General features: G+C 40.9%; 2 protein-coding genes and 1 long non-coding RNA gene across 3 annotated transcripts; 2 read left to right on the top strand and 1 right to left on the bottom strand.

Moving 5' to 3' along the window:
* The first annotated feature begins 65,727 nt into the window (after positions 1-65,727).
* MYH2 (myosin heavy chain 2) lies at positions 65,728-90,829 on the top strand. Its single transcript, NM_001076795.1, has 38 exons — positions 65,728-65,931; positions 66,023-66,166; positions 67,803-67,959; positions 69,273-69,300; positions 69,385-69,499; positions 69,583-69,675; positions 70,070-70,133; positions 70,254-70,352; positions 70,987-71,090; positions 71,620-71,758; positions 72,329-72,447; positions 72,536-72,685; positions 73,788-73,958; positions 74,055-74,364; positions 74,812-74,885; positions 75,682-75,769; positions 75,857-75,974; positions 77,918-78,041; positions 78,130-78,266; positions 79,833-80,088; positions 81,625-81,867; positions 81,982-82,158; positions 82,250-82,395; positions 82,480-82,570; positions 82,662-83,051; positions 83,668-83,794; positions 84,467-84,585; positions 84,725-84,921; positions 85,625-85,808; positions 85,886-86,051; positions 86,152-86,276; positions 86,448-86,756; positions 86,842-87,045; positions 87,590-87,715; positions 87,806-87,976; positions 88,060-88,164; positions 88,284-88,379; positions 90,677-90,829. The coding sequence occupies exons 1-38, from the start codon at positions 65,728-65,730 to the stop codon at positions 90,827-90,829; spliced, it is 5,823 nt and encodes a 1,940-aa protein (NP_001070263.1).
* Positions 90,260-92,565, bottom strand: LOC119871852. The gene is made up of 2 exons (XR_005359504.1): positions 92,210-92,565; positions 90,260-90,842 (listed from the first exon to the last, which is right to left on the bottom strand). It is a non-coding gene; the product is annotated as an uncharacterized LOC119871852 (long non-coding RNA).
* A 3,143-nt stretch (positions 92,566-95,708) lies between these two features.
* On the top strand, positions 95,709-120,282 carry MYH1 (myosin heavy chain 1). Its single transcript, NM_001113717.1, is given in 38 exon segments — positions 95,709-95,912; positions 96,004-96,147; positions 96,261-96,417; positions 97,513-97,540; positions 98,287-98,401; positions 98,489-98,581; positions 98,711-98,774; positions 99,429-99,527; positions 99,619-99,722; positions 99,872-100,010; positions 100,191-100,309; positions 100,357-100,548; positions 102,433-102,603; positions 103,187-103,496; positions 103,593-103,663; positions 105,300-105,387; positions 105,470-105,587; positions 105,881-106,004; positions 106,089-106,225; positions 106,325-106,580; positions 108,873-109,115; positions 109,208-109,384; positions 110,206-110,351; positions 110,431-110,521; positions 110,604-110,993; positions 111,636-111,762; positions 112,953-113,071; positions 113,216-113,412; positions 114,904-115,087; positions 115,366-115,531; positions 115,620-115,744; positions 116,175-116,483; positions 116,569-116,772; positions 117,283-117,408; positions 117,499-117,669; positions 117,926-118,030; positions 118,145-118,240; positions 120,130-120,282. Coding segments are annotated over 38 exon segments (5,862 nt in total).
* Positions 120,283-127,965: the final 7,683 nt, after the last annotated feature.

Below are 127,965 nucleotides of genomic sequence, written 5' to 3'. Positions count from 1 at the left end.
CATCTTGCAGAGTGACTTGGAGTGTGACCTTACCGAGGAGATTAAAGTGCCTGTCCTGAGTATGTCATTAGCAAGCAGCCAAACTCAACCTGAGCCAGACTGACACTTGGGAGACTGTTGTGGTAATGAGTGTGAATGGCAGGGTGGTGGTCTGCATGAATATCTGAAAAGGGAAAATAGGATGTCTGCAAGGCACTCTGGTTCTGGAAAAAGGTATTTCTAATATAACCAGCAGAGCTGAATTCCATTAAAAAGAAATAGCCTTAAAGAAATGGAGGCCAGGCCATCGGATCACCATAACTTGGTAACAATGGCACATTAGAAGATCCAACATCTATTCTGTGCTCACTGAGCAACCTTCTGATCTTATTTGCCAAGAAGAGACTGCACTGGGAAAAAGACTGGTTCTGCTTCTTGGACCCTGAGAGCTCCTTTTAGAAACAAACTGGATTTCAGGCATAAAAATCAGCCTCTTGTGAGTTTGGTTATAAAATTTCTGATGATGTGATTAATCCTAGATGTCCTAAGAAAACGTGTTCTTTTTTTTTTAAATTTTATTTATTCATGATAGTCACACACAGAGAGATTGAGAGAGAGAGAGAGAGAGAGAGAGAGAGGCAAAGACACAGGCAGAGGGAGAAGCAGGCTCCATGCACAGGGAGCCCGATGTGGGACTCGATCCCGGGTCTCCAGGATCGCGCCCCGGGCCAAAGGCAGGCGCCAAACTGCTGCGCCACCCAGGGATCCCGAAAATGTGTTCTTGAACTTCAATCTACCATTATTTCATCCCACATTTATTAAGCACCTACTCTATACCATGCACAATGGTAGGAACAGGTAAGGCCCACATAAAGCTCTACAGGGAGCTTCCAGACATCAGTGCCGACCAGGCCTTCACAGCAGTTAAATGTCACACTCGTTACAGCTGAGCCTAGAGGGGGTAATGAGCCTTCTCCACTGTTACTGAATCAGTACTTTATAGTCTACACATGGGATGAGAAAATCAAATCATCCTAGATCTGCAAGGAAGTTCAGATATCATTATATCTGCTGGTTCTCAACCCTGCCTGCACATAGTCATCTGACGAAGCTTTTAAAAAGTTCTGATGTCTGGCCCAAACCCCAGAGACATTCACTGAGTTGGTCTGCAGAATGCCAGGCCTCAGTGATTTTAAAATTTGCCCAAGTGACTAAAAGGTGAAGGCAGGGCTGAGAATCACTGACCTAGTCCAACTCCTGTGTTTTCCAGGTGGGTAAGCTGAGACTCTGAACTGGACTGAAGACATGTGCCCAAAGCAACACTCACTAGGTGTAATGCTCAGGTGAGCTCAGTGACTTATTGTATACTAGGCTGGCCTACGCTCTGGCTTAGGCAATGTCTTCTAAATGTAGTCATTTGCATAAAATCTTCATAATATTTGCCACAGACACATGCATCCTTATGTATTTGGTATTTTTCCTTTAAAACGAATGACTTAATGATGGAACGTCAATGTTTACTTTAGCCTTGCCCTTCACAATAAAATTTGTGAAATATGGTTAAAAATGAACAATGGTTAAAATGCAACAGATTTAGCAGTAGGCCACCTTAGTTCATGCTACCTGTCACACCTAGTGCATGCGGTACACTTTGGAAGCCACAGGGCTGGGGACCTGACAGCCGTTGGGAAGCTAGCCAAGGTCTGGGCCAGGTGTGGCACACCTTTGCAGCAAGTGCTCACATGTGGGGCTGACGAAACTTCAGGTGACCACGGGTAGGTACTAGGCAGCAACCAATCCTCATGGGGTCTGCCTGTCTTGGGAAGTGCTCGAGTTGGGAGGATTGATTTATGGCAAGGCTGGAGTGAGGCAGGAGGGGGCAATGTCAGGAGGATTTATTTACCTCTTCTGCAAAGGCCACAGGTCACTCCTGTAACCAACAGACTCTTAAAATGAAGCCACCTATCCATCACCTGGGATCTGCTGATGGGAATATGCTGACATTGATCTAGAAGGAGGGAAAGATACCATCACAGCATGCTCACCCAGGAATGGCCCAGGGACATCCTTCAGTTTGGCTCATAACAATTCAGGATCTTGAATTTACCATTGCACTTAGCAAGACATTTTCTTTCTTGAATAAGCTCATTGGCCTCAGTAGCTTGTTTAATGCGTTCTAAATCAATACCCCATGTTTCAAGAGAGAGTAAAGAAAGTTCTGCATCAGGAGGAGTTCGTTCTCTGAGTCCTGACCAACAAATTCTTTGCAATCTGGGCTCTAATGAGGACGGTTTCCAGTTTTCAAATTTGAGAGAAAAGTAGTGAAAAGAAGTGGGGAGCACACCCTCGCATGTAATAAAACGATACAGGGTCCTTCCTAACCCTGCTTCCTGAAGAAGACCAAGACTTTGTGTGTGTATCTTCCTCTCTCTTAAAATTTGGCAGCTGTTTCAATGGCCCAGTGGTTCCCCCACAAGGACAAGCCCTGGGATGGGCTCTGGTTCAAGTGCACAAGACCACACAGACAAGGATGCTCAGTGCAGCAGTTGTTATAATAGAGAAAACCAGAAACATTTTGAGTGTCCATGAGTAAAAGAATGGATAAATGAACCGCAAAGAGCTGTACAGTGAGAGAGATACAGCAATGAAAATGACCAACCAGAGCTACATGTATCAACTTGGATAAACCTCAAAAGAAAAGAAAGTTGATGGGGCACCTGGGAGGCTCAGTGGGTTAAGTGTCTGACTCTTGATTTCAGTTCAGGTCATGATCTCAGGGTCGTGAGATCAAGCCCTGTGTCGGGCTCCATGCTCAGCAGGGAGTCTGTTAGAGATTTCTCTCTCTCCCTCTCCCTCTGCTCCTCCCCCAACCTAAAAAAAGAAAAAGTTTGATGAAAAACAGCAAAAAGTAATTATATATACAGAGCCATATTATTTTTGTATAGTTTGGTAAAATATAAAATAACAGTGCTTCATGGACACACATGTAAAATGCAAGTATACAACACTGAACAGTAAGATACACACCACATTCAGCGACACAGTTGCTACTGCAATAAAGGCAGGAGGTAAATAACTCATCATTATTACTATTATTATTATTAGTTGCAATAATTTTTAAAGCTTAAAGCAAATGTGGGAGGAAAGGACAGTTGTTAAACCAAGATGGTGAGTCATGGTTATTTGTTAAATGATTCCCCAGACTTTTCTGTCAGCTCGAGAAACTTCATAGTCAAAAAAAGTCACTTGAGCTATTGAAGCTCTGAATTAAATGCACATATTGAATCCATTTGGTGGAAACATTTGCTTCTGGCAGAAAGGCCTGTATGGTCCATATTGAGAGACAAATGCAAAACTCCACTTTTGCCAGGTGGGCTGACACATGTAAAATTGGCAGAAAGGATCTGCTAAAGAGTTAAGAAAATAACATTTAATTCACAACATTTTATACAATTTTAGAGAGTGAATTAAAAGTTTCACTTAATGAGACAGATTTGCTTTTGAAAAACACATGGCAAAATCTTTCTTTCTTGAATTTCCTTTTAAAAAAAACCCACAAAAGTAATATATACTCATTTTAATGATCTGAGCAATATTGAGACCGTTAAAAAGTTGACAAGCCCCTATCTCTGGTTCCAATTCCACCTCCATCTCACAAGATAAACAAGGCCAACAATTTGATATGTATTTACCCCATTCTCTGTAAAGTTTTCAAAAAAATTGTTTTGTGACTTTTTTCAAACCAATTTGATTTTTACAATTGAAAATGATTTACTTTTATCCTTGCTAACGACCCATACTTATTTCAGAAAAATATAACACCTGCCAATGAGCAAAAACAAGGTAAAATAAAAGCATTTAAATGAGTGTGCATTTTAATATGCTCTCTGAAAAAAAAAAAAACCTAATACACATTTAAATCCTGAATCAAAGGTTCAAGATGAACTTCACCTGCCAGCTCACAGGTGGCTAGCTTTGTTTGCCATGGTCACTTGCCATGAGAAGACATTAATGACCTTAGAGGAGTCACCTGGAATGGTTTCCACTTGAGGCAGGGTGTGATTTGGTTGGCAAATCACTGATTACACTTGAGGGTCAAGGTGGGGTACTACCTCTGCCCCCTGAAGTACACCAAGAAGTGTGGTTGGGGACAAGATGCCCTGCTCCTTTTCCCAGGCTGCTTGTGGCTGTGGCTCATGGCGTCCAGCTTCACTCTCCACTACCTCGTCCTTCCTTTCACCTCTGTCCTACTCTCCACTCCCTCCCTCACTCCACTCCTTCCCTTCCTCCAACTGGCAAAGTATCCACATCACTCACCTCTTGGGTAACTGGAGCCCTTCAGCTGTTTGGGTCCCTATTTGGAAGGACATCTCAGCGTTGCCTGGGGTTCCTGAGGCAGCCAACTTCCCACAAGGCTTCATCTGTCAGAGCAAGAGGCTGACTTAGGTTTCCTTACAAGAACTTTGCAAGAGCAGTTAAAATAAGTGATGTTGGGTGCTGAAAGAAATCTCTCCAGGGTTGCCCCTGGCCCTTTCTGAGATTTCTGGCTCAAAAAAACTTGCCCCATCGCAGTTTGGGGACCTCATCATGTAGCCCTGGAAACTATGTGGGGAAAAAAGCTGCAAGGAAAAGCCTCAAAGGCAGAGTTATCTCTCCAGGAAGACAAAGGCCCAGAGGCAGGTACCCGAAGGTAGAAATAGACTTAAGAAACAAGAGAAGAGTTAGGGACATTTTAGGCAAGAACTATCACTCGCCTTTCCTAAGAGCTTCTGAGATTGTCTGGGTGAACGGGTGGTCCTTTGTCTTCTCTCTCTTTCCTTCCTTCCTTCATGCCTTTCTTTTTTACTTCAACTCAGTCTTAAATGCTATTCTCCAAAACAGGTTATTGGGAAATAGTTAGCATCACCAGCATTATCCCAAATTATTTGGATAGGCCTTCCTGAGACAGTTGCTGGTCTAAAAAGTTAACAACTCCCATAGAAGGTACAATGCCAAGAGTGAACCTTCATGTATATTGTGGAATTGAGGGAAGATGATGCATCAATATAGGTTCATAGAATGTAACTAATGTGCCATTCTGCTGGGGGATGCTCTTGGCTGGGGAGGCTGTGTGTGTCAGGGCAGGGAGGTAGGAAGTATGGCAACTCTGACTTTCTGCTTAGTTTTGCGGTGAATCTAATATTGTTCTCAAAAAATAAAATCTAGTAAAGAATCTCTTTTAGGGGCAACAGACACTGCCAGGAAGTAAAGATATACCCCGTACCCATCTGTATAAGGCAGCTGTTAGGCACACAAAGACAAAAGGGGAAAGAAACAAGAACTTTACAGATAGTCCCTAGGGCCTAATATCAGCAGGAACCTGGTAACCGTGTGGGGACAAGGAGCCTTGGATGGGGGACACATTCCCTTGCTGGGTGCCAAGAACCTTTGGCATTATCATTTTACACAGGGAGACGCAAGTTTTCATAATCCAAGGCTTGGGCTCCTCCTCCTTGATCCCCAGGGGGAGAGAAATCCGAGGACAGAATGAGCCTGCTGCTCAACACTGCAAATCTGGCTGAGACGCTGTAAATCCCACCAGGGCTGTTCTCAGAAACCAAGTGATGGGATTATCTGACCTCAGTTGATCTACCTGACCCTGGGCTTTTCTACTGACCTGACCACGGGAACGTTATTATCAATCACATATTTATCAGATATGAATATGAATCACCAATCATTGTGAACTCAACGTTTGTTGAGTACTTCCCCTGTACTAGTCAATATCTGTTGAGCGTGGCAGGTACATGATCATCTCACCTGTTCCTTATGGTCCTACTTATGAAGGAAAGTATACCCATGGCGCTATTTTATGGGTAATGCAACTGAGATTTAGGAAGAACTAATGATTTTCCTAAACCCACAGTTATAGTAAATTTTGCAGTCAAGAAAAACCCTCATGTCTGTCACACACACTCTGCCCTCTGCCTCCTAAGTCCTGCTCTCTGGGCCCCAGTAATATTATGGCATGATAATATGCCTTACCTTTGGGTTTTACTAGTGGCTGCAAGCTGTTTCATAGTGCCCAGGCCTGAACTGATGGAAGACCCTGTGTCTTTCACCTCTCTGTGGTTCTCCAGATTCTTCTGTACTCTTGCATGCCCACCCCACACAGTAGCTACCCTGACAATTATTCTTCTCAGACTTGTCAGGCTTCTCTACATCTCCATGTGGTGCATGCTGCTCATGAGGTTCCATTAGCGAGGGATGCACGTTCTCTCTTCTTTGTCTGGCAAAATCCTCCTTTCAGGAATAAATGCCAATGCTGGGGCGCCTGGCTGGCTCAGTCCATAGAGCATGCGACTGACTCTTAATCTCAGGATCGTGAGTTCAAGCCCCATGTTGGACATGGAGCCTACTTACAAATAAAACTAAAAAATTAAAAGAAAGAATAAATGCCCAAGTTGTCCCCTCCTTAGTGAAACCTTTCCTAGCCCCAAGAGAATTCTTTTTCCTCTCTCCACTGTGTTCTCCACATTGTGTCACCCTCAAATCTAGTCTCTAGCATATTGCTTTTTTCATTATTTGTGTGTATGCCTGTCTTCTCCACTAGACTCTGTGCAGGCAAAAGTTGTTCATCTCTTGTCTTACTAATCTTTTTTTTTTTAGATTTTATTTATTTATTCATGAGACACACACACATACACACACACACACGCACACAGAGAGAGAGAGAGAGAGAGAGAGAGAGGCCGAGACACAGGCAGAGGGAAAAGTAGGCTCCATGCAGGGAGCCTGATGTGGGACTTGATCCCGGGACTCCAGGATCATGCCCTGAGCCAATGGCAGGCGCTAAACCTGAGCCACGCAGGGATCCCCTCATCTTTTTTTTTTTTTTTAAGATTTTATTTATTTATTCATGATAGACACAGAGAGAGAGAGGCCAAGACACAGGCAGAGGGAGAAGCAGACTCCCTGTGGGGAGCCCGATGTGGGACTCCCATCACAGGACCCTGGGATCATGCCCTGAGTCAAAGGCAGATACTCAACCACTGAGCCACCCAGGTGCCCCATATTACTCATCTTTATAGTGAGTTAGTACTAGTATTATTGAACCAAGTGCATGCTGGGTGTGTAAAATATCTGTAGTATAGGTGAATGCATAAAGTGAGTTAAGTTGGAAAAAAAAGTGAGTTTAATTGGAAAACATAATTAGGACTTTTGAGGTCACTGTTTTGCATTTGCATGTATAGACACTGAGGCTCACAATTATTGGGTCGAAATCATATCACCCAAATTACAAAAGAATGAAAAGCAAAAGCTAAATCAGAACCAGTGTCAGTCTACTGAACAAACCTTCAGTCATAGTTGGTAAACTACTAGTTGTAAATTTCATTTTTATGAAAAGCAGTCCAAGATGGAAAGTATATTCTGAAAACTGGACCCATTTGATGACACGTAAGAATCTAATGGAGGATTTTTATTCAGAAAGGTTCAAGGAGATTTTCCTCATCTATTGACTTGTAAGGGTCAAACCTCCTTCCGGAGACCTCTCGAGAAAGAGGGGAAATTGCTTCTTCTGAAAATAAGTAGACACCAACTAGAAAAAAGTTTTAGTGTAACTGTATGGCAGATAATAATCTTTCATAATGTGCTCCCATGCTAAGAGGGACTTTCACGTTCATTCCAAACTGGGTTCAACATCAATCAGAGAAACCAGAGTGTGCTAACATTAGGGCACCTTGGTTGCCCGGCCTAGAAGCCATCTGGATTAAGGGTCCTGGGAGGTGAGATGTTTCTGTTAGAGGCTGAACAATGCTTTGGAGATGTAACTGGTGCAGCAGGGAATACTTAGGGAACTCAGCGGCCAAACTGGCCCCCAACTCAATTCAATCCATCAGTCAGTCAATTGAATGATTAGGACCACACAGGATCATGACCTGTGTCTGCATCTAAGCTCATGTGGTAACCCAGGCACTGCCCTCTCAGGGAGTAGCTTCAAAGTGGTAAAAAGGGACTAAGCCAGGAGTATGGACTCGACAGCTTCATCCTCTGTCTCCTCTTCCCACCCTCAGCCATCACACGTTATTATTACACACGCTATGGTAAACTCTGGCCACTGCACCAAGTCACTGTTGAACTTGACATTTCACATCACAAATATGGGTGTTCTCTGCACCTGTGCTCAGGTGTGACTGCCATCAATAGTGGTAATGCTCAGCAGCAGAGTGGGTATGGAAATAGGTGCGGGCTGAGAACTCTTTCTAGGAAATATCACTCCTAAAGCACTTGCTTTTTACTGTTTAGGAAAAAATGTGACCTCTTGGTAGAGTGACCTGGGATGTATCTTGGTTTCACTGGAGGAAGAGAATCAGAATGCTTCATCTACTTCCCTATTTGACCCCAGTAGCCACTGTCTCTATCATTCTATCTTGTTTTATTTTATTTGAAGATTTATTTATTTATTTGAGAGAGCGAGAACACGAGTAGGGGGAGGGGGCAAAGGGAGAGGGAGAGAGAATCCTCCCCACTGAGCATGGAGCCCAATGTGGGGCTTGATCCCAGGACTCTAAGATCATGACCTGAGCCAAAATCAAGAGTTGCCCACTCAACTGACTGAGCCACCCGGGGACCCCTCTCTACCATTTTATAATCCTAAATAGCAATACTGGAAGAGTAAATTATCCTCAGGCATTTCAAAGATGTTCAGAGTAGTTTATGCTTCTTATACTTCCACTGAAAGCTGAAGCAGGCCTAGTTTCAACTACTGTTGTTTGAAGGGGGGAGGTTTTATGGAGACTCACTATTTTAAGAAAGTTCTTTTTTTTTTAATTTTTTTTATTTACTTATGATAGGCACACAGTGAGAGAGAGAGGCAGAGACACAGGCAGAGGGAGAAGCAGGCTCCATGCACCGGGAGCCCGACGTGGGATTCGATCCTGAATCTTCAGGATCGCGCCCTGGGCCAAAGGCAGGCGCCAAACCGCGGCGCCACCCAGGGATCCCAAGAAAGTTCTTGATTGTATTCTTTATTAACTTGATGCTCCTGAAAACTGATCTTACTACATTGCTTCTGTGAATGAACAGGCTCCTCGATACGCTAAAAACATCACTCCACTAGGGATTACTTTGAATGATTGTAGCACAGCCTTCTCCATGAGAGAATGCAAGAGAAGGGCCAGACGGGTGCCCTGGGATTACTACAACAATAAACTCAGCAGCAGGGAAGGTAAAAGAGTGTCCTGCTAACATGATGGAATGCTTTATCCACATTCCAAAAGCTTAAAAGAGGTGCCAGCTTTGGAATCCTACAGTGGTAAGGGCAGGGACTAGTCACACTGCATTCCTACTGTTGCTCGGGTAAAATTTAATATACAGTGACTTCCGGCTTCCCACCTGCTGAGCCATGCTGTAGGAATTGCCTGGATTTATTGAGCAGCTTCCAAAAGTTCCAAACATTTTATATATCAGATTTCTCCTGGGTACAGTGTTCCTCCAAAAAGGAAGTTAAGTGCTCTATTTTTCATTGAATGAACAGTAAGAGATTCAAAGGGAGCTGGCTTCAGCAAGAGCTACCATTTAGTAAACGAAGGAGTTCTCTTGTCCATTCTGGTTCTGCTATCAGCCCAGAAAAGAAGTCATTCAGTTACTTGATGAGCATTCATTAATCAGTTTGAGTGTCTGGTTATCTGCCAATCACTGTGCTAGTAGTCATGGAAAGTGAGATAGGCATGGAATCTACTTTCATGGAGAGAACAGTCCAGCATCTGATTGCCTTATTACATGCTAGACACTGCAGGGGAGACACAGTCATCTCATAAAATCCCTTTTTTAAAGAAAACCCATGATTGCCCACATGCCAAGCTCCTTCCTGCCTCAAGGTCTTTGCAAGTACTGATCTTTCTGCCTAAAGCTCTTTTTCTGACCAGGCAGCTTTCAACTCAGATGCTTTCTCCTCACAGAAATCTTCCCCGAGCGTCTCATCTAATGGTATCCCTTTCTCTTATTCACTTTATTATATTATTGCTTCATTTTCTCCACTCTTGGAAATGACTGCATTTATCTGTGTACTTCTTGATTCTGTTTCACACACTGGAATGTAGCTCCATGGGAAAAGGATCTCATTCACATCTCCAGAACCTACAGAGCATGCTCAACCCACACTTGTTGAGGGCATGGTCAGTACAATATTCCACAGAGAAGTACCTCATGAACAGAAGAGATAGAGTTTTGTAAAATGTTAAGGGGAATGAGTATGGTCAACTGGGTTGATCAGCAAATGTTATCTGAAAAATTTAGATTGGAATCTAGATCATGATGAAGAGAGAAAATATGAATGTGGCTGGGGTCTGTGAGGGTGGGCCAGAGGGGCATGAGCAAAGAGCCTGGAAGAAGGAAGGGATCGTTAGAGATCTCATTTAATTATTTGCTGAGCAGGGAGCCTGACTCAGGACTCGATCCCAGGACCCTGAGATCATGACCTGAGCCAAATGCAGATGCTTAACCAATTGACCCACTCAGACTCCCCAGGAAGGGGTCATTAGAGCAGCTGAACCCAAGAGTTCATGGGAGCAAGCAGTGAGCCTGAAAAGGCAGGCTGGACCTGCCCATGGACAGGCTCCAATGCCAGCTGCAGAAAGTATTCTCTAAGAGGAGAAAGGACTCAAGAATATTTGGTTGCATCCCTACTGAATAAAGCTCACATTTCTTAGAAAAATGCCATATATTATTTTTTCAGGGTTTTTTGTTTAATTCTAGTTCATTAATACACAATGTTATATTAGTTTCAGTGTACAATATAGTGATTCAGCACTTCCCTACATCACCCGGTGCTCATCATGACAAGTGTGCTCCTTCATCCCTATCCCTGTACCCCCCACCTCTCTGGTAACCATCAGTCGGTTCTCCATAATTAAGAGTCTGTTTCTTGCTTTGTCTGTATCTCTCTCTCTCCCTCTCTCTCTCTCTCTCTCTCTCTCTCTCATTTTCCCCTTTACTTTTTGGTTTAGTTTCTTAAATTCCATAAGACTGAAATCCTATGGTGTTTGTCTTTCTCTGACTTATTTCACCTAGCATTATACTCTCTAGCTGCATCCATGTCATTGCAAAAGGCAAGATTTCATTATTTTTTTTTTAGGACTGAATAATATTCCATTGTATAATACACATATTTATCCATTCATCAGTTGATGGACACTTGGGCTGCTTCTGTATGTTGGCTATTGTAAATAATACTGCTATAAACATTGGGGTGTGTATATCCCTTTGAATTAGTGCTCCTGTATTCTCTGGGTAAAGACCCAGTAGCGTGATTGCCAGATGCTAAGGTAGTTCTATTTTTAAATTTTTGAGGAAACTCCATGCTGTTCTTTCCTTTAAATCTACCAGGTTAACGCCATCCAGTACCCAGACCTCCCATCTCCTACTTAGAATGTAAGTAAGGCAATGAGAAGCTAGAGGAAGGATAAATAAATCCATCATAACCAACCTCGCCAGGGTTCCCCCAAACCTGCCATGGTGCAAAAAACAGTGGGGCACTAAGGTAGGTACAGCAAGAGGGTCGAAACTGCCTCCCCAGGGAGACTGTGTGGAAGGCACGGCATACTGAAGATGAGACTTAGTGCACAAGGACCATAAATCTATTGGCAGCTCAGGGACTTAATAAGAAGTAGGTTAGATGGGGCACCAGGGTGGCTCTGTGGTTGAGGGTCTGCTTTTGGCTCAGGTTGTGATCCCAGGATCCCGGGATCAAGTTGCGCACTGGGCTCCCCACAGGGAGCCGGCTTCTCCCTCTGCCTGTGTCTCTGTCTCTCACGAATAAATAAATAAAATCTTTCTTTTTTTTTTTTTTTTTTTTAAGAAGTAGGTTAGAAAGGAGCTTTGCATTTATGAGGTCTGACTTTGCCATTTAAGACAGTTAAATAGACTAAAAAAGGTCAAATATAAGTCTTCATTTTGCAAAACCATTTTGGGATAGCAGAAGGGAATCTGATTAAAATTTTACGAGTGAAAAGATCCTGTTTTCGGGGGATCCCTGGGTGGCGCAGCGGTTTGGCGCCTGCCTTTGGCCCAGGGCGCGATCCTGGAGACCCGGGATCGAATCCCACGTCGGGCTCCCGGTGCATGGAACCTGCTTCTCCCTCTGCCTGTGTCTCTGCCTCTCTCTCTCTCTCTGTGTGACTATCATAAATAAATAAAAATTTAAAAATTAAAAAAAAAGATCCTGTTTTCTTGCCCCTTTCTTATTTAAAAACATAAAAGGGGGGAAGAAATCTCTTTTTATGGCCAAAGAGGTCCGAAAAAGGGTCTGTGTGTATGTGAAGGGAGAATGACACTGCAAAACTTATAAAAAGAACCTGATGATGTCTAAAAGCAAATGCATAACACTTGAAGCTTCCTTGACACAGATCAGCTTCTGTTTGCAGCTCAGCAAACCATATGCTATATTCACTCACTCCTCAAGGATCATCCGCTCCTTTTCAAGTATTAAGATGTCAGCGAAAACCTACCTTCTGGGGAAATTTAATCTGCTGGAGAAGAGCTGCTGACAGTCATAAAAATAGCTGTCAGACATTATGACTCCTCCGGGACACATACGGTGGTACGGTGAAGAAGGGGTCATGGAGCCCAGGGTGCAAAAGCAAAGCTATTCAGGATTCTCAAAAATCAGGCAGGCCAGAAACTCTTGACCTGGGGTCCAGAAGCCCTAAGAGACATGAGGGTACCTAGAAATACCCTGGGATGAACAAAAACTTTCAATCGAGGGGAGGGATTTTCATCAAATTCCCAGAAGTCATGACCAAAAAATGACTAAGAACCATCGAGCTAGTACACTTCCAACAGTATTTTGTGTGCTCCCAAAAATTGTTTTTCATCACGTCAGAATGACATGATTACATAAATCTTACAGGAAATTTAGAAATTACAAATAAGTCTGAAGCCTCTTCCATACCTACATTCTATCTGCTTCCTTTAGTGTTGCCCCCTGCAGAGATAAGTGATGCGTGTTCTATACATTTTCATAATTCTGCACTCACAGAGAAAATTTAGAGCATTTGGGTGTGATTTTCCAGACTTAAATGGTTCCATATCTTATATACATTTCTCCACTTGCCTCTGAGTTCCACAATGTCTTGAGGAGAGCCCCACACGTGTTCATTTGGAGCCACCTCTTCCCTTTCACCTGCTGCATAGTATTCCATAGGAAGGCCATGCTACTCAGCCCACTTAGCCATTTCTCTATTTTTTTTTTTAATTTCCTTTTATTGGCATTGTTGTCTTTTTTTTTTTATGATAGTCCCACAGAGAGAGAGAGAGAGAGAGGCAGAGACATAGGCAGAGGGAGAAGCAGGCTCCATGCACCGGGAGCCCGACGTGGGATTCGATCCCGGGTCTCCAGGATCGCGCCCTGGGCCAAAGGCAGGCGCTAAACCGCTGCGCCACCCAGGGATCCCGCCATTTCTCTATTGATGAACATTTAGGTGGTCTCCAGTTTCTCCTCATTGCCAAAGGGAGCACTATGAGTAGCTTCGTATGTGTCTGTTTAGTCATCGGTACGATGTTTCTCTAGCGGAGAGGCTAAGAGAGAAAATTGCTTGGTTATAAGACAGGCTTACTTTTAATTTTAAACTAATCTGCCAAACTCTGCTCTAGTAGATGTTGCACTGGTTCCCCTTCCACTAGTCATATCTGAGAGTATCTGTTTCTTGTATCCAACTGCCACGCTAGATACTATCAATCCTTTAAATTGTTACTGGTCTGAAAGATAAAAAGTATGCCTTCTTTGTTATTTTCATTTGTGTTTCCCTAGTTGCTAGGTTGAGTGTCTTCCCATATGTTTATTGACTTTTTGGATTCCCTTTCCAGCAAATTGCCTGTTTGAAAAGTAGAGCTTCTTAGGCTTTATCATAGCTCAGAATCACCCTGAAGACCTAAAATACGATTGTGGGGCCCCACCCCCAGAGTTTCTGATTCAGTGAATGTCAATATGTGTGTCTGACATGGTCCCAGGTGATGCTAATGCTGCTGAGCTGTGGGCCAGATTTTAAAGCCACTACACTAGAGAAATACCCTGGTTCTTGACCCTCTCTGTCATCCCATCTCAGTGGTTCTCAACTCTGGTTGCACCGTGCAATCACCTGTAGAGCTTTATAAAAGTACCAGTGCCTGAGCTCCACCCAGATTAATTAGGACTGAATGCTGTCCCTATCTGTATATTTTTTTTCCTAACTGTATTTTTATTTTATTTCTTATTTGCATTGTTTTAAGTCACTAGGTATGTCAGCTGATAGCAGGGAGGGCAAAGTCCTTCATGCTATTTCCCCCCTTAGAGCATATATATTAATAGTTATACATTGCTTTGCCCAGGACCATCTCAAATGCCCTTGTCCTATGTTTTACCCAAAGGCATCATACTGTGAATTTACAGCAAAAATAATACTTTCACTCATATTTATTCAGAATGTTGCTTGCTTGTACTGTTTGGAGGCAACCCAATGAGGTAGACATTCAGACTCGAGTTGTTTTTTGTTTTTATTTAAATTCAAATTGCCAACATAGAGTTCATCATTAGTTTCAGATGTAGTTTTCAATAACTCATCAGTTGTGTATAACACCCGGTGCTCATCACGTCATGTGCCCTCCTTAATGCCCATCACCCAGTTTCTTATCTCAATTCTGTAGTTCACCAGCTACATAATACTTAGATTAGTAACTGAGCTTTTGTTAGTTCATTGATGAAATGGGCTTCATTATAGCTACCATATAGGATTCCATAAATAAAATGAGGTACATTAGGGGCCACAGATGGTGTCCAGCATAGTAAGAACTCAACAAAACCACACTCAGATTCCTTCCCACTTTGACTTACTTGAGATAAAAATCTGGTTTCCAGATCTCCTCCTTGCAGATGGAACAATCCTACTTCTGTGCATCTTGTAGAGCAATTACAAGTCTTTCCCAGAGCTCCCAACAAAATCCTCACGCTACTCCTAAAGCCTGCTTCAATTTTATATGGCTAGATATAAATCTACTTAGAAATAAAGGCTTCAATAAAATTATTTTTGGTAGTGAATGATGAAGAACGGTCAGTCAATCAATATTAACTGTTTGTTACATGCCAGACCCTGAAGGAGTTCAAAGGGTTGGTAAGGTAAGACCCCAGGCCCATCCTCAAGAACTGGCAATGGATTTGGGGAGACTTGAAACTTAAAAGACAACGGACAAAATCAAGTGGGGATGCAGAGCAACAGTGAACTAACTCTTCTAAGCAGTTCCAACACAGAAAGGAGACAGTGGTCAGGGAAACCTTCAAGGACTTTGAAGGAAAAACAGACTGTAGGTATAGAGGAGATAAGTGTTTCTCATAAGGAATGTAGAGTAAGTGACAGCAGAGTTATTAAAGGCACTTGCAAGAGCAATGAGTAGACCTGAATCATTCATGAAGCAGGGGGTGAGAAGCAGCCCAAGGAGGCAGAGCAATGGGGTTGTTGGTACAGGACATTAAAGATCAGGGAACAGGTTTGGGTGTCCCCTAATAGACTGGATTTTTTAGCAGCAGTTGCTTTGTTTCCCTGAAATTGAGGAGGCCTATGATTTAACTGTATGTTTTCATTTTGTTATTGGCTTTTAAATAATTAAATTTAATTTTTTGATGGCTGTGATTGTATGGCACAAAACCAAAAGGTATTACAGTGAAAAGTCTCCTCTTACCCCTGTAGCTCAGCCACCCAGTTTTGCTTTCTGGAGCAATCAGTGTTAACAGTTTTTTGTATATCCTTCAAGGGAATAGCTATATATATATATATACATATACGTATATGTATATATATAACTATACATAATTAAAAATAAATTAGCGCACACTGAATGATTGCTACTAGAGCAAACACAGCATTCAGTGTCTGTGAGCCTCTGGTCACAACATTTGCATCAATTGGTCAATACATAATCTTCTTCTATGTGTCATTCTGTTTAAAAACACCTTATTTAACATCTATTGTTGATTCATTTGCATTGAACTCATGCCCAACAGCACAACTCCTGCCTGAATGAAACTTGGTTAATATGAATGTCTCCTCCTTAAGGCACATCATGGCCTTCTTGCACTTTGAAACACTGAACAGAATGCTATCATTACCCCTGGGCTTGAAACAATGAATTCATCAACAGAAATGGAAAAAATGGGGCACCTAATAGACCAAAAAAAGGGCATTGCTTATGGTAGGAGACCTGAAACAAAATGCAGAGTGGCACCTTGCCCTCCTTCAGCTGGAAATGCAAATTTTTCACTATGCTGAGCATGTCCATGGTGACCACAAAAGTTCAGGAGGACTGATTTGGGGGTTACAAATAAATTTTAGCACCTAGGCAAGCTAGCAAATGTGGAGCCACTGAAGAATGAGGATGGACTACACAGACCAAACATTAGAAGATGCAGTTTTCCCTTAATTTCATGCAGAAGATGAGAGCCACAGTTAGGTAAGATGGGCAAAGGCCATGAGGGTGAAGAGAGGTAATGAGGAGCAGTCCCCACCCTGAGGCACGGAGTTCCAGGGATGGGGTCAATGGCATCAGTGTTCACAGGTGGACCACCAGGAGGCTCGGCTGCACTGTCAGGATGGGAGGGCTGGGCAGGGGTGGTCATAATGTCACCCAGGTAGCTTGGAAAGGAGAACTTAGACATCAAAGGGACTAAGACTAGGTGTGGTCTTGGGCAGAAGCAGCAGGCAAAGGAATGAAATAGGGCATAGCTGTGAACTCGGGAGAACTGGAAGGGTCCACGGTGGAGAGAGGGATTAGAGGGATGACCTTTGTGATCCAATTAATGTCTGTAAAAAACCCTTGAAGTCTATATATTATTTGTTTTTTTTTTTTTTTTTTTTTTTTTTTTTTATTATTATTTTTTTTTTTATTTTTTTTTATTTTTTATTTTTTTTATATATATTATTTGTCATGCAGAAAACATTTGATGCCTGGGCTGGTGAGAGGACAGGAGGAAGTGTGCCTGAGCTGACACTTCCATGAATTCCAGGGGCCACAGCTGCCCAGAGTTCCCAGGGGCTGTTTTAGGGGATGTTGCTATCTTCAGTCAACCTAGCTTTGTGAATGGGAGGGCATCTGGATCAGAAGCAGAATCTTAGAGTTGGGAGGATTTTAGAACAATGATTGGATTCCATTCTAATCTAACACTGTTCTCTTCCTGGAGCACCTGCTAGGAGGGCTTTGCTTAAACGGAGCTAGGACGTGGTTAGCTTTCTGACTCTACCTCCCTGCTAGACACAAAATGTTTTTGTCTCCCCCAAATTCTTACACTGAAACCTCTCCCCAGTGTAATGGCATTTGGAGGTGGAGACTTTGAAAGGCAAGGAGGTCATAAGGGTGGAACCCTCGTGAATGAGATTAGTGCCCTTCTAGAAGAGCCCCCAGAGGGCTCCCATGCCCTTCCACCATGTGAGGACACAGGAAAAGATGGCTGCCTGTCAAATAGGAAGCAGGCTCTCACCAGACCTGCCAACACCTTGATCTTGGACTCCCCAGCTGCCAGAACTGGAGAAATAAACTTCTGTTTCCTACCTGCTATGATATTTTGTTATAGCAGCCAGAAGACTAAGACACTCCCTATAAGGGTCCCCAGGAGTCCAGGGCTGTGGTCAAGGAGAACAAGACCAAGAGTCACCATGCTTGTGAAGCTCTGAAAAAGTCACCGTTTTGTTTTTGAGAACCGGTTACTCTGTGTATCCGAATAGTGCTCTGGCTTGGTTCACAACCATGTTTCCCAGGATCTCCTAGTTCCCAAGGCAGTAGAAGAAACCACAGGCCTTCTGTAAGAAATTGTTCTATAAGCCGTAACTGCATGTCAGAGGTAGAATAGAACACCTGTGACTGCCGATGTTATAAGATACCAGGTCTATCAACTGAGTGACCTCATCCTCAAAATTCAACTTTTTAGATACTTCCACCAGCCACTGTAGAGAGGCTTCATTGTCTGATACGTTGTGGCTACAATCTAAGGATATTGCCAAAGAACAGACATTTTTTTGGGGTGTGAATATTTACATTGGCATACAGCAGTGATTCTCAGCTGGGGGCTATTTTGTCTCTCTTGGTGACATTTGGCAATGTCTAGGGATATTTTTGAAGATCACATCTCAGGGGAGGGGAGATGCTTCTGGCATCTAGTGGGAAAAGGCCAGGGCTGCTGCTGAACATCCTACAAGGCAAGAGGTCTACCCCCGACAACAAAGAATCACCTTGTCAGTGTGGGGGGTGAGAAACCTCAGAACAAGGAGAGCAAAGCTGCTTTGTGTATCCTGCTGTAGCAACTTGTTCAAAATGTATTTAAAATATATTGAAATGTATTTCAATTGTAACTTCAAGTCCATCTGCTGACAGGCCATTATCCATCAAATTCATAATTTACAGCTTGTAGGATTTGACATATAATTGGCAATCAAAAATCCCGACATGGGAATTAATTTGAGATCCGTACTTCTGGTTATACTACAGCATTTCATTTTTTACACTTGCACTGCTGACTCAATAGATTTCTTTATTTTATCACTGTGTCTCAAAACTGTCATTTAACAATAACACCGAATGACGTTGACTCAAGCTCATTTGGTGTAATCTGAATTTCATAGGCTGTTGTTGATGCCTCCTGATCCTGTAGAGGTGAGAGACAGGACCAGCTCCTCCTCTTAGGCATTTATCTCAGGTCAGCTTCCAGTGGTAAGCAAAAAGATGACAAAGATATCTTGACTGATCACTTAAAGGGATACATTAACCATGTGTATATAAGAAACAGTATGTTAAGAGATAAAAAAATTATAGAAAATTTATTTTTCTTTCTTTATGAAAAACTAGAATTTGGAAAATGATTTTCTGTGCCCTAAATGTGAGCTGATGAGTATCTGACAATGTATCCTGGACACTGGATACATAGGAGTCACCTGAGAATCTCATTAAATGTAGATTCTGATTCAGTGTCTTATGGCAGAGCCAGAGATTCTGGATTTCTAACAAGTTCCCAGGTGATGCCAATGCTGCTGGCCTATGGACCATTTCTGGGTAGCAGCAGGATGTAGAAGATACTAGGTAGCTCTTTGTTATAATCTGTTGCTATTTATAACCTACAGGTCATAATATCTAGCACTTAGAAATCACTTCTTTTTCCTTACTTACTTCATTATGTAACTAAATAGAAATCTTTGGGCCTTTGCTCTGCTGTGGGTCTAGAAAAAAGGAACGTTTGTATCAATCAAAAAGGAATGGAGCATGGATGTAGGTAATAATCATTAGGTATCTGTTTTGACTTGAGAGATGGTCCTTGTTTAAAATGAATGCCAAATATTTGCTTTAATGATACAATAGCATTTTACAGCTGAACAATGAAAAGCCCACTAGATGACGAATTAGTAGAACCCGGTACCAATTCTGCCAAGGGGTCACCTTGGAGAGTCAGAAAGCATCCATAGCCCCAGTGTGAAAGGGAATGAGGCCCCTTTACATTCTAGAAGTCCACGCCTGTAAGGTGGGGAAAACTTTTACTATTATTAGTTAAACCATACATACATCTTGGATATGCTCTTTCATAGGTATATTTCATAATGCTAACAATTATTTAAAAAGTTAAATGGTGTCATCAGGAAATTAGATATTGATATTCTATTTCTAGGTTTAACTTATTTACAGAAAAGGGGCAACATGACTGGGGAAAGTATGGGGGATTTTAAGGCCAGTGAAACTATTTTAGTGGTGGATAAATGACATTATAGCTTTGTCAAAACCCAGAGAACTTACAGTACAAAGAGTGAACCTTAAAGTATGCAAATTTAAAAAAATCTTTTAGGAGGCTAGAGGGTCCCTTTAAGGAATGCAAACTCTAATTAGGGAATATTATTCAGTATGAAATAATCACACTGAAATGGGGAGGGAAGAAGAGGTGGTGACCTAATTAAGTAAATTCAGGAATGAATAGAATCTGTAAGATTAAAAGCAAAAGGGCCTACACATACATTCTGTACTCTAGCTGATGAAGTTGTTTCCCATGGGGGTACATGGTAATAAGTCTGATACTGCTATATGTATATATACTGAAATTGAACAATTAAATGAATAGCCAATGATGGGATCCAAGTTTCTCACTCTTGGAGTGAGAGTTCACATATAGCAAAGGAAGGGGGCTAGAATGATCCATGTGATAATAGATTACAGTTTGCCAGGATTAACTCCTGTTAGCTTAATAGACAGATGGTTATATATTGACATGTCTATATACACAGGATAGGATTCACACATATATTTCTTTGCTCTGTCCACTGAAAAGGCCTAAAAGTATTGACACCCCACTAGTGACAAGCACACTTCAAGGCCAGACTTTGGTTTCTAATACCATTATTAGATAAATAAAAGGAAGTAGCATTCCTTGAAGAAAGAGTTGAATGAAGGATGAGACAGGGAAATATAGAAGGTGAGCCCAGAGCATCTTATAGAGCCAGAAAGTAAGGCAGTGCTAACACAAAGCAAACAAAATAACCACACACACAATAACAGGAGTATGTCAAAGGAACATAGGAACCAACCAGAATAGTTCCCAATGGCCAAAGTTAGCATTATTTGAGCCACAAAATAGATAAAGTAGTATTGGATTATAACTCAAGGTGTAGAATAAATATCCATACTGAAATAAATACTTGGTCAAATTAATAAGTGGGGGAGAAGAGGTAAATTTCTCATGCAGAAGAATTCCAAGTAACTGATGTAGTTACTTGGTCCTTGAGAAGGGGGAGCATAACTCCCCATTCCTTGAGTGTGGGCTGCCTTGGTAACTTTCTTCAAAATAATACAAGATGGAAAGGCGGGAAAAAAGAGGAACTTTAGAGAACCTGACAAACACAACCTCAGCCAGGTGACAAAACTCAACATGAACAAGAAATTGCATTTTACCTCTGGGATCTCGATCCCCCAAACCAATAACCCCAGTCCAACCATAAGGAAAACATCAGACAATAGAGGAGTACCCTATAAAGTATCAGAGCAGTACTCTTCAAAACTGTCAAGGTCATCAGAAGCAAATGACGCTTGAAAAACTGTCACAGCCAAAAGGAGCATAAGGAGACATGGTGAGTCAATGTCATGTGATGTCCTGGATGGGATCTTGGAACAGAAAATGAATGTTAGGTAAAAAAAAAGAAATCTGAATAACCTATGGGCTTTACTTAATAATAATGTACCAATGTTGCTTTATTAATTGTGACAAATATTTGATACCAATAGAAGATGTTACTAACGGGGAAACTGGGCATGGGTTATATGGGAGCTTTCTGGACTGTCTTCTCAGTTTTCTGTAGATGTAAAGCTTATAAAAAATGAAGTTAAAAAAATAAAACACTTAAAAAATAAGATGTGTTGGATTGAAAGCCAAGAAAAGGAAAAAAAAAAAAAAGAAAGAAAAAAGAAAGAAAGAAAAGAAAAGAAAGAAAAAAGAAAAAGGAACTGTTCCCATAGAATAAACTGACAAATAAGCTGTTTGGCTCCATTTATATGAGGAAGTCCAAAATTTCAATATATTTCTTCACCTTCTTTCTTGAATCTATTGAGAAAGTACAGAGAGAGAAGCTGAATCTCACTAATGGCAAACAACAAAAGACTAATATTCAGTCCCATTCCCCCAAATAAGAAGGCTATATGGCATCAATACCATGGTATAGAGGGGTCCATCAGCTATACTAAGTTTTTGACAATATGAGACTCACACAAATTTCAGTGACTACAAACAGGCTGCCAAGACCTGGCTTATCTACTGCAACACGGGTGCTAAGGGAGTGTACTTGTAAATCCAGCATCCAACATCTCAGCAAGTTTATGATGATGTCAAGTTTCCATATTTTCAGCAGTTCTTTTGAAACAAATCCTTAAATAATCTTGTGAACACGGAAAGGAAAATGAGCAGTGGTTTTATTTTCTGTAACATGTATCTTTAATCAACAGGTGTGGTTATATATATTAGGCTTTCTGATTTTTTTTCTATAAAGGACCAGGAGGATGTGAGGACTAGGATGTGTTTTTTTAAGAACACATCCCGAGGTGTTTTACTGAAATGGACAGAATGGAAATTTAACAAAACAAAACAAAACAAAACATGAGGCAGAGAAATAAAATAGCAAAGGGGAAATGAAATCCATGCTTTCTGACCGATCTTAAAATACAGGCAACCACTAGGTTAATGTTAGGATTTTTGTCTCTTGTGTTATCAGTTCAGGAAAAGAACATTTTTAAAGTTACTCTCATTTCACCAAGCATATATCTTCAAACTCCTTGATATGAAAAAGGGTAACTCTGTCACGCTCACTGCAAACATATATTCTTTTGAAATATTTTGTCTCATTTAAGGAGTAAATTTGCTGAGCTAAAGAATTTGTGGTAAAACTAACAAGGAATCAAGGAAAATGTTTTCAGATGGAGCAGCTGGCAATTTCTTTCCTATTCAGTTGTCAAGCACAGTCGAAGCTGCCTACAGCCATGAGGACGGTTCAGTTCGTGGAGTGCTCTGAATGGGCAACGGTGCTTGCTTGCGGTGGCTTTTCCTGCCTCCACCTCTGTCACCCAGGGATGTCGTCTGGATTGGGGAGTAAGCCTTACCACTTCTAAACAAAATCATCTACTCTTCAAAGGCAGGGGGCATAAAATATTCATAGCTCCTACAATTGCAGCTGGGAATGACCAAGGATCCAGTTGTGAAGTGCCCTGGGAAATTTGGAAAGACGGAGTGCTTTTTGGGCATTTATAATAGGCATCTTTAAACTCATTTTTAAAATTCATTCATCATCCCTTTACTTGGTTAAAAAATTTATTAGCACCTAATATGCTCCACGTACAGTTTTAAGCGCTGGTGGGGGAAAATAAAAGACAAAAACACATGCCTTCATGGAGATAAGAATACAAATACTTGAACACATATAGATTTAGCTCATATTTTTTTATTTTATTTTTTTAAAGATTTTATTCATTTATTCATGAGAGATACAGACAGAGAGAGAGAGAGAGGCAGAGACACATGCAGAGGGAGAAGCAGGCTTTACTATGCAGGGAGCCTGATGTGGGACTCGATCCTGGGTCTCCAGGATCAGGGCCCTGGGCTGAAGGCGGCGCTAAACCGCTGAGCCACCTGGGCTGCCCGAGCTCATATTTTTAAATGTTGATCAGTATTCCACTGAATGAGGAATCATTACGTATTCATTTGTCTCCCACTGATGGGTATGAAGGTTTTTTTTTCTTATGAACATTGCAGTGATGAATCTTGTGTGTGTGTGTGTATGTATGTATGTTGATGCACGTGTCGAACTATGTGTACAAGTTAAATTTCTAGAAGTAGAACTGCTTGGCCAAAGGATCTGTGCATGTTAGTCATTGATACAGCTCCCTGACTGCCCCCCTGAAAGATATCGCTTCAGTTTATACTGCCACCAAAACCAGTTGAGAAGCCCTCCCCATACACGTATTTTAGAAAAGGCAGAGGATGGGCCACAGAGGACTGAAGCCGTACCAAACCAGAAAGATTATCTATCCAACCCCCTCGGCAAATAAAAATCCTATTTCTGGGGGAGCGGCCACCTTGTTTATTTCAAGGTTGCTATGTGACAAATGCATCCCCAGCTCAAATGTACAAGTTCCAGATGAAGGTGACTGTCTTTCAACACAAGCCATCTTTTACCAGGTTGAATCGTGAGACTCCCCAGGGCAACACCGTGCTTAACACTTCTGTGCTCAAGACGTTCCTGGGCACTGTGGGCCCCAGAAGAAATAAGGCCATTTTCCTTTTAATTATTAGCAGATAAATTTCATTTCTTAAACTATGAGACATTTCTCCTTCATATGAATCTATTTCACTCATTCAGGAAGGTTAACAGAGGGGACACTTCAGCTAGGATATTTTAAACCTGTGGCTAAGACCGTTATATTTTGATGAGCTGATTGATAAAGAAGAAATCTCTGCACCCGACATGTTATTCTATTAAGGTGGTTGTCTAATATAATTATTACCACTTAGCAAGATATACAGTACCAATATTCTCACGTACTACCCCTGGAACATTTGACAAATAAAAATATTGCTTTAAGCTGATCAAAAAATGGACTCACTTTGATTTGGAGCAGGACCATGCCTTCAGTTCTCTGACTTAGATTTAAATGGATGAGGTGGAGTCCCTTAATTTTTCTTAGTAGAGTGAATGTTTATTCACAAGTCAGGAAATCAAGTTCTTGCCTTTCGGAGGCTCAGTAAACTGACAGATGCTCTGTATCCAATTACTTTTCTAGACGTGCTAGCTTTCCATGGGAGCTATTTCAAGGCCATAATTCTACAGGCAGGTAAGAATGCTGGTGGGTTTGCTGGAAACTGAGGTCTCTGCCCCTGCCCCTCTCCTACCTACCCTGCCACCTTGGCCTCAGCTCCTCCTTCCATGCCTGCATACTCCAGCATCATGAGGTCCTCTCCCTCATAGTCCAGGGACCACCTCTCATTCTGTATCACTCCCCCTGTTTACTTCCTGCCTGCCTCCCCTTCCCCCTTGCACTCTCCAAGCCCTGCACTCCCACCACCTGTGTCATCTCTCCTAAAATCCACTCTGGCCCTCTCCTTCTAACTTCTCCACTTTGCTGCCTTAACTCCTCCCTCTGTATTTGACTTGGTCTCCAATCACCACTCACCCTCACACTTTTCCATGGACAGGAACACATGGGTAACTTTCTTGATGTCTACATGTCAGTAACCTACAATTCTGAGTTTCCAAATCACTGTTTCCATTTTGTCGAGTGCTAGCACAATCCCACCACTACAGTGGGCATAAACTTTCCTCCTTGGAAGGCTGTATTTCCAATAGTCCATTGTGATAGGGAGTGGCAGACTGTCAAGAACCATCCATCATATTTTAATTACCTTGAGTGGAAAGTCAAACGAAGGCAAAAGGCAATAAGCCTAAGGTGTTGAATTTAAAACACACAGGGAGGACGGAAAAAGAAAAAAGGTAGATTTAAAGTATCTTTGATAGAAAAAAATCATTTTTTTGAGAATCAAAGAGTATGATCTTCCCAATATTCAAATTTCTTTCTCGTAGTCAAGTTCCTTCCTTGTCAAAAGCTAAAAGCTTAAAATGTCACAACTACTGGTGTGGGTACGTCTTGAGAAGTAGAAATTGTTCCCATGACCATATTGCAGTGAGTGTTACCTAAAAAACTTAAGTAAACATATTACATGCTCACAAATGGTGCAGCCACTGTGGAAAACAGTCTGGTGGTTCCTCAAAAAATTAAAAATAGAACTACCATATGATCCAGCCATCCCACTTCTGAGTATCTATCCAAAAGAACCAAAACACCTCTGAAAGATGTGGAAACAACCTAGGTGTCCATTGATGGATTAATGGATAAAGAAAATGTGGTTTATACATACAATATCATTCAGCCTCTAAAAAGAAGGAAACCCTGCCACATGTGACAACATGGATGAGCCTCAAGGACATCGTGCTAAAGTGAAATAAGCCAGTCACAAAAGGACAAAAATATTCCATGATTGCACTTACATAAAAATCTAAAATAATCAAACTCATAGAAGTAGAGAGGAAAATGGGGGCTGGGTGAGGGGGAAATAAGGAGTTGTTCTTCGACAGATAAAAGTTTCAGTTTTGGAAAATGCATAAACGCCAGAGATCTGCTGTACAATATATCATGCCTGTAGTTAACAATACTGTATTGTATGCTGGAAATTTGTTATTAAGATGGTAAATCTCATGTTAAATGTCCTTTATTAAAAAAACACAATTTTTTTAAAGAGCTGACATTCACCAGACTTATTTGGTTGCTGTTGATATTCAGCCTAACTAATGTCAACATTTTCTGTTTTCCCAGTAGACAGTGGTGTGATAGGAGGAGGGTATGCAGTTATAAATAAACCCAGGTATACAAACACAGGGCCTGGCCCCAGGAACTGCTGCATGGCTGCAGGCAGGGAAACAGGGATGCATTGAATCACCTGGAAGTGGGCGAGCCCTTGGCAGTCCCTCTCCTGGTCCTCAGTCCCAGCAGAGACCAGGCAAGGTTAGGGGAGCCAGGGACACTGGAGGAGTGTCCTCTACACCTCAGCGTGACCATATGGTCCCCTGATTTGATGATCAACTTCAGCAGAGTAACCCCCATGACCTCTTGGACTCCTATCTTTCCCATTCCAATCCTCAACTGATTCTTCTACCTTACCCAGGGTGGGGAAAAAAAAAACTATAAAACTGTAGCTAACCATTGATGCTTTAAAACACAGGTACGATGTCCAACACTCCATTTCCATAAACACACCTATGTGGATTGAATGAAGACAGGGAGCTAGATGCCAGATTGGCATGGATATAACAATTGAAAAGGAAAGAATTTAAATAATTAAAATGAATATGTCAATGCTCTATAAAAATATAAAACAAGAGGGTTGCCTGGGTAACTCAGTTGGTTAAGCATCTGACTCTTGATTTCAGCTCAGAGTATGATCTAAGGGTCATGAGATCGAGCTTCACATTTAGCTTCATGTTCAGTGAGGAGTCAGCTGGAGATTCTCCTTCTCCTTCTCTCCCAGTTGTGTGCGTTCTTTCTCTCTCAAATAAACAAATAAAATATTTTAAATATATATATATAAAACAAGATACTTATTAATATTATTACTAGCATAAAAAGAAGTAAAAAAAAAAACAGGTTATTTTTTTTCTCCAGTAAACGAACCTTTACAGAGCAAAACTCCTTAAGGAGCCATTGACAGGTCCCTAACACAGAGCGTGTTTATAGAGCAGTATCCTGAATCAAATTACTAAGCTACAAAATAGGAGTGACTCCTATTTTGATTCCTAATCTTTTTGCTTCTTTGCTCATTCATCACTGCTTCTATTCTATTCATCTTGTATTTCTCACCAATTTGCCATTTCATTTGACAGATTCTGCTGACATATCAAAAGATGGAAATTATTGCTGTGAGCAATTCAGATTTTTGCTTAAAGATGTGGTTTTTAGGAGCAAAATATTTCTGAAATCAGTTTTCCAGTAGTGAAACACTCCTACAACCAAGTTAACAGTTTACTCTAAAACTGCCATCATATTGTTTCAAAGATAGACTGCTTTTTCTTGATAGCCTCGGGGCCTAACTGGACTAAATTTTAACATTATCAGATTACTGTGTAGAAGGGGGCTACTGGGAACTGGTGATGTTCTGGTTTTGATTTGGATGCTGACCACCTGGTATGTTCAGTTTGTAAAAATTCATAAAGCTATAATCTTTTATGATATGTTTACTTTGGGAATAAAAAGAAAAAACAGGCCCCCAACATGGAGTCACTTGTGCTAACCCCAACATCAGCAAACCAGGACTTCATAGCTAACCTAACTGCAGTTTCAGCCTCTCCCAGGAGCAGAATTTTAACCAGTCAGTCTGGAATTTCCTGGTCAGCTTCTAGGTAGGTGATCTGTTGGCAGAACCCTATCTCTCCCCCAAAGTAAGGTGACCCTGCCTGAAATAATCCCTTCTTTTGTTTATGACGTCCTTGTCCCTTCTTCCTTCTGTCTATGAAAGCCTTCCCCTTCACAGGGCTCCTTTCTACTTGCTGGATGGGATGCTGCCCAATTCATGAATCATTGAATAAAGCAAATTAGATCTTGACATTAACTTCAAATTTAGATCTTCAAACATGTTAAATTGTTTGTTTTTCTTTGTTTTGTTTTTGTTGTTGTTGTTGTTGTTTAACAGATTTGGTGGCAGCGATGGGATCCAAAGCAAACTTCTAAAGGTATTTGGGGACAATGAGAAACATAGGTATGGCATCCATCAACTCCTTTTTGAGTTCTCCTCCTCACTTCCCAAGGACTGTGGATAAATTCTTCTAGGCTGTGAGCTCTGCTCTCTGCAATGATCTAACTGGCTGTCCAGCACAGGGCAGGTCAGCTTGAGCTTACAGAGGGTTCTCCTCAGAGCCCATCTGAGTTTGGAGACAGTTTTGCCTGGAGCTAAGTGCCTCTCAGACTGCAATCACCAGGTTTTTGAGTGGAAAACGCCCAGCACATAATTCTGCCTCAAGATTCACGTGGGACCTATTAGTGGCGGTGTGTGTTTCCCCATCCATGTGGAGCATGGAGTCCACAGTCCCCGGTTGATGCCTGCTGTCTCCATCCTTTCCCCAATCCGATAGGAATTGGTGGTGGTACACACAGGCCCACTCTCTTGGCCAGGACACAATAATATCTCTTGATTGCTACTAATATATTAAGGTGCACGTATTTGTCTCTTGTGTAGATAAAGGCTAATTGCTGATGGGAATCTCAGAAATAAGAAAAACCATAATAACTTGTGGGCATGGATCAAGCATTTAGAAGCTACTAAAATGCTTACCACCTAACCCAAAGACTCCCAAGTTGGGATAAACTGGTCATAAAACAGGTTAGACCAACACAAGGTCATGTAGAGGCCACTTTTCGGCAGGAAGCATGAGCACTGGAAACCTGAATAAGCAAAAGGGCCCACAGTGACCCCTGAGCTGAAGCAAACAGGCTCATGAAGTGACCCACTGCAAAATAGCCATAGGCCCTAAGTGACCAATTACAACTAGGCACAGTTTCTAAGATTATCAAAACAGAGAAATTTTCACTTGTTCCCACACTCCCTCACTCTGCCCTATAACTGTGACCCCTCTATCGCCTCATGTCAGATGGCTTCTCCTTTGCTGTCTTGCCCATTGCTCCCTTGTAGTGTATTCTATAAGCTTCTATCTCTTCTGTTCTGTCTTGGGTGAATACTTTTACCAGCTGTGCCACCGGCCTCCACCCGACTGGAGCACCCCACACTCGGCGGCCCCTTCATCTGATCAGGGCACCCTACAGGTCACCCACCAACTTCAAGAAAATTTCTGTGCAATGACGTATATTGTAAAACAATGCATAATTCCCAACCCAACACATATCTCTGTTAGGTATTATTTCAACTCTGAGAGACTCAAAGGCTTAGCTAAATAAAAAAATAATAAAATAATAATAAATGGGATTCTCAAATTCCAAAGTTGAGTGTGCCACCTTCCAGCAGAGCTGCTTATTTTATATCTAAGAACTGTGGTCCCAAAGCTGTAGATATCTATAAAAATGACAAAATCTTACTAAAGACAACCTAGAATTAAAATGGCTGAGGTTTAGCATCTGCCTTCAGGCAGATTTTTATTTAAAAAATAAAAATTAAAAAAATTTATTTAAAAAGTAAAAATAAACAAAATAAAATAAAATGGCTGTTATGGGGAACATTCCAATTAAATAAGACCATTTAAGGAGTGCGGTTGAAAGTAAGGGTGCCCAAATTAAATAAAATGGGATAGTTGTTTTAATTGGCATGCAGAAGCCCCCCTAAAACTTTCAAAGTTCCAAAACAGCTTCATTGAAAGATTCATTGCAAGAGGCTGATGGAAAATAATATATAAAAACTAAAAAAAAAAAAAAAGACTTTATTTATTTATTTAAGATTTTATTTATTAATTCATGAAAGACACACAGAGAGAGAGAGGCAGAGACACAGGCAGAGAGAGAAGCAGGCTCCATGCCGGGAGCCCGACATGGGACTCAATCCCGGGACTCCAGAATCACACCCTGAGCCGAAAGCAGGTGCCAAACCACTGAGCCACCCAGGGATCCCCCCAAAAAAAGACTTTAAAAAGGACATAACTCCTACTGTTCCCCTCTCTCCCCTCCTTTATCTGAGCACTAATTCTAGAATTCCTGTGTCTGAATTGCCTTTCCACTCTAACTCTAATACTCTTTAACAGAGTATTAAACAGATGCCTTTGAACCAAGACCACTCAGGGCACCTGGCTGGCTCAGTGGGTGAAGCCTGTGACTCTTGATCTCAAGGTTATGAGTTCAAACCCCATGTTGGGTGTAGAGATTACTTAAAAATAAATACACTTTGAATAAGACTACAGGAATCTTTCACTCTTAGGTCAAAGGCCAATCTAAGGGCCTTGATCACCGTGTCCCTTGCTTTAAAATCCAGGCCATGTGTCACTGATCTTTGATAGTAACTCTAGATCTTGTGAAGATAATGCCTTCTGCATTCTCCTTGAGGTCACCTCTTGGATCTATGGGGTGGTTTAATACTATCAGAAATATTTGTTCCAGCTAAAAACAGAGAGGATATTTAAAAGAATTTTTAAGTATCTCTATGGTGGAGGTGGGCCAGGCTGGATGCATTTTTAGTTGAGAAAAAAGAAGGTAACTGTGTCCTAAAGTGAGGCAGTTTGTTTAGAGAGGAAAAACACAGGATGAAGTCTAAATGTCAAAAAGAAGGTTGTAGAAGGTTTGTGGAAACATATCTTGGGAAAGGAATTTTACATATGACCAGGCTATACGAATTAAAAAATGTTTTAATGAGCTTTAATACCTATTGTGTACTTATGTAAAACTAAAACTTAATATTCTTTCATCTGCTGAAAGGACAAGCTTTCCTGGTTAGTTGGTCCACTCTTAAGAAATTAGGCTTTTCGACCTTCTAAATAATCTTTTTATCAAAATAATTTTCTGTGTTCTCTTTCTTCAGCTGATCTTTGATTACTTAAATCTAGTACTCTCAATATTACAAGAGTTAAGGTTTTCTCAGAACTATGTAACCTTCCAAAACTCCCGGTGCTCTTTGTCACTTTGGTTAAACAGATAGCTAACTATTGTTTCACAGTAAATTATGATCCTAGTTGACCAAGTGCTTTAACATCTCTTGATATTTTTGACAAACTTCCCCCAAATCAAATTCTGAATGAATTATTTTTGACATCAAACATATTTGGGATTTTTCAGAGGATCCCTGGAACATCTCACTATTTGTTGTCTCTCCTTATAAAATGAGAGATGATACACTATTATCCTAATTTGGTATGTAAATTACCTTAAAAGCATTATCAAGTAAGAAGTAATAAGAAGCCTTTTTTATGTTATATTTGTATAGGTATATATATTATAAATATTTCAGAAATTGCACATAATTTTTAAAGTCTGATATTTCCTGGTATAATGTTCTCACCATGATGCCAGTTATTATTTTTAAATATTGTGCCTTACAGAAAAACCAAATTTCCTTGTCAATTCTATTATAATTACAATAAACTCTCGTCAGATCTTTAACAATGGGCATTTTTAAGTCTGTCAGTTACAAATAGTTATTATTTTACTTTGATGCTTCTACAAAAGTATTTCTGCAAAAGTCCTTCATCTTCAAGGAAACTCATGGAAAGTACTCCAGAATACAGGTTTCTGATAACTTTCATAAAACTGAACTGGGTAAGAATTTTCAGAGCTAATGGAAAACTTGGATTCAAACAGAACAAGAATTCCTAACATGGGACTGAGGGGACTGATGAGGATGGTTATAATCTTTATGACATACCTGTAAATTGGACTGGATCCTGAGTTCTGATTTCTGCAAATATCTATCATTTACTAAACTAATATTTCCAATTTTTTCCCACCCTTCTGGTCTGGAATCACTAACAAAGACTGACCTTAAATCTCCTCAACAGGAATTACACCAGGAACTACCTACATGACAGCTAAACCTCAGAGACCCTTGGATATACATCTCACAGCTGAGAAAGGCTTCACCTAACATCTGGTCCCATACAAATGCTGGAGACTTCCATCTCTAACTGAGTTGGAGGAATAGTAGTAAACATCAATATAGACTGTTTCCACCCAACATGCCATATCAAGACTTTATATTCTAATTAAATGTAAGAGATGCCTGGTTTAAGTGTCTGCCTTTGGTTCAGGTTGTGATCCCAGGGTCCTGGAATCAAGTCCCCCATCCGGCTCCCCACAGGGAACCTGCTTCTCTCTCTGCCTATGTCTCTGCTTCTTTCTCTCTGTGTCTCATGAATAAAGAAAGAAAATCTTTAAAAAACATAAAATCCTTTCTTTCTTTTTTTCTTTCTTTTCTTTCTTCTTTTCTTTCTTTCTCTTACTTTCTTTCTTTTACTCTGGCATTGGCAAAGAAACACCAATCATCTGTATCCCCTAGACTATTGCTAGGTTTTGTCGTAAAAACTCATCTGTCCATGATGCTAGAGACCCCCTGGTCCATTTCCCTGTCTCCACTCAACAATCCCAAAATTGGGGAATTTTGCATCCAGGCTCTATGCAAAGAAAGGGGCACAAGGCAAGGGCTAAGAATAAAATTGCACGTGTCCTATACAGACCTTTAAAATTTTACTGGCTTCCATGGCTGTCACTTTTCCAGTCCTGAGCCACAGATTCAAGTGGGAATTACCAGGAAACATTCATGATTCAGGCTTTGCTTCCTTTGGCAGGGTCCTGCTTCCCTGGTTTGGAATAAATGTAGATAAGGTTATAATCAGGATCCACTCCTTAACTCTTAAAAATATTGCAGAATCTGTTGCTAAAGTAATAATGGCCCAACAAAAATCCTCACTCTCTGGCCAAAGTTGTTCTTAACAATAGGATAGCCCCTGATTATCTTTCAGCTGAGCAGGGAGGTGCTGTGGCCCACATCACATTCTGCACCTAGATTAACACTTCTGGGGAAGTTGAAAATCAGTTATATAAAATCACTGAGCAAGTCACTTGGCTTAAAAAGGTGACTCTTTTAAAGGGGTCTCTTACTTATTTGATTTTGAGTGGTTTGGGTCTTGCATCCAAAGTATACTACAGATATCAGGGATTATCCTATTTATAATCATCATAGCAATCTCCCTGGTGCATTGTATTCTCTCAAAGGTTTTTAATGCACATTAGCAACTTCTAACCACCAAGCAAATGATCTCCCTAAGACTAGAACATCAAGAGAGAAAAAAAATGAAGAAAATGACCAACCAAAAAATTGTTAGCCTGAAATCATGATCTGTGAATACTATAGAGTTTCTGCAAAAGCAGAACAAAATAAAAACAGAAAAAGAAAACATCATGACTTATGAATGTCACCTAGAGTATCAGTCAAAGTTGTGAGAACTATAAAAGAGGTAGCTGAAAACAGTACTGATGCCTGAAATCTTGATCATATTTCTCAGGCTAAGAGCCTGATCAAAAAGGGGGAATTGTTTTAAAAAGAAAGAAAAGAAAGAAAGAAGAAAGAAAAGAAAAGAAAAGAAAAAAGAAAAGAAAGAAAAGAAAAGAAAAGAAAAGAAAAGAAAAGAAAAGAAAAGAAAAGAAAAGAAAAGAAGTAACAGGCCCAAAATGGAGTTACTTGTGCTCACCCCCACATCAGCAAACCAGGATTTCATACCTAACCTAACTGCAGTCTCAGCCTTTCCCAGGAGCAGAATTTTAAACCAATGGGTCTGAAATTTCCTAGTCAGCACTAGGAAAGTGATCTGTTGATAGAGCCCTGCCCTTCCCCCAAGTAAGGTGACCCTGCCTGAAGTAATCCCTTCTTTTATTTATGACGTCCTTGTCCCTGTCGCCTTCTGTCATGAAAGCCTTCCATTTTGTACAGCTCCTCAAGTTCCTCCCCACTTGCTCGATGGGATGCTCATGAATCTTTGAAGAAAGCCAATTAGATCTTCAAATTTACTCAGTTGAATTTTATTTTTCAAAAACTTTCTTTTTTTGTGTGTTTAAATAATGATTCAATAAATAGTTTAAAAAATACACGTTATCTTCATGGACATCTCCATGGATTTACCACAGATGTTTATCTGTTTAAACAACTGTAATGGTCAGTGCTTGAAGCCAAGATGGCTAAGTTCAGGGACTCAATATTATGCTTTGAAAGTGCATTTTTTTATTTGTGGGGGCACTACCAACATTTCCCTTTTTTCCCCCCTCCAGCTTTATTGAGATACAATTAGTATATAACATTGTGTAAGTTTAACACATACAATGTGTTGATTTGAAACACTCTACTGCAATATGATTGCCCACCATAGCATGAACCAACACCCCCATCATGTCACACAATGACCATTTCTCCTCTGTAGTGAGAGCATCTAAGATCTATTCTCTTAGCAGTTTCCAAGTGTATGATTCAGTATTAACTATAATCACCATGCCGTACACTAGATCCCCAGAATTTATTCCTCCTGGAAGTTTTTACCCTTTAGACAATATCCTTTTAATAATGATTAAACAGCTAGGTTTTGCTCTCAGGTAGCTTGGGGTAAGGCTAGACTCCACAGAAAAAAACTGCTCTGTGACCACAGCAATCCCCAGGAGACTCCACAATACTCAGCTGTGCCTATCCATCAGGCAGTTCAAGTTCAGGGATGCCAGAGCCAGTTGCCACAACCTATTTACAAAGCCACACACCCACTGTCTCTCTGACTAAATCTCTTTTCTTCCCCTCCCCCAGGATCTCTTCCCCAGACCTCTAGATCAGTGGTTCCTCCTTTCTGCCTTCAAGCAAGCACATATACACCATATTGAAAAAGAAGGAAAAAAATTTGTCTTGACTTTATTGACCTTTAGAATCCTTTTTCCCCTTATACTTGTTGACTACCTGCCTCTGCATCAGCCAATATCCTTTGCTTCTTCCCAATGTTTTCTGATTTTGGTTTGGGTATCTAGACAGTTCCAGGGAAGCTGATTCTCCTACCACTTCCAGGAATGGATAGGGCACACAGCCTAGGCCACCTTGTTCAATTTTTTGTTGCTGTTGATGTACACCTAAAAGAATTTTGAAAAACTCACTGGCCCTTGCACGTTTTTATGTTGACATCCAAAATAATTTCATTATTAGTTTTAGATGCAAAAGAACTAATCCTGTGTATGTAACTTTTGACACTTTAAAATAAAACTGTTAATTCACTCTTTTATATGTACATAGCAAACTCTAAATTTTTTGGCAATCAGTTTCCAACATCTAAAATAAATCTGAAAAGCTCTTCTATAATGGGTCAAATTCCCCACTATTCTTTTTTATTACTTAAAAGTTAGATTTCTATTCTATTTCTTCTGCAGAATTTGATCATAATGTAATGTTCCTTTTGCTTTTTTTAAGTAAGCTATTATTTTTCTAGGCAAGAACAAATGTCCATTATTTGAGATTAATTTTTTTCTTGTGGCCATAAGGGTCTAGATGTCAGCTTTTTCCTCATGAAGTGATTATTACAATTCGATCAAAAATCTAAATATATGACAGATTTTGATAAATAATGCCCAAACATGAATACTAAAATTGTTATCAGAAAATCATTTTTAATGAGATAAATGGGGCTACCTTTATATTTTAGTTAGTTTGTAAATCCATGAATAAACATTACTCAGTTTGAGAAATTTTCAAAAATAAGATTAATTCTTTTGTTATATTTTCTTTTTATAAATGCAAGTGCTGAGACCTCATTCCTATAAATAAATGGAAGCAAGAAAAAGAATTTTATCATAGATATTAATATCTTATTATTATGCACACAGGTTACATGCCAAAAATCTCACAGTGGTCTATGAAAAACTATTCTTAAAGCTAGCTGGAAGTCAGAGTTTTTCTTTAATTTTGTTGGGAACAAAGATTTGGAAGTCACATGTCTTGCTAATGGACTTGTTTCCCAGTTAGAGCCATTCACTCTTTCAATTGGGAAGAATTATATCAAAAGGCTTTGCCTAGATAGCAAATGACTGTTAATTATACTTGCTATTCTTTTGCTAAGAAACACTTGATTTAACCTGATATACCCAGAGAGGACATGGAAAATAAAAGTATTGCTAAATTCAATAAAGCATTACCAACATGTTTTTACAAAATAAAATGTTTATCACATGGTTTAAATGTATTTCATAGAAACCTTGGAACAGCAGATTTTACTCACTAGAGTTACAGAAAATATCTGTCATATAATCATGTTGGCAAATGCAGACCTCATTGTCAAACCTGTAGCCAGACTTCTTCTTTGTCAAATGAAGCTTTCCTTCACTTTTCAGCCCAAACACAAATGTTAAACATGGTAAACATCTCACCTCTGAACCCCAGATGTCTGATTGGGTGGGGGGGGGGGGCACCAGGATATCAAGCCACCACCACTTTCCTTCTTACTGTTCCCCTTTGCTTTGTTCTCATGAATTTCCCTCTGGAAGGATGCTTTCCCTCAGCACAGCTGGGGCTTCTGATGGAAACCACCTCACTGCTCCAGCTATTTAGTCTGGGTTCAGAACACACCAAGGTGATCTGATACTGGCTTCCCAAGTCATGCTTCAGGCTAAGACAGGAAAAGTCATAAAGCCTTGATCAAAAGAGTGTGTTCAATAGCAACACTGCAAAGCTGACCTTTTGGAATGTGCCCCAGAGATTTTTATGCCCTGGGTCAGCACACCATAGTAATAGTTGGGATGGCTGAGACATGCTCCTGCTTTGGTAGAGCAAGAGAAGGGTGATTATGAGAAAGGGAATGAAAAGAACTGGCCCAAAGCCTCACCTGCAAAGAGGTTCTCAGGTACATCAATGTTAGGCAAGAGTGAGTATGAAAAATGAATATATTGACTACTGTAAAACTAAGTCAGTGTACCATTTTGAAAGGCTTCATTTACCCTCAAGGATATGCATAGCTAGTTGGAAGACTGATAACTTCAGCTAAACCAATCACTGCAGTCCCAGCTCCTGGCCACAGACAGGAGTATGTGACTTTAGCTTGTCCAAGACACAAGTGCTTTCTCTCTCCTCTGGGCTTGAGTGGGGACTCGTGGAGACCTGTGAGCTACTGGCAGCCATTTTGGAACCATGAGGAGAGCCAACCTTAGAGCAAACAACTGGCACGGGAAAGATAATATCACTGAGTTTCTGGATCAAGCCTGCCTTATACTCATCCTCTCTCTGGCTTTTCCAAGTATATTAGCAGATGTACTTGCTGTTTTCATTTCTTTGAATTGGAATTTACTTTTAATAAAAACATACTAACTGATATACTTTAAGAAACTTCTTACACAAATAGTCACTACCCACCAGTTCTATTCCCTTATTAGTTCTTTTCTGAAATCAAATTCAGCTACTAGGTACAGACATGAGCCAACTGCCCTTCTACATGTCCACGGTCCCTTTTATAATGGCATCAATTCCATTTTGATCTGTATTGTCTGGGTCGGCCATCCCTTATCTGAAACTGTGAAACCCACATGCTTTGAAAAGACGAAACTTAGAGAGAGAGAGAGAGGGAGAGAGAGAGAGAGAGAGAGAGAGAGAAAGTTAAAAAGAAAATCATAGGCCCAAGATGGAGTCACTTATGCTAGGCCAAGTCACCAAATTAAGGCTTAATATCTATTTTAACTTCAATTTCAACCTCCCCTAGAAATGTACCCTTAACCAATTGGTCAGGAATGTCTGGTCAGTACCAATGAGGTAATCTGCCACATGGGCCCTCTCCATCCTCCAAAGGAAGATGAGGTAATCTGTATGATAAGGTTCTCTGCCCTTCCCCTAAGGAAAGGTGACCTTGCCCAAAACAGTACTTTCCTTCTGCTAGTAACTTCTTGCTTCAGCCTCTTTCCTAAAAAATCCTTCCATTTTGCACAACTCCTCTGAGGTCCCCCCTCTTCTAGAGGGCATCCTCCCCAATTCATGAATCACTTAATAAAGCCAACTAGACCTTCACATTTACTCAGATGAATTTTGTTTTTTTTAAACAATGGATAGATTTGCACCTTGGCAACAAGACTTGTCTTAAACTGATGTAGAGATATTTACCTCCATTTTTCCCACTTAGTGTGAACATGTGCAAAGATCATTTCACTACTGAAACATTAAAATGTGTGATTCTGAGGTGCTGCCACAGATCCTGCTGGGGATGCTGGGAATACAGGTCTACAATTCCAAACTCAAAACCTTTGGGGCCAAGTGTGTTGGAACTCAGTGTTTTCATGATTTTAGGAAAGTTTTCCAGTGATCATGACATTTATTACCCCACTGGAAGTATTATGTAATACTTAGTAGTTCTTTTAGGGATGCCAGCAGAAAGCATCTCCAAAGCAGAAAGGACATTCAAAATTCCTCAGCATAACAGGGACCCACTGACTTCCATTCAGGGACAGACAGGAAAATTCTTTCATCAATACGGTATCAATATATGGCATCCCTGAAAAAGAAATTAATGTCCATATGAGAGTGCAATGGTGAATGCATGACATTATTCATTTGTCAAAATCCCTAGCCCGTGCAACACAGAGTGTGTAATGTAAACTACTGACTCCAGTTAGTATTAATATTATGTATTTATAGTGATTCCTCTGGGACACCTGGGTGGCTCAGTGGTTGACCATCTGCCTTTGGCTCAGGGTGTGATCCTGGGGTCTTGGGATAGAGTCCCGCATCAGGGTCCCCACACAGGGAGCCTGCTTCTCCCTCTGCCTGTGTCTCTGCCTCTCTCTGTGTCTCTCATGAATAAATAACATCTTAAAAATAATAAATTATATTAATAAGCCTTTTTATTTAAAAAGTGAATGTCCATTTTTGGGAGATATGCCTACTTTTAAGAAATCATTTAGTGAATGAACTGCCAGACTCACAATGAAAGTGGAATTGGGAAGGGGGCAGTGGAAAGGGGTGGAGATCTGTGTCCACATTTATTTATGAAATGAGAATTCCCCTCCCACAGCCTGAGCACTAATGAGCATCCCTTCCCACTTGCCTAGCTCTGGGTGTTGTTCAAGATTATGGAACTCACTTTTGGGAAAGTGTAAATAGGGAATGGATAGAGATATAGGGACTAGGGATTCTCCCAGTGGGATATGGTGGAGATTTCCATGAGAAGGAGTGGAAGTTTTGCATGTAGGGAGCTGAAGGTAAAGGAGCTTAGGAAGGAAAGGCCCAAGCTTCAGAGCAGGAAAGCCACCTTAGGGGTGCGGTGAAGGGGAAGACCTCCTTGGGAAGGTCTGTCTCCCAGGTGTTCCCTAAAGAGAGCCTGTAAGCAGCACAGTGGCTGGGGATGTAGGCTCTGAAGCCACACTCCCTGAGCTTACATTTCAGCTGTACCACTCACTAGGTGGACGTTAATACCACACAGTGTTGTTGTAAAGATTAAACAAATGAAGCATATAGAGCCCTCAGAACCACGGCAGGTAGCGCAAGCACTCAACTGAAAGCTCTTATTAGCTTTTTACTCTCCTACATTATAATACTCTTTTCTCTCTTTCTTTTTTTTTTTTTAGATTTACTTATTTATTTGAGAGAGAGAGCACAAGCAGGAGGGGCAGAGAGGAGAAGGAGAGAGAATCTCAAGAAGAATCCACTGAGCATGGTAGCCTGTTGTGGGGCTCAATCTCATGACCCTGAGATCATGACTTGAGCCAAAATCAAGAGCTGATCACTTAACCTACCCCTTCTATCCCTTGAGTAAAGAAATTTCTTTTTTTTTTTAATTTTTTATTTATTCATGATAATCACAGAGAGAGAGACAGAGGCAGAGACACAGGCAGAGGGAGAAGCAGGCTCCATGCACCAGGAGCCCGACGTGGGATTCGATCCCGGGTCTCCAGAATCACGCCCTGGGCCAAAGGCAGGCGCCAAACTGCAGCGCCACCCAGGGATCCCGAGTAAAGAAATTTCATAGACCTTGTTCAGTGTATTCATTAGAGGAACAGGGTGGCAAAAGGTTGAGTGAAAAAAGAGCTGTTTTCATCCCATGTCCTCCAACAGAGAGGGGCTGCTGGCCTTGTATGGGATTTTTCACTCAAGTTTTAGGTGGGGATGGTGGCCTGCGACAGAGCAAGCAGAGAGACTCAGAACACTACAGGCACATTCTAGAGAGGACAGATGCAAAGAGAGGCAATGAAATAAATCCTACAGTTTAGAGCATGTTGTCTTCTTAAAAGGGTACCTAGAGAGCCCAGTTAACCGCTGGATGCATCAGTAGAAGGAGCCATTTCAAAACACGCTTGCTGAACTCAGACACATTGTACTGGGCAGCACGTTGGGCCTACAAGACCCCATCTAGCCTGTCTGCAATTCCTCCTCACAAGCTCCCCATTCTTTCACATTGTTTCAGCTTCATCTCCCTATCCATAGGGGCCCACACAGTCAATCAGAAATCTCATTAGCTTCTGATCCCCAATTTCCACTCCTCATCCCACTCTGCACTCCACTCGAGATCTGCTTCTTTGACCTATTGTCTTCCTCACCTTCCTCTCCCTTTCTGGGCCTTCAGTGGCTTCTTTTGCTTCCAGAGCTAAGGTCATGAGTTCCTCCTAGGGAACTTAAGGTTGTAGAGCAGTCAAGACCTTTCCCTTGACCCAGGCAAGCTTTTAGGTCACTCTTCCTCCACAGAGTTCCTCTAGTGAAAAAAAACCTCACTGAGTATCTGTAAAAGGGTCCCAACCCCTTTTCCTTCCATACCTTCTCCACCTTTACTGCTGACGGATTTGAAAACGGGTTCTTGACAATTCTTGGTTACTGGCAGTCACTGGGTCTTCATGTAGTAATCTGCTAGCCCTTCGCAACTGTTCTACCCTTTTAAGAACTGTTTTGTTCTAATCCGACATCTCTTCCATGATCATTGTACTTACCACATTACAACTGTCTGAGCTTTTAATTATTATTTTCCAAAGGGGAGTCCTTGGTGAATTGCATTGTCTTCCAGTATCTGATCTTAAAGAAGTTCCAAATTCGAGTCTCACATATTTAAGAGTTTGTATTATCAGAGCAATTAGTAGGAAGATTTAGTTGTCCCACTGTTTTTCATGAAAGATTGGGGGTGAAGGGGGGTGGAGGTATAATTTTCTTGATGTATAAACAGACTATTCAGTATGAACAATTTAACTGAAAGGAAAAGCAAATATGGATTTGAAATAACTCATTGTTTTCTCATCCCTGGAACACATGGAAGGGACTAGTTCCATGATCAAAAATTTAGAATGCCATTTTTCTTGATGTTGGTCTATTTTATCTACTGAATTTGTCACCTACAGTTTTTGTCTTTTTTTTTTTGTTAAAGCACGTGTGCAGATTAGTATGAGGCTTCATGTTTCTGTACCACAGTCTAATCTAAACATAAACCTAAGATCTCAAACGGTGAATCAATGCTTCCCTGTCTCTTGATTTTATTTGTTTTGATTGCCAAAAATAAGCCAGAGGAATATTACTATGAAATTTTCCTTTAAAAGTCAGCCCAGGGACGCCTGAGTGGCTCAGGGGTTGAGTGTCTATCCTTGGCTCAGGGCGTGATCCCAGGATCCTGGGATCAAGTCCCGCATCAGGCTTCCCACACAGGGAGACTGCTTCTCCCTCTGCCTATGTCTCTGCTTCTCTCTGTGTCTCTCATGAATAAATAAATAAAATCTTAAAAAAAAAAGCCAACCCATTTGCTGTCAAAGAAGACAGGAGGATTACTCAAATCCAATAACCCAGAGAGGAAAAGAATGTTTCTGTTTAAAACAGCCTGGTCCTTCAGCAACTATCACACAAACGTTTCCAAGTGAGTAAACCCAATTTACCAAGAATTCTGACAATACTGAAGGAAGTGTTGCCAGTGGTATAAATTGACATGACCAAACAGAAAATAATGTCTTCTGAAAGTCACCAGATATGCACACATATGGTTGAGGTGCACAGGTGAGAATATGACAAAGTGATACAAAACTGCTGTAAATAGTTTTTTTTTTGTATATATTTTTTTTTTATTGGAGTTCGATCTGCCAACATATAGTATAACACCCAGGGTTCACCCCCCTCAGTGCCCATCACTCAGTCACCCCAACCCCCTGCCCACCTCCCCTTCCACTACCTCTTGTTCATTTCCCAGAGTTAGGAGTCTCTCATGTTTTGTCTCCCTCTCTGATATTTCCCACTCATTTTCTCTCCTTTCCCTTTTAACCCCTTTCACTATTTTTTATATTCCCTGTATGAAGGAAATCATATAAATTTTGTCCCTCTCTGATTGACTTCAGTCAGCATAATACCCTCCAGTTCCATCCACGTTGAAGCAAATGGTGGGTATTTGTCGTTTCTAATGGCTGAGGAATATTCCATTGTATACATAGACCACATCTTCTTTATCCATTCATCTTTTGATGGACACTGAGGCTCCTTCCACAGTTTGGCTGTTGTGGACATTGTTGCTATAAACATTGGGGTGCAGGTGTCCCGGCGTTTCACTGCATCTGTATCTTTGGGGTAAATCCCCAGTAGTGCAATTGTTGGGTCGTAGGGCAGGTCTATTTTTAACTCTTTGAGGAACCTCCACACAGTTTTCCAGAGTGGCTGCACCAGTTCACATTCCCACCAACAGTGCAAGAGGGTTCCCCTCTCTCCGCATCCTCTCCAACATTTGTGGTTTCCTGCCTTGTTCATTTTCCCCATTCTCACCGGTGTGAGGTGGGATCTCATTGTGGTTTTGATTTGTATTTCCCTGATGGCAAGTGATGCGGAGCATTTTCTCATGTGCTTGTTGGCCGTGTCTGTGTCTTCCTCTGTGAGATTTCTGTTCATGTCTTTTGCCCATTTCATGATTGGATTGTTTGTTTCTTTGCTGTTGAGTTTAATAAGTTCTTTATAGATCTTGGAAACTAGCCCTTTATCTGATACGTCATTTGCAAATATCTTCTCCCATTCTGTAGGTTGTCTTTTAGTTTTGTTGACTGCATCCTTTGCTGTGCAGAAGCTTCTTATCTTGATGAAGTCCCAATAGTTCATTTTTGCTTTTGTGTCCCTTGCCTTCATGGATGTATCTTGCAAGAAGTTACTGAACACCAAGTTCAAAAAGGGTGTTGCCTGTGTTCTCCTCTAGGACTTTGATGGATTCTTATCTCACATTTAGATCTTTCATCCATTTTGAGTTTATCTTTGTGTATGGTGTAAGAGAATGGTCTAGTTTCATTCTTCTGCATGTGGATGTCCAATTTTCCCAGCACCATTTATTGAGGAGACTGTCCTTTTTCCAGTGGATAGTCTTTCCTGCTTTGTTGAATATTAGTTGACCATAGAGTTGAGGGCCCGTTTCTGGGTTCTCTATTCTGTTTTTGTGCCAGTACTACACTGTCTTGATGATCACAGCTTTGTAGTAGAGCTTGAAATCTGGCATTGTGATTCCCCCAGCTCTGGTTTCTTTTTTCAATATTCCCCTGGCTATTTGGGGTCTTTTCTGATTCTTAAGATGATTTGTTCCAACTTTCTGAAGAAAGTCCATGGTATTTTGATAGGCATTGCATTGAATGTGTAAATTGCCCTGGGTAGCATTGACATTTTCACAATATTAATTCTTTCAATCCATGAGCATGGAATATTTTTCCATCTCTTTGTGCCTTCCTCAATTTCTTTCAGAAGTGTTCTGTAGCTTTTAGGGTATAGATCCTTTACCTCTTTGGTTAGGTTTGTTCCTAGGTATCTTATGTTTTTGGGTGCAATTGTAAATGGGAGTGATTCCTTAACTTCTCTTTCTTCAGTTTCATTGTTAGTGCATAGAAATGCCACTGATTTCTGGCCATTGATTTTGTATCCTGCCACACTGCTGAATTGCTGTATGAGTTGTAGCAATCTTGGGGTGGAGTCTTTTGGGTTTTCTATGTACAGTATCAAGTCATCTGCAAAGAGGGACAGTTTGACTTCTTTGCCAATTTTAATGCCTTTTATTTCTTCTTCTTGTCTGATTGTTGAGGCTAGGACTTCTTTTTTTTTTTTTTTTTAGGCTAGGACTTCTAATACTGTGTTGCATAGCAGTGGTGAGAGTGGACATCCCTGTCGTGTTCCTGATCGTAGGGGAAAGGCTCTCAGTGTTTCCCCATTGAGAATGATATGCGCTGTGGGCTTTTCATAGATGGCTTTTAAGATGCTGAGGAATGTTCCCCTATCCCTACACTCTGAAGAGTTTTGATCAGGAATGGATGCTGTATATTGTCAAATGGTTTCTCTGCATCTATTGAGAGGATCATATGGTTCTTGTTTTTCCTCTTGTTGATATGATCTATCATATTGATTGCTTTATGAGTGTTGAACCAGCTTTGCATCCCGGGGATAAATCCCATTTGGTCATGGTGAATAATCTTCTTAATGTACTGTTGTATCTTATAGGCTAGTATCTTGTTTAGAATTTTTGCATCTGTGTTCATCAGGGATATTGGTCTATAATTATCCTTTTTGGTGGAGTCTTTGTCTAGTTTTGGAATTAAGGTGATGCTGGCCTCATAAAAAGAGTTTGGAAGTATTCCATCCCTTTCTATCTTTCGGAACAGCTTTAGTAGAATAGGTATTGTTTCTTCTTCAGACGTTTGATAGGAAAGCACCCTATCACCCTTCCCCTGGGAAACCATCTGGCCCTGGACTTTTGTGGCTTGGGAGGTTTTTGATGACTGCTTCAATTTCCTCCCTGGTTATTGCTGTTCAGTTTTTCTATTTCTTCCTGTTCCAGTTTTGGTAGTTTGTGGTTTTCCAGAAATGCGTCCATTTCTTCTAGATGGCCTAATTTATTGGCATATGGCTGCTCATAACATGTTTTTTAAATCGCTTGTATTTCCTTGATATTGGTTGTGATCTCTCCTTTTTCATTCATGATTTTATTAATTTGAGTCTTTTCTCTTTTCTTTTTAATAAGGCTGGCTAATGGTTTATCTATCCATCTCTTTTTTTCTTTCAAAGAAGCAACTCCTGGTTTTGTTGATCTGTTTGTTCTACAGTTCTTCTAGTCTGTATTTCATTGAGTTCTGCTTGAATCTTTATTAACTCTCTTCTTCTGTTTGGTGTATGTTTTATTTGCTGTTCTTTCTCCAGTTCCTTTAGGTGCAAGGTTAGCTTGTATATTTGAGTTTTTTTCAGTTTTTAGAGGGAGGCTTGTATTGCAATGTATTTCCCTCTTAGGACCACTTTTGCTGTATCCCAAATATTTTGAATGGTTGTATCTTCATTTTCATAGTTTCCATGAATCTTTTTAATTCTTCTCTAACTTCCTGGTTGACCCATTCATCTTTTAGCAGGATGCTCTTTAACCTCCATGTGTTTGAGTTTCTTCCAAATTTCCTTGTGATTGAGTTCTAGTTTCAAAGCATTGTGGTCTAAAAATATGCAGGGGACAATCCCAATCTTTTGGTATCAGTTGAGACCTGATTTGTGACCCCGTATGTGGTTTATTCTGGAGAAAGTTCCATGTGCACTTGAGAAGAATGTGTATTCAGTTGCGTTCAGATGCAAAGTTCTGTATATATCTGTGAAATCCATCTGGTCCAGTGTATCATTTAAAGCTCTTGTTTCAAAAAAAAAATAAATAAAGCTCTTGTTTCTTTGGAGATGTTGTGCTTAGAAGATCTGTAATTTGCAGAAAGTGTCATGTTGAAGTCTCCTACTATTAGTGTATTATTATCTATGTATATCTTTACTTTGGTTATTAATTGATTGATATAATTGGCAGCTCCCACATTGGGGGCATAAATATTCATGATTGTCTGGTCCTCTTGTTGGATAGATCCTTTAAGTATGATATAGTGTCCCTCTTCATCTCTTACTACAGTCTTTGGGATAAAGTTTAATTTATCTGATATGAGGATTGCTACCCCAGTTTTCTTTTGAGGACCACTTGAATGGTAAATGGTTCTCCAACCTTTCATTTTCAGGCTGTTTGTGTCCTTACATCTGAAATGAGTCTCTTATAGACAGCAAATAGATGGGTCTTGCTTTTTTATCCAGTCTGAAACCCTGCATCTTTTGATGAGATCATTTAGCCCACTGACGTTCAGAGTTGCTATTGAAAGATATGAATTTAGTGTCATCGTAATACCTATTCAGTCCCTGTTTTTGTGGATTATTTCTTTGGGCATCCTCTTTCTTTTACAGGGTCCCCCTTAATATTTCTTGCAGAGCTGGTTTGGTGGTCACATATTCTTTCAGTCTCTGCCTATCTTTGAAGCTCTTTATCTCTTCTTCTATTCTGAATGAGAGCCTTGCTGGATAAAGTATTCTTGGCTGCATGTTTTTCTCATTTAGTACGCTGAATTTATCCTGCCTGTCCTTTCTGTCCTGCCAGGTCTCCTTGGAGAGGTCTGCTGTTAATGTAATGTTTCTCACCATATAAGTTAGGGATCTTTTGTCTCTTGCTGTTTTAAGGATTTTCTCTTTATCTTTGGAGTTTGCAAGTTTCACTATTAAATGTCAAGGTGTTGAACAGGTTTTATTGATTTTGGGGGGGAACCTTTATCTTCTGGATCTGAATGCCTGGTTCCCTCCTCAAATTAGGGAAGTTCTCAGCTATGATTTATTCAAATATGCTTTCTGGCCCTCTGGCCCTCTTGGCACACTCTGGAACCCCAATTATATGTAGATATTTTTCCTTCTGAGGCTGTCATTTATTTCCCTTAACCTTTCTTCATGGTCTTTTAATTGTTTTTCTCTTTTTTTCCTCAGCTTCCTTCCTTGCCATCAACTTGTCTTCTATGTCACTCACTCGTTCTTCTACCTCATTAACCCTCATCGTTATGACCTTCAGTTTGGATTGTCTCATTTAATTGATTTTTAATTTTAGCCTGATTAGATCTAAATTCTGCAGTCATTAAGTCTCTTGATTCCTTTATGCTTTTTTCCAGAGCCACCAGTAATTTTATAATTGTGCTTCTGAATTGGCTTTCTGGTGTTGAATTGTAATCCAAATTCTGTAACTTTGTGGCAGAGAGAACTGTTTCTGATTATTTCTTTTGTGGTGAGTTCTGCTTTCTTGTCATTTTGCTCAGTGCACCATGGCTGTATGAGTGGGCTGCATCAAGAATATCAACCACGACCTAAGTAAATTTCACCCTAGATGATTCTGCCATGGTCAGAGACCAGAAACTGAAAACAAAGATCAGAACAAAATAAAACAAAAAGACCACTAAAGTGAAAAAGAAATTTTAAAACAAAGTAGCAAAAAATAAAAGGCCAAGAATCCCAAAGAAGAAGAGAAAGAAAAAAAAAAAGAAAAGAAAAGAAAAGAAAACGAGAAAAAAAAGGAGAAGAAAAAAATGGGGGGACTGGGAGATGGTGGTGGTGGCAAAGTTGTAGTGGAGGGAGAATGTAGTCTACTTGAGGGGTTCTAGAGGGCGATCCTCTTGTTTCTGTATGTTAGAAGATGCTCAGTCCCAAATTTATATAAACCAGAAATACTTGTAAAAGGCCTCAACATTGACTACCAAAACATAAATGAGATAAAAGAGGGGGGCAGAATGGGAATGAGGAATCTCACAGAATGAACCAGCACAGTATACCACTTGGTTCTGGGTGCATGCTGGTCATGTTATAGAAGATATTAACTTCTACCACTGTAGAACAAATGAGACAGAGAAAAGAAAAAACAAAACAAAACATATCTTGCATATTTCCCAAAATTTATATGTGATGGCTGAAGCCAGAGAGGCTCTCTTGCAACCAAGGATAAAGAGCAGCATGCCAAGGAGGGTAGAATGAGAAAACAGAAACAGCTCTGAAATCATAGTCACATTTTTTAATGAATGTTAATGATCTTGTGGCTATTTTTCTAGGAGTCTTTATCTTTTAAAGACTCCACACTGAAATGTTTATAGATTAAATGTGATGTCTAGTACTTGCTTCAAAATAGCCCAGTGGGGGCTGATGGGAAAGTGGATAGAGGTATAGATAAAATAAGATCAACCATAAATAGATAATTGTCAAAGCTAGATATAGATGCATGGTCTCTTCACTGTTATGTATACTTTGACTTCTCCATGATATAAAGACTAAAAGATCTCTCAGAAACTACCTCTGTGATCAAGCCCAACATTATGATCAATTGACTCTCCCAAGGTTAACATCACCAGTGATAAGTCATGTTGGTATCACTACCCCTTGATCTGTTGCACTGAGAAGGGCACTCCAGCCCTATGGTATTCTTCCCCAAAACTCATTATCTTAGATTAAGTATGAGGAAACATCAGACAAAATCAAAATGAGGAATATTCTAAAATACCAGACCAGTACTCTGTCAAGGTCATGAAAAGCAAACAAAGACAGAGAAATTGTCACAGCCAAGAAAGAGTGTAAGGAGATATGAGGACATGAATGCAAGATGGTACCCTGGCTTGGATTCTAAAGCACGTTTAATGGGAAAACTGATGAAATTTCAATAAAATCTGTAGCTTAGTTAATCGTAATGAACTCACATTAACCTATTATTCTTAAACAAATATACTATAGTTATAGGAGATGTTCACATTAGGAGAAACTGGGTGAAGAGTATATGAGAACTCTTTGCACTTTCTTTGCAGTTTCCCCGAGAACCTAAAATAATTTGAAAAAAAAAATTATTTTGGAAAAAGTCTAAAAGGAAAGAATTTGGATTCCCAATGGCATTATTGCACAGATTTCTTGTTGTATGAGAAAAATAAAACACATTTTTAAAAGTAAATGCCACTTAACTAGTCTGTTACTTGCAGCTGAATGAATATGAACTGATGAAATGTGCTTATAGTTTGTCTGAGGCCATTAGCTCCTGAAACCCACTGCTAAGAACAAGGGCACTCAGTACCCTGAGGCAATGTGGCGGCTCAACTGACCAACCCTCAACCCCACAGCCATCTCTAGATCACACAGGGAGAGATGGGTAGTAAGGGGAAGAAGTCATCTCCTTGGGCACTTGCCTAAAGCAAACAATTTGCAAAACCCTTGAGGAAGCCACTGTGACACAAGATCAACCAAAAAACAACAGCTTCTTTTCAACTCTTTTCATCAACTAGAAATAAATAGAGAACATGATGGAAAACAAGTCTCATATCAAGTATCAATAAAAACCACAAAAATAGGAATAAATATTAAAATGTGCAAACTGTATATGAATAAAACTGAACTTTACAGGACATGAAAGATGGCTTGAATAAGTGAAGGACACATCATCATGTTCCTAGATATAAAGATGCTACATTGTAAAGATGTCAGTTCTTCCTAAATTAATCTATAAATTAAATATATGGCCAATAAAAGTTCCAATGTAAAACCTAAATCTCATCTACTATAAAAAAATTAATGCAAAGTGGATCATATATCTTAACATAAGACATAAAACTGTAACATGTTTACAAGATAATGGAAGAAAAAATCCTTGTGATCAAAAAGTTCTTGGACATGACACCAAAAACACAATCTATCAAAGAAAAATATAGATAAACTGGACTTTACCAACAGTTAAAAACTTTCGCTCTGGGAAAGACACTGCCAAGAGAATGAAAAAACAAGCTGTGGGCTGGGAAAGAGTATTTGCAAATCACACAATCCAATACATGGGACCAGCTACATAATGTCTGGGGCCCAGTATAGACTGAAAATGTAAACCCTTTGCTGAAAATTGTTAAGAATTTCAAATTATGACAGTAGAGTGTCAAATGAAATGGCAGGCCCTTCTGAGCATGGGATCTGGGCAACTGCACAGGTCACACTCCCACAAGCCACCCCTGTCAACAACAGATCTGTATTCAGAATACACAAAGAACTCTCAAAACTCAATAGTAAGGAAACAAGTAACCCATTTTTATTTATTTATCTTTTAAGATTTTATTTATTCACGAGAGACACAGAGAGGCAGAGATATAGGCAGAAGGAGAAGCAAGCTCCCTGAGAGGAGCCTGATGAGGGACTTGATCCCAGAACCTTGGGATCATGATCTGAGCTGAAGGCAGACGTCCAACTGCTGAGCCACCCAGACGCCCCAAGTATCCCATCTTTAAAATGGGCAAAACATTTGAACAGACTCACTTCACTAAAAAGACAAGGACGGCAAATAAGCACATGAGAAGAGGTCAACACCATGAACTAGTGAGGATTCACAGGCTGAAAGGACAATGAGACACCACTATGCTCTGCTCAGAATGACTATAGTAGAAAGAACTGACAATACTCAGTCCTGGTAAGGACGCAGAGGAGCTGCAACTCTCAGGCATGGCTGATGGAAATACATACAAAACAGCACTGCCACTCTGGGAAAACAGTCTGGTAGGGTTTTTCACAAAGTTGAATATACTCTCACCATACAGCCCAGCAATATCACTTTTTGGTATTTACCGGTGAAAGATGAAAACTTCTGTTCACACAAGAGTGTTTAAGATAGCTCTATTATAATGGCCCCAAATGTATATGTCTTTCAGCAGGGGAGAGTGGAAAAGCTGGGCTACCTCCATACAATGGGGTGCTACTTAACAATAAAAAGGAACAAACTCAAGACTGGATAAATCTCAAAGGCATTGTGCTGAGTGAGCCTCAGAAGGCGACATACTATAGGATTCTACCTACATAACATTCTCAAACAGATAATGCTGTAGGGACAGAATCAATAGTGGTGGCCAGAAGTCAGGGTTGGAGGAGGGTATGACAACAAAGTATGGGTAGCAGGAGGAAGTTCTGGGGAGATGAAATTGTTCTGTATCCCGATTATGATGGTGCCTACACAAATCCATGCTTGTGCCAAACTCACAGAACTATGTGCTAATTTTTAAATCCAAAGCTAGCTATTTATTTATTTATTTATTTATTTATTTATTTATTTATTTATTTATTTCAGCAAGGGAAGGAAAGGCAGAGAGGGAGAGAGAGAATCTTAAGCAGGTTCCACACCCAGCATGAAGCCTGACATGGCACTTGACTCATGACCCTGAGATCATGACCTGAGCCAAAATCAAGAGTCAGATGCTTAACCGACTGAGCCACCCAGGTGCCCTAAATCCAATTTAATTTTAAAATGAAGCTTGAGGAGTTAATACTGAAGGTAAGCCAGAAAAGAAAATGTATGACAATAATGGAAACATTCTGAAGCAGAAAAAAATGTTTGAAGATTTGATCTACCAGATCTGAAAATATCTTATAAGATTATCATAACTGGAATGTCCTATAAGATTATCATAACTACATAACTTACCATAACTGTACAGAGAAATGGATCTGTAGAAAGATAAATCAATGGAAGAATCAGAAGCAGGTGTACATGCAAATTTAGTTTATGGTAAAGCTAACATTTTATACCAGCTGGTTAGACTATACAATAAATGGTTGAGAACAAATGGGCATCTATTTCTTATTTTTTTAAAAGATGTTATTTATTTATTCATGAGAGACACGGAAAGAGAGGTAGAGACACAGGCAGAGGGAGAAGCAGGCTCCATGCAGGGAGCCCGATGTGGGACTCGATCCGGGAACTCCGGGATCATGTCCTGAGCCGAGGGCAGACGCTCAACCACTGAGCCACCGCGGTGGCCCTGGGCATCTATTTCTTTTTAAAGTATAGTGATATCACATTATGTATAAAAATAAATGTTAGCTGCATTAAAGAACCCTCTGTATGAAACAAGTTTATAAATGTGCTCTTCAGAAATGTGTGTGTGTGTGTGTGTGTGTATTTACACACAAGAATGTTTGCTGAGGCATTTGGTAATAATAGCAAAGAGAAAGAGAGACAAAGGAAGACAAAGAAATGTCCATCAGAAGGTAAATGACATATATTCATCTTATGGAACAGGTATATCAGCGTATGTTCTGACATGAAAAGATGTTTTCAGTGCAGAGCTAAATGTACAGAATGATTTCTTTATTTAAAAAGATCTTTGGATGTGCATATTAAAACTGCACACAGCGTGATCTGAAGAGCCAGGCTCCAAACTGCTAATCGTGGAACAGAAGGCAAAGAGGAGAGCCTTCACTTTCTAGTCCATGTACTTCATTTTTAAAGCCTCATCACTGCATACAGCAAGATATTATCGATTGTTGAAAAACTGACTTACTTCCTCACTCTGTAAACAACACAAGGAGCAATGGGAGTCTCAGAAAGGCTCAGTCTAGTCTGTGAGATGCTGTCACAAGAGAAAGCACACTTGTGCCAGATGCATGCCAGACCCTCTTGGCCAGCAGGGCTTTTTGTTGAGGCCAGGCCAGTCCCTCTGCCATCTAGGGCCCTAGCTCCCCAGTAAGAAGTAGTTGTCGAGGAATAAGAAGACTCCTCTGGTTAAGACCCGGGGTTTGCAAGTTTAGAAATTTTCATTTTCCAATAGTCTTCACAAGGGAAATGGAAACAAGAAAAGGGGAAACCAAGAAATCAAGGCAGTGTGAAAAGAATGCCCTATCTTGTGCTCTTGAATATGGTGGCCAAGTCATATTCAGTGTTGCCAAGTGAGGTTTAGAGAGTGAAGAGCTAATAACTAGACCCACTAAAATCCCCTGATAAGCATTTCCTGGGAGATCTATAAAAGCAAGCTGTTAGGGAGCATCAGAAGTAATAGCTTATTGTTCACTGTATACACACATATGTACACATAGCGTTATATATATATATAGTGTTTTGCCACTTACAAAACACTACACACGGGATCCCTGGGTGGCGCAGCGGTTTAGCGCCTGCCTTTGGCCCAGGGCGCGATCCTGGAGACCCAGGATCAAATCCCACGTCAGGCTCCCGGTGCATGGAGCCTGCTTCTCCCTCTGCCTGTGTCTCTGCCTCTCCCTCTCTCACTGTGTGCCTATCATAAATAAATAAAAATTAAAAAAAAAAACACTACACACAGCTTCATATTTGATCATTAAAGCAGAAAAGGTATAGCTATGACTCTAACGTTGCAGATAAGAAACTAAAGGCTTGAAGAGATCTGACAATGGTTTTCTCACCGAGCACCAGGACTGTTCGAGGTGGGTGCTTACTAACAAGTAAGGTACCCAAGCCATCAGAAGTAAGTTCCACAGAACACACCAAAGGAAACATTGCTGCTTCTTTAGAAAAACACATAAAAAGACCAATCTCAGTTCAGCCAGGGAAAGACAGTTTGAGAAACATGGCTCTAAAAAATACTGATTATATAAATATTAACACCTGTATTTATACACATCCATGAGAACTCCTTTTGTTAGAATTACTGATGCCTCAAGTAATGGAAACGCAATTCAATATTACTTCAACAGAATAAACAATAATACCCTTAAGGTGAATCCTGCCTTGGGTTCTAAAGTTATTGCCAGTCACTTTAATTTTACTTACATAATTTTACTCATTGCTCCAAGGGAATTTCTCTAGCTATGCTCCTAATCTTACAGTCCTTTAATATTGCTTGAGTAAATTTGAGCTATATTTGGAAGTCATGGTGAGTTAATCATCACAAGGTCATTGAGTAAAATTATTCTTTTATGACATAGTTTGCCACTTTATTTATTTATTTATTTATTTATTTATTTATTTATTTGTTTACCACTTTAAATGAACTAACAAGCTTTCTACAAAAAATAACAAAAAAATTTAAATGTAACATATATAGTCGTTGTTGTTTCTGTTGTTGTTTCATAAAAATATCTGTAGCTTCCAGGTTGTATGTCAATGGTCCTCGGACCTGGTGAAACACATTTTGTAATGTCAGAGGACATTTCTTTGCTCATCTTAACCAAGAGACTTAAAAATTGAACTTCAAATGGAACTGTACAGAGTAATTATGGGCTTATTGTAAATCTTACGTAACTTTGTGCTAGTCTTCTTCCCACAAGGTGTGATGGCTAGCTCAGAGCTCATCCTCACAGGGACTGAGTCAACAGCCCCCCATTCCTTCAAGGCTTCTTTTAAAACTGCTACCCGGCACCTGAAGACTCTGTTTTCAGTTATAATTTCTAGCTAGGGGTGAGGCTTTAACAGTTCTGTTTTTAACAAAGTTTTGTTAAAGAAGATGAGGCTTCAAATGTTCTGTGTCCATAACAGCGAACACTAGCCCCGTATTGTGCTAAGTGCCCTTAGCCACATTCTGTCCTACGGTCCTCACCGTACTGCAGGCAAGGAAGCAAGAGTCAAGAGCTAAATAATGTGGTCAAGGCCCCAATGCAGTAAATTTCGGAACCAGACTTGAACCTCACAAAGCCATGGGAATCCAGAGCATGGCTCTTTGCCAGAGGACATGAAAATGCAGACCTAGACGTGGGATCTGATACTTCAAAAGAAGTAATGCACACATTTAATTTTGAATTTTCTTTGTTGCATTTCATCTAAGAAATTATTATGTCCATCATGCTCCAGGGAGTATTCTAACTGGTCAAATATGACTGAATGAGATTCTTGGAGTTTATGTTCTAGTGATAGGGAAAGACAATACACTCACAAGCAAGCAAATAGATAAATAAAAAAGAAAACAGCAGATAAGGGCTCTGCTGAGCAATAAAGAGGAAGAAGAAGGATTATTTGCCTTCCTGCTTTCATCTTTCCAGACTGTGAGCTCTTAGAGAGTAGCAATACTGTTTCAGTGAGAAGATTTGTCTTAAACAATGATTTGCACATAGTAGGACACACTATTTAAAGAGCAAAGTATGCTCTCTGACCACATTTTTTGAATTTAAGTCACAGTCTCCTGGAAATTACTATCCTTTGCGGCTTTAGTTTATTCTACTTACACCTGAGGGTGAAACAAAGAATTTTCCTCCTTTATTCTGTAGGCTGCAAGAGTTCATGTCATACTAGGAAGATCAGAAAACCCTGGAGGGCTTAACATGGCAAGTTCTTGGGACAGAAAAAAAAAATCACGCGAAATTTAACTTTGTGTAGTCATTTAGGTTTGCAAAGTCTGACCTTTTGGCTTATTTTTCAAAATTCTCCCACAATTCAAATCACTAGCTGGAGCTATTAGATGAGCCACAAGTACATCATTAAATAATTGTTGTTCATGACATAAATGGCCTCGTCAAAGGGAATAGTTATCTGTCAAAGAGCTTCTTGCACCTAATTTCTATAAAAGATATTAGATACCCAGACGTGTAGTTGCTCATTACTCAATTAATGGACTTCCAAAATCACCTTTCTTCCTTCTACTTGACAAATACTTTTGAGTCCCAACCATGTGTCAGGTACTGAGACAGGGCCTGGAGATACAATGGTGAGCAACACTGGACTGTAGTGACTTCATGAAGTTCACTGAGTAATGGTACTTGGTCTATATGGTTTTCTGAATTACACTCCATATCTTCTGAATCAGAATCCCTAGGGCATTTATTCTCAAACTTCAGTGTGGATCAAAATCACAGAATGCTGTCTTCTCCACCCCCAGAGTTTCTGAATCAGTAAGTTTGGTGTGAGGTTCAACAATTGGCATCTCTAACAAATTCCCAGGTGATGCTAATACAGCCAGTCTAGGGACCACATGCTGACAATCACTAGCCTAAGGCACAGAACCCAAGTACCTGCTGGTAATTCTGATGTGTGTCCAAGGTTGAGAACCACTAAAGCATCATCTACACATCACTCTGTTTGTGACCCTGACCAGGGAATTTCAAAATAAGCACAATCTCAATCCCTGCTTCCACTGAAATAAGAGAGATAAAGCACAAAGTTGAAATTTTATGAACTGAAATGCCCTGCTGGGTGTTATTGTTATAACAGACACGAAGGCTCCAGAAATATGGGATTTTGGTAAAGGTTGGAATGAGTGGAGAAATCATCTGGGTCTTGAAAAATGAGCAGTGATTGGGTAGGTAAAAGAGAATTGGGAAGCTATTCAGAGAAAATGAAACTAGAGTCTATTTCTTTCAAATATGGCAAGGGTGACAGACCCTAGTATTGTAGCAGTATCCATGGCTTTGTCAACAAAAGAAATCACAAGTTTCTCATATCATCTCATATCATCCTACAGTGTTGTGCATATCTCAAAATATGGTTTAAAAAGCATCACCAGGGGATCCCTGGGTGGCTCAGCGGTTTAGCGCCTGCCTTTGGCCCAGGGCGCGATTCTGGAGTCCCGGGAACGAGTCCCACGTCGGGCTCCCGGCATGGAGCCTGTTTCTCCCTCCTCCTGTGTCTCTGTCTCTGTCTCTGTCTCTCTCTCTCTCTATCATAAATAAATGAATAAATAAATCTTTAAAAAAATAAAAAGCATCACCACTTTAAAAGTATAACAGTTACAGATCTGCCTCTAGATCTTACACCAGAAATGTGAATATATTTACTTCTTTAATTAACACAGCTTTTAAAATATTTTGATAACTGTATTTCAGAATAACTTGGTTTCTGGGGCACTTTGGTAGCTAAGTTAAGTGTCAACTCTCGATTTTGGCTCAGGTTGATCTCAGGGCCGTGAGATGCAGCCCCATGTCGGGCTCCTTGATGAGCATGACGCCTCCTTAAGAGTCTCTCTTGCTCCTGCTCCCTCTGCCCCTCTCCTGCTTGCATTTTCTCTGTCTCTCTAAATAAATAAACAAACAAACAAATAAATAAATAAGAATAACTCGGTTTCTTTTGAAATCTTAAAAGCATACTTCACTGTATGCATTTAAAAACATTATTTTGGGGGGTGCCTGGTGGCTCAGTAGGTGAAGAGTCTGCCTTTGGCTGAGGTCATGATCTCAGAGTCCTGGGGTTGAGCCTGATGTGGGCATCAGGCTCCCTGCTCCTCAGGAAGCCTGTTTCTCCCTCTCCCTCTGCAGGCTACTCCCCCTGCTTGTGGCCCCCTCTCTTTCTCTATCAAATAAATAAATAAAATCTTTAAAAATAAATAAATAAGTAAATAAAATAAAAACATTATTCCGAGAAGGGGTCTGTGGCACAAAAATAGTCAGAGACAGCACTAACAAGGCACAATGGCCCTGTGAATTAGAATACGCAGTAAGCAGGGCGTGGGGTTGGAGATAAAAGTAGAATAAGTTTGGATTGGTTGGGTGAGTGGGGCCTTAAAAACCAAGGGGAGAATCCATAAGGTTTGGTAGACTATCATCTAAGAAATGTAATAGTTGGCCTCATTTTTGACTGAACAGCTACATCAGGGCTTCTTAAGCTCTAATATGACAAAGAATCACATGGAGAGCTTACGAAGACACAGATTCCTGCCCCCATCCTTGCAGAGATTCTGATTCAGTAGGTCTCAGGTACGGCCCCAACATCTGCACTTCTAATAAGCTCCCATGTGATGCTGACACAGCCTGTCCACCCAGAAACTTGCACAGAAAAATAGAGCTCAGAGATAGCTATACGTTGTGTTAACACTTTCTCACTTTGGGCAGTAAGGTGCAAGTATAAAATAGAAAAGAAAGAAGGTTCATGGCTAAATAAATGTGAAAAACTTAGAACAATGAAGGCGGACTTGTGGTAAGACCTTTCGTGATGTCAGTATACGTGATCACTTTCCAGCAGAAAAACTCAGCATGCAATGTGTCTCAAGTTTATGTGACCACAAAATCCCTTTATCATCAGTGGCGTGGGACTGATTGTCCAAAGGACACGATGGGAGGAAAGCCAGTTTCTAGGAAAACTCCCCCAAGAAGTAAATACCAGGGATGGGTAAAAACAGCCTACAGATAAAGACTCTTTTATTTGTAAGCCTTTGCCCACAGGTCCTGAGTAGTTGAACCAACATCCCAAGATTCAACTGAAGATACTTTCCAGAAGTTCAATTGCCTCATTTCACTTAAATTATTGATTTCTCCAAATGCCAACTTAGAATCACTGTTGAATTTAGAATCGACTCACAGAGGAGGGCTTATCTAACCACCCAGCTGCCCCACCCAGACCCCATGGAGTCCAAGAAAGACAGGTAGCTCTGCATTCCCAGCCTTTCTCCTATCTGCACAGGACACTTTAAAAAAAAAAAAAAAAAGATTTGTTTATTTGAAAGAGAGAGAGAGAGAAACTGTATGAGCAGAGGGAGGGAGGGTGAGAAGGAGGGAGAAAGAGAGAGAAACAGATTCTCTACTGAGTTGGGAGCCCAATACGGGGCTCAATCTTACAACCCTGAGATCAAAACCTGAGCAGAAACCAAGAGTCAGACACTTAACCAACTAAGCCACCCAGGCGCACCTGCACAGAGCACCTTTGATTAAGCACAGGCATGTGTGCTGGGGGTACATAAACACACACCGCACCCACATGTACCTATACGCACAGGCGTTTGATCCTCAGACCATCATTCCTTCACCTAAGTTTTACTTTGAGGACTGTTCAAGAGTGACCAGCTAACATTTTCCCATGGGATTGTGACATCTCTTAAGAGTTTCAGGGGTTATTTTTGTTCTTATTGCTCAAAGGGGAAAAAGATACAGGCTTGAGCCTCCCACAAAGCAATCGAAAAGAGCAAATGCCTGTGTTCACCAACAGTTTATAAAAGGGACAAGGAATGAGAAAATCCACTCAAACTTCTGCTATCGAGATTTTCAGAAAGACAAGAACTGGGTCTCCATAACGTTTGGTTTCTCAAAGCTTGGCCTTTGACCGCATTCCTTTTGAAGTATGCTTTTTGAGTCTTGCCAAGTCCCAGCTTCCACACAGGACTTTGGATGACATTACCATCCTTTCCTTCAAATAAAAAAAATCTTCTTCCTCAAGACCTAAAAATACTCCTCAACCTTGGAGTGCAGCCTTGTTTTTATCAACGCCTGTGCAGTGGACCAGTTGTTTGACTGGGACAAGCCAAAAGCACAGAGAAACAGTAGCAATTTTGAGGAAGCTGATCCACGTTTGGGTCTCCTTGAAATGTCCAGATCCCAGAAATAGGAAAAATCTTTTTTTGTGCAGCTATGAGAATTCCAATCCCAACCCCAACTCATGCTCCCCTTTTCTTTCTTTGAGTTTTTTTGTTTGTTTTTGAGAGGGGATGATTTTGGCACGATAGAACAAAAATTATTTTGACTGAGTTTTATTCTTGATGCTAGGATAAAGAGATCAGCATTTGGCCAACTGAATACTTTTTTCATACCTAAAACTGACTTTAAACTCTATTCCTTCACAAACCATCAGAGGTGTCATTTTTATGAGGTCTTCTCTGATCCCTCCAATCAGATGCCATCTGCTCACTAAAGAAATCTGTGTGTACTGTTACAGTCTACGCAAAGAGGTGGGGGAAGGCAGAGCAGTTATTCCATCCCATCCCCTCTGGGGCTCTACACTTAAAAACTTTCCTGCATTCTGGAATAGCTATAGCCATATTTATATTGGTACACCACCTTACCTTCTGCACAATAATGCAGGATGCCAGGTTGAGGCTAGCAGGCAGTTAAACTAACAACCAAATGGTCAACCTAAAGGAATCAGAGTAATTCTGGAATGAGCAACAGTCAGAGCTACGTATGTTGGGCATTAAAAACAATGGAGATGAATCTTTAAAAAAAAAAAGCGGGGGGGGGGGGGGTGGATCCCTGGGTGGCTCAGAGGTTTGGCGCCTGCCTTTGGCCCAGGGGGCAATCCTGGGGTCCCGGGATCGAGTCCCATGTCGGGCTCCTGGAGTGGAGCCTGCTTCTCCCTCTGCCTGTGTCTCTGCCTCTCTCTCTCTCTCTCTGTCTATCGTGAATAAATAAATAAATAAAATCTTAAAAAAAAAACAATGGAGATGGAGCAGAAAATTTTTTATTTGAGTTCCACTCTGATTTCGCAAGTCATTTCACAGCCCTCTGGATCACGGTTTCCTCAAATATAAAATGAGAAGAGTTTATTTCCCTTATCCATATCCCAAAGCTTTGAAAGAAAAAGGTGAGATAATGCTTGAAGATGTTTACAGGCTATAGAATGTTATGTATGGAGTGACATTAGCAAATTAATACTCATTTATTCCTTATGTATTCAACTAACGTGTATTTCACAAGCAGGAGGAAAAAGAGACCTTATACATACTGATTATACCTCTCAATTGGATAATTAACCTGATACAACTTGGTAAGTGAATGCTGAGATATGCAGAAGTGTGTGCTTTTTTTCTCTCCATTCACCATTAAGAAATAATTTCTCTTGATTTTCATTCTTTCATTGTTCTTTTTTCCAAATTTCTAGAATATCCGTGTACCTATATTATTTTTGTAATTTGAAAAGCAAATATTGGTTTAGTCTTAAGGGAGTCAGTTTTGCTTCTCCCAGATTTCACCATGAAAGCACACCAAAGTCCCTTATCTATCTACAGACTATGTGCTCTGTGCTAGAACTGCTAGATGTTAGGCAACAAGTGTGGTCCATACTTCCTTGTTCCTAGAGGCTAAATTGGATGCTTTGCATACAACAAGCCATAGGCCATTTTGCCTGCCATTTTGTCATTTTCTTTATAAAGCAGATTCTCAGAAAATTTTACAACTGGACACTTGGAAATATAGATTCCTGCTGATGGGAACTTGAAACATGGGAGCTGCTGGGGCAATGGTATCAAGTGGAACCAGAAAACACCACCAATGCCCATGGTTTACGACAGGCGACCGGGATCCAGTCTACGGAAAAGAGAAGGGAGTGGCCATTGGAAAACTCATCTCTTGGATTCTGACTCCTCTGGGACTTAATCTCTCATCTCTTTAATTCTGTGATCATACTTCTTTCAATTGCACCTGTTCTTTTGTTCCCTACTTTAGAGTGATCTTCTTTTGATAAATCATCACCTTTTATTTTTAAGGCAGTAATACATGCACCCAACACAACATTCAAAAGGTACAAAGGGTATACTATGAAACGTCAGGGTCTCTCTTTGACCCTGTTACCAAACATTCAGTACCCTCCTAACCGCTTCACCCTGGAGATCACCAGTTAACGAATTTCTGGAGCACCTTCCTTTTTCATTTCAACCATCAACCCCTGGAGCGGGCTCTCATTTCTCCACACCTATCTTACTGTAACAGCTTACACTCACTTGTCTTTTTCTAGGCCAAATTACCTATCTTCTATCAAGTAGAATCACCACACACAAAAAAATGTCTGGGAAAGGTTGATCTGGATTTCAATATACATAAGACATACAAATGATACAAAAGAGAGGAGGGCATTCTATGGTGGCGTGGGGAGCTTACCTAAGAGCCTGGTTGTGGTAATGCCCTGAAAATGTTTACCAGGTAATTGAAATGATCAATGAAACAAGCATGTTATTAGAGAAATCAGAAGAGAAAATACTTCATTGTAACTGAGCTTAGAGTAAGAATGAACAAAAGATGGGGGCCATGGTAATCACAATGATAATTGCTATTGAATTAGTGATGGCTGCCATATACTCTTCGAAGCTTCCAAGCATTTTATTATCTTATTTATTCCTCAAAAGCCCTTACGGGGAATTACTTCATCACCTATTTTACAGTCAGGAAACAGAGCTTTGGGAAAGTTTTGTGAATTTCTAAGGATACCCAGTTGGTGTGTAGTCAAAAGTCAAATTCAAGATCCAATTTCAGTTGACAGGGACCAGAATGATTAGGATAAAGAAATCTGGAGCATCTGAAATTTGTAAGCCAGTATTTGGGGGACACTTTCCATATGTTCCCACCATTATTCTAGGTATTGGTAAGAATCAAACAGATGTATAAAATATGGTTCTTTCTCTGCAAAGAACTTGTGCACTGCATTTTTTTCAACCTGCTATCATACCATCCTGAAGGCAACCTGAGCCACTGCACCAGTGCTTTTTTGGTTTCTCAGTTAGATTACAACTTCTTGAAGACAGGGTCATTGGCTACTATTCCCTTTGAATTTCCTTGCCTTGCACAGACCAGTATGCACTCTTGAATTCCTTCTATTACTGACTCATCACTAGATGTTAATGTGACAGATATCTCAAAGGGTAAGCAAGCAATGGAAAGCAGAAAGTCCCTGACTCATTAGGGTAGTGGTCAAAACATTGGTGAAGTCGAGAAAACTACCTGACATGAATGTTCATCTTTAACCTTTTCACAGAGGGTAAAAGCAAATTATCTTGACTGACATTTTCTTTAGGCTCTAGTTCTCAGAGAACATTTCGCAGTCACAAATCGCAAGCCAAGAGGCAGAGAGAACAATTAAGGGATATTTCTCAACCATTGGGAATGAGGATTCTCATTTTCCTTTTTAACATCAGAAATGTAATATATGAGACAGCTTCTACCTATAAATATGGTATTCACCAAGGGATTTTGCAAACTGAGGAAGTAGAATCTATAATCATGAGAGGACTGAAAAGTGAAGGACATTTTGCAAAGAACATAAAGTAATAAAGAGTTAATAGAGCATAAAGATACTGTGCATGGCAGCAGGAATGGAATAAGAAAATACCAAGATATTGGTTTGGGCACTAAAAATGGCTGCTTAGGATAGGGAAATAGGACCACAGCTCATCTTAAAGCAGAGGTGCCCAACCAGTGGGTCTTGGCATCAGAAAGGCTACCGATGTGCCATGAAATGTTGATCCCAAATGTTCAGTCTTGAGGTGGCTGCATGGGCTGGGAGGCCAGAGCATTGAGGGGTGGTCTCTGGCTATGAGAAGCCTACCCAGGGGTTCCTCAAAGGGTGGCCCGGGCTGAGTTAGAGTCTCACAGTGTACCCTATAATCCCTAAAGGAGGCAAACACAATGGTGGTGTTTGCCATTTGCTGAGTGGAACCAAGGAGGACATTTATTTTCACAGCCAGCTGAGATGTGATGCTGCCAGCTACAGGCAAGAGACCCCTGGAGATGCTGGGAAGGTTGGTGTTCCAGCATGCCTGGGACAGGGCATGTAGCCCAGAGTGCAGCCAGCCAGAGAAGTGCTTGAAGGCCAAGTAGGTTGTCCTAGTGGAGGCAGCTCCAGATTTTGCACTTTGAATATATCAGGCACTTCTATGCATTCGTGGTGGATATGCCCTTTTTGTGGTGACCAACCTAGCAGTAGCGTGACTCCTTTACCACACAGACTTTTGAAGATTAGAGCTTCAATGTCTTTGGAAATATCTGATAATTGTCGGTAAAGAAAAAAGAAGAGCTGGGGAAATTTTAAGGTATAATTTCAGTAATTGCAAAAAAATAAAATAGATGGTTTTGCATTTTGATTGATTTCTTGAGCAAACTCTCCCCACGATGGTAATTATCAGGAATGCAAATATTGTATGCCATCATTTTAGAATAGGAAATTTGTGTCATTATTTCAAGTATAAAGTCACATATTAAACAAGTTTTATTTATGGAACCTGGCTGAAATTTCTCCTTAAAAGTTTAAGAAATATTTGGAAGTTTCAGATGCACTCAGTATTTAATATTTTCCTTAACCCTATGTATATTACATTTATATCAAATGAAGAAATGTAAAGAAATATAAAGAAATGTTCTTATCAAACTCTTTACACATAGAGCCAGATCATGCCCACGTTATTCTAGTGTAACTACACTAAAATATCGTTACTTTCTGACAGTGCTGATATGGAAAATGTTGGGAAGTAGTCCCCAAAAGCACTTTTTACTACTAGAAAACCTTCAACCTTTTTTACTGCATGCAAGCCACACAAGTAGGTGGGCAGGAGATAATGTCCTACGTGGAAGACCAATTTGGGCAAAAGCAAAACAGCATGAAAGTCAGGATATTCCTGAAAACTACAAGAATATTGGAACAAGGAAAGGACCTTCCTTCCTTTTAAACTGCCAAAGACACATAACTTAATTTTGCAGGGCTGGAAAGAAGAGATCAACAGGTGAAAATTAACCCTCTCAAAATCAAAACAAACATTTGTGTTTTATTTCTATCGTCAAATTTGTGAAATATGAAAGGTGACGCAAGGTAAACCTGAACGGCATGCCCAGTGAGGCCAGAAAGAATTTATGAGAGAAGCCAGTAATTCTGGCTGCCTCGCCACTGCCTTTATCCACCAGCCTGAACCCTCCTTTCAGATCATCTTCTCAAATTATCCATAGGAGATTTATTCACATACTCAATAAGAAAAATATTTCTAATTATATCCAACCATTCTTAATATGAATGAGAATTATGCAGGGACGCAAGACTGCCAAGACTCTTTCTGCCAAACAATTCCTTTTGACTTAAGAAAGAACAGGCAGCTGCATTGTTTCCATAGCTATCCATATAAAAGAGCCCTTGGAATGAGGCTGACTCGTCCTGCTTTAAAAAGCTCCAAGGTAAGTGGGACCAGGCAACGGGCTTTCAAGAGGGACACTGGCCACGCTGCCCCGCGTCAGCTGCAGCTGCTAGCTCTGGTACTGCTCCTTGGGATACTGCATGTTTTATATCCATGGCTTTTGTTGCCTTCTGTTTAGAAGCCAGCCATGCCACAGATGGGATTTTGTGGGTGCCTTTGGCTAACTACTCAAGTGCTTTTCCCTTCTCTTTTACAGAACTGTCTAGAGAGAACCAGGCTACATCTTCTCACTTGCTAACAAGGTAAGATTTGGACTTAACCAGTCCCTGGAGAAGAATATGAGAGCCTCTGGGATGGATCTGTGTCACTTAGCAACCTTTCAGAAAGTGCTGGTCTCAGTAAATACCTAATAACTGTACTTCAGGAAACGGTGCTAGGGAGACAGGGAAGGAGGGCTTGCCTTCAGAACAATGCACATAGACTCATTCCGGATGCAAGCATTGGCGAGGTGACATCTTAACAAGAAAACTGCTAATGGACTTGTTGGCTTGTTAACAGAATTTTAACATTCTGTAGGGGGAAAAATCTGCAATAAGATTCTCTTGCTAAAAATCTCAAATTTGATTTTAAAAAAGGTATGCTGCCATTAGAATCATTAGGTAAACATGATACCTAACAAATAAGAAAAAGAAGGTACCTAGGAAAGAGCTTCCTTAAATCTCTTAAAAACTTGCAGAAAGTACCTTGCCCAATGCTGAGTGTTGCATGAAATTAAGATGCTGTGAACCTTTTGTTACACGCAAAGACGTAGTAATGTGCCCGACTACTACACACCCAGTTTCTGGAGGGAGACATTGGTAGGTAACTGATCAAAATAACTTTCAAGTAACTGGATCCCTAATGATTGAGCAACATTCTTTGCCAAACTTTTCATTCTACTGATGCCGCTGGCAACCTGCAGATGACAGAATGGACCAATCCAAACCTGCATTCTCCAGTGGGAAATCTGGAAGGGCAAAGGGTTAGAAGAATGAAGATAATATAACACTGCATGTCCACTGAACTTTGGTGAAACAAATTAAATAAATAAAATAAATGAAATTAAAAATAATAAAATGAGGATAACATTTGCTATGGCTTTTATCCTCAAGCAGGTCAACTCATTAACTTTGGATTATAATATGGATTATATTATATGGATTATAATATTGGATTATAATATGCCAATTATCATACATAATAATATGCAAAGAAACTATGTCAGGCACACTCTAGTCAGCACACAACTAGAGAAAAAGAAGTAAACAAAATTATCATCCCTAAAAGGCTTGACCTTGAGCACTTCTGGCTGAAGAGCTGAAGGAGGAAATGAAGTTCTCTTGCAGTATGGAACAAGAAAAGGAATTTTCTTACATTACAATCAATGGTATTTGACATCTAAATGGTAGCCTGGGCTGTTTCAGACTGCTTTCTCAGTCATCATGTGTTTCTAAAATATCTGTCCAGTATCTCACAGGCTTTGTTTTTTTTTTTTTTTTTAATTTTTATTTATTTATGATAGTCACACACACAGAGAGAGAGAGAGGGGCAGAGACACAGGCAGAGGGAGAAGCAGGCTCCATGCCGGGAGCCTGATGTGGGATTTGATGCTGGGTCTCCAGGATCGCGCCCTGGTCCAAAGGCAGGCGCTAAACCGCTGCGCCACCCAGGGATCCCTCTCACAGGCTTTGAATGAAGAAAGGCAGATATTGTAATCCCTCTTCTATGAGGGAGACACGTGGCTCAGAAAGTTCAAGGTTCACCACCTTCTCGGCAGCAGAGCTGCAGAGACTATGTTCAGTTCCCTGATTAGAACGCTAGTCTTGGAGGGTGAAAGAAAATAAAGCGTGTCAAGCCCTGAGTACAGTGCTGGTTACACGGTGACCTTCGATGCATTTGAGACTTTATGATTATGTTCGTTTCAGTAACTACAGTGTGGTGCACAAGGGGCCTGGCTGGTGAAATTTCTAAATAGTGGGTTTTCCATGAGGTATCATCACCAATATCTGGAGACTTACTGATTCACATGACAGTCCACAGTCTCTAATGTGAAATGCTTCATCTCCTCTAGGACCTGTGAGTTCAGCAGCCATGAGTTCAGACCAGGAAATGGCCATTTTCGGGGAGGCGGCTCCATACCTCCGGAAGTCTGAAAAGGAGCGCATTGAGGCCCAGAATAGGCCCTTTGATGCCAAGACGTCAGTCTTTGTGGCGGAGCCCAAAGAATCTTTTGTGAAAGGGACTGTCCAGAGCAGAGAAGGAGGGAAAGTGACAGTGAAGACCGAAGCGGGAGCAGTGAGTAGAGTCCCTGGAGCTGGCCACATTTGATCAGTACTTTTGTATGATCTCACAATTGACATAAATGGTTGTCCTCCCTGTTTACCAGACTCTGACGGTGAAAGAGGACCAAGTCTTCCCCATGAACCCTCCCAAGTATGACAAGATCGAGGACATGGCCATGATGACTCACCTGCACGAGCCTGCTGTGCTGTACAACCTCAAAGAGCGTTATGCAGCCTGGATGATCTACGTGAGTGCCTCCCCCTCCAAGTGGTCTTTATTATCATCATCACCAGGGACCTGCCAGCCCACTTCCACTGTCGTATAAATGGGTCAAAAGCAGAGACCCATTTCGTTTTCACCAGTAGCACGACTAGTCAGCACACAAGTTAACTAGTTAGTACAGTAGTTAACTAGTTAAAAGGTTCATAGTTGCTGTTGTAAGGCACAACACAACAGCCAGTACTTCATCCTCTGTCTTCCCATCCAAAGCCAGGCAAGGCCATTGTCCACAAGGACTGGGTTTGCCACATATCCCCTGAACAAATACTGGAACAGCTACTATTTATATCTCAGCCATGGGCCTACATTTCTACCCACCTGCCCCCCACTCATGCCAGTGGAGAATCATCCATAGGGAAATGATACACTTATACTTTAACACATAAAAATAATGTTTGAAAGATGAAATCTCACTCATTTTCAGTCTTTCAAGATGACAGCAATTTGTATCTTTGGTGAAGGTCCCTTTTCCATAAATACCACCTCCTTGAAGAAAGCTCCCATCTTCCCCAGGGAGAGAGGGATGCTGTGTCCTTTGGTCTCCGCCCTGGCTACAGCACTGACCTTTGTTGCCCACCATCATCCACTCATACGTCTGCCCTCTGTGTAGACTGTAGACTGGGAGCTCCCCAAGGAATGCATCTCATTTATGCTTTATTCCAGGTGCCCTGCAGGGGTCTGGCATGTAATACACACCTGGTGAACGTCTTAGAAACGAACCGATTACATCACATTGACATTTTTTGTGTAGTTCAGCCAATGCTGATGCTCAGCTGGATGACACCCACACAGTAGTACCTGGTGATTGGAGTCTATTCTGACTAATCAGTGCCTGTTTTACACATTTACCCAAGATTTTGAAAATCTCCCTTGTTTAACTGTAATGTATTTAGATCTTGAGAGCTTAATAGTATTTTGCAAATGTTGCCCCAGTATCACTGGATACTTTCAGGTTTACCTGACTACCTGCCTGCATCATATTAATCTTAATATTTACCACAGTTCACCTTACTGCTTCCATTTCGTTCGGCACTTTGGTTGTGTCCAAACTTCTCTTTTCATGATTTTTTTTTAAGATTATTTATTTACTTATTCATGAGAGACACAGATAGAGGCAGAGTAGGCAAAGGGAGAAGCAGGCTCCCTGCGGGGAGCCTGATGCAGGACTCGATCCCAGGACCCCAGGATCACGCCCTGAGCGGAAGGTAAATGCTCAACCACTGAGCCACCTAGGTGCCCCTCTTTCCACGAATTTGAATGATCTTAATGCTGCAAAAGAAAAACATGCATATCTTCTAAAACACAATAAAAATGTCTCATGCTACACATTAAAGAAAAAAAATAACCCTTGGAGATCCTACTATGTGAAAATCATTGTGATAAGTTCCAAGAGGAACAATTAAAAGTCGAAATTGTGAGCCTTTCCCTCAAGGATTTTGCTATCTCATTGCTAAAAATTCCAACTAATTTTCATGCTGATGCCTTCAAGAAATGTAGGGTACTTACTTAAAGTGTTCCTGTAGTCAGAATTCATTTAATAAGTGAATTGCACACCTAACAGGAGAAGCCTTTGGACAGCTGCTCTTTCTTATTCCCTTGCGTAGACCTATTCAGGCCTCTTCTGCGTCACTGTCAACCCCTACAAGTGGCTGCCGGTGTACAACCCCGAGGTGGTGACGGCCTACCGAGGCAAGAAGCGCCAGGAGGCCCCACCCCACATCTTCTCCATCTCTGACAATGCCTATCAGTTTATGCTGACTGGTGAGTTGAGTGCTTTGTGCATAATCTTTTCAGAACTGTAGGAGAAAGAGACCCGAACCGTCTCAACACATTCTTTAGGTCCTTTGGTTATGGTATATTTGTGAGGGAGGTGGTCCAGGAAGGAGAGTGTGTAAAAGTTGACTTGCAATCCCTACCATCATGCAATTGCTACTGGTCTCTTCAATATTTATTTATTTATTTATTCATTCATTTATTCATTCATTTAAAAGATTTTGTTTATTTATTCATGAGAGACGCACAGAGTTAGAGACATAGGCAGAGGGAGAAGCAGGATCCCCACAGGGATCCTGATGTGAGACTCTATCCCAGGACCCTGGGATCACGTCCTAAGCCAAAGGTAGACACTCAACCACAGAGCCACCCAGGCAGGCATCCCCATCTCTTCAACTTTTAAAAGTCAACAGGGGCTCACCATAGTTAGAGAATTTACTCTTGAATGATTCAAAAACTAAAAAGGCTTGAGCAAAAATTATAAACATTATTTAGGTGTATGTACACACATAATCACACATAGAAACTGTGCTTCCATTGCCAAGAGCCAAAAACCAGAAAAGTAAGATCTGCCCTTGTGGCCTTATCCTCAATATCAGAAACTATGACCAATGAATGCCCTTTCTATACAAGGTCCAAGCTATTGCCCTTTTCCCAAAGCCAACTTGAATGAACTCCAGATTTTAAGGTATATTTGACATTAAGACAGCTATGCCATGAATCTTCTTCCTAGAATATTGCCTCAGCCAGCGCAATCTAAGCTGCTTGGGGAAAGGACTCGGAGAATCTGTCTTCAGAGAGAGTAAAAGAGTAAAATGAACCTTTCCTCCAAACTATGACTAAAGCCGTGATTACTTCCAAAGTTACCACCTGCATTATATTTACCCCATCCCAAATGCTAAAATGCCTATTTTTCATTACGTCTTACACCTTCAGTAAATATTCACTACTGGCATTGTCATCTAAATCCAACCAAAGGCTCAGGTCCACTTTTGAGATGTCCTTAGGGGCAGAGTATTACAGAGAAAAGGTCCAGTGCTTCATTGCAGTGCTCTGTTTAAATGGATGCACCTGTGCAGGAGGCAGGGGTGGGATGTGGGGAGGTACTGAGGAACTTGAAAGGGGCACTGGAAAAGACTGGAGGCTTAGGGTCCATGAAGCCCTAGGGATTGCAAAGGCTAGTCTGAAAAATACTTAGTTTGTTCCTTTTACTTCACTTACTGTTCACAAATATACAAAAAACAAATGAACAAACAAAAAACCCCCCACAACATTAAATGTCTATGATTTCTTTTTTGTAGACCGAGAGAATCAGTCAATCCTGATCACGTAAGTAAAGTTTATGCTTTCTTCTCATGGCTTCAGTAGCTGCCACATTTGGAACTTCATCTCACTTAGCTTTTTATTTGATAGTGGAGAATCTGGTGCCGGGAAGACCGTGAACACCAAGCGTGTCATCCAGTACTTTGCAACAATTGCAGTCACTGGAGAGAAGAAGAAGGAGGAAGCTACTTCTGGCAAAATGCAGGTGGGTCTGGGGCCAGACTCAAGACTCTCAGGCTCTCAGGAAGTCTGGAGCCCCAGAGGTAACGACTGCTCTTGCCTTTGCAGGGGACCCTTGAAGATCAGATCATCAGTGCCAACCCCCTACTGGAGGCCTTTGGCAACGCCAAGACTGTGAGGAATGACAACTCCTCCCGCTTTGTAAGTCTCAGACACTAGTACAGACACTGCCCACTGGTCAAAGTGTATGAGATGTTTGTGAATACATTCTCTGAATCTTTTTTGTTCACATTATACTGGCATCGGGTTCTCTCCTTTCCCTCAGAGCATGTCATAACATGGATCTGAGTTCCATCTAAAAAGATATGTGGCCCTATATCTGAGTTCTTTCCTATCTGTCATTACCTACAATTATTCATAATATGAAAATCAAAGACAAAATTCTTTTGCCTAAAAAATAGAAGATACACCTCTTCTGCCTAAGAGTCTCTGGATTGATTTAACAGTTAACACATTAGCATTCTAAGTATTTTGAGTTTCTCAAAGATTTGATGTGACATAAAAACAAAGTAGTAATATTAGTTTTCCTTTCAAGGGTAAATTCATCAGAATTCACTTTGGCACTACAGGGAAGCTGGCTTCTGCTGATATTGAAACATGTGAGTGCTTGGATCTCCTTTTTGGTCATTTCTGTTTCTTATAATCTATAAAGTCAACACAAAGTAAAAATTTCAAGCCATGTGAATTTTTGCATTGCTCTGTTTGTTATTTCCTTCCAGATCTGTTAGAAAAGTCTAGAGTTACTTTCCAGCTTAAGGCTGAAAGAAGCTATCATATTTTTTATCAGATCACATCAAACAAGAAACCAGAACTAATTGGTAAGAAATGTCATAATCCCTTTCCAGAACTATGGCATCAGTACCTCTCCATGAATGGTCCATCCTAGCATTCCATGACCAAATTTTGTCAGGTTTATCACCTTGATTTTGAAAGTAGCTTTGTAAGTTTATGTATGCTTATTATAAAAATCAAAAAGGAAAACTGAACATAATGCCTTCAAATTCTATCACTATGAAATAACCACTGTGAATACTGGGTAAATATCATCCTACTCATTTCCTGTATATATACCTTTACATATAGATACTCATACATACAATAACTGGAACCATACTTCAGTGCTCTTCTGTGATGTACTTTTTTCATTGGGCAATAATGTATCATGGTTTTTTCCATGTCACTAGCTGTAGCTCCACATTATTATTTCTAATGGCCGCATGGTGTTATATTCTAGGGATAAGCATAACTTATTTAACTATACACTCTTAAGGATATTCAGGTTGTTCCCAATTTTTTATTTTAAATAGTCAACACTATACTGATAATTATTACAGATGTAACTTTTCCCCATATGTGATAAACTTCTTTGGCTTCACAGTGTCTTAGAATCCGTCTAGACATCTAAATGAAGGGGATAATTCTGCTTTCCTTTTCTCTGTTCCATGTACTCAGAAATGCTTCTGATCACCACCAACCCATATGACTACCCATTTGTCAGTCAAGGGGAGATCAGTGTGGCTAGCATTGATGATCAAGAAGAGCTGATAGCAACAGATGTAAGTAGAACACAAGAAAGTTAGACTGATGATGTTGGGTTAGAGCAATGGCCCCTCCAGATAAATATTCAGTTTCTAGTAGAAATAGCAAAAGAGGGTTCAAAGATGAGCATGGATGTGCCACCTCGAGTCAACCAAAAAGATGAAGCTATGCCTCACAACACTTTATTTTCCCTTAATAGTCTTTTAAAGGTCTATAATTTCTGAATTTATCTAAACCACTTTTTGGTAATCTACTTGAATGAGACCTGTACCACTTCTCAAAATAACAGGTTCCTTAAGTTTACTATCTTGTTCTCTGTCTCTTTACTTTTTCAATCTTAGGAGGTCTGAACCTATCATTCTAATGCTCAGTGCTGGTCTTTGGTTGACCAACTCCCTGCACACCCACACTGAAGAGTTCTTTGCACCCCTATTAGCAACAATAGTTTCCTCAGTGTGACCAACATGTCAGGAATCAGAAAGTGAACGATGAATAGTAAGTGTGTGGATCATAACCTAACAGTTATCCTCTTGGTTATATTGGCAGAGTGCTATTGATATTTTGGGCTTCACCAATGAAGAGAAAGTCTCCATCTACAAGCTCACGGGGGCCGTAATGCATTATGGTAACTTGAAGTTCAAGCAGAAGCAGCGGGAGGAGCAGGCTGAGCCAGATGGCACTGAAGGTACCAACTAAGACATCTCCCTGATTTTTTTGTTTGAAAATCACATTGTTAACATATTACCCTTGAGTTTTTTTAGGAAGACAAATTCATTTTTAAGAATTGAATTTTAAAGTATACTCAAATAATATACTATATGAAGCATCATATTAGATAGATGTTTATTTTTTTCTTAAAGATTTTATTTACTTAAAGATTTTATTTATTTATTCATGAGAGACACACACAGAGAGAGGCAGAGACACAGGCAGAGGGAGAAGCAGGCTCCATGCAGGGAGTCCGATGTAGGACTCGATCCCGGGACTCCGGGATCATGCCCTGGGCCGAAGGCAGGCGCTAAACTGCTGAGCCACCCAGAGATCCTCTAGATAGATGTTTCCTATTATTTCTGAAGTCCTTTAGGACACACTACCCATAATCAAAGTCTTAAACTTAGTGAAAAAAATGGGCAAGAATGCTCAAAAAGATATTCTGAAAACACCCCATGAAATATCTGTAGCTTAATTTTTTTTTTTCTGAGAAAATGGGTTGCTCTGGGTCATAATAACATTCTTCTTCCTTTCTTCCTTTCAGTTGCTGACAAAGCAGCCTACCTCCAGAGCCTGAACTCTGCTGATCTGCTCAAAGCCCTCTGCTACCCCAGGGTCAAGGTCGGCAATGAGTTTGTCACCAAAGGCCAGACTGTAGAGCAGGTAGGTGCATAACTCAAATTCAGTGACAGGAATCAAGCATTTTTATAGTCCTCTGACAACCTCAAGAGATACATTTTTGTTTTTCAAGGTAACCAACGCAGTGGGCGCTCTGGCCAAGGCTGTCTATGAGAAGATGTTCCTGTGGATGGTCACCCGCATCAACCAGCAGCTGGACACCAAGCAGCCCAGGCAGTACTTCATCGGGGTCTTGGACATCGCTGGCTTTGAGATATTTGATGTGAGTTGGTAGCTGGTTGGTAAGGGGATTTTGCAATAAGGCAATGAAAATATGAATAAGAAGAAATCTGTGAAAATTATAACCTTCTCTCACTACTCCCAAAAAGTTATGCTGAAACTTAAAAGTGAATGATGGGGTAACTGCTAATTATTTATTGCAGTAGCAGTCCCCCTTCTATGAGAAATAATGCACTTGAGCACTCTGACTTGCTACAGGACCCAAAGGGAGTTAGGAGCTAGCTTAGTTTCCGGTGGCAGGGGGGTCCTCTAAAAATCCCACAGCACCAAAAGAAGTTAACATAAACATCTCAAAGTAATCCTGTGAAACACACATGTTCTGAATATATGGTGGGAGGTCATTCAAAAACACTTAGACAAGAGAAGAAGAGCAGAGCAAAGATGACTTATAAAGTCAGCATTTATTCTCGTTGATGTGATATTATAAGATAAAAATCCCTATTTGATGAACTATATTTTTCCTGCTTATAGTTTTCAAGAAGTTTATCTTTTTCTAATTATAAAAGTGAAACTTGGACATTGCAGAAAATATGAAAAATCAAGGGAAAGTGTTCCCCAATAATTCCACTATTTATATCAAGCTAATGTTAATGCTTTGGAGGTTTTTTTTTTTTTTTTTTTTTAACACAAGTGTGTTATCACACTGTGTATGATATTTGGTATCTTAATTCTGTTTTCATTTCACATTGAAGGACAGCAGTGGCAATTATTGTCCACTGGCAAAGCTGACCCTGGTAACTTCCATACAACAGAGACCCCTCCCAGCCAGCCCCTTATAGCTTATCCATTAGCTCGAGTCAACAGAAAATGGAAAAGATAATGGAATAAAAGTGAAATGATGAAATAGGAACTCAGAAAAATCCCTGAGTAAACTTTAGCCAGTGTAGAGACTAACCATTAATGCAATATAGGATTCTGTGTAAAATGGCAGTAGAGGAAACAGATTTCATACTGCTCCCCCACCCCAATGATTTTGATATATGTAATCTAAAGGCTATTCAATATATATGTTTAAATTAAGAAGTTGTGTATGTACAAATGCTCAAATTTGCTCAAGAGAAAAGTGAACACATGTATTTATTTAGTTCAACAGCCTGGAGCAGCTGTGTATCAACTTCACCAACGAGAAGCTCCAACAGTTCTTCAACCACCACATGTTCGTGCTGGAGCAGGAGGAGTACAAGAAGGAGGGCATCGAGTGGACCTTCATTGACTTCGGGATGGACCTGGCTGCCTGCATCGAGCTCATTGAGAAGGTGGCCTGATCTGTCCAGCCAGTAACTTCTTCTCTTAAATTCTGTGGTTAATCCTGCAGCTCATATTCACCCTATATGCATTTTGCTTTAATCCAGCCCATGGGCATCTTCTCCATCCTGGAAGAGGAGTGCATGTTCCCCAAGGCCACAGACACCTCCTTCAAGAACAAGCTGTATGAACAGCATCTTGGAAAGTCTGCCAACTTCCAGAAGCCCAAGGTGGTCAAGGGCAAGGCCGAAGCACACTTCTCACTAATCCACTACGCCGGCGTTGTGGACTACAATATAACTGGCTGGCTTGACAAGAACAAGGACCCTCTCAATGAGACTGTGGTTGGGCTGTACCAGAAGTCTTCTATGAAAACTCTAGCTTACCTCTTCTCTGGGGCTCAAACTGCCGAAGCAGGTAATACTAAAAAAATCTGAACTATTAGGACCTCAATCAATGAAAAGCTTCAGCTTCTATGATTCTCTCCTGCTTCTTCCTCCACATCTGCTGGATATTGAGTATCTGGGATATTTAAGGCTAGAGTGACAAACTTCTCCCTATTTAGACTAATTTGATGATTTTGAAGTTACTGTGTCCTCAAATGTCCTGACATTACGGATCCATCTTTATACAGTGAGGTGAATGCCCTTCACTTCATCTTCTAATAGAGGAAAGAAATCACAGAAAAGTGGGTACAAGCCTCGTTGACAGCTAAGAGTCATTCGAGTTCCAACAGAGGAGCCAGTAGTGTCCAAAAACTGCTCCACCAGATTTTTGTGCAAAAATTGGCAATAAATAAGCAAGAAATAGCCCTGTCAGTTCAAAACTATATTTAAATGACATCTTTTCTTATTTGCTCTCCAGAGGCAAGTGGTGGTGCCAAGAAAGGTGGCAAGAAGAAGGGCTCTTCTTTCCAGACGGTGTCTGCCCTTTTCAGGGTAAGGAAGAAATTGTGACACTCCCCAGTTACTTTAGGAATTTGTTTTTGGAAGTACAGAGTCTTCTTTCCACAAGTCATTGAGAAAAAACTGACATTGATTAATGATTTCTGTTAATCTAGCTTTGGAGAGAAGACATTTACATTACTCGGGAATTATTAGCTCATTTTTCATGCCAAGCCAAATAATACCAAATATTTCAGAGGAAATTTTCTAAAACTGAATATTCTACCATTCATAGTCTAGTCAAGTCATGAAACTAAGCAATGGCACGGTACTAAGAGAGACTAAATTAGCACTAATGCTAATGAAGATCCAGCAGCTAGCCTATAAGGAACTTAATATGGTATCCTTGCCCTTAATTCAGTGAGTCCTCAATTATAACTGGTAGGATTATTCCCCTTTAGATAACACTTATGCCTGAAAGTTAATTGAGTTGAAAAGGAGAGCTATGTTCATGAGAAAAAGCCCCAGTGTGGTGCAGGCTTGCATGTCCTCATTGGAAAACCATGCAGTTGATTAGAAGAAAGTGTGGCCATTTAGTATAGGAAGGCAATGGCCTGTGGGAGGCCATGGACCAGGGAGGAAGTAGGACATGTCAGGCTGCTTCTCATGTGTAACCCAACCCAAATGGAGAAAGAGGTACTAAGGAGAAGGATAGGAAGGTGTTACCCTACATGAAAATGGTCCACAATGGTTTTTCAATTCAACCATAGACATTGAGTTTATAGACATCACCAAATGCTCATAACCATGGTTAAAACTGGAGATAACAGGCTTTTCCCTGACTTTACAGGAGAATCTGAACAAGCTGATGACCAACCTCAGGAGTACCCATCCTCATTTTGTGCGCTGTATCATCCCCAATGAAACAAAAACTCCTGGTAAGAAGCCCTAGAACGAAGGCACAAAGCATGACCACCATACTTCCTTTAAAAAACAAACAGTGTAATCTATATGTATACGTTTAGGGGCCATGGAGCATGAACTTGTCCTGCACCAGCTGCGGTGTAATGGTGTGCTGGAAGGGATCCGCATCTGCCGGAAGGGGTTCCCAAGCAGGATCCTTTATGCAGACTTCAAACAGAGGTCAGACTCTCTGAATTATGGTGCATCTTAAAGTTTAGTATAAATACACTTACTGCAAGCAAAATAATTTTGTGAAAAATATACTTCTATTCGTGTTTAATTTGCCACAAAAAAGAGGGAAAAATCATAAGCCTCAAAACACCTTTATTTTTTTTATTTTTTTTTCTATTGGGATGTTTTTTAATATAAAATTTTTATACATTAAGGCTTTTTTTTTCCTTTACATTAAGGCTATTAACTTTTTTTAAAATTTTTTATTGGTGTTCAATTTACTAACATACAGAATAACCCCCAGTGCCCGTCACCCATTCACTCCCATCCCCCGCCCTCCTCCCCTTCTACCACCCCTAGTTCGTTTCCCAGAGTTAGCAGTCTTTACGTTCTGTCTCCCTTTCTGATATTTCCCACACATTTCTTCTCCCTTCCCTTATATTCCCTTTCACTATTATTTATATTCCCCAAATGAATGAGAACATATAATGTTTGTCCTTCACCGACTGACTTACTTCACTCAGCATAATACCCTCCAGTTCCATCCACGTTGAAGCAAATGGTGGGTATTTGTCATTTCTAATAGCTGAGTAATATTCCATTGTATACATAAACCACATCTTCTTTATCCATTCATCTTTCATTGGACACCGAGGATCCTTCCACAGTTTGGCTATCGTGGCCATTGCTGCTATAAACATCGGGGTGCAGGTGTCCCGGCGTTTCACTGCATCTGTATCTTTGGGGTAAATCCCCAATAGTGCAATTGCTGGGTCGTAGGGCAGGTCTATTTTTAACTCTTTGAGGAACCTCCACACAGTTTTCCAGAGTGGCTGCACCAGTTCACATTCCCACCAACAGTGTAAGAGGGTTCCCTTTTTTCCGCATCCTCTCCAACATTTGTTGTTTCCTGTCTTGTTAATTTTCCCCATTCTCACCGGTGTGAGGTGGTATCTCATTGTGGTTTTGATTTGTATTTCCCTGATGGCAAGTGATGCAGAGCATTTTCTCAAATCTAGATATACCACATATTTTGCACTCCAGACTTTTCTGGGCTTTATTGAGCTCCTGGCTTAACCCATAGGTATATACATTACTTTCAGTAATTATGAGAACTACCATTTTTTTCATGTGTAATATGTTTAGATTATTTCCTTCCATCTTCACAAAACCTCAGTAGAGGTAGGTACTATCAACACCTCCTTCGATAGACAAATAAACTGAGGCTCTAGGAGATTAAGCTACCTGCCCAAAGTCACATGGGTGTTGGTGGCTGAGTTAGGAACTCTCTCATGCAGGTATAGAGCTCCCAGTGAGTCATTCTGGTGCTTCCTTTCCCCCTTATGCACTGGTTTCCCAGGGGTTCCAAAACCATGCCACAGGACCAGCTCCTCAGCAACTCTTTCTCCTCCCTAGACAGGTCCATCTTGGGAACCAAATAGGAGACAAATGGACAAGGGGTTGGCGGCAGCTCCAGGGAGCTGGTCTCTCCTAAGGCTGGGTCTGGTGGAGTTGGCAGCGAGTTCCCATCCCCAAAACCCAAAGCACCACTACGCATGAATTTAGGTGATTAGGACAGTTCCTCCTACCTGAAGTGAGCCTTCTACCAGACTCCTCACTAAAAATTTGCTTTCTGGGATTCAGGATCATGAAAAGCAAATAGATCTAGCCAGGAAAACATGTTATATTTTATTGGTCATCTACATTTAATGTAAACGAGATTGTAGGATTTTTTCCTGAGAATAAAGTCTGATGAGGCAGAAAGGAATGTCTGCAACTGTGCAGGAGTGTGGGATGGAGTGAAAACAGACAGTGGATGTCCTTCCTGCGAATAATGAAGGATACTTTTCTTTAAAGCTCTGGTTTTCTAAATAGGTCATTTAGTGTTTATCTGCTATTAGTGTCATCATAAACTGACTTTTTGTTAAAAAAAACTGTATTTACTTAAACAGATACAAGGTATTAAATGCAAGTGCTATCCCAGAAGGACAGTTCATTGACAGCAAGAAGGCTTCTGAGAAGCTCCTTGCATCCATCGACATTGACCACACCCAGTATAAATTTGGTCACACCAAGGTAACCATCCCTAAAGCCTATCTGCTGCTACCTATGTCCCCGTGAAGTTTATGTATAGTGTCTGATCTGCAACTCCTCCAACACACAGGTCTTTTTCAAAGCTGGTCTTCTGGGGCTCCTAGAGGAGATGCGAGATGACAAGCTAGCCCAGCTGATTACCCGAACCCAGGCCAGGTGCAGAGGGTTCTTGGCAAGAGTGGAGTACCAGAAGATGGTGGAGAGAAGGTAGAAATATAAATTGTTTATCTATTCCCATCTTTCTGCCTTAAGAAACACATCTGAGTTGGCTTAAGACTCAGATACGATAAGGCCACAAATGTAAGCAAGAATGAACATAAAGAGTCCTATGCTGAAGTGGGGATATACATATACCTGAAAACTTAAGGTGGGGATCATCATCATGAAACATATTCTGAATGTTCAGGTTAAAGAGAGAGAGAGAGAGAGAGAGCACAAAGCATGGGCAGTTCTTATCTAACAAGAGAAAACACATCAGTATAAAAATACACCAGTGTGAATTTAGTGGGTAGCTCATTAAATTAGATACATTGAACTGAAGAGCAGACAGTAGTTTCAAAAGAGATTTTTTTAAAAAAGATTTTATTCATTCATGAGACAGAGAGAGAGAGGCAGAGACACAGGCAGAGGGAGAAGCAGGCTCCATGCAGGGAGCCTGACGTGGGACTCAATCCCAGGTCTCCAGGATCAGGCCCTGGGCTGAAGGCGGGACTAAACCGCTGAGCCACCCGGTCTGCCCCAGAGATTTTATACAAGATGCAGAAACGGCTTCTTTTATCTGATCATTTTTATCATCAAACTATTATGATATAAAATATTAAGGGCATTTATCTGTGAAAGATTTTTTTCAGTAAGTTAATACAATGTCACCAAGGTATGTAGCTTTCTGGTGATTTGATCTGATGCAGGGACAGAGTTCTAAGTCTCAAGAGCCAGGTAACTCAAACTACCTGCAGAATGCATGTGAAAGGGACCCATGATGAGAGATGCATTTTATATTGGCACATGCACATTCAGACATATGTGTATATCTAAATATATGTAATTTACATGAAATAAGTTTTTTTAATCCTATCACCTGTAGTTACATTAATATTTTCTATTGTATTCTATTTTATTAAAAATTATAAGTTTGGTCATAACCCAATATATATATATAGGCAGTTAATTGCCCATATGGAAGGGTAATTAATTTTTTAAATGAATTAGATTTTTAAAAATGTGATTATATTACAGAGTAGACTGCAAAATTTACATAACATTAAAATATAAAACCAGAGATTTTTCACAGTAATGCTGTTTTTAATGAGTCCCTTTATTCTGTGCTCCCATCCCTCCGGAGTCTAGTGCCCTCATCGCTGCTCTTGGTGTCCCAGATGGAGAGCCTGAGAAGCAGTGATGTACAGCAGTTCTCAAAGTGTGGTCCTCAGATCTACATCATCAGTGTCTCTTGCAAACTTGTTACAAATGCAAATTTTTAGACCCCATCTCAGATCTTCTGACTCTGAATCTCTGGGGATAAGATTCAGGAATTAGTGTTTGAACAAGTTCTTCAGATGATTCTTATGCGCACCAAAAGTTTGAGAGGCACTGATGTAGAGAAATGAGTAATTAATGAGTCCTTAACCATCATTCCCAAATAGAATTTCCTCCATCTGTGCTTTTGAAGGCAGGTGAGGCACACGGTGGGGGCAGAACCTCCAGCTCTCACTGCCAAGACTTCATCCCATTTCTTCATCCACACATATCAAATTTGCATCAATTATGTTTCAGGGAGTCCATCTTCTGCATCCAGTATAACATCCGTGCCTTCATGAATGTCAAGCACTGGCCCTGGATGAAGCTATTCTTCAAGATCAAACCCCTCCTCAAGAGCGCAGAGACCGAGAAGGAGATGGCCACCATGAAGGAAGAGTTTCAGAAAACCAAAGATGAGCTTGCCAAATCAGAGGCGAAAAGGAAGGAACTGGAGGAAAAAATGGTCACTCTCTTAAAAGAGAAAAATGACCTGCAGCTCCAAGTTCAGGCTGTAAGTGGTGGTGTCATTCTGGGTGCTGCTTATTGGGATGCAAGTGCTAGGATTCTGGCCACTAGCAGCAGTGAGCTGGACAGTCAGTGTAGGGACAGTCACTGGAGGGAGAAGGTAAGGCACTCTGATGATTCTAGTACAGTCCATATATCCCGTCGTTGTCCAAACCAGGACTGGGGCAATAAGGTAGAACCAATCATTGTCACTCATTCTCTCCACAATTTTATCAAACTACAGGAGTTATGACTTCCTTTCCCTTGGAAGTCAGTCCTTGAAAGTGATTTTCACATAAAACCATTCCAAATGAAATATTAAGGGGGAGGATAGCATGTAGAGAGTGATTTTTTTTTAATCTCTGCAACTTCCTTAAACTGATCCATGTCCAGGAGTCTTAAATCACAATATGAACAACTGACAGATGTCATCGTTCTATATCACATTTTACAGAATTGCTTTTTGCCATGCCACTGATCTCCAAAACCCAGATTCACTCCTCCCAATCCATGTGCACAGCCAATCACATCACATCCAGACTGCTGCCTCAGCACCCCAGATGCTCTGTCTGCCCCCAGCTCTCTCCTCCTTCCAGCCCACTCACTGCTCACCCCTGTACCAGTCATTTTCAACTGCCTCCATCAACTCTGAAATGTAATTTATAAGACTGTCATTCAGTCGGAGTGAACTGAATTGGTTTGGTATAATTTACTCATCACAAAATCATATATTTCTCTTGTTGATTAAAATTAATTTCTTCTGTCAAGTTTGGGCAGTGTAATAATTCTTTCTTTTAGGTTACAGAAGGAAAATGAGCTGTTTTTCTTTTCCACCTCCTTCAAATCCATCCAGAATGCTCTTCTGTTGTCCCTAAAGAATTACTTAGACTCTTCCCTAAACCACCATATTCACCACATGAGCACACATAGCACATTTCATTCTTATGTATTCAAAGGCTGGTATGGAGGCTCACTAATGAATGTATGTATCAGCTCCTCTCATACCTTGTCCACTCCCAACTTTCTTAATTGGAAATATAGCAGATTGCCAGGAATTTCTTGATTACTTTATGCCTCAACTTGAATGTAGAACATCTTAATCACAATCATCCTCTAGTACTACAAAGAGAAGCGGTTCATTAGCAGCCACGCCCTGAATTCTCAACTGGAATGCCTTCTCTCCTCCTGCTCCATCCCCAAAGACTTGATTTCTACAAAATCAAATCTTGCCCACCTCAAATGTCACTTCATCCAAGAAATAATCCGTAATATAACTTCTCTGATCTCTTCTGTCACTAATTGCCTTCTGAATTCATGGTAGCTTTTTGGAAGTAGGCTTTCTAATCTACTAGAGAATATACTCTTCTGAAGGAACAGAACAGAATTGGATACATTTTGGTTTTCCCACAGTGTATCCTGGATTGCACATAGGAGGTGGTTCATAAAATCTAAATCCAAAGAAACAACAGCAGAGATTGACGTTGTTATCATTGTGAAATATTTCATTATTTCTTTCCAATTTTGGTTTTGTTTCCAACTCAAGGAAGCTGAAGGCTTGGCTGATGCAGAGGAAAGATGTGACCAGCTGATCAAAACCAAAATCCAGCTGGAGGCCAAGATTAAGGAGGTGACTGAGAGAGCAGAGGATGAGGAGGAGATCAATGCTGAGCTGACGGCCAAGAAGAGGAAACTGGAAGACGAGTGTTCAGAGCTCAAGAAAGATATTGATGACCTTGAGCTGACCCTGGCCAAGGTTGAAAAGGAGAAGCATGCCACAGAGAACAAGGTATGAAACATATACACAGAAAGGTCATGTTTTTATTATTATTATGGAGTACAAACATAAAACTGAATCCATTAAAATAAAACATGTAATGCGAAGATTTTTTTCCTCCCTAAGGTGAAAAACCTCACTGAGGAGATGGCAGGCCTGGATGAAACCATTGCAAAGCTGACAAAGGAGAAGAAAGCCCTCCAAGAGGCCCACCAGCAGACCCTGGATGACCTACAGGCAGAAGAGGACAAAGTCAACACCCTGACCAAAGCTAAAATCAAGCTAGAGCAGCAAGTGGATGACGTAAGTCCAGGATTGTCAAAAAAAATATTTTCTTCAAAAGGAAGCTAAGGAAGCTAAGCATTCCTTTAGACTAAACATAGTTTATATTTAGCTTGAAGGGTCCTTGGAGCAAGAAAAGAAACTTCGCATGGATCTAGAAAGGGCTAAGAGGAAACTTGAAGGTGACCTCAAGTTGGCCCAAGAGTCCATAATGGACATTGAGAATGAAAAACAACAACTTGATGAAAAGCTCAAAAAGTAAGTGTGAAAGAATTGTCTATGAGCTTGCTTTCAAGTGGTGGATTTACACTCAATTGTTATATTTTACTGCTTTCCAAAAAGGAAAGAGTTTGAAATGAGCAATCTGCAAAGCAAGATTGAAGACGAACAAGCACTTGGCATTCAGCTGCAGAAGAAGATCAAAGAGCTGCAAGTAAGTTCGGATTTCTATCAGTCTGGAGCAATGAGGCATAGTGATGACACAGAGAAGCTAACTAAGGGTGTGTGCTTTTCACAACTCCCAGGCCCGCATCGAGGAGCTGGAGGAGGAAATCGAGGCAGAGCGCGCCTCCAGGGCCAAAGCAGAGAAGCAGCGCTCTGACCTCTCCCGGGAACTGGAGGAGATCAGTGAGCGCCTGGAAGAAGCTGGCGGGGCCACATCTGCCCAGATTGAGATGAACAAGAAGCGGGAGGCCGAGTTCCAGAAGATGCGCAGGGACCTGGAGGAGGCCACCCTGCAGCACGAAGCCACAGCAGCTACACTGAGAAAGAAGCACGCGGACAGCGTGGCCGAGCTCGGGGAGCAGATAGACAACCTGCAGAGGGTCAAGCAGAAGCTGGAGAAGGAGAAGAGTGAGATGAAGATGGAGATCGATGATCTTGCCAGTAACGTAGAAACAGTTTCTAAAGCCAAGGTACTGGAGTCCGGGAAATTATTATTAGTGACAATGATCCTTTATGTATACATCATACCTTACACAGGAACTTTACACACATTATGTCATTTGATTTTTACAGTAATCTAGGAGGTAAACAATAAAGATACTAGCATTTGTATTATTTCCACTAACATATGAAGAAACTGAAATTCAAAAGTAACGTGCACTCCATCACACTATTAGCAAATGACAGGACCAGCTTTTGAACAAAGGTCACCTGCATTTTCTCAGGCTCCAGTTGAAGAACTAGGACTCCAATATTCTCAATTATCTGATAAGCCAAGTTTCATTGTACAGAAAGGCAATCAAGTATTTATAAACATGCTTTTAGAAAATACACCATACAATTCTTACAAAATCTTAAATTTTAAACATAGTCTTTAAGGCTTTTTTTGTATGAATAGGGTGCAGAACTTCACAGTTCACTCTTTAAAAATCTCAATATATATTTTCAACTGAGGACAACAATCAAATATAAAGAAAAAATTCTTAAGTATCACATTACATATAAGAGAATTTGATTTTATGCCAAAAGTTATTTATTTATTTATTATAATATCTTTGTTTCTTTCTTTTACTTTTTCCCACGCAGGGAAATCTAGAGAAAATGTGCCGCACTCTGGAGGACCAAGTGAGTGAGCTGAAATCAAAGGAGGAGGAGCAGCAGCGGCTGATCAATGACCTGACCACCCAGAGGGGACGCTTGCAGACCGAATCTGGTAACTCTGTCCTTTTCTAGGCACTAAGAATGGAAATGATGTGGTTGAAAACAACTGATTTGGTCATGTGAGAGCTTAATAAAAGCAGCTGAGAACATGTGTGTTCTACTGAACAGCTCAGACTTTCAACTCACTTGCAAGGTCACTCAGGGACAGAGTTGGAGATAAAGACTTTGATAGGACTGGATCAAGCTCTGTTCCAGAAAGGCCTGGAGTAGTTGGCCACACTGAGAGGATGATTGGGAGTAGGAGTCACTCTAGCCTGGGTCCAGGACTCCTGTAGCAGACTGAGCTTCTGTCTCTATACATCAAAGTAACTCAAATTCCTAAAGGGAGAGCGGATAATCCTGTCTCTCAAAAGTCCAATGAAACTGAAACCATGTAGAATTCAATATCTTGGCTCCCAGGTTTTGCACAATATCATACACCCAGAAAGAATTAGTTATGGAGAGATCAAACAGAATTTCAGCTGTATTTATTCATTCTGATTCATATGTAAGTTTCACCATAAAAATCAGAAATTTGACATTAAGCATGATGGTGTCAATAGAGAATTGAATCTTTTGAGCATTCATTGTGGGGGGCGGTAAGAGTTAAAATTTATTTCTAATACGGGCTTGCAAAATTGTTTCTTCACTTAAAAAAAAAGGTGCCATTTCTTTTGTCTATCAGGTGAATTTTCACGACAGCTAGATGAAAAAGAAGCTCTGGTGTCTCAGCTATCAAGGGGCAAACTAGCATTTACACAACAGATTGAGGAATTAAAGAGGCAGCTGGAAGAAGAGATAAAGGTAAATAATAATGTTGTCAGACTCTTGTTTTTTTGGTATGACCTAACCTTAACTGGAGTCCATTTATACCAACTTTTAAAGGGTTTTGAAACTCTAATTAAACACACCCAGTAAAATGAAGGTGTAACTATCTCTGTAGGCCAAGAACGCCCTGGCCCACGCCCTGCAGTCCTCCCGCCACGACTGTGACCTGCTGCGGGAACAGTATGAGGAGGAGCAGGAGTCCAAGGCCGAGCTGCAGAGGGCGCTGTCCAAGGCCAACAGCGAGGTGGCCCAGTGGAGGACCAAATATGAGACGGACGCCATCCAGCGCACGGAGGAGCTGGAGGAAGCAAAGTAAGTGTGCAGATATGAGAGAATGTGTAGAAAATGCTGCACGCTGAATAAGAAAGATACGACCTTCAGTGAATTAGCCCACAAACGTTCGTTAATTAGCTCCCTTTTGCCAGGCACTCTCAGGCCCTGAGAATAAGACATGAGTAAAGCAAACATAGTACTTGCCTTCTTATGCTAAAATCTACTTAAGGAAGTGAGTAACAAATAATTATCCAGATAGTGAGGTATTATTACTGTTTGTCAAGCACATCAAGCTCATTGCTGATTCAGCGGTCCTGCACTTGCTGGTCCCTCCGTCTGGAATACTCTCCCCGAGATCTCCCTGCAGCTCACTATGACTTTTCAGATCTTGATTCAAATGCTACCTCCTCAGAGGGGCCTTCCCTGAATATCTAGAATAGCTGCCCACCCCTTACTCTGTTTTGCTTTTCTTCATTGCACTTACATCTGCAATAATGTTATTATGCATTTTCTCACTTGCCTGTTGTTTCTCTCTTATACTCATTTGGAAGCTTAGGAGTCAGGGCCCCCTTTTCCCTCTTGCTCACTGCTGTATCCCATGACTGGTTCATAAAAGGAGCTCATCAATGTCTCTTGAATGGATGGATGGATATTTTTAATATGAAGTTTCCAATACTTCTCAGTATAGCTCCTAATTCTACTTTTGGTTCACTCCTCTCCACAAACATATATAATCCTCAAGGAAGAAGCTGGCCCAGCGGTTGCAGGCGGCTGAGGAGCACGTAGAAGCTGTGAACGCCAAATGTGCTTCCCTGGAGAAGACAAAGCAACGGCTCCAGAATGAGGTGGAGGACCTCATGCTGGACGTGGAGAGAACCAACGCAGCCTGCGCCGCCCTGGACAAGAAGCAGAGGAACTTCGACAAGGTACCTCGCACAGCAGCCTCTGCTCTCCACTGTGTTCCTCTGTCCTTTACAGCCAGTAACCACTCCCGGTTTTTCAGATCCTGGCAGAGTGGAAACAGAAGTATGAGGAAACCCATGCTGAACTCGAGGCCTCCCAGAAGGAGGCCCGCTCTCTCGGTACTGAGCTGTTCAAGATGAAGAATGCCTACGAGGAGTCCTTGGATCAGCTAGAAACTTTGAAACGAGAGAACAAAAACTTGCAGCGTGAGTCCCTTTCACTTTCAATAATATTCATGCCTCGGGGACCTTTCTCTTAGGTCCTCTGTCTGATCAAACCTCTCCCTGTCTTTTACCCGAACACTAGAGGAGATCTCTGACCTCACTGAGCAGATTGCAGAGGGAGGGAAACGTATCCATGAACTGGAAAAGATAAAGAAACAAGTGGAACAAGAAAAGTCTGAAATTCAGGCTGCCTTGGAGGAAGCAGAGGTATAGGTCCAATTGTGCATTATAAACATATAAGATCAGAAAATATTTAGGTCCATCTACATAGATTGAATTAAAAAAATAAACAGCACAAAATTAATGGAAGGATAGGTATGCAAAATAACTTCCCAATACTTCCATTCCCTGCTAATATCACCTCTTGCTGTCATTAAGGCATCTCTTGAACATGAAGAGGGAAAGATTCTGCGCATCCAGCTGGAGCTGAACCAAGTCAAGTCTGAGATTGACAGGAAAATCGCAGAAAAGGATGAGGAAATTGACCAGCTGAAGAGAAACCACATCAGGGTTGTGGAGTCGATGCAGACCATGCTGGATGCCGAGATCAGGAGCAGGAATGATGCCATCAGGCTCAAGAAGAAGATGGAGGGAGACCTCAATGAGATGGAAATCCAGCTGAACCATGCCAACCGCATGGCTGCAGAGGCCCTGAGGAACTACAGAAATACCCAAGGCATCCTCAAAGTAAGTGTTCAAAAGAGGGCCTCAAGGTGACTGGGGTGACCACAGCCCTGAGAACGAGGTGTCTCAATGATGATTCATTCCCCAGGACACCCAGATCCACCTGGATGACGCCCTCCGGGGCCAGGAGGACCTGAAGGAGCAGTTGGCCATGGTAGAGCGCAGAGCCAACCTGCTTCAGGCTGAGATTGAGGAGCTGAGGGCCACTCTGGAGCAGACGGAGAGGAGCAGGAAAATCGCAGAACAGGAGCTCCTGGATGCCAGTGAGCGCGTCCAGCTCCTCCATACCCAGGTGGGATTTGGCACAAAGAACTTAACTTCAATAAATGCTATGTGTCCCAAGCAATATAAGCTTAAATTTTTTATATAACAGCCAGGTTTTATACTTCTACTGTTTTCACTGAATTATTGTGAAATCTTTTATTGTTTTATTTTGCATAAATTATTGATTTACTTCCTAAAATATTCTAAAGCTTCCTGTATTCTCCTGTGTTCATATCTTTATTGACCCTTGTTATCAATATTGGCATTTTTATTTTGGAGAAATGGAACATTGGAACATCTGTTATAATTCTGTCTCTGTGAATGGTCTCATTGGTAAATGGCAGTTATAGAATTACAGAGCTATTTGGTCTAATTATGGACTATGTACTTGAAGAGGCTGAATATCATAAAATTTCTATTTTATTTAGTTGTACTACATAACAAACAAACAATATGGAAGGGCATCTGACTTGCAAATTTTTATCTGAGATTATTTTTTTAATAGCTACGAATACGTTACATGGTAACTTATTTGGTAACATGATTAAAAAATGTAACTTATTTTTAACCAGAACACTAGCCTGATCAACACCAAGAAGAAGCTGGAGACAGACATTTCCCAGATCCAGGGAGAGATGGAGGACATTATCCAGGAAGCCCGCAATGCAGAGGAGAAGGCCAAGAAGGCCATCACCGATGTGAGCAGAGGGCAGCACGGTGGTGGTCAAACCTGAATCCCAATGTGCTTGCTTGCCTTTCTCAACTGGTTTTGTTTTACTGCTGATCAGGCGGCCATGATGGCCGAGGAGCTGAAGAAGGAGCAGGACACCAGCGCCCACCTGGAGCGGATGAAGAAGAACATGGAGCAGACGGTGAAGGACCTGCAGCATCGTCTGGATGAGGCTGAGCAGCTGGCCCTGAAGGGCGGGAAGAAACAGATCCAGAAACTGGAGGCCAGGGTGGGTCTCTCAATGTCTGTCTATTTCCATTTCCTCCCAGTGCCTTATTAGTTCAAAGTTCTTAAGAGCCTACTTATTTGCAGGTGCGTGAACTGGAAGGAGAGGTTGAGAGTGAGCAAAAGCGTAACGCGGAAGCTGTGAAAGGTCTGCGGAAACACGAGAGGCGAGTAAAGGAACTCACTTACCAGGTACAGCAATAGTTTTTATCAGCTAAACACTCCCCATACATATGTGAAACACTCATATACAATGACACAACAGTCAAGTGCTTTTGAAATAAGACCCTGTGGTTTTCATAATCTTTCAGACGGAAGAAGATCGGAAAAATATTCTCAGACTTCAGGATTTGGTAGATAAACTTCAAGCCAAAGTGAAATCTTACAAGAGACAAGCTGAGGAGGCTGTAAGTATCCTTAAGATGGAAGGGAAGAGCGAAGTCCCTTGTTAATGAACAAATAATTAGATTTGCCACTTTTTTTAAAAGTAAATAAGCCATTTGCTTTTTTAGAAGACTGTGCTTCTTAAAAACATTTGTGCATTTTTGTACTTCTTGCTCATTATTTGTAATATTAATCATTTGATTTTAAAAGTAAAGTTTCAATCCACAGAGAAACCTCAAAAAATTTCAAAGCAGAAATAATGAAGGCCACATTATCTATCCATAGTGTGATAAAATTGTCAAGTGGTTAGAAAATATAAACACAAATTCCCAAATGCTTATATGTTAAAAAATGAACTTTCCTAAATAATTTTTGGTTTCATTTAGAAAAAAACTACTAAATAATAATTAATTATAAATAAAATTTCAAGGAAGATGCTACTTTTACAAACCTAAAGAATGTAGTCAAAGCTGTCCTTGGAGGACAATTCATTGCTTTATGAATCAAATTTTTTAAAAAATTGACAGTCCAATAAAGAAATTATAAATAATGAAAGTAGTACTGTTAAAGATAAAGGTAGAAATTGATAAATTAGAGTAGACTATTTTCTAGTATGATACTTTCAGTAATATCTGATAATTTCTGGGGAGTTAATAAAATAAATATACTTATAAGAGAAAGAAAATACAAACTCACATTAGAAATGAAAAAGTGTGTGGGGGCACCTGGGTGGCTCAGTGGTTGAGTATCTGCCTTTGGCTTAGGTCATGATCCCAGAGTCCTGGGATCAAGTCCCACATCAGTTCCATGCAGGGAGCCTGCTTCTCCATCTGCCTATGTCTCTGCCTTTTTCTCTGTGTCTCTCATGAATAAATAAAATCTTAAAAAAAAAAAAAGGAAAGAAATGAAAAAGGGGAGGGCACTGGGCAGGCTTAGTCAGAAGAGCATGCGATTTTTTTTTAAGATTTTATTTATTTGAGAGAGAGAGAGAGAGCAGGGGCAGGGGGATAAGCGGGGGGGGAGGGGGGGAAGGAGAGGAAGAGACTCTGGCAGACACCATGCTGATCCTGGGACCCTAATCTCATAACCCTGAGATCATGACCTGAGCCAAAATCAAGAGTCAGATGTTTAATCAACTGAGCCACTCAGGCACCCCGAGGATGCAACTCTTGATCTCAGGGTCATGAGTTCAAGCCCCACATTGGGTGTAAAGGCTACTTTAAAAAAGAAGAAAAAATAAAGAAATGAGAAAGGAGACAAACCATACAAATAGAAAAATATTTTTAATGTAAAATATAAATCTGTCAACACAGTTGAAATCTTGAAGAAATTAATGATTTTCATAAGATTTTAATTACTAAGTTGGCTGAATAACTTATTTGAGAACTATTTCTGAAAATGGACTCAGGTCCAGAAAGGTCTTTCAAAATTTCAAGTAACAGATAATCCTTGAGCTATGTAAGCCATTCCAGAGCATGGGAAAAGATGGAAAGCTTTCCAAATCATTTTAAGAAGCTCATGTAACCCTCATACCAAAACCTGTCCAAGAGAGAACAGGGGAGGAGGGACAGGGATGAAACTAAAGACAGTTTTCCTTGTGAGAGTAATTACAGGAAAGATAAATAACTAAGTCACTGAAACCCTTAAAAGAGTAAGGGTTTCAGTGGCTTAATTGAGGGGATTGTCCACCAGTGATTAAACAGGTTGATTCCTTTAGTGTTAAGCCTTTTATTAAGGGCTTCAGTGACACTATTAAGCAACTTCAGTGCCTTTATTAAAGGGATTGTCCACTAGTGATTAAACAGGTTAATTCCTTCAATGTAAGGGTTAGTTAATACTAGGGAATCTATTGGTAGAATCATTACATCCAAGCCACAAGGAAAAATGATTGCTGGAAATGTTATAACATGGTATTATAGAATTCAACATTTATTTCAATATAAAGAGACTGTTAAGAAAGTTATCCTTAACATGACATAGAACTTGAGCTTACAGTCATCTTATAGCTAGCATTAACGAGAAGAATGATTTCAGTACTCTTGTCTTCTCTGCTCTTTTATTTTTTCTTGCTTGTGGTGCATAGCTTTTAATATGTTTTCATTGCAAAAATAAGGATGCAATTATTTATGGGACACCGAGCCCCAACAAATCATAATGTTCACTTTAATGACAACCAAAATCCAGGAGGTGGCAAGACAACAATATTCCCTGCTGAGTATTTTAAGTTCTTTGTAGATGCCAAGTCCTTTCTGCACTTAAGACTGCAGAGTCTAGAAAGATGTGTAGTACGGGTTCCTTACAATTCCATTTTTATTCTCAGGAGGAACAATCCAACACAAATCTATCTAAATTCCGCAAGCTCCAGCATGAGCTGGAGGAGGCTGAGGAGCGGGCTGACATTGCCGAGTCCCAGGTCAACAAGTTGCGGGTGAAGAGCCGAGAGGTTCACACGAAAGTCATAAGTGAAGAGTGATCATGTCCGGATGCTATGGAATGATTGAAGAGAGGCACAAAATGTGAAGTCTTTGGTCATTTCCCTCTATAATTATTGTCTATTCTACCCTATTGCAAAGGAAATAAAGAGCATCGGGTATTTTGCAAACAACATCCTTGGACTGGTCTTTCTTAAAAAGGTGTCAAAGCTGGAATAGTCACAAGACTATCAAACAATTACAGTTCACTTTTATCTTAAGTCCATAGGAATAGTTTAACTATAAAGTTGTCGCCGATCAGGGAAGCCTGTCTGGAAGAAATCTGGAAGTCACCTTTCATTTCTTTCTACCCTTTCCTTAATACCAGAGTATAATAGGATCCTAGAAAGCTCCTGATCCCCCTTAATTTTCCAAGTCTGTGCAAATGAATGGCACTGGCTATGTTCTCAAATAGGAGATTCAGGCTACCCTATATCATTACTTCTCCTTGATGTTATCAAGAATACAAATCCAAAGTATTATTATTAGCCTGTTAAGATTTTCATGACTACCAATACACTGTATATTCACAGAATGTGCACTCGGTAATGGGTATGATGTGAAAGAGTGAGACTCTTCTCCCTACAGGGTGGCTCTCAAGTCTGGGGGCCAAGAGAATATTATTCTATATGCTATAATGTATTATCAATAAGCTATTAGCCTATGTTTCCAACTTGATGGCTTCCTACATAATCATGTGAAGAGCCAAAATAAGTGATTAAACGTATTGATAAAATAAAAATCCTAAAATAGATAATTTAGGTAGTATACTCATTGCATGTAATAATCAGCATGTCTTTGGTGCAAAATCCAGAAACGGTAGCAATCTGAATTACTCAGAGAAGTCTTCCTAGATGATCAATTTTTTTTAAAACTGGATTCCATTGAGATGCATAGCCAAAAGTATAACCTTCTTGGACAGCATAAAGGAAAAGCTAAGTGGCAACTGCCCATCTGAATGGGAAGCAAGAGTATATGGGTTTAAATTGCACTGTGGGAGAATGAATTACATCAGACACATGGGAGCAGCTTAGCAGGTAATTAGGATTCCCACTGTCATACTGGCCCTAGGAAGCATGTGGGATCACCCTCCTCATTGCTTTGGCCCATCTTCCACTTTGTTCTACATCACCTACAAATGCTAAAGTGCCTCATAACTTGACAGTAATAAGCAAAAAACGTCTTATAAGAAGCTTACTGCAAAATCTATCCAGCACGGGTCAAAACGCAGTCTTAAAATTCCTATCAAATCCTCCTGAGAACATTATGAAAATGTCCTCTCTTCCTGAGAATCGTTGCCCACATTTTTCACATGTCTGCTAAAGAAAACAAATGTGGGAAAGAAAAAAAACCCAGATATGTAGGAAAGTAAAACGCTATACCTGTGGTCACAAAGTGGGTCGGGAGTTGGCTAGGAAGGCTTCCATCAGACGCATGTCTCCTGAAAGACCCTTCCTGATGGCTTTAATCTATTCCAGGTAGAGAAGTCCCGGCAGCAGGCATGCTGGGCTGCCTAGACCAGGTCTAGGCTGCTGTGTGATTTGTGGTCACTCTCTTCTATTCTTTGAATCTCAGTTGTTTTCTCAGTCAAATAAGGGAATATGGGTTAGATGCTTCCTTACAGTGATATATCATGTGACCATTACAAACAGTATCTCCAGATATCTGTTTCCTAAGGAGATCTATGTCAGTAAATCTATAAAAATATAAGTACAATAATAGAGAAACTGTTGCAAAACAGGGTATATGAAGCAAGTTTGATCTCCGTCCCAGATGGACAATGCTGACATAGAGACACATTTTTTTTTAAATTAAAAATTAGAAAATAATGTTCGATATTGTTTGTAAGCAAAATGTGAAATGTATACCATGGACAGCTGATGGAGAAGCCCTAGATGCTGCATATTTAGACAGAGAAATGCCCTGTTTTCTAATACTTTCCTATGTTGAGTTTCACAGAGGAAACAGGATTTCACAAGCAACTTGCATTTTTTAAAAATGAGAGAAGCTGAGCATCTCAGCTTGGTGAGGCAAAGCAGTCTGGAGCAAGCCTGAGGTGGGAGTGGTCTGATTTAACAATGAATCAGGGACAGTTGACCAGAGGCAACAAAACCAGCTGTCTTTGGCTGCTCTTCATGAAGCAAGTTTTAAAATCACATTTCCAAGCACCCTCAACAAAGCACAATAAGTTGAAAAAAAAAACAAACCCAAAAAACAACAACAAAAAAATCATGCCTTCTGGGGAGGAGTGAACAATCTTTTCCTAACATGCTGGTAAACAACGGCAGCTTCTCTTCCTAGTCTAATATCTGCAATGATGCGGGCAATTGAAAAGACTTCACACGGGCGACTGTGAAACAGAACAGCCAGCAACAAAGTCTGGGGACTGAAGAACATAGCTGTCTTTGAAACAACACCTTACATTATTCCAAGGCCAGATTGCTTTCAGATTGCCAACCTCTCAAATTATTTATAGGAGATTGATTCATATACTTAACCAAATGTGAGAGGAAATACTTCTAATTATATCCAAACATCTTTAATATGAGGGGAATTATGCTTGGAGACCTTCATTGCCAAAAACAGGTTTTGCCAAAAATGTTCTAAGAAAGAGGAGGAGGCTACATGTTTTCCATATTTGACCCTATAAAAGTACCCTTGGAATGGGTATGGCTTGTCTTTCCTCATAAAGCTTCAAGGTAAGTGTGTGTGAGGACAGGGCTCTGTCTGAGGACAGTAAGTGATATCTGGCTGCCTGCATGTCACACATCCTGGCTCCCACTGCCTCTGGCAGCCCTTCCACTGAAGCACCAACTTACTCTGTAGCAATTTTAATTAGATGTTTTCGTGTTCCCAGTCATTTCCTGATTCTCACTTAAGAATTATGGTATTATTGGGAATGGCTAGAGTTTAACCAGAAGAAATTTGCGCTTTTTTTTTTTTTTTTCCCTACAGTTCCAATCCACTTCCAGGTTGCATCTCTAAGGTAAGATACCAATTTTTTTTCCTCATTCTTTACAGGGTGCAAGAAATCTTCTATGGTGTTTGGAGAGTGCTCAGGGGGTTATAAAATGAAAGCATTTTAATTTCATGGCTGATCATGCTTCCCTTGAAAAATTCTGAGAGGGACTTTAGAAACTGATTCTCATTAATTTATGTCCTCTGCAATACATGAAAATGCTTTCTCAAGAGTCTTGAGGAGTTTTATACACATTTTTCCTCCTATTTCTGGCACTATGATCTGTCTTTTAAATAACTGAGTTACAATAGGCAATACAACATTTTGGTGTTATTATTCATTTATAGAGAAAATGTAAATTTCCTATACTACAGATTTTCCTCTGCATCATATAACATATAAAACCCTGAGATGATGTCTGAATGAACTGAGTCCTTGCCTTGGAAAAGTGGCTTAAACCTGCATGTTCTTTCACAGTCCATAAGTGCAAAAAATATTTAAATGCTATGAAAAATGACTGTGAGAATCTTCAGCAAGACAAAGCATTTTGTGTTATCCAAATCCCTGCAGTTTGGATGGGAAAATGTAGAAAGGTTCACAAAAGTGTTTTGAGTTTTTCTGGAAAAATATCTTTATTATTATTAAATAAATTGCCTATGATCATTTTTTTGAGATTTTATTTATTTATTCATGAAAGACACAGAGAGAGGCAGAGACGTAGGCAGAGGGAGAAGCTGGCTCCCTTCGGGGAACCTGATGTGGGACTCGATCCGAGGACCCCAGGATCACAACCTGAGCCAAAGATAGACACTGAATCACTGAGCCACCCAGGAATCCTGCCTATGAACATTATTGACAGGATTAATGAATATTAAAGTGACAAGAGATGAATGGATCTTGAAAAGAAAGTTTTGTGAAATTTCTATGAGATTTCAGTAATAAAGCAAGAAAACATAATAATATTTTATAGTAAGTCTTTGAGAAATACTAAAGACAAGGGAAAAAGCCAAATCTGTCAAAATTATGGTATGAGAATAAGAGCCCTTGGAAAGAGGCTGACTTGCCCTGCTTTAAAAAGCTCCAAAGTAAGCGGGACCAGGCAATGGGTTTCAAGAGGGACATTGGCCACGCTGCCCCGCGTCAGCTGCAGCTGCTAGCTCTGGTACTGCTCCTTGGGATACTGCATGTTTTATATCCATGGCTTTTGTTGCCTTCTGTTTAGAAGCCAGCCATGCCACAGATGGGATTTTGTGGGTGCCTTTGGCTAACTACTCAAGTGCTTTTCCCCTCTCTTTTACAGAACTGTCTAGAGAGAACCAGGCTGCATCTTCTCACTTGCTAACAAGGTAAGATTTGGACTTAACCAGTCCGTGGAGAAGAATATGAGAGCCTCTGGGATGGATCTGTGTCACTTAGCAACCTTTCAGAAAGTGCTGGTCTCAGTAAATACCTAATAACTGTACTTCAGGAAACGGTGCTAGGGAGACAGGGAAGGAGGGCTTGCCTTCAGAACAATGCACATAGACTCATTCCGGATGCAAGCATTGGCGAGGTGACATCTCAACAAGAAAACTGCTAATGGACTTGTTGGCTTGTTAACAGAATATTAACATTCTGTAGGGGGGAAAATCTGAAATAAGATTCTCTTGCTAAAAATCTCAAATTTGATTTTAAAAAAGGTATGCTGCCATTAGAATCATTAGGTAAACATGATACCTAACAAATAAGAAAAAGAAGGTACCTAGGAAAGAGCTTCCTTAAATCTCTTAAAAATTTGCAGAAAGTTACCTTGCCCAATGCTAAATAGTGGGTTTTCCATGAGGTATCATACCAATATCTGGAGACTTACTGATTCACATGACAGTCCACAGTCTCTAATGTGAAATGCTTCATCTCCTCTAGGACCTGTGAGTTCAGCAGCCATGAGTTCAGACCAGGAAATGGCCATTTTCGGGGAGGCGGCTCCATACCTCCGGAAGTCTGAAAAGGAGCGCATTGAGGCCCAGAATAGGCCCTTTGATGCCAAGACGTCAGTCTTTGTGGCGGAGCCCAAAGAATCTTTTGTGAAAGGGACTGTCCAGAGCAGAGAAGGAGGGAAAGTGACAGTGAAGACCGAAGCGGGAGCAGTGAGTAGAGTCCCTGGAGCTGGCCACATTTGATCAGTACTTTTGTATGATCTCACAATTGACATAAATGGTTGTCCTCCCTGTTTACCAGACTCTGACGGTGAAAGAGGACCAAGTCTTCCCCATGAACCCTCCCAAGTATGACAAGATCGAGGACATGGCCATGATGACTCACCTGCACGAGCCTGCTGTGCTGTACAACCTCAAAGAGCGTTATGCAGCCTGGATGATCTATGTGAGTTCACTCTCATGGCCTTCTGCTCGTGCAGATGGTTAAGAGTTTTGAAAAGCAGGTTATTAAAATCCTCATGAAATCATTATATTCTCTTCTTTTTCTTTTTGGTCTAGACCTACTCAGGTCTGTTCTGTGTCACTGTCAACCCCTACAAGTGGCTGCCAGTGTACAACGCAGAGGTGGTGACGGCCTACAGAGGCAAGAAGCGCCAGGAGGCCCCGCCGCACATCTTCTCCATCTCTGACAATGCCTATCAGTTCATGCTGACAGGTGAGTGGCCCAAGTGTTTGTCAAACAAATTATGTTACCACCTATAATCACAAAGTGCTAAAGCTAAACAGGACTTCAGAGATAATATAATCTACCCCCTCACCCCCCACGATGTACAGAAGAGGTAACTAAAGCACACAGATGTACATGCCATCAAAGCTGTAATGAAATTTTAGCTCTTCAGACTCGACCTCCATGATTTTACCAGGCCATGCTATTGCTCCATTCCTATTTATCTTAAGTTGCTTATAATTTTCGTCTTGGAAATACGTAATTTCTGGTATAGATGGAAGTAACAATGGTTAAGATTAAGTAACAGTGGGCTCACATTGAATAGACATGAAAACTATATGTTCAATCCCTTTGTGCTTAATTTTCTTGTTGACTACAAATTTGATGCTTTTAGGAGTATTGTTAGGTCTAAAGTCATCAGAAACCATCTCATAGAAGATATTCTCTCTTTGAATGAAGTTGATATTTGGGGGCTACATGTACAGAAAACAAGGTTGCTGTTTTCTCCCCTCTTAGAAGGATTTTTATTTTGATTGATTGAGGCACCTTCCTCATCTGATCTTTCTTTGACCTGATGGTATACTTTTTGGAAACCCTGATCAGAGTTAGGGTTGCAAGCTGTGGAAATAAGATTTTTTTTTCTTTGTGAGGCCAATTGACTCATTTAAAAACTAAATCTCAACCTTGGCTTGATGAACACTATTTAAACCTATTAAACTACAGTCAAACCCTTCATGTATTTTCCATTTTTCAGTTCTATGCAGAAATCAGTGGATAGTATGCTACTGAAATCCATGGCTGACAACTAAAGAATGTGTCTGGCTTTAGAAAATACTGCTCTATTTTAAACCAGAATGGTACATGTACTATGAGGACTTAAGGAATTTAAGATATAACAACATTTTATGTTTCTCTTCTACTTAAGAGGTTTAAGAATAATATCATATATAACTTTACAATAATATATTTCAGTCTCCATTTAAAATGACACAATATTTATACTTAACACCCAAGGTGTTTCGCTATAGAAAGTTCTGTTTGCGTAACTGGCGTGATGTTGATTGTCGGCTGTTTTTCTTCTAGATCGGGAGAATCAGTCCATCTTAATCACGTATGTATTACTATTCTGGGACATATTAGTATTTTATTCACACTAGGAAAATGACAAACCAAAAGAAATTAATTAATGCTCCCATACTGAAGCAATGGCTGATCAGTCTGGAGCTGGACACTGCTTGTACTTTGTTATAGGGCTCAGACTGCATCTGAATGTAAATTAACAATGCCCCAAATTTGTCATTTGCTAGTCCAGTTTTAAAAGCAGTCCAGAACTTTTCTGAGAGTTAAGAGATGTAAAATCTGTGCATAGCCAGAACCCAATACATGGCAGTGAACAACATACAGCCTTCTGAACACTGAGCTTTTTGGGAATTTCCCCAGTGGCCTATTTTTAAGGCCTACTTGAGAAATGTCTAGTCCTTCAAAGACTTCACTTGAGCCATGTCTTTAAGGAAACTAAAGAACATATACATTTTTTTTTTTTTTACTCTCTCATTTCCCACATAGTTGTTGGGTGGCTACCTTTTGGACCCCTCACACCCAGGCCACAGCACCTAAAAGAGAGCCTGGCACATTTTAAGCACTCAAGAAATGTGTGTTGAATCAACTTCCCTGCTTCTTGTCAGTGCAAAGCAACAGAAATATTATGAGCTATAGTAGGCTGAAGAGAAAGAGCTAGGAGAAACTTGACAAAGACATATAAAGAAAGATGCATAAGGTAGTAAACGCTGATGATGGAAGTACTTTAATTTGCTGCATAGCTTAGTTCCTCACGTATATTTTGTCTCCCTTTGCCAGAGGAGAATCTGGTGCGGGGAAGACCGTGAACACGAAGCGTGTCATCCAGTACTTTGCAACAATTGCAGTCACTGGGGACAAGAAGAAGGAGGAAGTTACTTCTGGCAAAATACAGGTGGGTCTGGGGCTCTAGGGGCTCAAGACTCTTGGGCTCTCAGGAGTCTGGAGCCCCAGAAATGAGGGCTGCTCTTTGCCTGTGCAGGGGACCCTTGAAGATCAGATCATCAGTGCCAACCCCTTACTGGAGGCCTTTGGCAACGCCAAGACTGTGAGGAATGACAATTCCTCTCGCTTTGTAAGTCTCCTGGTCACAGAGGGATCTTCTCAGCCCTTACATGCCAGAGATAGCGTGTCTGAATTATTTCAATTGTATCCTTCTGTGTGCTTCAACTTTTTAATACTAAATAATCTTTCTCTTTTCAAGGGTAAATTCATTAGAATCCACTTTGGTACCACAGGGAAGCTGGCTTCTGCAGATATTGAAACATGTAAGTAAGAGGACCTCCTAAACAGAACCCGAAAATGACAAATGATGGTCTGGAGGAACATTTTGCAGCTCCTGTTGAGCCTGGAGCCTGTGAAACACCAGTCTCCTGCCAAACATGCCTGTGGTTAATGCAGTCTCATCCATAGCCCAGTGTGCTTTATCCCCAGCCATGAGCCTTATGATTTAGTAAGAACTGCCAGGAGCCACTGGGCTTGTCTGAAGAATTCCAGCCTTAGAATGGATTTCAATTTTCTCTGAGAAAACACTAACACTAGGGTAAATGAGTTGCCTCCTGGTTGAGAATATGTGATTGCTTCCTAGCCTGATAAACATTACTCGTAGTGGTCCCTCTATTATAAAGTGAGAAAAGACCCTGGGGAGGGATGGGTTCTCTAGAAACAATGATATCACAAATGTCAAGGACATTCTACATGAGAAATGTCTATGTCTCCAGCTAGGCGTACTTCAGTTTTTTTCTAGAGGTGGTAAGAGAAACTGCAATAGTGTTTGTAGAGCTCAAAATGTGGTAACTTATATGAATATTCAGCTGAAATCTCAATAGGCCCCTGAGATTTTTTAATCATCCCAAATTCCAAAATCACTTCAGGAACTTCATGGTTTTTCCCCCCTGACCCTTGTCTACTTTGTATTCCAGATCTTCTAGAGAAGTCTAGAGTTACTTTCCAGCTGAAAGCGGAAAGAAGCTACCACATTTTTTACCAGATCATGTCTAACAAGAAGCCAGACCTAATCGGTAAGAAGGAGCTTAAATTTGCAAGCTACAAGGTTATGTTATATTAACAATTTCCAATGTAAAACATATACCCTGAATTGTGTGTACCCAGAAATGCTCCTGATCACCACCAACCCATATGACTATGCTTTCGTCAGTCAAGGGGAGATCACAGTCCCCAGCATTGATGACCAAGAGGAGCTGATAGCCACAGATGTAAGTTACATATACAGTGTTTTTTAAAAATCCATTATGTATGGGAATGACAATAACAGCCCTTTATAGGCATGGTTAATGATATGGCATAAACTTTCCTAAATAAATTACTATCTTCTGCCCTTCTGTCCTGTCACCTCTCCTGGTAGAGTGCCATTGACATCCTGGGCTTCACCTCTGATGAAAGAGTCTCCATCTACAAGCTCACGGGGGCCGTGATGCATTACGGGAACATGAAGTTCAAGCAGAAGCAGCGGGAGGAGCAGGCCGAGCCAGATGGCACTGAAGGTAATATAGACAAAAAGCTCATTCTAAATTCATGTCGTCTTTACAGTTGAGCTTCTGATGAATGTATGCAAATTTACCACCATAGAGACTTTCTATAAAATGGTTTACTCACCATTCTGCCCTGATGAATGGGGGAGCCCACAGTGGGTCATGTGGGGTGCCTGAATTGTGTCTTTACAGTCGCTGACAAGGCGGCCTACCTCCAGAGCCTGAACTCTGCTGACCTGCTAAAAGCCCTCTGCTACCCCAGGGTCAAGGTCGGCAACGAGTTTGTCACCAAAGGCCAGACTGTGCAGCAGGTGAGTGCGTGACCTCAATGAATGACACACATCCCAGGCCGCCTCAGCATGTCTTTAATACGTCAACAATCACCACTCTGTCCATGAAGGTGTACAATGCGGTGGGCGCTCTGGCCAAGGCCGTCTACGAGAAGATGTTCCTGTGGATGGTCACCCGCATCAACCAGCAGCTGGACACCAAGCAGCCCAGGCAGTACTTCATTGGGGTCCTGGACATTGCCGGCTTTGAGATCTTTGATGTGAGTTAGCAGAAACTTTGTAGCAAAAAAAGTTTAAAAATCTTGCTGCTGCAGTCAGTATTGGAAAAGGTCTATGAAAAAGAGCTGCACTACAAACCAAGTTGACACAGGAAAGAAGACCAAAAGTCCATGAGAGGGCGTGAACCTTGCAGGGGGACAGAAGTCCAGTTCTTCCCTGTGTGACTTTGTGGAGAATTGGGAATGGTGTTCTACTGATCATTGGGTTCACACTCAATGAAGACCTGTAGGTGAAGCACTACCACCTCAGAGAGCATATCCACTCCCAAGGTCTTTCTGCCAGTTACAGGATGTCTGAATTGAAAGCCCCGAGCACAGCCTCAGCACACAGTGGGCACGCAGTAAATGATAGAGCAGGTGAAGAGACAGGTAATGGCAGCCAAGATGGTGGTAGGAAAGGCAGTGACAAATTCAAAGACAAGCTGTAGGATTCCTGTCTGCTCTTCAATATCCAGGGATAGAGGATGTAGATGGCATTTTAGAGTAACTCCAAATCATCTGCCTATGAAAGAAAACCTCCCCTATAACTTAGCACACAAGGTTACAGAAGATATGAGGATATGAGATAGTATCTCAAACGTGTCTGATCCACAGGTCACATTTCTACACTTTTCTGAGTAAACACACAGACACTGAAGGACATTTTCTGACTTTGAGGGACAAGAGCATTTCCAGAAATTCCCAAGCTCACGAGGGAAGAAAGGAATACTATGGCACCCAGAAGGAAGAGGAAGAGCAATCCACATTTTCAAATAAGAAAACTAAAGACAGTGCAAACTTGCAACCAATTTGAGTTTTTAAAATAATCACTTTATTGATATATAATTCATGCAACATCCAATTCACTTAAGTACTTAATTTGGTGGTTCTTAGTATATTTACAGATATATGCAACCATCATGACAATTGATTTTAGAACCCGTTCATCACCCCAACAAGAAACCCCATTCCCACTAAGCAGTCATATCCTGTTTCCACCTTCCCCAGCCCCTGGCCGGCAACCACTCATCTGCTTTCTGTGTCTGTGGATTTGCCTATTCTGGACAGTTCATATAAATGGAATCATACAGTATGTAGTCCTTTGTGACTGGCTTTCTTCGCTTAGCATGTTGGCAAGTTTCCTCCATGGTGCAGCACCCCTTGACTTCCATGTCTAGTGATACTGCTCTTAGGCAAGAGCATTCCCAACTGTTTCTTTCTGGGTGTTGTGAACAGTGAAGCAAAGCAGACCTGCTCAAGTTCTGGGTGTGGCTACAGCCACTGGCTCTGGATGTCAAAGCCTGGCACCCTGCCACACCCCCTTAGAAGACTCTTGCACAGTTACTTCATCTCACTAAGAGAGTTCTCTCATCCATGAAATGGGCAAACAGGACCATAGTGGAAAGGTGGCTGTGAGAATTAACTGCAACAATTTATACAAAGCACTTAGCACAGTGTCTAGCACATGGCACATGTTCAACAAATGCTAGCTACTGAATTTTTAGTCCTGGTTATTCATAATATACAGACCACAATGGCTCAGATGCGGGAAACTTGTCTAGCCATACAACATCATCATAAAGAGGCAGATTTCTAAGAAACCTCTGATCAACAAAAGTAGACACTGTAAAAACCAAACAATGGTTTTATTGCATAGGAAAACATCACGCAGATACTATTTATTCCCATTTAAGAGATACTTCCAACAAGGGCGGGGACAAGTCCTTGTCTATAGCCATGAAAAAGGCAGGAAGGAGAAAGGGGCCTGCCTCAGCTGGAGAGAGTCACACCATCCTAAGACGGTAATCAGGTCACCAACAAGGAAAGCCCTTTTCGAAGACAAGCTTTTTATTAAAAGATCAAAGTTAATTTGTATTTTCTACTTAGTTTAACAGCCTGGAGCAGCTGTGCATCAACTTCACCAATGAGAAACTGCAACAGTTCTTCAACCACCACATGTTCGTGCTGGAGCAGGAGGAGTACAAGAAGGAGGGCATTGAGTGGGAGTTCATCGACTTCGGGATGGACCTGGCTGCCTGCATTGAGCTCATCGAGAAGGTTTGCTTGCTTTTTTCAGGTCACAGGTTATACTGCTGAACAGTATTTAAGAGAAAAATCTTAAAAGATTTCTACATGTAAACAAAATCAGGAAAACTTCTTTTGCTAACTCTGAGGGAGATATTCTGATAAAAGGAGAGTGAGTATTTTCTCTAGCATCCAGAACTCTATTTCCCAACAGTTCACAATGCAAGAACCTATATTTAAACCTCACTGCTAGAAAAACTTTTTAATAAGTATGGGATGGAGCCTTGGAATCTGAATTTCCACCAAGTGTTTCTGATGCAACCAGTTTGCAAGTCACACTTGGAGAAACAGGGCTGTGGAGCTGTGGGACTAGACATAAACTCCAGGAAAGCATGACCTTCATTCTTCTCCCTGGCTACTGCATTACTGAGCCTGACACAGCACCTGAATTTCAACAAGCACACAATAAATATTTCCTTAGTGACTTCTAACCCAAGGGGTGAGTTTTCATTAACTAAGAAATTAAAGGATGAATTTACTCAAATATGATCATGATGTCACATATTTCTACAAGCAGACAAAATTCAAAGACATTTGTTTTTTTTCATCCTTTCAGCCCATGGGGATCTTCTCCATCCTAGAAGAGGAGTGCATGTTCCCCAAGGCCACAGACACCTCCTTCAAGAACAAGCTGTATGAACAACACCTTGGGAAGTCCAACAATTTCCAGAAACCCAAGCCTGCCAAAGGCAAGGTTGAGGCACACTTCTCACTGATCCACTACGCGGGTACTGTGGACTACAACATTGGTGGCTGGCTTGACAAGAACAAGGACCCCCTGAACGAGACTGTTGTCGGGCTATACCAGAAGTCTGCAATGAAGACTCTAGCTAATCTCTTCTCTGGGGCAACAGCTGCTGAAGCAGGTACGTTCCAAAAGAAGTCATCCATTACCTGATGTATAAAACATACACTGAGGAAGCTTATACTATGATTGCTTGTGCTCTCTCTGCCCCCCTTAGAGGCTGGTGGTGGCAAGAAAGGCGGCAAGAAGAAGGGTTCTTCTTTCCAGACCGTGTCTGCTCTCTTCAGGGTACAAACTTCCTTTGCTCTGTCTTATTAGATTCGGGAATTTAAATTCCCCTGTATTTGTTGGGGAAGGGAAGTTATCTTGCAAGGGTTCCAGAACTGGATATAATTCAAAGAGACAGGTCAGTTGGTGGTGGTAGGACAGAGTCTTAGTTTGGGGTTGTCTGGAAGAGACAGCTCAGTATATAGGAGACAAGGTGTTGGGAGAGAGGGATGAAAGTGGATTGCAGAAGTCAGCATCAGATGGCAAAGTTAAATCTGGGGTCCAGGAAATAAGGTCATTTGACATTTAGAAGGTTCTACTGGGACAGGACTAGGCAAAACACGGGATTTGCTGGAAGCTGTGGGAGCCTCCAAATGATATATGTGCTTAAGTGTATCCTAGTTCAGAACTGAAATGAGTGGATTTTGAAAGCTGAAGACAGAAGATCAGTGTCAGGAATTGGAGGCTGATTTCTTTTTTTAAAAGATTTTTATTTACTTGAGAGAGAGAGAGAAAGAGAGAGAGAAAGAGAGAGAGAGGGGGAAAGAGAGAGAGAGAGAGAGAGAGACTGACAGCACAAGCGAGGGGAACAGCAGAGGGAGAGGGAGAAGCAGACTCCTTGTCAAGTGGGGAGCCTGATGCGGGCTCAATCCCAGTATCCTGGGATCATGACCTGAGCCGAAGGCAATCACTTAACTGGCTGAGCCACCCAGGTGCCCTGAGGCTGATTCTAAACAAAAAAATAAATACATAAAAAACTAGATGTGATAAGAAACAGCTCTTGAAGGAAAATTTACTTTTCTTTGGACAATCCCATCTGTAACAATGGGAACTTTAGTTATTCTGAAAAACAAGGGTTTCCACAACTTGGAACACTTCTCACACTTCATAGCATGGCTGTTGGTTTTTTGCCAGTTCCCAGAGGGAGGCACTACAAGGCCACTTTCTGTAGAATGAGCAGGAGGACAAAACTCTGTAGTTACTATAAGGAATACGAATGCAATAGAGAAGCAGATACCATTGAAAGCAGGGTAAAGGAAGAAATGAGAGATTTGGAAGAAGACACTGAATTACTGATAAAGCCAGACCACACTCTAGACAAAAGAATATGGGTAGAATATTTCCCCACATTTAGAATATCATATTCAATCTACAACACATGCTAGGAAATTCAGCAGCAGTAAACAACCACTTCAACGACTCATAGAAAAATATGTTTATAATGCACAAAAAACAGGAAAGAGGACATTTTGGGAATGTGAAAATTTCAGAAATAACTCTTCTCAATTTCAAATCTGGATACTATTCAAATAGTGTATGAATTAGATATTAGTGGATACTATAATTACATACTGTTAGAATTGAGCCTAGGGATCCCTGGGTGGCGCAGCGGTTTGGCGCCTGCCTTTGGCCCAGGGCACGATCCTGGAGACCCGGGATCGAATCCCACGTTGGGCTCCCGGTGCATGGAGCCTGCTTCTCCCTCTGCCTGTGTCTCTGCCTCTCTCTCCTCTCTCTCTCTCTCTCTGTGACTATCATAAATTAAAAAAAAAAAAAAGAATTGAGCCTATGTCACAGATGTCACAATGATTATGTCTGTAAATATGAACATATGAAAACAGTGCAGTTTTAAACCAAATATTCATAAATTCCACAGGAGAATTTGAATAAGCTGATGACCAATCTGAGGAGCACTCACCCCCACTTTGTACGGTGCATCATCCCCAATGAAACCAAAACACCAGGTAAGACGCTTCTGATGCCCAAACAAGTTCCAAGATGTTTGATTTAGACCATGAAATAAGGCATGTGTACTCTTCCTCTTAGGGGCCATGGAGCATGAACTTGTCCTGCACCAGCTGAGGTGTAATGGTGTGCTGGAAGGGATCCGCATCTGCAGGAAGGGGTTCCCAAGCAGGATCCTTTATGCAGACTTCAAACAGAGGTCAGACTCTCTCACTGCAAATTATTTTAAGAGCTTCTTTTACTCATTTTAGTGATTTCGATGGAAAAATCCTTTATACTTTCTATTATAAATGAAGAAAATAGAAACACATTTAACAGACTGTATTGACATACCAAAGTTTGACACCCTTTGAATATACAGAGAATAAAGATATGGATATGATTTCTTATTTATGTTTGCTAGACTACCCAAAGGCTATGTTGTTTCTCTAATAAGGGTAGCAGATGTCTTGGTGACAACAGGTCTATCATTTATTTGTTTGGCCTAAACAGATACAAGGTATTAAATGCAAGTGCTATCCCAGAAGGACAGTTCATTGACAGCAAGAAAGCTTCTGAGAAGCTCCTTGGGTCCATCGATGTGGACCACACCCAGTATAAATTTGGTCACACCAAGGTAACGGTCTCTAAAGTCTGATACTATCTGTGTCCCAGTGAAGTTTATGTATAGTGTCTGATCTGCAACTCCTCCAACACACAGGTCTTTTTCAAAGCTGGTCTTCTGGGGCTCCTAGAGGAGATGCGAGATGACAAGCTAGCCCAGCTGATTACCCGAACCCAGGCCAGGTGCAGAGGGTTCTTGGCAAGAGTGGAGTACCAGAAGATGGTGGAGAGAAGGTATTAATAGAGATACTCTACTGAGCCCCCTCAGCTTAGGCCCTTCTAACTCTGCTTCCTGTTGGAACCTGACTTTGACCACTTCTGTTCCTATCACAGAGAGTCCATCTTCTGCATCCAGTACAACATCCGTGCTTTCATGAATGTCAAGCACTGGCCCTGGATGAAGCTGTATTTCAAGATCAAGCCACTCCTCAAGAGTGCAGAGACAGAAAAGGAGATGGCCAACATGAAGGAAGAGTTTGAGAAGACCAAAGAAAGCCTTGCAAAAGCTGAGGCCAAAAGGAAAGAGCTAGAAGAGAAAATGGTTGCTCTCATGCAAGAGAAAAATGACCTGCAGCTTCAGGTCCAAGCTGTGAGTATCAGAGCCCATTTTTTTGTAATCAGATGCTAATATTTCAGTTCAGTGGCTGCTGGAAAAAGGTCTCACTTAGGGACTATCAATCTTTCCTAAATATTTCCTAATTCATAATTCCTTAGAAGTTCTACACAATCCCAGACACAATATTACTACCAAGCACTGTGGTAGGATCTCTTGCTGTTGAAAAGGAAAAAAACAAAAGCACTTCCCCTTTCCTGCTATTGTTTTTCCCAGCAAAACGCAGGCAAAAAGTGAGGTGATCTTTGTTCCATAAGATTCTCCCTACTGAAACAAGCAAATAAGACCAGTGAAAAAACAACGATATTCACAGTGAAAAGGGAGGACATGTTGTGATGAAAATGCATCAACTTGAAGCCAATATGAAACCAACTGGCAACTTCATCTCAACTCTGTCTTTAGGAACTCTCCAGTACCTGAAAGAATAGAGTCACTGCAAGGATAATGGCAATACTTTCTACAGATAGTGTCAGTTTTTAAGCAAAGCATGAGTTGGGGTTGATATTCTTATTCTGACATCCCAATAAACATTCAGAAGATTGGGGAAAGAAATATCTGATTAACCACCACTGTCTAATTCACTTATGTGACTCAGATGACAAGAGACTTTCAGTATGCTACTGAGACCAATAACCTAAATCCTGAGAGTGACCTTGCAGTCCCCTGAATTCAGAAGCAAATCGATATTGGTCCAGTGGGTATTGGCTTGGGACACTCAACTAGAAAATTTAAAGACAGATGAACTATCTGTACATACCTAGGTTGGGCATTGTGTCTTTCCCTGTAGTTCATGTACAACAGGGGTTTCCAAATTGAGGACAGGTTCATCACACCTTGGAGAACCAGTGGATAACTGTATGGTGTATCTAAATTTGGCCTCTCTGAGAAGAGTATGACTTCTTTTCGGCATCATTCTCTCAACTATCCACATTTAATAACTATATAAGGACATTCTAAGCACTAGGGATATAACCTGAAGCAGGAGACATGGCCTATGCCCCTGCAGAGTTTCTATTCCAACTCCTGTTCCTTCTCCTGAGAAACGTGCTTGCTACTTTTCTACACACCACCTTTGAACATGTTCGGTTCCCCTTTTTTCTTCCATGTGTTCCCTGTAATTCCCAGCTACTTTGTAGGATCATCTTCCTTTTAAGTCACTTTCCTAGTATCATTCCTCCCTCTGAGCAACCAGCTGGATAGCCAACCATTTTGTTTTTCATACACTAAGCGGTTTTGGAAATAAATATTAAATAAAGAAAGGTGACTGATCTGATATCATATACCAACACATTAAATATAGATGACATCATGCATGAGAGGAAAAAGTTTTCCTGGGCCCTCTTAAGGTCCCTGGCTGTTTTTTTTTTTTTTTTTTAAGATTTTATTTATTCATTCATGAGAGACACAGAGAGAGAGAGAGAGAGAGGCAGAGACACAGGCAGAGAGGGAAGCAGGCTCCATGCAGGGAGCCCAATATGGGACTTGATCCCAGGACTCCAGAATCACGCCCTGGGCTGAAGGCAGACGCCTAACCGTTGAACCCCCCAGGCATTGGGTTTGAAAATTAAAAAACTGATTAACAGAAGAAGTATGCATATTTACTGAATTTTTACATGTACAAGGGAGCCTTCACAAGAGACTGAAGTCCCAAAGAAGTAAGCAGAGCAGGAAGCTTGTATATCTTTTAGACAAACAATAGATTTGTAAAGAATTGACAAGACAAAGGGGTTTGAGCTAAGGATAGTAAATGTTGAAGAACTAAAAAAGATAAAGGTTAGTTTAACAAGGTTTGTTTATGTAGCCTTCTCAGCCCCTAACTCTCATCTCTGGTGATAAGAATGTCTTCCTTCTTTCCTCCTAGTACAGGGAGGGTACTTTTCACATGGGAATTTAATAACCTGTTTCAGGGAAGAAAGGTGAGTGGAGGAGGTCAGAGTGGACTTCCTGTTTCTGCCATTTTCTCAAAGTCCTTCAGTTTATGGTACACAATATGCCAAGGTGTCATATTTGGGGAGAGTATATCCTGAACTACATCATTAGCAAACAGAAGCGTAAGATAATTTCAACAGAAACCCTGAGTTAAATTCCTTTAAAAAAAAATCTGCAGTGCCATAATAAGTGCACAATAAATATGTTAGATGAGGAAAAGCTTATAAATCTTAACCTAAGGCTTTAAAGCATAATTTACTTGTTTGGATTCAAAATATTAGTAAAATGTTAAAGTGTCCTGAGAACTAAAATCTAAAAGTATCTATTATCCCTTTTCAGGAAGCAGATAGCTTGGCTGATGCAGAAGAGAGATGTGACCAGTTGATTAAAACCAAAATCCAGCTGGAGGCGAAGATCAAGGAGGTGACTGAGAGAGCAGAGGATGAGGAGGAGATCAATGCTGAGCTGACGGCCAAGAAGAGGAAACTGGAAGATGAGTGTTCAGAGCTCAAGAAAGATATTGATGACCTTGAGCTGACCCTGGCCAAGGTTGAAAAGGAGAAGCATGCCACAGAGAACAAGGTATGAAACATATTCTGTTCCACCACAGAGAGATTCTGCCCCCCTACTAAGCTGCTTTAGAGCAGGTATCATTTCTTTTTTAATTTTTCAAGGTGAAAAACCTCACAGAAGAGATGGCAGGCCTGGATGAAACCATCGCAAAGCTGACCAAGGAGAAGAAGGCCCTCCAAGAGGCCCACCAGCAGACCCTGGATGACCTGCAGGCAGAAGAGGACAAAGTCAACACCCTGACCAAAGCTAAAATCAAACTTGAACAACAAGTAGATGATGTAAGCCTAACATCATGTAAAAGATAATTTTTAATTTAACAACTAAGTAAGCCTGAGCTTACATTCGTTTGATGTAATGAGTACTTTTCAAGAGCTTTCAATGAGTAAGTGGTGTAGGATATCATCCCTGTTATAAGGTCTAAGATGGACACCTACGGAGTAAAAAAAAAAATCAATAAAGAAAGTTGTAGGTAACAGACAATATGGGTAAAAAGAATTAGGGAAAAGGGAGGTTATTGTGTTTGCCAAGAAAAGCTGCAAAAACAAAAAGGATCTTGGCTGGGCTCATAAAGCAAATGGCTATGGGAAGAAATAGAGAGAGTGCTCTAAGCAGGGAGCACAGCAAGGGCAAAGAAGTAGTAAATATTCGTAAGGTTTCCTGTCACAGGGAGAAAGGGAATTCCGAATAAGGGATGCAGAAGATGAATTCAGCTTTAGATGTGATCTAATATCAAATAGAGAACCCACTGAAAATGTCTCAGTAAGGGAGGAACTGACAAAAGTCATGGTTTAGAAATGTTGCTATGGTGTGGTGAAGCAATGATCACCATGGCTTCCAGTGGGGAAATTCAGAAGGCATGACATCTCCCCAGGAGTTTACTGTAATCATATGGTAATGAGGTATGGTTCACATTTTGAATGATGACTCTTTGGACTAGGTAAGCAGCAAAGACAATGGAATGCGTGGGGCAAATTTGTCTTATGCAGAGAAAAATCAATATAAGGTGCTGATTAGATAGGAGTTAAATGTTTACAAGTCCAACCTGGGGTAAAGGATGGTAACGTTCCAGGAACTGTATTCGTGCCTTATTAATTTTCAGCTTGAAGGATCCTTGGAACAAGAAAAGAAAATCCGAATGGATCTAGAAAGAGCAAAGAGGAAGCTAGAGGGAGACCTAAAATTGGCTCAAGAATCCACAATGGATATCGAAAATGACAAACAGCAACTTGATGAGAAACTCAAAAAGTAAGCAGTGAGGACAAAACTTCCATGGGGAAATTACTTTTATTATATCTGTGACTGACATAAAGTACTCTTTTAACAGGAAAGAGTTTGAAATGAGCAATCTGCAAAGCAAGATTGAGGATGAGCAGGCTCTAGCAATGCAGCTACAGAAAAAGATCAAGGAGTTACAGGTGAGGAAGAGCCTCCACTTCTGTGCATTACAGGAATCAAAGCTGCGGTGAGTCAGCATTAATGTCCATGTGTCACTCCCAGGCCCGCATCGAGGAGCTGGAGGAGGAAATCGAGGCAGAGCGCGCCTCCAGGGCCAAAGCAGAGAAGCAGCGCTCTGACCTCTCCCGGGAACTGGAGGAGATCAGCGAGCGCCTGGAAGAAGCTGGCGGGGCCACATCTGCCCAGATTGAGATGAACAAGAAGCGGGAGGCCGAGTTCCAGAAGATGCGCAGGGACCTGGAGGAGGCCACCCTGCAGCACGAAGCCACAGCGGCTACACTGAGAAAGAAGCACGCGGACAGCGTGGCCGAGCTCGGGGAGCAGATAGACAACCTGCAGAGGGTCAAGCAGAAGCTGGAGAAGGAGAAGAGCGAGATGAAGATGGAGATTGATGACCTTGCCAGTAACATGGAGACTGTCTCCAAAGCCAAGGTATAATCGTGGTTTAAGTCTTAAAGAGATTTCTGAGACAGGTGTGAGTGAGCTGCTCACAATTCCTTAGTAACTGTCAGGAGGAGACTACAAGCAGTACAAGCAGGAGACAGGCCAGAGCAAGGGGCACCTCCGGTGTGATGGGCAAAGTGCTCACTCTTTGTTGTGAGAACAGCCAAATCCACAGAACAGTAGAGCAGAAAGTTAAGCTCTTCCAAACAAAAACAAAAACAAACAAAAACAAAAAAAACCACACACAACAACTCAACTATACATTTTGGGATTTTAAAAACTGCTCACCTTGATGAGGCTTCTGTTTTTCTTTCCTCTTAAGCACAAATACATAATTTGTTTCTCAAAAAAAAATCTCAAGAATTGAAGAAAGTATCATTATTCTCATATCAAGGATAAGCCAACTGAGTGAAGACTTAATTCACAAAGCAGTATACTGGTAGCATGGGTAGACTATGGCATTTGTTATTCTTTCCTTCACAATCTGAGGCCTCTGTAGTTTTTGTTTGTAAAGATAGTGTATTTTCAAAACACATAAGTGTCCCAGCCCCTATGGAATACTTGGATTATGGAAAATTCCTGTGGTCCAAATACTTGCTTGAGATGCCTTCTACTACTTTTTGAATGTAGGGGAACCTTGAAAAGATGTGTCGCACTCTAGAAGATCAGGTGAGTGAACTTAAGACCAAGGAAGAGGAGCAGCAACGGCTAATCAATGACCTGACGGCTCAAAGAGCGCGTCTGCAGACAGAATCAGGTGGGCCACTTACCAGTGTTGACCTTGAATGACAAATTTCCCGTGGATGGTTAATTTGCTGAAAAACACTGCACTGACCTATTGAGGTCACATTTTATTGCCCCCCTGGGAGGTACCTGCCACCACTACTATGAATACATCACTGACTGCTGGCATGGACTACTTTCTTTTTTTTCTTAGTTGTGACTTTCATTAAGGAAATCTAGGCTGTTTTGTTTTTACACATTTTACAGTAGATTTTTCCGTCAAAGTTAGCAAATTAAAAGTGTTGCTTCACAGTATTTCTTTGCACTTTTCAAAATGCCTGCACAAGTTATTTATTACTTTATTACCCTCAACGGTCTGTGTAATGTAATCCACATTTTAAAGATGACAGACTATGTCAGTGATGAAATGACTATCCAGGAATGCTTACTCCACTTCTCCTCCTGAAGTCTGGCCAATTGCTGCTAGCTTGCACAGTCACGCAGAGAAATATTCAGCACTACAACCCAGCCCAGGAGACTTAAGTGATGTTTGTGGAGCTTTGACCATCCAAATTGGAGAGTCTCTGCATTTACTCTGTCCCTTAATCAATCCATTCAACTTTTTACCAAAGTTCTACCTCCCGAAGTGAGAGGTAACAAGATGGAAATTATTTCATGAGTCATCTGGGCTTTTAAAGTAATAGGCAGATCAAAGTGTTGGAGAACCACTTTACTCTTTCATATTCATTCAAATATTATTCTTTCTAGGACAAAGTTCAAAGTCAGGCTTTTATTATTGTTGTACGGGTAGTTAATGCACTTCATGGAAAAAGAAAACCTGTATTCTCAAAGAATCGAATTGCTCCTTGTAGTCTCTTTTCTAAGATCCTTCTATAATTTAATGGTATGGAAAAAAGAAAGCTGTGATTCTTGTTAAGTATTAACATTTTTATATGCTTCTTGACCAATTTCTACTGTAACAATCTTAAATATCCTCCAAAATATTTTGTGTTGCTCATAACTATGTAATCAGCCTCAAAGCTTTCCATACTTCTCATTTTTATGTAGATCTGCCCATCAGATTTGAAGTGGAGGTTGGTAGCTTCCTGTAATCTGTACTCTCCAATGTGTTTCAAACTCCACTCCCTTTCCCTGCTCCAGTTTTTAATCCAGAGCTCTGATTTCCAAAGTGAGGTTGAGTTTGCTCTATCTTGGTCTTAACAGGTGAATATTCACGCCAGCTAGATGAAAAGGACTCATTAGTTTCTCAGCTCTCCAGGGGCAAACTAGCATTCACACAGCAGATCGAGGAACTGAAAAGGCAGCTTGAAGAGGAGATAAAGGTAAACCCTACTTGTCACTGTCCTTATTTTTGAGGTTGTATTTCGCTTACTTCTACAGATTTTCTTCTGATGACCTATAGGAGCCTAGGGACTAAATGTCCTTTTAAAGATATCAAATTAAGTCTCTGATCTCTATATTCTCAGGCCAAGAGTGCTCTGGCTCATGCCCTGCAATCAGCCCGCCACGACTGTGACCTGCTGCGGGAACAGTATGAGGAGGAGCAGGAGGGCAAGGCCGAGCTGCAGAGGGCAATGTCCAAGGCCAACAGTGAGGTGGCCCAGTGGAGGACCAAATATGAGACGGACGCCATCCAGCGCACAGAGGAGCTGGAGGAGGCCAAGTATGTCCTAGTCCTAGCTGAAATTCAAATATCTCTGTTAAACAAAGTGCATCTGTCATAAGCACTGTATGGGAAAATGTCCATTATTCCCCCAAACAAATTTTAAAACTAAGGAAAAAACATGCACAGACATAAACCAATACAATACAAACAACCACTCTAGGTGCTGCAGTTAAAGAAATCAAGCTAGAGGGCAGAAAGAGAAAGCACCTAAGGCAAGAGGCAGCTGAAGGACCATTTCTTTTTTTTTTTTTAAAGATTTTATTTATTTATTCATGAGAGGCACACACACAGAGAGAGGAACAGACACGGGCTTCTCCCTGCAGAGGGGGAAGCAGGCTCCATGCAGGGAGCCCGACGGGGGACTCAATCCTGGGTCTCCAGGACCACACCCCGGCCGAAGGCAGTGCTAAACTGCTGAGCCACCTGGGCTGCACAGGACCATTTCTAAAAAGAGGAACTTTTGACATCATTCTGTCTACAAAGGTGTAGACAGAGTAAGGGTTAATTGTACTCTCTTGTGCCTCTCTTCCCTCTCAGCCATTAATGGGAAAATCAGCCCAGGTATTAGGTGTGTAAGGGAAAAGTAATCAGGCTTCAGAACATAGCTTCTCCTTCAGAGATGTAAACGCATGGCTATTTGTAGGGAAACAAAGGCATATATTGTTAAAGATTAAAAAGAAGCATAAATTCTGCAATAAGAAAGGAAACACATAGTTTCACACAGGACCAAATATTCAATGCTATCAGCAGTTCAAGACAGAACTATAAAGACAGAGAATCTGGACTGGAAGAAACCTACTCATTCAACAGGACATTTTGGGAGAGATCTAGTTGTTTATCCTGTGACTCCTATACAACCATGTAGTTGGAATCACGGTGGGCAGATGCCTTAGAAGAGAGTCTGAGTGGAGCTCACAAAGCAAAGTTGATACCAATTTGGAAAAGTTTATTTTTATTAAATGATTACTAAACAGCCACAAAAAATATGGGACATGATTAGACAAACTCAAGTATATTTGATTTGAAGTTGAATTCACTCATTTGAATTCAATTCATCCAATATTTGAGCACTTACACTGTGTGACAGCCTACAAGAAAACAAAGATTAGCAAGACATACACTCTACCCTCTAGAGATGAAAATTCAGTGGAGATAAGACATAAACAACAGTAATTCAAGGCAGGTATTATTATTATTCTAAGGAGGAAGAATGAACTAGTCACCATGATGGGTAAAATGTGGGCTTAGGCTGATCACAGATGGCCTTGAAACCAGACTATGAAGTATGGTGATGCTAAAATTTGGTCTGTTTTCAGTATTTAGTTTGTAGAAGAGTGGGAATGGGTTAATACAGACCTGGCCCTACAAAACAACCTGGAAAAGTAGTATTAGGAGTCTGGCTATGGAAATCACTCTTTTGCACCTATTTCGAAACATCCAATTCTGCCAATGGCTGTTCACTTCTCTTGTCCTTATTTCACTTTTTAGAAAGAAGCTGGCCCAGCGTCTACAGGATGCTGAGGAGCATGTAGAAGCTGTGAACGCCAAATGTGCTTCCCTGGAGAAGACAAAGCAGCGGCTCCAGAATGAGGTGGAGGACCTCATGATTGACGTAGAGAGAACCAATGCAGCCTGTGCCGCCCTGGACAAAAAGCAGAGGAACTTCGACAAGGTAACTCATGTAGTAGCCTCTGCTTCTGTACTCAGCTCACAATGAAAGCCAGCCTGTTACCCTCAGTGTGCCTTATTCAAACTCCCTAAGGGCTGTTCTCAGTAACTCCTGCTCCATGGCCAGCAGTGGATGGTGACAACACCTGTGGTTTCTACTCTTCTCATTCATAACTATTTGTCAGTCTCAGATCATTTCCACTCTGACAGGTGCCAGAATAGATGGTGTCCATCCCATCAAGCTTTATCTATTAAATTTCTGGACCATTCTTTGCCCCTCAGATCCTGGCAGAATGGAAACAGAAGTATGAAGAAACTCATGCTGAACTTGAAGCTTCCCAAAAGGAGTCCCGTTCCCTTAGCACAGAGCTGTTTAAGATTAAGAATGCTTATGAGGAATCTTTAGACCAACTTGAAACCCTGAAGCGGGAAAATAAGAACTTGCAACGTGAGTACACTTCACCTTTTCCTAAACAAAGCCTTTGAAAAATGTTTTCCCCTACTGAATAAATTTTTATATTTTTCTTCACCAACAGAGGAGATTTCTGACCTCACTGAGCAGATTGCAGAAGGAGGGAAACGCATCCATGAACTGGAGAAGATAAAGAAACAAGTGGAACAGGAAAAGACTGAACTTCAGGCTGCTTTAGAGGAGGCAGAGGTAGACATTTTATTGCGCATTCTAAAACAATTGCAAGAGGAATTAGAGTCCACTGCATGCAAGAATTGATGAATTCTTGAATTAAGAGAAAAGAAAAGTAGTTCTGACTCTGTACTCAGTCATGAGTACAGTCATGTACTCCATGAGGATGGAGAACTGACCATGTGTGCAACTACCACACCTGTATGTCAGGAACTGTGCTAGACACTGAAAAAAACAAAGATGAATAAAAAGAATAAGTTAAGGTCCCCACCCTCACAGGCACTATCTAGCCAGGGACATAAAAATATATAAAATAAACAACATACTGTAGAAATCTCCAGAACAATGGTATAAAGATGTGTTATGGCAGCACAAGAGCAAGAACTCCTATTTCTAGAATACTACAAACTTCCTTTCCCTGCTAATATCACCTCTTGCTGTCATTAAGGCATCTCTTGAACATGAAGAGGGAAAGATTCTGCGCATCCAACTGGAGCTGAACCAAGTCAAGTCTGAGATTGACAGGAAAATCGCAGAAAAGGATGAGGAAATTGACCAGCTGAAGAGAAACCACATCAGGGTCGTGGAGTCGATGCAGAGCACTCTGGATGCCGAGATCAGGAGCAGGAATGATGCCATCAGGCTCAAGAAGAAGATGGAGGGAGACCTCAATGAGATGGAAATCCAGCTGAACCATGCCAACCGCATGGCTGCAGAGGCCCTGAGGAACTACAGAAATACCCAAGGCATCCTCAAAGTAAGTGTTCAAAAGAGGGCCTCAAGGTGACTGGGGTGACCACAGCCCTGAGAACGAGGTGTCTCAATGATGATTCATTCCCCAGGACACCCAGATCCACCTGGATGACGCCCTCCGGGGCCAGGAGGACCTGAAGGAGCAGCTGGCCATGGTGGAGCGCAGAGCCAACCTGCTTCAGGCTGAGATTGAGGAGCTGAGGGCCACTCTGGAGCAGACGGAGAGGAGCAGGAAAATTGCAGAACAGGAGCTCCTGGATGCCAGTGAGCGCGTCCAGCTCCTCCACACTCAGGTGAGCATAACATAATAGTGAAAAACACAAAAGGATGAAAATGAAATCCCTGCTCATATCTTAGCATTATCTAAAAATATATTCACAATGTTTCATGAATGGTAAAACTTAAATCATTTAATATTTGTGTATCAACAATACTTATACTATACTTTGACATCCAGACTTGACTTTTATTTATTTATTTTTAAGATTTTATTTATTTATTCATGAGAGACACAGAGAGAAGGTAGAGACACAGGTAGAAGGAGAAGCAGGCTCCATGCAGAGAGCCCGATGTGGGACTCGATCCCAGAACTCTGGGATCATGCCCTGAGCCGAAGGCAGACCTCAACCCCTGAGCCATCCAGGCATCCCTGACTGTCTTTTAAAAATACACTGTCATCTCAGATAATTTATGGAACACAGAGGGACACTAATAACTTAACTAGTTTTTGAGTTCATTAGAAATCTGGTATGTTAATTTTGTTGTCATGTACTAAATATTGCTAAATTTGATATTTTAACCAGAACACTAGCCTGATCAACACCAAGAAGAAGCTGGAGACAGACATTTCCCAGATCCAGGGAGAGATGGAGGACATCGTCCAGGAAGCCCGCAATGCAGAGGAGAAGGCCAAGAAGGCCATCACCGACGTGAGCAGAGGGCAGCATGGTGGTGGTCAAACTTGAATCTCGATGTGCTTGCTTCCCTTTCTCAACTGGTTTTGTTTTACTGCTGATCAGGCGGCCATGATGGCTGAGGAGCTGAAGAAGGAGCAGGACACCAGTGCCCACCTGGAGCGGATGAAGAAGAACATGGAGCAGACGGTGAAGGACCTGCAGCATCGTCTGGATGAGGCTGAGCAGCTGGCCCTGAAGGGCGGGAAGAAACAGATCCAGAAACTGGAGGCCAGGGTGGGTCTTCTGATCAGTGTATTTCCCCCTCATTTCAACCCATTGCAGTATTTTGAGTACCCTGTACTGCTGGATGAGTGGGGCATGCAGAGACAAATGAGAAATGATCCTTGTTGCCCAAGGACAATGAGACAAGTGCATCAAAATTATATATAAAACAGGGTAAAAGAAGCACTACAGGTCATTGGAAGAAGCAGAAATCCACTGAGCAAATAGATCACAGTAAATGACTTTTAAAATGCTTACCTTCTTGTAGGTCCGTGAACTTGAAGGAGAAGTTGAAAGTGAACAGAAGCACAACATTGAAACTGTCAAGAGTCTACGCAAACATGAGAGGAGAGTGAAAGAACTAACTTACCAGGTAAGGAAAATGGCCTATCTAGGTTTTCACTGCGTGGGATAAAAAGCTAATGTACAATAAAATGTTGATAACATTTGTACTTTCGTGGGCTCACTCTTCAAAATATTATTTCAGACTGAGGAAGACCGCAAGAACGTGCTCAGGCTCCAAGATCTGGTGGATAAACTGCAAGCGAAGGTGAAAGCTTACAAGAGACAAGCTGAGGAAGCGGTGAGTTCAGAAGCCCCTGGAGTGACCACACAGCCCCCTGGTCTTAGGTATGGCCAAGCTAGCTTAGTTGGAAGGATGAAAGGTAAGGAAATGAGGGTGCAATGAGGAAGGATCAAAGGAAAAGGGTCAACTACATTCTGAAGAATGAGAAGCAACCAACAACATGATGAGCCAGGGAAACTGTTCCTGGGAAGGGGAAAAGCAACCCAATGCTTTTGAGTGTTCAAGAGTACAGTTCAAGGAGCAGAAAGAACAATGGAGAGAGCAGTAGATATGTGGCTGATGTGTGTGTGTGTGTGTGTGTGTGAGAGAGAGAGAGAGAGAGAGAGGAAAGACAGAGAGAGAGGAAAGACAGAGAGAGAGAGAGAAGGCTGATCACAGGGTCTTCTAGGCTCTGGTAAGAAGTCTGGATCACAGGGTCTTCGAGGCTCTGGTACGAAGTCTGGATCGCATTCTAAGTACAATGGGGACACTGGGAAGCCCCGGGAGGGTTCTAAACTGCTCAGTCATGCCCTGGTCTATACTTTTTAAATAGAATATTCTGGCTATTTGGTGGAGAATGGATTGTCTGCTAACACAGGCAGGGACAGGGAGACATTATAGGAGGCTTTTCCAATGGGCCCATGGTTTGCCTTAGGGGCAGTACTGGAGCAGAGAGAGAAGAGTGGAGAGATTCAAGATACATTCTGGAAGGAGAAACTATAGGATATGCTAACAGGTTGCCTTGGGAAGGTGACAGGAGATCAAGGATAATTCATCAAGTTCATGGTTTGAGTGACAATGAATGGTGCGACTAAGGAACTAAGGGAGGAACAGAGTCACGGGGCAAGAAAGAAACAAGAATTCTTTTCTGGGAACACTGTTTGAAAGACCATAATTTACATAAGTGAAGGTGACAACTAAAAGCAATTAAGCTGGGAGTTCAAATGGTCTTGGTCATGTTTGAACCAATAGATTCTTGGCACTCTACCTCACCTCATTTCCCCAGCCTATGATTTATTTGAAATAATAAATACCAATTTTCTAAGTATGTAAGTATGGATATATATACACTTACTCATCACAAATTAGTGGTTCCTCTCTTGGTTAGTGGTTTTCATTTTTCTGCTGACCCCTAAGATCTGGGGCAGGGAGTGAAAGTGAGGGGGACATAGAAAGAGAGAGAGAGAGAGAGAGAGAGAGACTTAATGTGTCTCTAGCCCCTACTTCCCTCATGTGTAACAGGAAGATCTGAAGTTTTATTCATGTCTATTATTTAGTGATCCTAAGCTTTATTAATTTCTAAATTTTGATGCCATATTTTGGACAGTTGTCAATGAGCCTTTTTGAAAAGGACAATTACTAAAGACTAAACCCCAGCTGGCCTTCCCATATTCACTGCTTATCTGTTTGAACGTAATCTAAGACTACTGAAGGACTATTCTTGGAGACAAGTTTTGTTCCATTTCTACACTGCATTAAGTGGCAATATTTTATACTCAAGGGCCAGTGATTTATATTCAAGGCTATTAGCTTGATATAGATTTTTTAGAAGGTTTTTTAGGTTTTAGTTTTTTTTTTTAAGAAGATTTGGTTACATTTACTGGACTCTGGGCTAAAAAAAAGAGGTTGGAAAGTTGATATATTTAGTAGTAGCTCTAAGATGTTTACATGTTAAACAGGAGAACTTTTAGAAATGTTGTCGGCAAATGTTACCTGTTCCCCTTTGTTATCCATGAGTTCAAGAAGGATGAGAAGAATTAATACAAAAAAAATCAAGAGCATTTTTTAAAAAAAGGTTTACTAGAGTGAAGCATTTTTAAGTAAAAGAAACTGGAGACCCACTGATCTAAGAAATTAGAAATTCTGAACTCTTTTTCCCTCCTAAACACATCTCCATTCATTCTCAGGAGGAACAATCCAACGTCAACCTCTCCAAATTCCGCAAGCTCCAGCACGAGCTGGAGGAGGCCGAGGAGCGGGCTGACATTGCCGAATCCCAGGTCAACAAGCTGCGGGTGAAGAGCCGGGAGGTTCACACGAAAATCATAAGTGAAGAGTGATTCAACCAAATGCTAAAAAGTGACCAAAGAAATGCACAAAATGTGAACATCTTTGTCACTCTGTTTTCTACTTCAGTATTTTGCAGATAAAAAATTTATCCGCAAATAACTTGTCTCTTTTTTCCCTCCCACATTGTCAATTAATCTTTTTACTGCATCAAGAAAAGAAAGAGAGAGAGAGAGAGAAAGAGAGAGAGGAAGGGGGGAAGGGAGGGAGAAAAGAGAAAGAGAGAAAGAAAGATTTTGGCTTGTATCTTATAGAGCAGGATTTAGTCACCAAGAATAAAACATGACAGAAGCAGCCAGGCCAATCCCTGTTAATAAGTGCCCGAAGCCACACCTGCCCCTAAGGGGAGCAGGTGAAGTCTTGAGGCGGGCATTACACATACAGAACATAGAATATCTGATAAATCTCACTGGGTAAAACATCAGCTAGTTATCTGTTAATGGAATAATTTATTTCCTTCATAAGATGGTAGGAAATTCTTGATCTCAAGATTGAATAAAAATAAATCAAAACACTAATTACCTACATAAAACAAATGAAAAATGTAAAACATTTGGATGGGACTCTCAAAAATACTCCACAAAAGGCAACTCTTCACTATCACAACATGAACTAATAATTTGGGATGAGGATCCCCTGAGAGGGAAATATATTCTGTGGATTTTCTAGTCCTTTTTAAATATAAGAGAGATTTTTAGTGTTTTGCTCCCTGCGGTATGTTTAAGTGGTTCCCCTGGGTACCTTCCCTTGCTGTCACATTAGAATGGGAAATGGGAGTTAAGAATGAATATATTTGCCTCATCTGTGCTCTCTCTGGAAAGTTCTGTGTCTCCCACAAGGCTTTCTTGCATTGCTTCTGACAGTACTGGAAGGCCAATTAATTTTTTCCCATCAGTTCCCTGCCCTCATTATTTGATTGCTATGCTGTGCCTTTCTACAGAGCTGCGGCAACACCACCATCATGACTGTGATTGGTATCACCATTACAGAGCAACATGGCTGAGGCTAGCCCGGGCCTTCCTCTTACCTCATTTTTAATAGGCAAGGAGCAGGTAAAATAACAAGTATCTTGTCAACTAGCAAGGTAACAAAGATCTTACAGGAACCGTACAACTATTTAAAAAGAATACAAGACTACATGTCTCAAAGTGTGCTATCTAGTGGGTTGTTATCCAGCTACAGTCCTCCGGACTCAGCTCCGGGGGAAGATCTGTCTGGGTTGTTAGGTGCCTCCACTCATTTTGTGTTGATCCCTAGAGACAATTGTTTATTCTAATGTGACATTTCAACCTGCACTTTGAATTGAAATCTATGCCTCCCTGATCACAGCGCTTCCCCAGGAAGCTCTTCTAAGAGGTGATCTTTACTCTCGCAGGCTTTCAGAACTTAAGTTCTTGAGGAGTCCTGAGCTAGAAATGATATCCTGCCTCCATCCCCACTGCTGCTTATCCTTTTATAGAAAGCTTTTCTTGAGATTCATCCTATTCTGTTATTCCCCTTACCTGCTGCTGTCTTCGACTGACTTCCTTTGTTACAATTTTGGCACCTCTTTTCTGCCCACCCAGTACTTACTGCATGCCTGGGAGAGTTCACTGTCCACATGGACGATGCCATCAATATACTGACTCCCACCCTCCAGCGCCTTCTCCCCTCCACCTTGTTCACAGCCTCACTCAGGAAAATGCCCAAACCTCACACTCATCAAATCAAGCAGCTCCTTTCTGATCTTCTAGCTTGCATATTGCATTATCCCCAATCTAACAGTTCTTATTTAACCACCTGGAACCTCCAGTACTCTAATCTTTTATTTCTTCCATATTCATCAGCCCCTATTTCTCTCCCAAGTAAGTAAAAATTCATAATCTGCTTTTTTGTCCACTCTCCTCACAACACCCAAAACTTCTTTGCCATCTTCTATCTCCTGTCACACTTGAGTGGGAAGAAACTAAACCTGAATGAATCCAACAATTCACTACTCCACATCTGCCAGAAGATGGTACCACTATAAATTCCCAACCAGAAACTCCACTGGAGTTATGCAGGTAATTGCTCACTTCCTCTCTTCCTATTTCAAATGTTCTCTGCTCCCTTCAAATCTCCATTCCCCACCTTTGGCTCCAGCAGATGATCTCAAATCCTGCTTAAAAGAAAAATTAGATGCCATTAGAAGGAAATGGCCTCCCATTCCTACTGCCAAGCCATACTTATCCTTCCACTGTGGAGGTGGCTCCTCTAATTTAATTTCAGGGCCACCTCCTCAACCCAGTTCTAAATTTCATCTCTTCCCTCCTTCTTAGAATTATTAAACAGTGGACTCCTTTTCTCCCACTTTATTCCTAATATCTCTCACTCTACTGCATCCTTTCTTAAAACACTTTCTTGACCCTATTTCTTTCCTCGAGCTCCTCTCTGACTTCTCCACTTTCTTCTCCAACAAAATTTCTCAGGTGTGTTGCATATACACACTATCTCCATCTGCTCCCCTCCCACCTACTCCTCAACCCACTCCAGGCTGGCTTTTGCTCCCTCCATTCCACCTAAATGGATCTCACTGTGATCCTCAATGATTTCTTCATTGCTAAATCAAATGGACACTTCCTAATCTTTAATCAACTCGACCTTCCAACTCCATGTTATACATCTGACCATTCCTCTCCCAGTAAAAGTGTTTTCTTCCCTTGATTCCCCAAACTCTGACCTGCTTTGGTGTTCCTCATAGCTGCAGCTCTCTAGCCTCTCTTTCTCCTCCATCAGCTCATCTGTCTCTGCCCAACCATCAGATGTTTCTGTGAGCTCAATGTGATGGGGCCCACATTTCCATCTTGGGCGCCTTCTCCCCTCAGTTTACATTTCCTCCTCAGAGGATCTTGTCTATTTCTATTACCATCCATAACCAAAGAGAATTCCAAATTTAAATCCCAATTCCAATTCTCTCCTCTGAGCTCCAGGCTTGTTTTCTCTACTAACAGAAACTTTAAACTCAACACAGTCAAAATTAATTCATGACCAGAGCCTCCAATCCTTAAGCCTCTCTTATATTCCAATACTGTTCCCCATCACAGTGGATCATTCAGTTGCTCAAGCTAAATAGCTAGGAAATCAACCTTGAAATGGATCTACCCTCACTCAGCCATATCCAATCAGTCATTCTGTTTTTCTTTACTACTCCTAAATATCCTTCAAAACCATCAACTTCTGTCTTTTCTGCCATATCCCCCATCCAACGGCCATCACCTACTGCCTGGATTCCCACACATTTACTTTTCCATCCTGAGTCTAACCCATTCTGACAGAAACTAAACTGCTGCCAGAGAGAGCGTTCTAAAAATAATAAACTGATCATGTCACTGTCCAGCTTAAAATCACCCCCCCTTTGCTCTTTCTCAGCATAAACATTAAAATCCTGAACATGGCCCTTGCCCACCTTGCAAGCTCCACTTTGCAATATTCTCTTTCTCCCTCTGTGTGTCTCGGCCTCACTGACCTCTGTCCAGTTCCAGGAACAAACAGTGAGCCTCCTCATATCAGGGATTTAGCACTGTTGCAGCCTCGGCTTCAAGGACTCTCATTTCTCATCTCTATACTTGGACTTGCTAAGGCCTATTCTTTCCTCTATATCTCAGCTTCAATTTCACTACTTTAAGAAAAAGACTTCACCCCTCTAGAATAGGTCCGATTTCTCTTTTATATGTACTCTTTACTTCTCACTTACAAAACTGCAAATAATGTCTTTCTCCTTCATTAAAATGTAAGCTACATGAAGCATATACAGATTGGGGTCTTATTTGCTCATTCCTATATCCCTCCACTTGGCACAGGGCCTTGAATAGAGGGTATGCTCAATAGTTACATTCAAAAGTATTGATGAATGAATGTTTTCATACCTTTGAATTTGCTGCCTGCATGCCCTTCAACCGTTACCCAATTGATAACTGTTTACCCTTTCCTTAAGTGTCCCCTTACACATGGCTCCCTGTAATGCCTTCTTTAGGGGTCATAGCATCCACTCTTACGTGTCCTAGGACACCCAGGTAGACTTAAATGTTCCTTTCTCATATTTTAATATCACTGTCATGATCTCCTTGCTCCTGTTGCTTCTGACCATGATACTCTTTCCTCCTCTTTGTGAGTCCACCCTCCTCATCCTTCAAGGGCACTGGCTCCAAGCAACCTTCCCTAGTAGGAGGGAGAATCTCTCTAGAGCGATTGCCTATACCTTCTCCCGTTCTATGATTCTTTCCCATCTTATCTTTCCCCCTCAGTTCTTACATCTTCTCTCCTCCTCTCATTTACTGCATGCTTCCCCCTGCCTCTCCCCTTTTGATTCCTGCACTTTGTCTTAGCTCTTCTGTTCAGGCATCCTGTCCTGCTTTATGCCTCCTGCTCCATTAATACATCCTGTCTGACCTCTCCTGGTACTCAAGGAAAATCCAGATTTTAGATCAATTAGTCTGTTTTACTTGTTTAAAGAAAAATAGTTGTTATTTCTTTACAGTTTACTTCCAAATTGTCATCAACTACAACACATATTTAAGGGAAAAAATGGTTTTTAAACTCCTTTCTTTTACTTTCAACACCTTTAAAACCAGTAGGCAACTGTTTACATAGTAACCTTTACAGAAATGCAAAATACCCACCAACAACCAGCACAGGAATACTAATATATTTACTCCCATCTCCCTACACAAGTGCCTTTTACTTCTTTCTAGTTATCTCTAATTGATATCCTGCCACTCAGGAATGTAATATATTCTCTTCCTACTTCTACTTCCAATTCCGTTGAAGATACCAGCTGTCAACATGGATGGCAGCAATTTATTGGTATTCCTTTTCTGGAATAAAGGGAATTTAGCACCATACCTAAGACTTGACCAGAAAAAGATCCTCAAAGTGTGTCTCATTGTCTAACTGGAAATAAGAAGGAAAAAAAAATTTAAAGATTTAAGTGAAAATTAAATTTGTCCACTGATTTAGTGGACAAAATCCATTAAATCCACTAATCACTAATTTAGTGATTAGCCCACTGTTATAGTTCTGCAATCCATGGGACATTATATTCTCAATTATTAATTATTAATGTTGCCCAAGTAGTGGGGACAGCATATGACTTCCCACAGCTAAGAGGTAAAATGTCAGATAACAACTAGAGGGGAAAATAAGAGTGAGCCAAACAACTACACACCAACCCCCAGATATCAGGAAGGCCCTAAAGAATGAAATAGAATTAACTAGAAAAAGCTGAATAATTCTATCTCACCAGTTTTTTCCCATTTAAACCTGCTTCCCCAGGAAATCCATATGCCTCTGAGTTAATCATAACACCTAGCAGATGCTTGTCTATTCACTCTATTCAAATGGAAAGGTACAGACAGCTAACAGGGGCAGAAGATGAGTGAACAAAACTGCCACATGTGAGTAGGGGCAAATTAACGATATGCTATCAAGACAGAATTTCTGAAGAACATTTTTAAGGCTCCACTTATTTCCTGTAGCACAGAAAATAGAAGTCCCTACATGTCTCTATGTTTAGCAGCATGTACTTTACATAGTTCTACGTGTCAGAGGGGTGGTTTGCTTATGGTACCCTGGTTTTTAATATGCTGGCTTCTGGTGGCAAGCATTATGGCATGTTCAACAACAGGATGCCATAATACCACTTGCCATTCTCATAAATGCAGCTTTCACAAAATGCAGGTCATTTGATGGGAGTCATTTATTACTGTTAGCTTTTTACTTCTGGCATAGCTTTTATGGTATCAGTAAAATTATCAGATAAACATAGAATCTCTGAGTTGGAAGGGGCACTAGAGGCTGTACAGCAAGGGTCTGGGTGATGGCCTCTGAGGTTGCCCTGCCTGAACTGAGTCTTAGCTCTATCATACACACCAGCTATGCGACCTGGGGCAGTTTATTTAACTAAACCAGCTCGATTCCTTGTCAGTATACAGCAATACTGACATTTTCTATTCTTTAGCTTTGCATGGCGATAAAATGAAGCATTGTAAATCAAATACTTAGAATATTCACATGGCTTTTGGTAGGCACTCAAAATAGGGACCTATTTTTCCCTCACTCACATCCCCATATTTTCCCTGCTTAGAATATTCTTCATTCAGATTTCTGCAGAGATCATTATTTCACATTATTCAAGCCTCAGTTCAAAGAGGCCTATCCTGCTTGCCATACCAAACATGCCTCCTGCCCACAGTAAGCTCTACCTTGTTACTCTAACTTGTACTTCCCATAGAATGTGACATAGAATAAGAAACATCTTTTTTTAAAAAAGATTTATTTATTTATTCATGATAGACAGAGAGAGAGAGAGAGAGAGAGAGAGGCAGAGACACAGGCAGAGGGAGAAGCAGGCTCCATGCCAGGAGCCTGACACGGGACTCGATCCCGGGACTCTAGAATCGTGCCCTGGGCCAAAGGCAGGTGCTAAACCGCTGAGCCACCCAGGGATTCCCAAATAAGAAACATCTTTACCTTTTTTTATGAGTTGTTTCCACCACCCCCTTCCATCAATAGCAATTAAATGAATGAGTATCACTATATGTACTATTTGTATGTGGAGGAAATCACCCCCTGGAAGGTAGTTTGAGGTAGCTGAGCATGATCAAGATCTGACTTTCACAAAAATCTCAATCTTGAGCAACCCATTCGATCTCTGAACAAATAACCAAAGTATGCAAGGATAAACAGATAATAATCTGAATTGGCCTACATCTGTTAAAGAAATTTAATCAGTAATTAATAAGCTTCCAAAAAAGAAAGCATCAGGTCCAAATACTCTTATTGGTGAATTCTACTATACATTTAAGGAGAAATAATATGAATTTTCCATAATGTCTTCAAGAAAACAGCAGAGGGAACATTTTCTTACTCATTTTATGAAGCAGAATGACTGTAATATTAAGACATTATAAGACATTATAAGAAAGAAAAACTACAGACCAATATCTCTTATGAACATGGATGCAAACGTCCCCAACAAGATATTAGCAAATCAAATCCAACCATATATAAGATAGTGACACATCTCGCCAAGTGGGATTTATTCCAATCTCTATCCAATACCTCCTCTTCTTCCAGCTCACCTACTCTAAATATTCCATCCCTGTAATTCTTTGACATCATTAAGACCTCTAATCCATTGACTACCACTTTTTCATTGTTCTGATATGTCCTCTCATTTCCTTCCTTGTCCAAGCTTAAATTTCATAGTCGAATGTTGTATTAACTCACTTGAAAAGCTTAACTCCTTTGGCCCTGTCCCTACATTTCTCTTGTCTGATAAACTCTCACTTTGGTTAAAGTTGGCTTTTCCATGGCTATATCCAAGTAACTAAACTTGGTGAAGAAAAACAGATCTGCTAAACTGGTCTCACTTTAAGTATATGACTGTAACTCAATACTTCTGGCCAAGCCTCTTGCTTTCCAAAATGAATACTTCACATTTTCTCTCTGTATACCCCACTACATCTCTTTCACTGCCCTTGCTCTCAGCCAATGACCTCACACCTCATACTTCATGGAGAAAACAGAATTAAGCAAATGGAACTCCCTCATCTTCCCACCATCAAATCTATCAACTAATCTGCATCTTGCCCTCACTCTCTGTCTTCTAATATATGAGGTGTCAGTGTTCCTCTTAGAGTTCAAACCTGCCACTTGGC

This window comes from Canis lupus, chromosome 5 (genome assembly GCF_011100685.1).
Source record: "Canis lupus familiaris isolate Mischka breed German Shepherd chromosome 5, alternate assembly UU_Cfam_GSD_1.0, whole genome shotgun sequence".
In the NCBI taxonomy this organism is placed as follows: domain Eukaryota; kingdom Metazoa; phylum Chordata; class Mammalia; order Carnivora; family Canidae; genus Canis; species Canis lupus.
The sequence above is the reverse complement of the archived record's forward strand: the minus strand, read 5'-3'. Positions and strand labels throughout refer to the sequence as shown.

Excerpts from the sequence above, each read along its gene's own strand:
- MYH2 (NM_001076795.1), top strand. The coding sequence starts at position 65,728 with ATGAGTTCAGACCAGGAAATGGCCATTTTCGGGGAGGCGGCTCCATAC. Across the intron at positions 80,089-81,624 it reads TGCAGCTCCAAGTTCAGGCT|GAAGCTGAAGGCTTGGCTGA; the intron begins GTAAGTGGTGGT and ends TTCCAACTCAAG. Across the intron at positions 83,795-84,466 it reads ACGCTTGCAGACCGAATCTG|GTGAATTTTCACGACAGCTA; the intron begins GTAACTCTGTCC and ends TTTGTCTATCAG.